The sequence below is a fragment of the Homarus americanus genome, unplaced genomic scaffold (genome assembly GCF_018991925.1).
Source record: "Homarus americanus isolate GMGI-L3 unplaced genomic scaffold, GMGI_Hamer_2.0 scaffold59578, whole genome shotgun sequence".
Lineage (NCBI taxonomy): Eukaryota > Metazoa > Arthropoda > Malacostraca > Decapoda > Nephropidae > Homarus > Homarus americanus.
The window spans coordinates 2,621,272-2,736,719 of record NW_024712913.1 but is presented as its reverse complement, the minus strand read 5'-3'; the positions used below and the strand labels follow the sequence as shown (position 1 = coordinate 2,736,719).

Genomic DNA, 115,448 nt, shown 5'->3' with positions numbered 1-115,448 from the left:
CGAAACCCAGGCGTTTGGGGCATATGTACATATGCTCTGCGCGCGCGGTACCGAAGCGCTTTGCGCATATAAACAGAGTGGGTTGAGTATGTACCAGAGTGCGTTGCGCAAGTGTACCGAAGTGTTCTTGGGTGCATATGCACCAGAGTGCGTTGCAAGTGTACCGAAGCATTTTGCGCATGTACCGAAATGCCTGGCATGCTGCACAGAAGCGTTTTGGGCGCATCGTACCGAAGCGTTCTTGGGTGCATAAACAGCGCTTGGGTGCATAACCGAAGCGTTTTGGGTGCAAGTATACCATACTGTTTTGGCATGTGTACCGAAGTGATCTTGGGTGCAAAATTTAGCGTTTTGGGTGCATGTACCGAAATGATCTGGGTGCATGTACGGAAGTGCTCTTGGCGCAGGTGTACTTAATTGCTCTTGGGTGCATGTGTACCAGGCGTTTTGGGTGCATGTGTACCGAAGTCTCTGCGCATGTACCGAAGTGTTTTGCGCGTGTACCAGAGCACGTTGGGTGCACGTACCGAAGTGCTCTTGGGCATGTGTACCGAAAGACTCCTGCGCATGTGTACCAGTGCCTGGCACGTGTACCGAAGTGCTCTTGGGCGTATCGCACCGAAGTGTTTGCGCACGTACCAGTGCTCTGCGCATGTACCAGAGCACGTTGTGCACGTACCGAAGTGCTCGGGGCATGTGTACCAGATACGTTGCGACGTACCGAAGCGTCAGGGTGCATGTGTGCCGAAGTGCTCTTGGGTGCATGTACCGAAGTGGGTGCACGTGTACCGAATGCTCTGCGCATGTACAGGCGTTTTGCGCACGTACCAGCGCCTTGCGCATGTGTACCGAAGTGTTTTGGCTGCGTACCGAAGCGTTTGCGGGCGTGTACCAGAGTACGTTGGCACGTGCACCGAAGTGTTTTGGCATGTGTACCGAAAGACTCTGGGTGCATGTGCACGAAGCGTTCTTGGCGCGTCGTGCCGAAGTTCTTGCGCACGTACCGAAGTGCTCTTGGGTGCACGTGTACCGAAGCGTTTGCGCATGTGCATGAGCACGTTGCGCACGTACCGAAGTGCTCTGCGCATTGTACCGAAGCGTTCTGCGCATGTACCGAAATGCTCTTGGTGCATGTGTACTGAAATTTTCGGCGCATGTGTACCAGTGTCGGCGCACCGAAGTGCTCTTGCGCATGTACCGAAGGGCCCTGGCGCATAAAATGTTAAGTTCGCGCACGTGTACCAGAGCACGTTACGCATCGTACCGAAGTGGTCTTGGCATGTGTACCGAAACACTTGCGCACGGTACCGAAGTGTCGGCACGTGTACCGCGTTTTGGGTGCATGGCACCGGGCGTTCTCGGCATGTGTACCAGAGTGGCAAGGGTGCATTGTACCGAAACGCTCTGCGCGCGACCGAAGTGCTCGGCGCATGCAACTCAAGCGTTTTGCGTAGTAACGAAGTGCTGGGTGCATGCGTACCAGAGCACGTTGCGCACGTGCACCGAAGCGCTCTGGCATGTGTGCACCGAAACACTCTGGCATGTGGTACCGAAGCGTTTTGGGTGACGTACCAGGCGTCTTGCGCACGCAAAAGAAGCGTTTTGCGCACGTACGGAAGCGTCTTGCATGTGTACCTAATTGCCTTTGCGCATGTACCGAAGTGCTCTTGGCGCATGTGCACCGAAGTACCTGCGCATGTGCACCGAAGTGCTCGCGCATGCGCACCAGAGCATGCTAGCACGTACCGAAGCGCTCTTTGGGTATGTGGCACGAAAGACTCTGGTATGCGGTAACAGAAGCCTTTGGGGCACGTACCGAAGTACCGGCACTTAGCAGCTTGGGCGCAGTGCACCGAAGTGCTCTTGGGCATGTACCAGAGCACGCTAAGTGCACGTGTACCGAAACATTCTGCGCATGTGTACCAGTGCTTACTAGTGCATCGCAACAAAGCCTGCGCATCGAACCGAAGTGTTTCGGCGCATGTGCACCAGCGCCCTTGCGCATAAAACGAAGTGCTCGGCGCATGTGTACCGAAGCACTTTGGGCACGTGTACCGAGCGTTCTTGGAAGATCGCACCGAAGCGTTTGCGTGTAACAGAAGCGCTTCGGGTGCATGTGTACCGAAGCGTTTTGCGCATGTACCGGAAGTGTTCTTGCGCATGTGTACCAGAGTACGTTGAGCACGTACCGAAGTGCTCTTGCGCATAAAATGAAAGACTTTGGTGCATAACGAAAGACTTTGGGCGCATGTACCGAAGTGCTCTGGGTGCACGTACCGAAGTGCCTCGGTGCACGTACCAAGCGTTTGCGCATGTGCACCAGAGTATGCTGGCGGTGCAACCGAAGTGCTCCGGGTGCATGTGCACCGAAGCGTTCTTGCGCATGTGCACCGAAGTGCTCTGCGCATGCGCACCGAAACGCTCCGGCATGTACCGAAACATTCTGGTGCATAGTACCAAAGTGACTTTGCGCATCGGCACGAAGTGCTCACGTACGCACCGAAGTGCTCTTCGGGCATGTAAACCGACGCGCCTGGATGATGTGACGGGGCGTCTTCGCGCATCGTGCACCGAAGCGTCTTCGTTGCATAAAAACGAACTGCTCGGGTGCATGTGAGCCGAAGTGCTCTTGGGCATGTAAAACGAAGGGCCCGGCAGATGCACCGGCGTTTTGGCGCACGGCACCAGAGCACGTTGGGCATCGGTACCGAAGTGCCTGGCACCGAAACACCTTGCGCAGTGGCACGGAAGTGCTCTTCGCACGTGTACCGAAGTGGTCTTGGGTGCATGTGGCACCGAAGTGCTCTTGTGCATGTGTACCAGAGTGCGTTGAGCGCATCGTGCAAAGGTGCATGTGACCGAAGTGTCGGTGCATGTGTACCGAAGCGTTCTGCGCATGTGAAACGAAGTGTTCGGGTGCATGTACCAGAGTGCATTGCGCACGCGAACCGAAGTGCTCTGGGTGCATGTGTACAGAAGTGTTTCGGTGCATGTACCGAAATGTTTGGTGCGTGTACCAGTGCTCGGGTGCATGTGTACCGAAGTGCTCGGTGCATGCAACGAAGCGCTCTTGGGCGCATGTACCGAAGGGCCTGCGCGGCAACGAAACGTTTGGGTGCATGAACCGAAACATTCTGGGTGCATGTGAACTAAAGTGTCTTGGGCATCGTGAACCAGAAGCCTTGCATCGTAACGAAGCGTGTTCGCACAAAACGAAATGTTTGCGCATGCACCGAAGCGCCTTTTCAGTATGTACCAGAGCACTTTGCGCACGCACCGAAGCGTTCGGGCATGCACCGAAGTGCTCCTGGATGTGTACCGAAATGCTCTGGCGCATGCACAGATGTGCTCTGGGCGCATCGGCACCGAAGCGCCTTAGGTGCATGTGTACCGAAGCGCTCTGGCATGTACCGAAGTGCCTGGGCATGCACCAGAGCGCGTTAGCACGTGAACAGAAGTGCTCTGCGCAATCAGCCTCTGCGCATGTACCGAAGCGCTCTTGCGCATGTACCGTAACGCTCGGCATGTGCACCGAAATATTCTGGTGGCTGTGCACCAGCGCCTTGCGCATCGATACCGAAGCACTTTTGCGCACGCAACGAAGTGCTCTCGGCGCATGTGCACCGACGCGCTCTGGGCGCATGTAGTACCGAAGTGCTCTCGGCATCGCAACAGCGTTCTTGGGCATGGCACCGAAGTGCTCTTTGGTGCATATGTACCAGAGCTTTGGGCGCACGTACCGAAGCGTTTGGGGCATGTGAACCGAAGTGGTCTTGCGCATGTGTACGAAGAGCTCGTGCATGTGTTCAGAGTGCATTGCACGGAACCGAATGTTTTGCGCAATCGTGGCCGAAGTGCTCTTCGCAAGGCAGCGCGAAAATACGCGCCTGGTGCATGTTTACGGAAGTGCCTCGGCGCGTACCGAAGTGCTTTTGCGCATGTGGCACCGAAGTGTTTGTGCAGCTGTACCAGCACTTTGGGAGCACGTACGGAAGCGTTTCTGGGGCATGTACCGAACACTTGGGCGATATGTACGAAGCGCTTTGGCAATCGGAATCGAAGCGTTTTGCAACGTGCACCAGGCGTTTCAAGCATACCAGAGCAATAAGTACAGTACCGGCGTTTTGGGTATGTGTACCGAAATGCTCATGGGTGCAGTGTACAGAAGCGTTTTGCGCACGCACAAGCGTTCTGTGCGCATGCACCGAAGTGCTCTGCACCGAAGTGCCGGCATGTACCAGAGTGCGTTGGCGCACGAACCGAAGTGTTTTGCGCATGTGTACGGGGCGTTCTGGCGCATGCAATGAAGCGCTCTGCGACAAAACCGGAAATATTCTTTGGGTGCATGCGTCCAGCGTTTTGCGCATCGTGTACCGAAGCGGCATCGAAGTGCTCTTCGGTCTGGCACCAATGCGCCTTGCGATGTGTGGACGGGCGCTCGGCACGCGGCACCGAAGCGCTCGGCGCATGTGTACCGAAGTTCGGCATGTGTACCGAAGTGCTCGCGCATGTGCACCGAAGTTCTTGGCATGTGCACCGAAGCGTTTTGGGTGCACAAACCAGCACGTTGCGCATTGCAACAGGCGTTTTGCGCATGTACCGAAACACTTGCATGTACCTATAATCGTGTACGGCGTTTCAAAATGTGCAACCGAAGTTTCGGCGCATGTGACCAGAGCACGTTGCGCACGTAAACCGAAGTGCTCGTGGCGCAGGTAACGAAGTGTTTGGGCAGTGTACCGCGCTTTGGTGCATAAAAATTTCTGGGTGCATGTGTACCGAAATATTCTTGGGTGCATGTGTACCAGAGTACTTTTGGTGCACGTGTACCGAAGTGCTCTTGGGTGCATGTGTACCGAAACACTCTTGTGTGTTATCAGAGATGCCGCGATGGAACGTCTCCTACGAAACAACCTTGTAAAGGATTGCCAACACGGTTTTATGCCGGGGCGCTCCTGCTTATCACAATTGCTGAAGGTATTGGATATTTGGACCCATATTCTGGAACGGGGTGGTAATATCGACAATATTTACCTCGATTTTGCCAAGGCTTTCGACAGTGTACCCCACGAAAGGATGAAAATCAAACTGGATGGGTAAGGAATTCCGGGAAATGTCCCAGCGTGGATAGAAGACTTTCTACATGACCGCAAGCAGTGTGTGGTGATTAATGGCACGAAATCATCATCCGTACCTGTCACAAGCGGGGTACCACAGGGCAGTGTATTGGGCCCGCTGTTGTTTGTTTGTTTCATAAATGACATGCCTGACGTTGTACACTCCTCCATACAAATGTTTGCCGATGACGCCCAGTTATTTCGGGAAATCAAGAACCAAGCGGACTGTGAAGAGCTGCAGAAGGACCTCTGTGGGCTCCAAGAATGGTCGAAGAAATGGCTGCTGAGATTCAAAGTCACGAAGTGTAAGAGGATGCACTTGGGGCGTTCCAACTGTAAGGAGGCGTATCATATGTCCCAACGGGATGAAGAAACTGCACTATTTGAGACTGAATGTGAGAAGCACCTTGGTGTGTATGTTGACAATGAGCTGAAGTTCTCGGGCCATTGCGAGAAGAAGGTAAATCAGGCAAATAAATTATTGGGTCTTATAAGAAGGTCGTTCAGATATCTAGACGGTCCGTCCCTCGTAACGATCTTCAAGAGTGAAGTGATTTCCCATCTGGAGTACTGTCTGGTCCCCGAGATATGCTAGGGACTGTCAGTTGGTTGAAAATGTTCAAAGAAGGGCCACCAGACTGGTGCCTGCACTTCGGCACCTTAACTACCCTGAGAGATTGGAGCGCCTGAACTTGCCTAGCTTATACTACAGACGGGCAAGGGGCGACCTAATTGAGGTGTATAAGCATCTCAAGAGGAACTACTCAGTCTCGTGTCCTTACGTGGAGCTGGCGGACGCTCGCCCCATAAGGGGTCACAGCTCAAGATTGAAGAAGCCGCAAGTCCAGAAAACTGTGAGGGCAAACTTTTTCGGAGTGAGAGTTGTGAACTCTTGGAACAATCTACCAGAGAGTGTTGTGACGGCACTGAGTGTGATCTCTTTCAAGACCGGACTTGACCAACACTTGAGCAGGTTCAGGTACATTCAGGAGCCGGTGCATACCCAGTACTTGCCAACAGTGCGTAATAGAGACGTGACCGATCGCCCAAGCGGCTAATGAGCCGATCAGTGGTGAAGAGGGTAAAAGTAAGAGTGGTGTTAACTATCAGTTGAAGGGCCTCATATAATCAGTTGCACACAAACTGATCTTGAGCTCTGGAAAGAACGTCCTAAGATGAAGAACTACAATGGTGAGCTGAAATATGAAAACCTCCGGAGAGTAATTGGATACATGATGTCTTATCATTTGCTAATGCCCCAGTGGAATTAAGGATGTTCAGTGCTCAGAAGTTGATCAAAATTTAGTTTAAAAATAGCCTGAAGAGATTCATTAGTAGTGGGATTATTACATGCAAAGGAAAGAATGGCCACAACTGGAAGGTCAGCTCAGTTATTTTTTGTGAAAATAAAGAACTGCTGATATTTGTGAGATGTGTGAAAAGTACTGCAACATTTACAGAGGTACATCACATCATTGTAGAAAAATTGAAGTCATAAATAATATATACTATATAATGAAAATTCTGAAAGTGAGCCCAACCCTTTTTACTGTATTCATTGAACTACTGTATTGATTTATTTATTTATTTATTTACTTATTATTTTTTTTTACGGGGATTAGCCCACCCGGGCACAGGTCACTGACCCACATCTGGGCCGGGGGCGAAAATGTAATAATAATAATTCTACACTTTGATCTTAGCCGCATAAGGGGACAGACGTGCCCATATAGGTGCTCTTGACTTCCCGATCGTCCCACAAAGGTCCCCTCAGCTGGCAAGTTTTGCCAGCATGGGGGGTCGACATAAACGTCCCTGAAGAGGCTCTATCATAAACACAGACGCAGACATCTCTGATACTGATGCCATTACCAACTCGCCTGGTCATACTGAATCCAACACCCTTCAAGAGTCAGACCCCAGTGATTATGACAGTGGCGGTATTGTTTCTATGGGAAACGCTACTCGAAGTGGAAACACCAATGCCACGGACCCTATCACCTTGCTCTATGCCAACCAGCCAAGTAAGTTGAATCTGCACTTCTCCAAGGACTCACTGAAAACTGTAGAGGAACGCTTTAATTGGATAATGAAGTACTGCAGACAGCAATGTTTCAGCATTGAATTCCAACAAGGTAAGAACCGGAACTTTATCAAGTGTCAGACTTCTGAGGTCTATGAAACACTTAGTACTGTTGACTTTGACGGGGTCGTCCTGGTGCCCCCCCAGTAGACGCTGGTGAATGTTGCCACATCCTAATGAAACGTTTCCCCTTATACGCTGACATCGAAGATTCGCGTGACTTTAACTCTAATATACTGAGTATACGTCGCCATTACCGGGGCAGAGTTCCACAACCCGCTGTCATTGTCAAGTGGAAGGGAAGGGAGTGCCCAACCACTGTGGATGCCCACCCACTCTTAACCCCACTGTATGCAGAAGCTTATCATCCTGAGCCTGCATTTTGTGTTTTCTGTTCTCATTGGGGTTCACAACATCACTGCCTGCTGCCGCCGGGATCGCCCCAGATGTCGCTTCTGTTCACGTAACCACAACTCCGTCGCCTGTGCCCAGAAAATCAAAGACCACCTTAATAGTGGTGGGGTGGGCTATGTAATTGATCCCAGATGTTGTAACTGTGGCGGCCGGCACAATGCTGACTCACGGCAATGCCCCAATCGCCCGTCTGTCCCAGGGGAAAAGCCTCCCCGAAGGCCAAGTCTACCACAACGCCCCCCCCCCCCAGTCTTCCGGGCCACACCCCCCTGTGTACCCTCTGTCTCCAGCAACGCCTTCTTCAACAACACCTGCCTCTGCCTGGCCTCTCCTGGCTACAACACAGCAGTCCCGGCCGTCTTCTAACTCAACTACTACTGGGCCTACTCCCTGTCTCTACTCTGAAGCTGTCAGGCCTTGTGCTCCCACCGGTGTCCCCCCACAACCCCCCGCCACTGACATGACACAGATCATATCCCTCTTCCAAGAATTTACCAACCGCATTGAAAAACTCTTCGGTAAACTCTGTGCCACCATCTCCCACCTACTCTTGCCATCTGTTGACACCCAGTCACTCCTCTCTTCTGGTTTGACACAAACTGGTAGTCCCCCTGTGAGCCTCCCCTGCTCACGGCCTACTCCACCGCCGGCGGCCTTCACTACTGGTGTAGTGCTTACCGGGCCTGCCCTGGTGTGTCCTGCTGCCCCCGAGCGAAGTCCTGTCCCATCTTCACGACACTTGGTGTCTCAACTTGTCCTCCACCCACCACAAGCCGCGCCCGCTCCTGTGCCTGAGCTGTCTCCACCAGGGCTACCTGGTCACCCGACTCTCACACCCTCTTTCACCACATCCTCATTTGCCCTATGACCTCCTCCTACAGGTCCCCAACCGTTACCAACACCGGGGACCGGTGGTAGAAGCGGTACCGTTCTTGCCTCGCAAGCGAGATGTCACGGGTTCGATTCCCGGGCCGGTGGAAGTTGTTTGGACTTACTTCCGAGCCCACATTAGTTCCTGTTCACCTAGCAGTAAAGTATGTACCTGTTGTAAGTCGAAAGTTGCGAATTCGTATTCAGGGAGTTGTTGGAGCTTCCAATAACTTGATGACATAAACCACTGACTCTTCAGGCTTCTACGCCCTTGACTCTTCAGGCTTCTACGCCCTTGACTCTTCAGGCTTCTACGCCCTTAACTCATGAGACATAAATAAAGGCAAGCATGAACTTAGCATGCTTCCCTGTTGGGCGCTGCAAACGCTTCTGCGCTTCACCTTACACAAGGATGTAGGGGAGTGCCCAATAAAAAAAAAAAAAGTTACCAACACCTCTTCCCTCCCTGACCAGATATCCCTCCTCCGAGTGACAAGCCTGGCACTTGACATTATTAGGGACCTGCCACACTTTGCCATCAATAGATAAATTGTATCGGGAATTCCGCCCCCCCACACACTCATCATTCTGTCACTTTATGTAACTTTCTGACAAAACCCATGACCCTTCAGACCTTTACGCCCTTAATGCATGAGTTATAAAGGCAAGCATGAACTCCGCATGCTTCCCAATTGGGCACTGTAAACGCTTCTGCGCTTCACCTTGCACAGGATGTAAGGGGGTGCCCAATAAACTAGCCCCCTCGTGGGCAATCTGTAATCTGTAATAATAATTCATAGTAATTAAATTTATAATAAAAAGTAAAATAAAATATTAATGGTAATAATAATAATAATAGCAACACTGTGATAATAATAATAATAAATACAAAGAAATACAAGAATGTCTGTTATTGCAAGCAGAAATGAGTAGGATGACACATAAACAAACATTATGTTAGGCTGTCAGTCATGTCATGTTTATTGGGCGTGCCTGCCCGTACACAGTGTGTAGAGTGTTGAGATGGAGGGACCCAGAGGAGGTTGGGGTGTTGGGTGGTAGTAAGGGGAGCTTGTTTGCATATAAACGCCTGACGCAGCAAAGTCGGCCAGCCAGGCTGGGCATCTGACGCCGGGCAGGGCACTGCCACTGTAGCTATCCCCATCATACAGTCAACACATAACCTATTTCTCTTGAGACTTTCAACACATAAGTTTAACTTGTACTTAAGTTTACACAGGTAGACTGTGTCCATTGCATTGGTTATCATTGCGACAACATATAAATATGGCAAATTAAGTACTCATTATAAGTGTTAAGACTAACTTCATAGCTATGATTGTTATGTGAATATATATTGGATTAAACATTTATGTATGATTGCCTATTTGTGATTTATTTGAAATACTAAAATGAATTGTATTCAACAGGTTTGACCGAATTATAACATTCGAGTTAAAACTTATTAAGGTACAAGAACGCAGACACTACGCTGAATATCATAACTAGTAAAATGACCCATTTGATCGATAAATATATACCCAAGACCAAACCCAGTGCTTCTAGGAATACGAGGGGATCCCTACACATGAACCATGCGGCGGTCGACAAAATTAAGAAGAAAACCCAGAAATTCAAGACGTGGGTTGGGTCAAACGATGAGCAAGACAGGAGGATGTATGCAAGAGCCAGAAACCAAGCAAAGATAGAGTGTAGGAGGGCTGAAAAGGAGTTCCAAAGGCTGGTTGCACGCGAGGTCAAGTCAAACCCAAAGGCGTTTTACCGCTATGCAAAGTCGAAATTGAAAACGCGAGTAGGAGTATCAGACCTGAGGCTTGAAGATGGTAGTTACGCAGATTCTGACCAGGATAAAGCTGAGGCATTGAACAGCTTCTTTTCCTCAGTGTTCACAAGAGAGGATGCAACTAACCTTCCTGCGTTTGAGGACAGACGGTTCGACACAGCACTGACCCACATTGTGTTCACAGAAGAGGGTATTAGAAATAAACTGTCCAGGCTAAAGGTCCATAAGAGTCCTGGACCTGACATGGTGCATCCTAGAGTGCTAAGAGAGCTGTGCAACGAGCTTGCAGAGCCCCTGAAGATTCTGTTTTGTAAATGCCTGGATGAACAAATGGTCCCCAGTGAATGGAAAGTGGCTTATGTGAGTCCTATCTTCAAGAAGGGCGATAGTCACTCCACGAACAACTATAGACCAGTGAGCCTGACCAGCATAATATGTAAAGTACTTGAGAGTATTATCAGAGATGCCGCGATGGAACATCTACTACGAAACAACCTTGTAAAAGATTGCCAACACGGTTTTATGCCGGGGCGCTCTTGCTTGACACAATTGCTCAAGGTATTGGATATTTGGACCCATATTCTAGAACGGGGTGGTAATATCGACAATATTTACCTAGATTTTGCCAAGGCTTTCGACAGTGTACCCCACGAAAGGCTGAAAATCAAACTGGAAGGGTACGGAATTCGGGGAAATGTCCTAGCGTGGATAGAAGACTTTCTACATGACCGCAAGCAATGTGTGGTGATTAATGGCACGAAATCGTCATCTGTACCTGTAACAAGTGGGGTACCGCAGGGTAGTGTATTGGGCCCGCTGTTGTTTGTTTGTTTCATAAACGATATGCCTGACGTTGTACACTCCTCCATACAAATGTTTGCCGATGATGGCAAGTTATTTCGGGAAATTAAGAACCAAGCGGACTGTGAAGAGCTGCAGAAGGACCTCTGTGGGCTCCAGGAATGGTCGAAGGAATGGCTGCTGAGATTCAATGTCACGAAGTGTAAGAGGATGCACCTGGGGCGTACCAACGGTAAGGAGGCGTATCATATGTCCCAACGGGATGAAGAAAATGTACTAGTTGAGACTGTGTGTGAGAAGGACCTAGGTGTGTATGTTGACAATGAGCTGAAGTTCTCGGGCCATTGTGAGAAGAAGGTAAATCAGGCAAATAAATTATTGGGTCTTATAAGAAGGTCGTTCAGATATCTAGACGGTCCGTCCCTCGTGACGATCTTCAGGAGTGAAGTGCTTCCCCATCTGGAGTACTGTCACCCCATCTGGTCCCCGAGATATGCTAGGGACTGTCAGTTGGTTGAAAATGTTCAAAGGAGGGCCACCAAACTGGTGCCTGCACTTCGGCACCTCAGCTACCCTGAGAGATTGGAGCGCCTGAACTTGCCTAGCTTATACTACAGACGGGCAAGGGGGGACCTAGTTGAGGTTTATAAGCATCTCAGGGGGCACTACTCAGTTGAGTGTCCTTACTTGGAGCTGGCGGACGCTCGCCCCACAAGGGGTCACAGCTCAAGATTGAAGAAGCCGCAAGTCCAGAAAACCGTGAGGGCAAACTTTTTCGGAGTGAGGGTTGTAAACTCTTGGAACAATCTACCAGAGAGTGTTGTGACGGCACCAAGTGTGAGCTCTTTCAAGAGAAGACTTGACCAACACTGGAGCGGGTTCAGGTACATTCAGGAGCCGGTGCATGCCCATTATTTGCCAACAGTGCGTGACAGAGACGTGACCGATCGCCCGGGCGGCTAGCGAGCCGATCTTTTGGTGAAGAATATAAATGAAAAGAGACGTGACCGATCGCCCAAGCGGCTAACAAGCCGATCAGTGGCGAAGAGGATAAAAGTAAAAGTAAAGTAAAAGTGAAGAGTCTGATTAACCTTTAAACGCTCAGAAGGCGTTTACATAAGGCTGTAAAGCACAATACAGATATCAAATTTGTTCAAAGTATGCTAGTGCCCATATGCAAGCCGTTTTTATATATACTGTAATGAATGTATATTGTTCACTGATTGGGTTTATATATAATTTTTCACTGATTAGGTTTATCTATAAATATTAATGATTTATTTTGCTGCTTAAGTAAAGGTAAAGAAAAATATCAAAGCCAATGGTTTTACTGATAGTTTATTTATTTATTTATTTTTTTTTTTTTGAAGAGGAGGAAATATACCAAAGCTAATGTTCAAACTGATTTTTTTTTCAACCCCTTACAGAAGGGGTTTCCCTTAGATAAATAAAAACTCAGTTTGTGAAAAAGATCTAGGTGTATTTGTTAGCAACGACTTGAAACCTAGAAAACAATGTATTAGCGTTCGCAACAAGGCAAACAGGATTCTTGGGTTCATATCTAGGTCTGTGAGTAACAGAACTGCTGACGTTATCTTGAAACTTTACCTAGCATTAGTGAGGCCACACATGGATTATGCGGTTCAGTTCCCAGGTCTCCATATAGAATGGACATAGATTCTTTGGAGAGTACAAAGAAGAATGACAAAAATGATCCATATTATTAGAAACCTTCCATATGAAGAAAGACTGAAAGCTTAGGGCTTACATTCATTAGAGGCGTAGAGTTAGGGAGATATATGGAGGTGTACAAGGGTAAGGGACAACAAGGGTAAAATGGAAGATGTCTTGAAGTCGCAATAACGAAATAATCCAGAACAAATGGCTTTAAATTAGATAAATTCCGATTCAGAAAGCGATATAGGCAAGCACTGGTTTGGTAATAGAGTTGTGGATATGTGGAATAGGCTACCGAGTGCTATAGTAGGATCGGGGACGCTAGGGAGCTTCAAGACGAAGTTGGATAGGCACATGGAAGTGCTGGGATGGGTGTGAAAGGGATCTGCCCTGTATGGGCCAGTCGGCCTCCTGCAGTATCCCACTTTCTTATGTTCTTATGTGAGTACAACCAGGGAATTTATAATATACTAAAGTTCCCAACATAGTAATAATCAGAAGAGATACTTTTATTAAATAATTTTCCTATTAGGGTTGATAATTATTAAGAAATGCATTACAGGTATACCAAATAAAGCCTGTTCCTGCGCAAAACAGTACGTACACTACTACTACTACCAGTGGCGTAGCTAGAGTGTGTGCCGCCCGGGGCGGCCCTTGAGTTTGCCCCCCCCCGTGCCCCACAAAAAATAATCCCTAATAGACTAATTTTATATATATATATATATATATATATATATATATATATATATATATATATATATATATATATATATATATATACTCTTATATATATATATATATATATATATATATATTAAATAGTTTGTGTACCATTATAATATTACTGTACTTTCACATACTCAAATATAGTATGCTTTAAATACACACCAAACATGCTTAAACTTTATAAGTAACAGTTAAACAAAAAGCAAAAACGACATATAGGATAGGGAAAAAAGTAAAAAAAGTGTAAAAAATTAGGACCATCTTTATTTCTGAAATGAAAACTACAACTTTCTACAAAGTAACTTTTCTTGTTTTTTTGTTGGCAAATTCTTCAATGACATAGTCAAAAACTATTTCATCTGTCAATTGTCGCTCTATAGACAGTATGGCAAGATTTCTCAACCGCAAGGTGCTCAAAGTAGATCTTAAGTAATTCTTGATCAGTTTTAGTTTCGAAAAACTCCTCTCACAGGTAGCAACACTAACAACAATTGTGAGGAAAATCCTCAGCATTATTACTATATTTGGAACCGAGTTCCCAAGGTTATACTTTTGAATAAACTGCAAAAGTTCAAGGGGGCCTTCTTTCCACGTCTGTATTCTGTCTTTAATAGTTATAACAGCAACAGCAACAAAATGCTGAAGTCTTTTTCTCTCAACGAGGAACTCCTCTTTATCAATGTCGTCGTGATCGTGATCTATTTGACACTCATATTTATCATCCAAAAGATTCAATGGGGGTAAGGAAGGCATATTTCTCAGCAAATTCATGAAGCTGTTGAAATCTCAAAAGTTATTTCTTGATCACTGTCCAGCGAAGAAAAACATTTCTCCTCAATTCAATGTCGTATGGCAATTCAGCATCTCGTGATCTCACTTTTGGGGCGGCACTTTTGGTCTGCTCATCACCCATATCTGCAGCTCCTGGAGACGTTAATCCTTCCCTTTGTATCGGCGGCAAGTTAATCCTCGTCGTGTCTGACCTAACACCTGACCCACACCACATGAGCTCACTGGCGTACTTGTTTGAAGTTGTTTCCTTAATCCTCAACAGGTTACAGGTTGTGTGTGTGGCGGGGGGGATGGGGGAAGGGGGCCCATAGCAAGGGTGTAGCTCATGACGTGGCCGTGATGAAGTGGGTCAGGTGTTAGGTCAGACACGACAAGGATTAACTTGCCGCCGATACAAAGGGATGGATTAACGTCTCCAGTAGCTGCAGATATGGGTGATGAGCAGACCCAAAAGTGCCGCCCCCCCAAAAAGTGCCGCCCGGGGCGGACCGCCCCCGCCCCCCCTAGCTACGCTAGTGACTACTACTACAGTATACTATTTTTATACTTGTGCCTGCATGCTAGGGAGAGAGAGAGAGAGAGAGAGAGGTAGTAGTAGTTATAGGTGTTTTTTTTTTGTAAAAGTTTGTAGTTCTTGACAAATAATTATAATGAAATATTTACGAGCAAAATGTGTTTGGGAAATTTTGTTCAATCTGGAAAATCTTTCACATCTGCCTGGGAAATTCCTGGTTTGGCCTTGTGGGAGTCCTGAATTTAACATATTGTCTTTAAATGTGAATTATTATGTGTTAAGCAAAAGTAAAAAAGTGACAGGAGGATAAAATTAACAGAAAACGTAATAGTGATTCGTGAAGGTGCTAGAAGTTACGCGAACAACTGTGAGCGATTGAGCGAAAAATAAACATTATGAGACGTGTGTTGGGCGTAGACTGTGTATAGTGTCATTGGAATTTGAGGAGATTGGTGTTAGGGGATAGACTAACTCTTAATAACGATCAACTATGAATGTTCAAGTAGACTGGTGAGCCATGTTGAAGAAATATTTGAAGTAGAGGTTAGTCATATGGGCTGTCAACCGAAAATATAAGAGAAGTACCCACTTCACTACTGACGACGTCAAAGGTAACCTACAATTCCATGCGTTGTTAGCACACTAATACTTGTAGTGCTCTACACAAAAATCAAGTCACTGTTAGAGATTTACATAGAGGGTTTCTATTTCAATTTTGGATATTTTGGTAAAGATTCGATAGTAATTATAATGGGAAATTAATAACAAAATAGGTTTTTCTTGTTTTTACCAGGAGTTACAATTTAAAAAAAACTTAGCCTCTCTTTTGGGTGGTGATGTATATGATGGAGATACTGTACAATAATGCTTATTAACACAAGTAGACAGGACTTTGACGATAGAGAAATGTGGGATTATAACACTTAAGAGAAAGACCAGTCTTTATCTTTGGTAAAGGTTTCCAAAACTGTTTTCACCCGAAGGAAATGTGCTATTTGCTTTATTTTTTTTTTTTACACACTGTTAGCATGATATTAAACACAGAAATGGAAACGATAATGCATAGAGCCTATTAAAGCCTGACCTAACAAACCCATCCTATTAGGTCAAGTTCTAGGTTCTATGCATTATCTTGTGCATTTGTGTGTTTAATATTATGCCAATGGTGTGTACCAAAAATATAAACCAAATGGCACTAAGCCTAAGAACCTAGGCCGCAGGGGTTTTCAAACTATGGGTCCCGACCCTTCAGTGGGTCGCGAAATAAATAAATTGGGTCGCAAAATAAAAATGGGTCGCGAAAATAAATAAGAAAAAAAAAAAAATTTGTCGCGAAAATAAATGAGAAAATAAAAATAAATGCACCATAATTTAGGCTTGGTTATTGTAATGTACACTCCACAGTCTAGGAAGCGACTGCAAGGAGAGCATTCCTACCTCTCATGTCAGTGTTTGTCTTTGATTTACTCATTTCATATCATTACACTTAGGTTTAATGGGTCGCAATTCAAATTGTTGTTCTGGCTGTGGGTCGCAGTAAAAAAAAGTTTGAAAAACACTGACCTAGGAACTCTTACCTAACCTAACCTCACTTAATTCTAACCTAACATCACTTAACCTAACTCCAAACCTAACCTAACTCAGCATTGCATAACGAAACTATCGTACAATTATCAAGAATGAAAAAAAAATCTTAAATAACTTACCTTATACATTGATTATTTGCACGGCATCTGTGGACAAATTCATAGAAGTGCCTATTATATTGAAACTGGCATTGCTTTTACGTGTAAGTCTCTTTCCACATTTGGGAACATTTACAAGTGATATTAATTAAACCATGGTCACAAATAAGAGCTAACAAACGAGAATCATCAAGAACTAGGCATGATAAATCACGATAAGAATAATCACAACCACCGCAGGCGGGTCCGACTAATTACCCAAATGTACCCAAATGGAGCCAAATATAGCCGGAATGAAGTCAAATAATGGTCCTAGATGAATAAATCGGATTGCCAATCACTTCTCGACTAGTATTTGGTGTCAGAAAGTCACAAAAAATTGGAAAACTTACTTTAATCTGAGTTAATAGATCACGTGCATGTACCGACGGAGCGAGGAATTACCCAAATGTAGTCGCAATGAAGTCAAATAATGGTCCTAGATGAATAAATCAGACTGCCAATCACTTCTCGACTAGTATTTGGTGTCACAAAGTCACAAAAAATTGGTAAACTTAATTTAATCTGAGTTAATAGATCGAGTGCATGTACCTAACCTAACCTAACCTCGACTAGTATTTGGTGTCACGAAGTCAAAAAAAATTGGTAAACTTAATTTAATCTGAGTTAATAGATCAAGTGCATGTACCTAACCTAACCTAATCTAATCTAATCTAACCTAACCTAACACAACACAACTCAGATTAAATTAAGTTTACCAATTTTTTTTGACTTTATGACACCAAATAATAATCGAGAAGTGATTCACAGCCCGAATTACGCTTGTACGACCATCATTTGACTTCATTGCGGCTACATTTGGGTAATTCCTCGCTCCGTCGGTACATGCACGCGATCTATTAACTCAGATTAAAGTAAGTTTTCCAATTTTTTGTGACTTTCTGACACCAAATACTAGTTGAGAAGTGATTAGCAGTCCGATTTATTCATGTAGGACCATTATTTGACTTCATTGCGGCTATATTTGGCTACATTTGGGTAATTAGTCGGACCGCCACAGGCCAACATGATGTAAATGAGATGCTCTAACATGCAATAATCACATCATGTACCCTCCCCTTGGGGGAACCGTAGAAGTGGGAGGACTCACAGTTCATAGAGAATTATGACGAATGTTAACGGTATAGAAGACGATGACGAGAATCCAATCAGTCTAAAAGATCGTGTAAGAGTAGAAATATGGCACTATTACATCACTTATTGCTAGAGGATAAAAACAAAAAGGGAAATACTGTAGATGATAGAAAGAAAACAGAATGCATTAAATAAATAAACAAAAGAAGAATAAAGTGGCATTTACGTAAATGTAAACTTAATAAAGATGCGTAATTAATTTATGAAAAGGATCGGTAATAATGGAACAAAATTTATATACTGTAATTGGAGAGGGAGCGAGCTAAGGCGGCAGGACAGGAATTGTAGAACGGGACTGTCTTACGGTATGACAATGGTTTTTGGCCATTGCTTATAGTCAAGAGAAGTTGTGCACTTTAACAACCTACTTACAGGTACGACATCTGTATGAGAACCAACGATGTTTAATGGTATGGCAGCCTGATGCGCATACGTGGTGGGCAATGTATACCTAACCTAACCAAATCATTAACAACACAGTCTGTGAATACGGCTGCCATACTGTACCTATATCCAGTGTGATTTCTGGCGTACAGCTGCCATACCTATGTACACGAAAAAAATCATTAATTACTTACCTTGTAAATAAACGACAGCGCCGCATATCTGAGATTTTATTACCATAAATATATGCTTGATTGTCTTTGTTTTTTCATGTTATAGGATTTGCTATCCAGATTCGTGAGTATTGGCTTGCACAAATTCCTTTTTTTTCTTCTTTTGGTGCAATAAGTTCTCAAACCTATTCTATGCATAAATGATGGGAATCTTATACATGTACAGTACTATTTCTGCTAATCTGGATTGCCGTATATGGTTAGTTAGGTAAACCAACATTCTACTTTATATTTAAGAAAGTTGGTGATGAGAAAGTTGTTTATATTTTTCAGGATTTGCACGATGTATTGTTGGGGATCAGCAGTGAATGGAGAGCTGGGTGTGGGGGCCCCGGAAGTTGAGCAGCTGATACTTCCAACTTTTATGGACTTTTCAAAAGCATGGAATGTCAAACAAGGTAAGACTGCTTCCTATGTAGTACTGTGCTGTGCATTTTTGTTTATGTTATGAACAATTAAACAAAATAGGTAGCTTTTGAAGAAGAGAATGCAGTTTTAAGAGCCAAGACTTCAATTTTCAGATACAGGTCTGTAGAATTTCTTTAGTGATATAACAGGTAGTGTTTATTTTTTATAAGTTAAAGCAACAGTAAAAGTTTTTTTAATCTGAAGAATCCCATGTACAATATTAGATAAGAAAATTTACGGTATTACTTGCTATATACATTACTTAAATGTCCATAAAGTTACAGGTCAAACTTATTGTTAATATTTGAACATTTCTGGAAATTTTGTGCAATACAGTATTTAAGAATCTAAGCTTTATGAACTAATTATTTTATGAAGGAGTTGAGAATTATATACATGGAACTTAAGAAAACTGTGCTGTACCTGTACAATATAGGATTATTATTTTAATTTTTTTTTACAGGCAGTCCCCGATTTAGAGATAATCAGGTTTTAAAAATAAAGATTCATGTATTTTTTCTAAATGTTTTTATTTACAAATGAAAAAATTCAGATGTTATTATTTTGTTTTTTGTTTTTGCTCTTTTGTACCTTTATGCAGCACAGGTATCCCTCATTATCCAAATGGGTTTGATTCTTGAAAATCATTTATGTAGTGAATAACATAACAAATGGGAAAAATAGGTACAGTTTCCCAACAAGGAACTCCCAATATAATACTTAAAACAAATATGAAGTTGATTTATGAAAAAAAACCTACCTAACTGTTATTGCTAAATTTATACAGTATTACAGTATACTTTACAGTTGGTACATTACCTTATTGGAGGGCTGTCAGGGTTCACCACGGGGTGAGGAGGGGTGGGCCAAGTTGTGTGTATTTGATTTTCGATCTGGCCATCTTTTGGATAAGTTTGGGTCACTTTTAGAGAGTGAAAAAGAGGTGTTGAATACAATTTTTGGATAACAAATGTTTGGATAATGAGGGATCCATGTATCAGGAAATGTTGAGGTGCTGACACAGGCAATGCAGGGCTTCTCATACTGGACCTGGTCAGTTTATAAAGTCCACTAAACTTAAAAGAATTACTTGTACATTCCTGTATTATATCATCCCTCTAAGGACTGTGGTGGCAACTCTTGGTCATTACCCACTGGACGAGGGAATATCGAGAAAAAAAATCATAACATTTTAGTCTTGACATATGCTCCTGATTTACTCAATCAACATTCAGTGGTCAGGGACACATGGCTTGTGGAAGCTACCCTCCACCATCAGCATATTTCTCACCCTCGTCACTCAAATTCTTCTAAGATTCACACGCTAATTCTTGAAAGTCACTATCTTCACTTATATCACTGTAATTATGCTGAGGAGGGGCACCTCATGGCAGTGGATGTGGTACATCTTGACTTGGCCATTCTTCATCCATTACTGATGGGTTGGGAGGCCCTGGACAAAAGTGGCCTTGGGGCCCTTTTCTAGTGAAAAAATTGATCAGGCATTTCTGAATTAAACCACATATTCAGTTAACTCTATATATAAAGTTGCAATAAAAGTATCATAATACTTGCATATTATTAATGTTTATCACAAAATGAGTGAAGAATATTACTTAACACTACACCCTTAATAGGTGTTATGAATAAAGAGAATGTTTCTACCCGTACTTTCAAATGTGATGGTGTACATTATAATGCAACCAAGGGGAAAACTCTCATATTGCAGGCTACATTGATTTGACAAATGGGAAAAATAAAAGCCAAGATTACTGATAAGTAATTGCATGTAAATTAAAAGTGATTTCTCAAGTAACCTACCAATTTACATAAACCTTTTCAAGCTTTTCTTTGGAAGGAAATCTTTAATCATATCACTGTAATCTAAATCTCTCCCAATTTTATGTACAGTAGCAAAAAAAAGTATCTGTCCACACTGTGTGAAACATTATGAGAACACGATGATAGATAATGGGACAGGCATTTACTTTGGTATACTTATAGTTTAACATAAGTAATGCAATGTATTTATTCGGCGTAATTAATATGATGTTCGGTTACCAAATGTAGTAGCATCCTTACGAGTTGCATATAGTATTTTGGAAGTCATGGGACCCATCCTAGCATATAATTTTTTGAGATACTGTACTGTACTGGTGTTTTAAGGGGGTAGCAGGACCAGAGGGGGAATTTTTAGCTCGCCCATCCAGCAGTCTGTCTTTTCTCTCTTCTCCCCCACACAGAAATAACTTCCCACTAAAAACTGCTATAAACACAGAAGGAAAGTTAGTTCTTGGCTGAAAGAATGCTCTCAGAAGATGGGCGTTGGGTGCATTGTGAGACATCTGGCAGGTGATGTGTGAAACTGTATCGCCCTGACCAATGAAGATTCTAAATAATGGGATTAATGTACTGTAGGTACCGTACTCAAGATAAATCAAAAGCAATGGCTGAGAAAGCAAAAAAATTTACGACCCTACTCTATTAAAACTGGGCTATTGCCAGCGTGTTACTAGTTGATTCAGGATAGTGCAAGTCTTTAGTTGACCTGTAGGCCATAAATGAGGGATTGAAGGATAAAATTCCATTTTAATACAGAGGGAGTAAATGACTGACCTGGAATTAGAAATTGACAGGAAATTAGAGGACAGGGGGATGAACTTTGTTTTATGGTTGAAGGTGGCTTGGATCTTTCAACCCTTGACCTGAAGCCTTACTTGTCTTGAGACAAGTAAGGCTTTGATCCTAATACGATTGGGTGAATGTATTTCTTTGTAGCTAGAAAGCAGTTTCTATGTGAATATTCTAACCTGCTAAAGGCAGGTGTCTTTCAGGGGTTCTTTAGTGCCGGTATGGATTTTGAAAGTTTACTCGTGTCTTCCCCATGGTCATAGAATGAGATTTTGTACCTTAATTCTTCCTTTTTGATAATTTTATGTTTTTATGGTTAGTTGCTGCAGGTCTGATGCATTCCCTGATCTTGACTGAAGAGGGTCTAGTATACTCCTGTGGCAACAATGAAATGGGTCAGCTGGGACACAACAAGCTCACCAGGACACCAGGTTTGTATGTTTCATAGTACAGTTTTGTCTAATCCTTAATGTTTTACTGGATGTTAGTGACATACAGTTACTTCATAATTTTGTTTCTACAGTATTTGTGTGCTAATTGTCTTCAAATTTCCAGTTGAAGACTTCTACACAATTTCTTGCAGATCCCATGTCTAAAGTATTTTTGTTTAACATACATGAAATGATACCAGTGTTCATTTAATAGATATAATAGTACTACAGTAGAGTATTTGACAACTGTAAATCAATTTTAAAGAAATAATATATTTTACAAAAGATTTGAGCATTCTAAATTCTATTAAATACTTCTTTTATTTAATTTTCCACATATTCAATCAGAGTACAGTGCACATATCTGAGGCTTGGCAACCACAGTCCTCCACCCTAAACATTTCAGACTATTTTTACCAATCCTCTTAAGATTTTGTATCTATCTAGGAACCCAATTTATTGTTTTGTTCATTCATCCATCCCTGTCTTTGCTTTCTTCTGGCCCTCCTATCCTCAACTTTGCCCATTAATATTTCAGTTGTTATCCCCTCATCCCTAAATTATAGGACCAAAGTACAGTACAGTAAGAATCCCAGTTATCTGTAGTCCGAGCAACAGGCAGATTCAACCAACAAGCACTAAAATGAAATACAGTGGTCCCTCGGTTAACTAATGGTTCGATTAAAGAAATTTCGGTTAACGAATTAGCTCCCATAAGGATTTTCAGTTCGATTAACGAAATCCTTACGACAAACACGTTTTGTTTTGCGCATCAGCTGATCGGCTAGTCCGCCAATACAGTAATTGGTTCTATGTTTACATTCGTTTCCAGTGAAGTAAATATCAAGAAAGTTGGTCACTTGAATATTTCTGCATTTTTTATATTAAATTTATTGGTCATTCTGAAATTTAGTTAACATATTGATAATATAGACAGTACAGGGAACAGTTTTTGTGCGCCCATCAGCTGATTGAATCACCCAACAACCCTTCTCAATTTAACTTTGTTTTTAGTGGATTGAACATCGATTTTGTTGGTCTCTTGAATATTTTTTGCATTTTTACATTAAAATTATTGGTCATTATGAAATTTAATTAACATATTGATAATATACAGTGCAGAAATTATGAAACATGAAGAAGGCATTAGAACTAATGCACTCTGTAAAGAGTGCCTCTACAATCAGCTGTTTGATATGTAAACAAAGCTGCTGGTAATACGACATACACACCTCAAAGTAAATTAAAATACAGTATTTTATTGTTTTTCGTTTATTATTTTACAGTATACTGTACAGTACAGTACTGTATTTAGTTTACATTTAATGTTTTGTTAATTCTATTACTGGTATACAGTACTTTGTATGTACTTTTTCTGTGAGTTGGAACCAATTACCCAATATCCCATTGAAATAGTAGATTTGGTTAACAAAATTTTCGGTTAACGAACGACTCTGTGGAACGAATTGTGTTCGTTAACCGAGGGACCACCGTACTGTGTATCCCCCAAAATTGTAGTTTCTTAAATACAATAAATATCCTTTTCATTGTTACATACTGTATCTTTTAATTTCATGACCCTGCTATATCACTGGGTGTGAAGGCTGTGTAGATACAACTCTAACCTCCTGTTATTAGGGGTTACTAGTTTGCACCTGGAACACCCTCAGTCTACCCAGCTGTGTATAGGAACCAAATTTTATAGTTTAGGAGTGGAGGGGTGGTTGTGCAGTGCCAATCTTTGCTTCCTTTTGCACCGAAGAAAATCCTTGTCTGCAGTTTTCTATGTGTGCACTGCCTTTAAAAGGCCATAATGCCTCTGGGACTTGCATTCATTTTTCACTGTCACTTTTTGAACATGATATCCACAGCTTAGAAAATAGTAATGACCCATTTACATGCTACTTAGCATTTTACTGTTGAAAATTCATATTTTGCATTCTTTTAATAATAATTATTACATTACACTACTATATGCCGCCGTAGAATAGGATTTCATGCTTCCATCCTCCTTCATTTTGCAATTTATTTTATCCCATGAAAAAGAAATATACATGTACTAGTGAACTCTTGACTCTTGCAGAACAAATAGATGATCTACAAAACTACAGTATCATACAAGTTGCAGCTGGGGATCAACACTCGGCAGCACTTACATCTTGGGGACTGGTATGTACATAGCTTAGATATGTTTTGTTTTTTATATAATAATACAAATACTAGAATATACGGTAATTGTTATATGTAACATAATTGGAAAGCATTTAGAGTTGTAAAAACCACTTTAGGATTGTATTTATCAGTTACCCCTGTACAATATCAATACACTCAGTAGCAGCATTACACCATCCTAAATTGGTTAAAGTTTTAACATAGAACAGAATAGGGACAGCCTACAAAAGCCCAGCATGGTAAGACTCAAAAATATAGACTTGTATACAGGTATGTATAGTTTTATATTATTTGTAAACAGATCAAAACTGCATACCTAACCCTGTGAAGACGATCCATGCTCCTTCCCAAAGTGTAAACCTCCATGGAGAATTAAGTATATAACTACAATGAAATATGTGAGCTTGACCTATGAGTTTTACCTTTAAAATATTTCAGTCAAAGTTGGTTCGTAATCCACTTATATCTGACCTGGATTGGATGAGTGTTTTCCAAGCTTTGAATTACTTGTGTATGTGGTTCCCTATGAGCTGAATAAAATCATCTAGTGTTAGCCCAATAAAATATTAGAAGTGTTTGGTAATGATGTGTGAAAATTAAAAATCAAAATCAAAATGTATTTTTCATGACAATATAACATAAATTTATAGGACCTATGCAATTAGGGAGTAAAGCCAGACTATTCCTCTTGTAATAACTGAAGGTGATAATGTACTACATAAGAACTTACTGATAACTGACAGAAGCAAACATAAGAGGATCAGAATGGAGGAAGCTGCAGCGGGCCTATTGGCCCATACTGAGATTTGCACCCAACCCATATCGCTCATATATCCATCCAACCTATGTTTGAAGCTATCCAGGATATTTGAGTTAATGATGATGTCTGGTAACTTGTTCTGCTTGTTCACTACTCTATTTCAAAACCTATGTTTACCTATTTCGCGCCTACGGTAAATCTAAATTTATCAAATTTAATACCATTGTTATGAGTTTGCTCCGGGTTGGATAGTTTGAGTACATATTCAAAACATCTTCGCTAACCTGTTCTGTTTCTTTGCAAACAGGTTGACAAAGTTATCCATATTATGTTCTTAGCCCTATGTTGGAACTCAGTCACTTAAACAGAGGACAACTTATCATCCAACATGGATTAAAATCGTCTGGTGTTAGCCAAATGAAATGTTAAAAGTGGCACCCAGCAGTGAAAGGGTTAATGATGATAAACTTCTCCCATTAGAGGCAGATGTTATGGGTAGTGCAAGAGCAATTGTTTGTGGCTTATACAAATTAGGAAATGCAACTTTCTATGGCATAAGAAATTGAATGGAAAGGAATTTGATAGTACGAATATCAATGAATCTGGAATAAATCTCTGCTAATAGTTTGTCAGTCACAGGATAGTAGAATGTGTTTCTATAGTCACCTTTTTGTTCACATTGTTCAGCATGTGTGACTTGAACCCATAACTACAGCAGGGATCCTTTTGAGAATTGACAACTCCTGGCATGAAGCTTCAATATGATTCTTGCTTATGTGGATTGTGTCCTGCTCCTAACTGTTGCATGCTCTGAAGGCAAAGAAAAGTGCTCTTTGGTAGTATTTCCCTGATCATTTATTTCTACCCAGTTGCAGTAAAATAGGACCTCTTCCTTCATGCCTTCATTTTTTTTTAATTTTCCTTTAATCCTTAAATGGCAGCTTATGAATTCCTTATCCACCCCCATTGCACTAAACTGGCAATGCAAGGAACATGAAATATCTGTTGATGTTGGCCGCCATCCACTGATGATGGCAGCCATTTAGAGGTTAACAGACGTAAAAATAATTAATACCTTGTACTGTATATTTTGAAGTAGTTTTTAATAAGAAAATTTTTACAGATTTATGTATGGGGAGAAAATGGATTTGGTCAACTGGGAATTAATTCAACTGAACCACATATTCATGCACCGAAGTTGGTGAAGAGTTTGGCACGGAAGCAGACTGTGCAGATTGCATGTGGATGTAATCATACTCTAGCTCTTACTTCAGGTAAGAAGTTGCATCTTGTGGGCCAGCTGAAGTGACTTTTTTTCCATTTTAGTTACCTGTACACTGTCTGTGAAATTTTTATCTCTGGAGTTTATGAAGTCTTAGATGATTCTCAGCTAAATTTTTGTTTTGAATGACAGCATATATAAATAGAATTTTTATGATGATATAGTATTATAGATTTTTGGTAGTGTCTAAGCAAGAATTATGAGTATGTATTTTTGGAATGACCACGTGAAGATTTTAAAACATAAAATTTATTCCATACACTTTTTATCTTTTTCATACAGCTCAGGGAGTTGTAACACTGGCTTGCCAGTGTCTGCATATCTTTCTTCTCAATGAGCTGTATAATATTCTCTAGTATTTCTCATTTATCTTTAATTATACACCTGTGTCGGCATTATTCATTTCTTTGTATTCATAGCCTGAAATTACCTAAGTGAGTAGTTTAAAAATTACTGTTATTTTAATTTCAGAAGGAGAACTTTATTCCTGGGGTCAGAATAATTTGGGTCAGCTTGGCTTGGGTCACAAAGACGGACCTCAAAATGACCCAACTCTTATCAAATCTCTTGTTGGGACCCCCATGGTTCACATAACTGCAGGAGGACATCACTCTGCTGTCCTCACTCAGGCTGGCTACTTGCTTATGTGGGGGTCAAACAAGCATGGTCAGTTGGGTTACACTCCAAAGAAAGATCCAAATTTTAGGTAAGATTTTAATTTTCATGTGATATCTACGAGTACTGTATATAGAATTTGTTTAGAGCTAGGTATGGGGCACCAATAACCCCACATTCTCACACTCCATTACCAAAATGAAGAAATAGCCCAAAAGAAGACTCCATATTTCCATAGTACAGTCTCGTTCAAGATTCTTTAAACACTGCTGGAGACAGCTGGCAACTCAAGGCCGTTTGTTTGCTATAGTACGTAGTATAATATGATACGAAACAACAAATCCCAACCATTAAATTATGCAAGGAGAACTAAGTAACCAATCACCGAGCACTTACATTTATTCATAATTTTTACTACGTACTATAGTAAACAAACTGCCTGAGTTGCCAGCTGTCTCCAGCAGTGTTTAAAGAATCTTGAACGAGACTGTACCTCAGCAAGCTCTGATGAGTTCTTTGCTTGTCATTTGCTCACATCTTTCATTTCCACATCTCTAATTTCTTGCCTTTCTTACTCTTTGCTGCCTCTTCACCCCAAATATATCCCTTAATTTTCTGTTAATACTTTCGCAATTTTCAAAACCTTTGTTCCATGTGGCAGCACAGATCACCACAGTTTTATTATGTTGATAATCTATGTGTGCATGTCAAGTAAATATCTTGTGAATGATTCCTTAGATTATTATTTTTATTTATTTTTTGGAAGTGTTAGCACAATGGGTTACTGGCTGTTAGCCACCCACCAACTGCTTGGGCCACTGCATTACCGAGTTTCTGAATTAACTATAGATCTAGTATTATTCTCAGTGATTATAAGGAACCTGTCTTGTGAGTTGTTAATGCCACCAACAAGGTCCTTCCCACTGTACAGGCTTCACATATACAGCTACTCCTCGACTTACGACCACCCGGACATATAACCGCCCCAGTCGTACGAAAAAATTTTCAAATTAAGTATTTTCAAGTCCCGACGTTAGTGATTGCGCTGTATACTGACAAAATTTTTGTTTGTAATTCCCTATAAAATGGCTGGCATGCTTAAAAGTGAGTGTTTTGTGGTGCTGAGAAGAAAAAGAGACACCCATTTCAGATTTTCTATGTACAGTACCTGTATTATCTTCGCATTTTCGACTTACGACCAATTTGCCTTATGACCTGAATTTGGGTCCCTAACCCCGTCGTAAGTGGAGGAGTGGCTGTAGTAGGTGCAAAGGGCAGTTCTGGCCTCCCTCTGGTTGGTCACAATTCACACAGTTTTCACACTCAGCTATAAACCAATGAATAAACTACACAAGTGCTACTTTGAGTGTTGGGGGTAGTCTAAACAGTGACTCGCAGTCCAGTAAGTTGGAGCGGGCTCCATACCTTCCACCTTGGGTGGACCACAAAATTCTGTGCACAACTGTACCTAGACTGAGGAGGAAGTTACATAAGCCCTTGGCAGGTGACTTGCTCTCATGCCTGTATTAAAGAACATTTAATTTTTAGATATTCTTACATCTCATTGGTATTATTTGCTGGTAAACTTAGATTTTTACAAAGAACTGAAGACAGGCTAGCTTAAAACAGTTTATGTCGTCAATATCTTAATATGTTCTAAACTACATTTACTATTTGCTTTTTTGATACGTGGATAATGAGATAACATGTTAAATTTGCAGTGAATTGCCCAAACCAGTTCCCAATTTATCATCTTACTCTGAACCACTGCTGTATGTTGCGCTTGGGGAGGGTCACACTGCTGTTCTCGACTCAAATGGAAAGGTCAGTAACTACTTATGGAATTTTGTTTATTGTATTAACACTATCACAGTCTTGGACGTAGCTGACATGTCTGAAAAGTTTCACTAGGTTCACAGTCATTGAGTCACTGGTTGTGTCTTCTTGATACAAATAATTGTCTTAAAAAAAAATCCACTTTGGACTCGGTACATGTTGAAGTATGAAGATTCAGAGTAAATGTATCATACATCTGGCACCCTCTTGAGCTTTGCCTATGGGTTAAATTTATTAAAATTCAGTCTGGACTGTGACCTTTCAGTGAGGAGAGTTATGAGCGTGTCGACATTTAAATCTTATTACACTTCCATCCCCTAGATTGTGTGTGTTTGTGTGTACATATTGTGGATAATTGTTGGGAATATTTGGTGATATTTCCTTCAGTTTAGTGAATATTGTGATTCAAATTTTAAATAAATCCCATTATCATGACTCATCATACCTATCAAGTGCTGAAGAGCTACAAAGAAATTGTACTTCATAGTAATAATAATAGGTGACTAGATACCACTGAAAGTGAAGGTAGTGAGGGTGGTCCCACCAGCCCAGTCTGCATCACAACATAACCGCTCTGTACTCATTCTGTGCGTAGCTATTACAGTACTCGGTGCAGCTGTGCCTGTTTTCTTGTAACATATAAATAACACACATTGTGAGAATAATACCCAAGCAAGTACCTTTGGGTAAGGCACCCAAGAGCAGAAAGCTGAATTTACTGAAAACATATCTTAAGTGTGATCCACTTCATCAACATTGAAAGTGAAAAAAGTGAGTCCCATTCATACCCGCATAATCTTCACAACATAACAAGTCACCACCAGGCAGGTGTGTCCTTGAGATGGTGACACGCTGCCACTGATTCGTGTGGGTTATGCCAATACACCAACATCAAGAGTGACAGGCGCTGGGCTGGCTGGCATGAATACGAAACAAGTGAATAATCAGGGGTTAATGTATATGTACAGTATAACTGAGTATAGCAATGTAATAATGATTATTTGGAGATAAAAACTCTTACAGTATATAACTGAGTACTGTATATACATAGCATTGTATGAATAACAAGGATCCCCTGTTCAAGTTAATTATAAATCTGGTATTATTCTCAGCAGGCATAAGGGAACCTGTCTTGTAAACTGTCTTGCGAATTGTTAGTGCAGCCAACAAGGTCCTTCCCACCGTACAGGTTTCACATATAGGTACAAAGGGCAGCTCTGGCCTCCCTCTGGTTAGTTACAATACACACAGTTCTCACACCCAGCTCACACAGGGTGTAGCAGAGAGTTATTGTTGCTCATCTGGTGTAGCTGGGAATCCTCATTTCTTACCTGGTGTAACTGGTGAGGTCTACACCGGCAGTGACCATGAGCACTAGCTTGTCAAAATTCCCCCCCCCCCTCCTCACCCTGCCCCACACACACACACTTGTTTTCACTCTTTTTAAGATGAGATTGTTACTTTTGTATATCGATTGTGAGTTATTGTCAATCTTTGTACTGTATTGTATTGTTGGTGAAAGATATTTCATAAATTCCGGTGGGGAGAAGATGAGGGAAAGGAAAGGAGGGGGCCCAAAAGGTGGACCCAGGCAGCCACATTAGCAGTGCCAAATAATTGTTGTCATCCCATGAGGGTTGAGGACTGAGTGTGTGCGGGTGGGCACACATGCATATGTGCATGGAAATACAGATAAAATATATTTTACTGTGCTTTACTTCTTACAATGAGGTGTCCAGCAGCTGAGTGGATTCAGTGACCACTTGGGGTGACAGGATACCCTTATTCTATTAAACTGAGAATAGGTAACTAACTTTAGAGTTAAAGACTGAAGGCAATTGAGTGCAGTGCCAGCCACACAGCTTGTGTGTACCAAAGGCTTAGTATGTAGTGTGCTGTTTTTGCATTGCTCTTAATGCACTGTTAGGCCTTTGATATTCACTTTCATTTATAAGGAACCCATTTGCATCTACTTTTCAGCTTTGGACATTTGGATATGGTCGTTATGGACAACTTGGCCATGGTACAAATGAAGATGGAAGCATCCCTCGCACAGTACTTGACATGTGTGGGTCAAAAATCAGTCAAGTTGCATGTGGTAGATGTCATACAGTTGTGTACATCCCCTCTCAGGTAAGCAATGATATTCTATCAAATTGATATAACTAGTATTTACACCAGAAAAATGATTTGTAAATGCTTGATATTCAAATTCGTGATTGTTATACCCTGTATAGCAGTACATAACTGCACTGTAACTTGCATGTTGGGTTGGCCACTTTAGGGGTACTTAAGGAAGTATTGATGATTTGGACATTAGACCACTTATTGCAGCTGTACTGTATATCATTACGTGCTTGCAATACAAATGTTTGAAAATCGCCATTCTTTTTTCTTCTAAATTTTAACCAATATAAAGCAATTAAAAAGATGCTTCTTTAAAGATGAATCCACACCAATGCACCAATGTTGTTAACATTGTCATCAACATTTTGGGAAAAGATGTCAGCATTATTAAAAAAAGGTGAAATAATCACGTAGTCCACACCAGTCAGTTAACTTAACATTTCTGTTGGCAACGCTGTTCCCAAGACATCGTTGTCTTCAGAATCAAATATAATGGTGTCAGTTTCTTTTTATGCATGGGGTTGTACACGAACGGATGCAGTACGTCTTGACTCAACCATGGTCTATCCATTAGTAATTGGGTGAGAGGTCTACACCACGTTAGGGCAGTTGCCTGAAGTCTCCACAAAGATGATCAGTAAATACAATACATAGGAAATTTAAATTTAGCCTAAGAGAATATATCACAACAGTTGTGGAATATGTCCAGATTAGGGTCTCACAACTGTTGCAGAATATCCCTATCAGGGGTTCAAACCTAATGAAAGAAGTGACCTAGTTTCCTTCTGTCCTTCCGTATTAGATTTAGAAATTACCTGAAACAGACAATTATTCTATGAGCTTCCTATCTAGTTCAGGAAGGTTGAAAGCATGTGAACAACGGTAAGGGATTTATTTCTATACTGGAAGCCTCACTTGGCTTGAGTCATCCCTGGTTCAAACAGGATCTACTGTACAAAACTTATGAACTATTTGGTTTAGAAGTACAGTACAGTTTCCAATGGAAAATAGTCTGGCATTTGGTTGGTCAGCGTATCTTGCTAGTAAAAAATTAGGTTTAGTGGTGGGCTTACCTTGGGGCATTTTGCATTCCAAATCTGGCAGGCCATTCATTCTCTCTTCTCTGTCATAAAATGGAATTTTTTATGTCATTCCTTCATATTCATTTGGCAATAAGATGCATGTGGAGGCAGTGACTTTCTCATTACATGTCACATTCTTATTTGTTCTTCGCTAAAAAAGGTGGGTTTCTGTTTTGTTTTTGTTTTTTATTCAACACAGCCTTCCTCATTTTACCTCTTTCAATGTTGAAATTTTTTCCAGGGTCAACTTTATGCATTTGGACAAGGAATGTCAGGTCAGTTAGGGATTAAAACGCCACACAATCGCAATTTACCCCAGGTGGTAGTTGGACCATGGCTCACACCAAGTGGAGTCAGCCTTATGGACACCGATGAGGAAGAAGAAATTCAAAAAATTTACATAAAGAAGGTGAGTCAATAGCCCAGGAATTTGTATGAATAATTTGTAAAAAATATTGAGAGGCTACTGTAGTAATATGAGTGTGCATTGGATTGGGATACAGGCAAGAATTACTAAAGACATCTGAAGGTAACTGTGTGATGAAAAGTTTATAGACATTGAAGATGCAGGAATAGGAAATTTGTCTTACATTTTTTAAAATTTTATTTCCTGTTGCAGATTTTTGCTGGTGGAGATACAACCATGGCTACGGTAATGAAGGAATCTGGGACTGCTGACAGTTACTGTGTGAAACACCCATCAGAACTACCTTTAAAAATTGAAGAGGCAAAGATAAACCAGATGATAGGAATTGATGAAGAGGATATTATTGATGACGATTTATTTTCGTAAGTACAATACAGGTACTACAGGGTTCTTCTAATTTATGCATTGAAAAGATGTCCTTAATTCATTCATGTTCTGATGTACAGCCTATAGTGTGGGAGCAAGTTGTATACAGTGGATCCTGCATCTCTTATATGTTTACTAATTACACTTGAGATTCTTAATCGTCAGGTGGGAAAAGGTTTATAGGATTAACAGCAGTCTATTTCTCTCTTATTTTCAGTTTTTACTTATATATGTGGTCTAGGATGTAACAGAAGCATTTTAATCAAGGTACAGAATGTTTGTAGGCTTACTACAAACAAGAAAATTTGAAATTTGAGAAAACTGATGAATTCCCATGTCTACCATATACACTCGGGTACAATTAGAGATTTATGATAATTTTTTTAGGCAAAAATAGTGGTTGAACTATATACAGGTATCCATTGCTATATGAATGGGTTAGGTTCCTGAAAACCATTCATTAAGTGAATTTTCATATAGCAAATGAAAGAACTTATGGGAAAAATAGGATTAGGTTACCTAATGACAATAAAACCCCAATATCCTTCCCACAAATCATGAAATCAGTTCACGAACAACAAAAGACCTACCTAACTAATGATAAATAGTACACATCTACTGTAATTTACTATACAGTATTTCCTGATTTGCTGAAAGGTCTCACAGGAATGCATCCTGAGTGAATACCTTCTGATGCAGCTTATCCCTTTACTTTAAAGTATTTTCATGTCAAATTGCAAATTATATATTGTATTTTCTATTACTGAAGCTGTTATATTAATCATGATGAATCACACACCGTTAGAGGCTGATCATTTGAAAATAAAGTTTTTAATCAATAAATAGACCTGCCGAATGCAGCAAAAACATATTTAACAGTGCTGCTATGGTTAAAGCCACAATTCTTAAGAAGCCACAAGAGTAGAGAAAAGTATCAGAGCTACCTTCTTTGGAGTAAGAATTGTTAAATCTTGGAATAACCTGCCAGAGAATGTGAGTGTTTTTATGACAACAAATGTGAGCTCATTTAAGGTTAGACTTGACCAACATTGACAAATATTTTGATACCTTCTAGTGCCTGTGCATACCCAGCATATGACAAAAGTGCGTAATAGAAAACAGCCAACCACCTAAGTGGGTAGTCAGCCTATCAGTGGTGAAGAAAATAAGGTATGGTAAGGTAAAGTATGCTGATTTTACACTGTATTGTACTCAACAAGCTTTTGTTTTAATTTCTTAATCATTGTCATCATCAGCAGCAACAGTGGCAGCAATGATTTACGGCTATTTTCTATGCTTCCATGCATAAACTGTGATTACCCCGGTACCTGATTTCAGGTGTCCATGCTATGAGGTGTCATGTAGCCTCTCTTGTTAGGTTCTTAACTCTAATAAAATTTTTTACAACCTCTCCTCATGTCCTTGACCTACCCCTAGGTCTTACACTCATGGCTCTGTATGTGGAGACAAAATCAGTACAAAAACATACCAGTACCAAGTAACCCCCCACCCCCCCCTCCAAAAAAACCCAAAAACATTAAGTCACTAAAAATGTGTTAGTTATTACAAAATATGGGCGGCTAGCGAGCCGATCTTTTGGTGAAGAGGATAAATGAAAAGGAAAAGTAATCAGAGACGTGACCGATCGCCCAAGCGGCTAACGAGCCGATCAGTGGCGAAGAGGATAAAAGTAAAAATTAAAAGTAAGTATTTGTTTTTCCACACACGCCAACACAAAATGGGAAGCCAAAAACAGCAGTAGTTGAACAGTACTGTATTTCTCAGCTGCCGTAAAATACCTACTGTAGAAGCTTGAAGCATTTATTGATGTATATTCATCACTCTTTGCAGTCTATGGCCTGTTTTCATACTACTGTACTGTATATTTTGTTACTTGATGCTCTTACACTGCCTATCCCCATATAATAGAATAAAAACTTACCTTATTTATTCAGATGATAGGTGATAAAAAATCTCGTGTGAGGGTTGGCAATAACTGGACTCATGCATCAAGCATCGTCTGTGACTCTTCATGAGTGTGTTGTGGTTGAGCCTTATAATTTTTAAATTTACTACAATGGTTTTGCACAGTGAAACTGTTAACAACATGTCTAGAGGTGTTTTAAGACTTTTTTCTTTTTGGATTGTATCTCTGCTCAATGCTGGAGACAGCTGGCAATTCAAGGTTGTTTGTTTACTATAGTACGTCGTAAAAATTATGAATAAATATGAAAGTGATTGGTGATTGGTTACTTAGTTCCCCGTTGCTTAATTTACTGGTTGAGCCTTGTTATTTTGTATTATATTATACTACGTACTATTGTAAACAAACAGCCTCGAGTTGCCTTGCTGTCTCCAGCAGTGTTCAAAGAATCTTGAACGAGACTGTACATTGTATACCTTCACTGTCTACAATATACAGGGGTACTGCACTTTCTTTCTATCTATCTATCTATATCTATCTGTTTAATCTCTATCTATCTAAGCTCTGCTATTTTAGACAGCCAATCAGCTTACAGCTTCCTTTCCATGCTGCCAACTGTGTGTCATCATTTTGGGCAGTGCTGATATGAAGCACTATGCCGCGATGGAAAATCTACTACGAAACAACCTTGTAAAGGATTGCCAACACAGTTTTATGCCAGGGCACTCCTTAACATAATTGCTGAAGGTATTGGATATTTGGGCCCATATTCTGGAACAGGGTGGTAATATCGACAATATATACCTAGATTTTCCCAAGGCTTTCGACAGTGTACCCCACGAAAGGCTGAAAATCAAACTGGAAGGGTATGGAATTCGGGGAAATGTCCTAGCGTGGATAGAAGACTTTCTGCATGACCGCAAGCAGTGTGTGGTAATTAATGGCACGAGATCATCATCTGTACCTGTCACAAGCTGGGTACCACAGGGCAGTGTATTGGGCCTGCTGTTGTTTGTTTGTTTCATAAATGACATGCCTGACATTGTACACTCCTCCATACAAATGTTTGCTGATGATGCCAAGTCATTTCGGGAAATCAAGAACCATGCGGACTGTGAAGAGGTGCAGAAGGGATCTCTGTGAGGTCCAAGAATGGTTCAGAAAATGGCTTCTGAGATTCAATGTCACAAAGTGTAAGAGGATGCACCTGGGGCGTATCAACAGTAAGGAGGCGTATCACATGAAAAAACTGCATTGTATGTTGACAATGAGCTGAAGTTCTGGGGCCATTGCGAGAAGGTAAATCAGGCAAATAAATTATTGGGTCTTATAAGAAGGTCGTTCAGATATATAGACTGTCATGGTTTTCGGGATACTATCGGTGGTATATGAGTGGATTATATTATATAAAGAAGATAATATATCGTATTCTTATTTCTTACCGTAGAGTTCGATCCCTTCACACTGGTTACTTACAAGAGATTATGGTGTATCTACGTAGAAGTTCTCTCCACCACTCGACATTCCATGATTTATTCTTGATAAATGATGATTTAATGAATTCCATTAATTTTCAACATCCATCTAAGTTATTGGTTATACTTTGTCATAACCAATCAGTCATTACCTTTAGTAATAAGAAGATAGGATCACAGATACAGGCAGATAATTGCTCTTACATTTATTTGTCAAGCTTCCATACAATGATTTACAATTTGCATGGATATATGAATCACTTACGTAACTTTGTCGCAACCAGGCTTCCACACTTGATATTTCCACAGGGATAACAAACCTAGGTTAACACACTTAGTCTCGTGTCGATCACTGTAGACGGGTGTCGTGCAGGAGAACTCTGTAAGCGTGAATTGATTAACCATTTACTGTAGGTTTGATAGGCCAGCTGGATTGTTCTTGTTGCAACCAGGCATCCACACGTGATATTTCCATGGGAATAACAACCTAGGTTAACACACTTAATCTCGTGTCGACAACGGTCGACAGGGTGGAGTGGCGGTGGAGGACTCTGTGTGGTGTGGTGTCCCACTCACTTCAGGAGGGAGAGAGTCAAGATGACTTCTTAACTAACCCATGGCTCAGGGGATACTACTTAAAATGAGGCTTTTGGGTGTGAAGCGATGAACAGTACAACACTGTTTCACTGCCCACCCTCCCCCCTAAAGGCTGGCTAACATGCACTAATGGAAAATACATGTCCCAGTTATGCCTCGCCGGGTGTCTTATCTCTAATAAAACAAACTTTGGAGTTGGTTGCGTGGGTAAGCCTAACGCAACCCATGAAATAGACGGTCCATCCCCTCGTAACGATCTTCAGGAATAAAGTGCTTCCCCATCTGGAGAACTGTCACCCTGTCTGGTCCCGGAGATATGCTAGGGTCTGTCAGTTGGTTAAAAATGCTCAAAGGAGGGCCTGCACTTCGGCAACTCAACTACCTGAGAGATTGGAGGGCCTGAACTTGCCTAGCTTATACTACAGACGGGCAAGGGGAGACATAATTGAGGTGTATAATCATCTCAAGGGGCACTACTCAGTCGAATGTCCTTACTTGGAGCTGGTGGACTCTCACCCCACAAGGGGTCACAGCTCAAGATTGAAGAAGCCGAGAAGCTGCAGGTCCAGAAAACTGTGAGGGCAAACTCTTTCAGAGTGAGAGTTGTGAACTCTTGGAACAATCTAACAGAAAGTATTGTGACGGCACCGAGTGCGAGCTCTTTCAAGACCAGACTTGACCAACACTGGAGCAGGTTCAGGTACATTCAGGAGCCGGTGCATGCCCAGTACTTGCCAACAGTGTGTAACAGAGACATGACCGATCATCCAAGCGACTAACGAGCCGATCAGTGGTGAAGTGGATAAAAGTAAAAGTTAAAACTGTACTACAGATGCTCATAAAAATGTCCTTTGATTGGAAGTAACTGGTACAAAAATATTGAAAATACTTAAACTTGCTGTTTACCAGTAAAGATAATAGTCATGGCTCTTAATATACTTGTTGATTTTCTTTCTGAAGGTATATGGAAACTGTATTTGGATCCCTGGCAAGCTGGAACTGTTGTTTTATAATGGAAGCTGCTGACAAGCATGGTCATGGGCTTGATTACAGAGTGGCAGAAGAGTACATGGGAAAACTTGGAAGGATGCCTCGAGAATCCATTCAGGAAGTTGTGAGTATTTTAATTGCCATATATTTGAAAGTCCATGTGTAGGTGGCTGTAAATCTTGTATTTGTCAAAAAAACCATTTTGTATAGTAAGGGGGGGGGGGGGCTGCTGACAGGAACACATTCTCACTGTGGTTACTGAGCAGTGTTGCAGACCCAACTGTAACAGTATAAATGCTTGCTTAAATTTCTTCATGTTGATTTTGTTTACATATGAATATGGAAATCAGGATTAAAATTTTGTATGAAAGTACAGATATACTATATACAGTATCACACAGTATCATGTAAAGGTTAAATGAACAATTATTTTTCGTGTACAGTTCTGTATATTAGAAACTAAATTATCCACAAATGTTTATTCTTGAGCATGTGTAGGTAACTGAAAATTGTGGATACAGTACTTGAATCTTAACTAGTGGATGTTAGGTTACCTTAAATAGTAATTTCTAAATATTTCTCTTGGTGTAAAATACTTCTAGTGGAATTAGTGTTGTAGCCTTATAATTTTTTTCTTTTCAAATCCAGTCCAGTTCTCTCTCTTCACAGTCCATCTTGACCTCTTCAGTAGTGTTTGGAATAAAAGTCACGTCACGTATAAACACTGACTTTAGTATTTAATTTACAGATTGAAAATAGTGTCGAGAATATCACAAATGATCTTCCTCGTCACCCATTAACTCCAGAGAGTCTCCGCTGCTTTATTCTTCTTCCCCTCTATAAGAGCTTCTTAGATGCTCGGCACATGGCCAAGTTGCAGTTGCCATATGCAGAGGCATTTTTGAATTTGCAGGAAGACATGGCTGCAGTATTAAGTAAGTATTAAAGATTATCAAGGGAACAAATGTATTTTTTTTATTATAAGGGTGTACAGTGGTCCCTCGTTTAACGAAATTTCGGTTAACGAATTACCTTCCATAAGAATCTTCATTTCGATTAATGAATAAAAATTTGGTTAACGAAATTCTTACGCAAATGTTTCGACATGCTTTGGCTTGCTCACCAGCTGGAAGATTAGTCTGCCAATACAGAAATCAGTTCTAGGGCTCACATTTGTTAAAATTGGAGTAAATATCAAGAAGGTTGCACTATTCAATAATTTTCCAAGTTTTATATTAAACTTTTTAGTCATTTTAACACTTATTTAACATACATGGTAATTGCAGTACAGGGAACTAGTTTTTGGTGCACTCATCAGCCACTTCACTCACCCACCAAGGCCTCAGTTTGTATCTCTGTTCAGTGGAGGAAACATCTTACTTGTGGGTCTCTTGAACACAGAGTATTTTTACGTTTTTACAGTACAATTATTGGTCACTCTGAAATTTATTTAACATATTGACAATGTATAGTGCAGTGCAGTGTTGATTTAAAGAAAATAATCTTTAATTACACCTAGTGAACTTAAAATTTTATGGGTGAAATGACGGCATCAAGCATGGGGTGATTTCTCTTCCACCCCTACTTCCTTCTATTTCCCATCATCATCATCATCAACCAGGAGCCTTCTACATACACACCTCAAAGTAAGTGTACTTTACTGCATTTTTTTTACTTTGTATGAAATTTTCGGTGAGCTGGAACCAATTATCCAAAATCCCATTGAAATAATGGTTTCGGTTAACGAAATTTTTGGTTAACGAACAACCTTCTGGAACGAATTGTGTTTGTTAACCGAGGGCAGCGGGAGGAGGGGGGTGAGGTGAGGTGAGGTATTGACCTGCCGGCGGGGAGATTACTGATCTAGACGTCGTTATCAGTCATACGGAGGAAGTTTAAGTTTTTAGCTTATAAAATGTCAGTGAATTGACTTGGGAGCTGATTGTATGATACTCAAAATGTACGCCACTAAAGGTGGAGTGGAGGTTATGTTTTCATTACTAGTTTCATGACCTATGTATTATACATTATTTATATTTCTTAGATACCGTACTTCATTTTAGTGCTCCTTAGCAATCACTTCCTTCGCCTCAGAGGTAGCTACTGAACTACCTCGCTGATTAAGTGAACTGCTTGTACGGTATTCCCCTGTACTAGCCGGATTTTGGACGTGTTTTTCAGGGTTGGGATCATATATGTCTGGTGCTGGACCCCAGCCCAGTTTGCTAGGGAACCCGATTAAATGGATCTGGGTTAGAGGGAGTTTATTATATCATAAATTAAAACTAGTTTGAAATAAATACTGTTTATATTTTATGATAAATTATTCCTGTACTGCCTCTAAATGTATGTAGATTCTCAGAAGAGCATCCCTCTTGTCCCTCCATGTCTTCTATATCATAATACTGTACACATCCTAATGCTACTCATAGATGGCAGGGGCCACACACAGGGACACACCACACCTTGCACACACATACTCGGTGTCCTTTCTCTTTCCATATTTGTAACAAAAATGACACCTGTTGAACTTTATAATTGTTAGGGAGTGATTCAAATTGAAATTTAGGCAGTCTGGTGTGTCCTCACTTTGAGATATCTTCCCATTAAGTGTGACCTCGGTTTCTTCCTCTGAGATCGATGACTGTTTACTCTCTTGTTGGGGTTGGTCAGGTAAGACATAACTGCTTGACACCACGGCTGGGCTCAGGTAAAATGAGGCTTCATTAGAATTCTGTTGAGTGTCAAAATTTTCCTTTGCAGAGCTCTGGATAAAGGTTTTACCTCGGGACTTTGTCATTCATCTCCTGAATATCTACAAGTTGGTTATCGTTCAAATACTGAATAATGCCAAACAATCATCTGAGGTGAGTGCCTGGATATATACAGGCTGATCAGCGGTTATCCGTCAATTGCTAATCTAGACAAAATGTCCAGGAGGTGGTAATCTCATATTTTACGGTTTCCCAAGGTATTTGCGGTGTGCACCTTCCGTATTGTTTACTGAACTGCCTTGTTTGTTTTTGTGATACTGTTATACCATGCTTCCCTTAAAACATTTTAATTTATAATCCCTTATTACACATGTTAACCTTAATGTATGTCCACTCCGTTGCTAGGGAGGTAGTCTGGTGTGCTGAATCGTTGCTAGGGAGTGTAAGAAGACTGCTTTATGCTCTGCCTGTTTGCTAACTCAGAGGTTGTGAGGTCTAGTGCCGGGCATTCCATGGAACATTCATTTTTTATATTTTTTATTTTTTTTTTATTTATTTTTTATTCTTCTTTGATTTCTCCACAGTTCTTTGCATTTTTATTTAATTAACAGAATTTTTGCAGTACAACATAAATATTGTTGACCTTTAAGTGTTTTATTGTAGGATTAAGGGACATTGGATGGTGATGTTCCTTTGGAATGCTCATATGTCTGTAACCTCCCGTATTTCCAATTAGAAAAATACTGTACAGTATTTGATATAGAGATACACTCCAAACAATATTATTTATTACCTTTGAGTGACATATACATCTTGAATTGGCTGCTAGTACATTTAGATAACTGAATAATGAATAAACCTGGGTACAGTATATGCAGATGCATACTATACACTACAATATTATTTATTAAGTGCTGATAAATGCAGACTGACCTTGCAAATTTGTGTCTCAGGTCTGTTTTTGCAAATTCATGCAGTTTCATGAGTGTTCCCCAATTACCTTGTTTATGTCTTGTCCATGCTCGCTTGAGAAAATAATAAAACTACAATTGTTTTGAAATTTAAATGTTCACGAAAATGCATGGATTTGTGGAAAAATTAACTTCTTTAACTTTATTCCTTGCTTTTTAAATGATGTGGCTTAGAAAATGAAGAAACTATAATATGAAACTATAAAGTACAAAACTGAAGAGCATAGTTGTCTGTGTAAATATATTTGCTCGTGCCTCAAAAATACCTTCATTTGACGGCCCATATCATATAGATTATTTTACCAAATTTTTCGATAAACTATTCAGGATTAATTTGGTAAAAATTTGTGTTTTTAACTTAATTAGAACTTATTTTCTAGATTCTATTATTAACATTTGCTTTGCTTTTTTTTTCATAAAAGAACTGAGTCCATTATTATAGTGTGCTGAAATATTTTGTTTTTGGATTTTTTATTGGAACAGTCTAGACTCTAGTTGACACTGGGTATTGAGGGTACAGCTTTATTGGCAAAGTCCTGTATAGAAGTGGCCGAGTTGGTTTGTGCTTGTGGAAAGAATGGACGAGACCAATTTGGTCAAGAGGTGCAGGAGTCTAAATGTGGAGGAGAGGAGAGTCATGGTTAGGTCATGAATGACGTGGGGAGAGGTTGTAAGAAATAACATTAGAGTTAGGAACCTGACAAAAGAGACTGCAGGAGACTGTGCAGTATGGAGAGCTGCCATCAGGTAAGTGTGGCTAACCCACGCAAGCTAGAAATATGGTCATCAAATGATGATGTTTCACTACCATACAACTTAAAACCTGTGCTGAAGCCATATATACATTATATTCTGTATACAGTATCTCTTCAGTACATGTCATGGGTTTGAGTCCTGCTTGGCCCGGAAATATGTGAGAAGGGGGTTATCCAGTGTGACCTTACCAAACATCAGGTTTCCTCCGGGTACTCCACTTTCCTCCTTTACTAACACTGGACAGACTAACTGCCCAAACGGCCATTAACTTGATAAATAGTGAAATAATAAATAAAGATAAGTTAAACTTACTTCCAGCCACTTCTGGCTCTTGCCATATGTAAACATGAATTGATTCATCTTCCAATTGCCTCCTGAAATGTTATTTACTAAACTTGTTTGAATAGTTGATTAGGTATTATATGTAACCTCTTTCATCCACAGATTGACAGGCGTGCTTTACTATCATCTCTAAAGATATTAGGCGTCTTGCACGGAGAAAACTTTAAGCATGGAGCTAAAGCAGCTAGATTATCTTATGAGGATTTCTACATCCCTGAAATTGCTGAAAAGATTGACATTCGAGCTGACTATTTAAATTGGATCAGTAGCAAAGTCAGACCAACTGTTAGAAAGGATGTAAGTAATCCTGAAAAATTAATCTTTTATAATATACTGTATAGTCTCGGTTTACACGGTCAATTAAACCCGTGGAGGTCTGCGTAAAACGAGAAACGCGTAAACAGAATAACAGAACATATGGGATTAATTGAAATAGAGACTGGGCCGACCCCCAGACTTCCCTTTTTCCGACACAATACGTACTTTGTAGTAAAAATAACATCTTAATTTTATGATGGTATGCACACACAATTAATATTTAAGTGAAATATCAATAATATTAGTAGAAGAGATGGCTGGACACATGGGGATGGGGGGTTGGTTCCGAGGCAGAGGGCAGATTATTGGCCCTCACCTGTATCACTTGTATCACCTGTATCACTTGTATCACCTGTATTACTATACACCACAGAGGCTTGCAGGGCCTCTTTGTCAAACCCCTCAAAGTCCATATCCTCACTATCACTGACTTGGGCTGGCTGTGGCGGGTGAAGAACTCGGTAATGTTTTGTTGACTGGGCGACCTAGCGCGCACCCTGCCCGCGCCGCTTCCCGCGTAAATGATGGAATGTACTGTGTAACTAATAATTGCCGGTCTGGCCAGGTGCCGCGTAAATGACCAACCTCGTAAATCGAGACTATACTGTACCCCATTTCCAGAAAAAGTATACAGTATGTTTGTGTGTGCATGCCTGCGAGCGTGTGTGCGTGTGAGCGTGCATGTGTATTTTTGTTTATATTATACATGTGCATGAACAAAATTTCATTCACCAAATCATTAAAGTATTATTTTTGTAATCCGTAACTTCTTTTCAGATTCCAATTTCGTTTTGTGAGTATCCTTTCCTTTTCGATGCTCAGGCTAAGACGCTGCTACTTCGTTCTGATGCTACAAGGCAGGTATGAGAAAATACATTTTCTTTTTGTTGTATGTATGTATTGTATTTAAATAAAAAATATTCTCAACAAAATGAAGTGAACAGATGCACTAGCTTCATAGCAAATTACTCATTTGTCATTAACTAAATGAGATGAACATTGTAGGCACTGATCAAAATTCTATACAGTTAACCCTCACTTTACGCTGTTAATGTAACCCGGAGGGTCCCGCGAAGTGAGAAACGCGTAAAGTGAATAACATAACATATGGGATTAATTGAAATGGAGTCCGGGCCGATCCCCAAACTCCACTTTTTGACGACACACAACTATGTTGTAGTAAAAATATTATCTTAACTTTATGATGGTATGCACACACAATTAATAATTAAGAGAAATATCAATAATATTAGGTTTTTAACACTTACATTAGTAGAAAAAATGGCTGGGCACACGGGGATGGGCGGTTGGTTCCGAGGCAGAGGGCAGATTATTGGCCCTCACCTGTGTCACTTGTATCAATTGTATCACTATCCACCACAGAGGCTTGCAGGGCCTCTTTGTCAAACTCCCCAAAGTCCATATAAGTCCATATCCTCACCATAATTATCACTATCACTGACTTGGGCCGGCTGTGGTGGGTGGCGGGTGAAGAACTGGTAATGTTTTGATGACTGGGCGACCTTGTGCGCACCATGTTCGCGCCGCTTACACAACATGGCGGATGGCGGGAGGTTTGGATCCAAAAATGGCGCGGCTCGCCAGCCGCTCTCCGCGTAAAGGGGTACACGCACCGCGGAATGTGAGCATCCTGGGTTTCCGGCAGGGCACCGCCGCGTAAGCGATGGAAGCGGAATGTGGGACCGCGTAAAGTGAGGTAACTGTAGTTAAAAAAAATTTGGACATCTTTATTTATAACTGATGTTAATGTTCAGACCAGAGTACCACTGATATGACCTTAAAGATGCTATACAACTGTTTACATGGTCAGAATTCATTGGTGAGATTTTAGGTGGTAATTTGCAGGGCACAGGTGTTTTAACAAGTGGCCTAAAAAGAAGTAAAGTGTCTGTCCCAATCTTTGACAAATACTCGTATATGATGATGCCATAACTTCTTCAATGGAATATGGGAGATAAATATATTTAATAAAGGGTTGGAAAAAAAATTATAGCTGATTCAGGCAGGCTAAAGGAAGGGGCAGCTATGAAAGACAATGAGTTGGTTTAGTGACAGATATGCATTTTTAATTGTCTGGTAATGAAGGTGTTAATATATTGGGCTAGAATTGAATACATTTCATCTGATATTTCAAGCCTTACTGAGTTCTTAGTAATCATAGGTGGTGGTGTTGAGCAAGAATGCTGGTGAAGTTCTTTACCTTATTTTATCTCATTGACCTATTGACCACCCACTGGAGGTGGCCATGCCGAGGGAAGGCGATCAGTGGCCCGTGTAGGTCTACTCCATTGTTCTTGATAATTTTTTTCAAGTGCTATTTTGAAGCCCACTACAGGGTGTCCCCAACTTGAGCATCGCCGATACGAACGAGGTTGAACTTTAAATTTACAATTTTTTATTTACATGATGATATATTTTTTTACAGGTCACTGACCCACATCGGGGCCTGGGGGGGCGATAATGTAATAATATTAATAATGATAATAATAATAATAATAGTAATAAAGAACCATAAAGAAATGCAAAAATGAAAAAAATCAAGAGTGAGAAACAATGTACCTTTATGCATGTTGTGTTGTCAATCGTAAGAGAAACAAGTGATACCCTGCAATTGTGTGTAAATGAGGCAGAAAGTCAGATCAGCAACCTGGGACTTGGTCACAATTTTTGTGATGACATATCTTCTTTGACTTTTCCATATTTTATTCACGGTTTCTGTGCTGGTTCATATTTATTTACTAAAGTGGTTAATGTTTTAAAGCAAATTCTATTGAAATATGAATGGCAAATGAACAAAAATGAATAGAGGGAATTAAATGAGGTAGGTTAGGGAAAGGTACTTTGAAAATGTATGTTTTATTTCCGTAGACTTTATGTACTATTAACCGACCTTTTGGATTATCCGTCAGCCCCTCCCCCCCATATGTGGTCGGTTAACCGAGGTTTTACTGTACTTTCATTAACTGTATTTTGCCATTCTATTTCTTCTTTTCTCTTAAATTAAGTGATTTTAGATGTATATAAGGACTTAGGCTATGCTATAGTGGGATTTTAAACATTGTTCTGTAAGAACGGTATGCACAAACATTTGTTCCGACTTACGCCCATAGCATGGACTGGTAGACTGTTTCATAGGTCGACTACTCTCTGTGTGAGAAAGTATTTTCTTATATTTGCTCTGCATGATAGCTTGGTGAGCTTGTGGTTATGCCCCCTTGTGTTGGTGAGGTATGACATTACAAAGAAATGTCCCAGGTTCACTTTTTCTTTTTTTGTACATGTACGATTGTGTGTGTAAACAACTGTAAAAAAATAAATAAAAGAAAATAAATTTCATATACTGTACAGTATATACCAGAAATTATGAGTAGAAAAATAACCATAACATAACATATAGTTCACAGGTGGAGAATGGTTGGAAATTTTCCCACTAGCTCTGGTAAATTACTTTGTTCTCATTTTAAATAATTCATTGCAGAACATAGCAGGTTTTGGGAACAGTCTTTATACCGGGAGGATTTAAATATGTTAATTGTTCAGGCAAAATGGACATCGAGTACTTGTTTTTTCTTGCTTTGTACAGGTTGTAGAACTGAGTAACTGAAGTTTTTGTACGTTTCTTAGCAGTTTACTATATTTATGGTACTTCTCCTTGTTCCTATAAAGCTTGGTGCACCTGTTGTAACCTTTTCAATAAGAAATTGACATATTGTATATAGATATTTGTACAGTACCAGTATGTAGATTTCTTCTACTTTTATAATTAGTTTCTTTTTTATGTTCCTAGATGCAAGGGGCCATTCAAGAAGCAGTTATCAACAGTAACCCAATGTTGTGGCTGTTTGACCCTGCACAAGTACAGTTCTTGAATATCAATATTCATCGTAACAACATTGTTGAAGACACTATCAACCAGTTGCTTCATCATGGAGTCACTGATTACAAAAGACCACTTAAGGTATATATTTTAGGTTGTAAAATTTAACTGCTCTAGTAATAAGGAAATATGGAAAATTTGCAGCTTTGTTTAATCATTTATTTTCATTTGAACACTGTTGATCTGATACAGTAAAAGTTTCCTGCTTGCCAATCTGAATACAGTATTTTGATTACAGACTAATTCCTAGCAGTTTTGTAGTAGGGATCACATGAGTAAAGGGGGTATTACATGCTTACTCTGAGAAAGATAATTGTAAATGATCACCAAAACAATCATACATTGGAGGTAGCTTGTGATTAGGAATTGGTTAATAATATGTGCTAAAGAAAATAATTTACAACAGTCATTGAATATTTGACAATTCTTTTTGGGTATGGTAAGAGTGTTGTATATTTAATAGCTTTATGAGTAATACATTAGCTTTTTTAACACAGCTTCAGTCCTCAGTGTCCTGTGTACTCTGTCATGAAAACTTCCATTGCAGCCAAAGTTTTGTAAAGTATAATCTGGTAGGATTTATAACGGGTATTGAAAATGTTTTTGAATGAAGCCTTTTGATTTTTAAGAATAAATACCCCGGTAGTGAACATTATTGACCATGCTAAGTAGACTTGGAATCTGGAATATGAACATAATTTAAATTTGAAAGCATCACTCTTGTAGGTGGACTTCAGCTCAGATGTAATTGTTGTATCTGTAGGTGTAGCTTTTTTTTGCACATTTCTATTTACAGCATTTGTTCTCAGGTGTGAATCCCTTGAGGTAATATTTCACAGCCTCTCCCCCTATCATTCTCGGTCTACCCCAAACTCTACTCCCCTCCAAATTCAAACTCATTCATCTCTTGGCTCAGTTGGTCTCCTCCATTCTCACCACATGCACAAATCATCTTGCTTTATAGGGATTTACAGAGATATTAACTCGCTCTAAGCAAATAATCTCGACTGAATAAGGTGGTTTTGGGTGGACTGACACTGGGAAGGGATGCAGTGGCTGAATCCGGCCGTTGTTCTATGTTCTTAGGTTGCCCAATGTAGCTTGCTGCTGTCATATTCATTTAATTTTTAATTTTTTTTTTATTTTAAGGAATTCACTGGGAAAATAGGGTCTTTTATACAGAAATTCGGTTCACACAGTCATAGTCAATATACTTTAGTTTTATTTGTGCATGGGTACATATCGTTTTGGTATGTTAAGATAGGCATTTAACATTTGCACCATTCGTAGCGCGGACTAAGTCACAATGGTGCTCAATTTCTGTCCACACAAGTTCTAACATCCCAGGGGTGATGGAGGCCACTGTGATGGGCTCTTTCAGCTGAACAATGTTGTGTGCTCACGATTTTATGCACAGTTGAATGTGGAATTTGCAGTTCGGTACTGGCACGGCAGGTGGATTTCCTTGGGTTTCTTTAATAATAATAATTAACGGTTTATTGAAAAAGTTCTGCAGCCCGAAGGCTGAAAATATACATTGGACATAAATGACTTATTACATTCATTGGGGGGGAACAAAAGCCTTTAGAGAAAGGTAAAGGAACAGACAGTGAACATACAAATTAGTGTTGACAGTGGAGGTCACGTAGGTCATGTGCCCTGAGGTGTTGAGCAGCAAACACATAGTGTAGTAACTCCCTCACAGATTGTGTTATGAGGTGCCTCACGTGGTGTAGTAATTCCCTCACAGATGGTGGAAGGCAGCATGTATGCATTCAACATCTTCCTCCAATGTTCTGGGAGTTCCTCCACCAGGCTGTTTTAGAACACTGCCAGTCTCCTCAAATTGCTTCATCCATGCATACAGGTCTCTTTAGGTCGGTGGTTCCTTGCCAAGCATTGTATGGAATTGTTGTTGTACCAAGGTAGGTGACTTAAATTTGGTCATCCATAACACACATTTCTCCTTTTCATGTGGGGTCATCATAATTCAATCTGAAAGACAAAAAACTTTGAGCACAGGAACTTACTGTAAGTATAAGGTGTGGTAACTGAAAGTTTCAACATTTATGCATAGAAATTTATAAGGCTTCAAAGTTGTTTCATTTCGAAAGCGGCAACGGCCAGTCCCCCCCCTCCTCCCACACCTCCAGCACATTTACACATAAAAGTCTCATCATTTACCTATTAGCTCTCAATAAGCCTATATCAAATCTGATTAGACCACTGTACAGTATCCACAATAAAGGCAGTACAGTGAGTTCTGCTATAACGCGTGTTTTGATAACGCGAATTTGCTCTAACGCGATTTATGAATTCGGAACAATATTTGTATAACGCGATCGCTTGTTTGCTATAACGCGATTTTTGCTTACTATTTCTCCAATTTTGTGGTATTAACTGTGAATATGGTAAAGAGGAATATCTCCAAAAAGCATTCTGATGATAGAATTCCCGGTGATTATCGTAAAAGAAAGGATATAACACTTGAAGAGAAGCTTGATGTTATCAACCTCAAAATCACCCTTCTCCCCCATCAAGTTACATTCATATTTTTTCAAGGTAAAGTGTTAAATTTACTGTATGATTTCATTATTAGATATGAATGTAACATTTATTTAGACTGTGCTATCCTTTGTGTTAGGCTAACTACTAAATTTTTTCGATTTCGAGTAATCTGCACCTAACCCTATTTTCTCCATAAGCCCTGTTATTTCTATTACGCGATTTTCTATAACACGATATTTTACAAGAACACAATTATCGCGTTATAGCAGAACTCTATTACAGTATATATTTTAATATTAAATAAAGTATAATATATTTTCTAAAAAATAAGTTTGATTCCTCTTATGTGTATTGTATTTTGCTTCCAGGTACGATTTATTGGTGAAGAGGCGGAGGATGCTGGAGGTGTGCGTAAGGAGTTCTTTCTTCTCCTTTTGCGTGAGATACTTAATCCAGACTATGGCATGTTCACAGAGAACCCAGAAACATACACCATTTGGTTCAAAGAAGGATCTCTGGAAGCTGCTGCTACATATAGTCTTATTGGTAGGTACAGTACAATATAGTAATGGAAAATATTGACTAGCACAGTAGACACTTGATATAGCTCGATTCTGTATTATGCAAGTGTTTTTCTTTTACCTATGATAATTATATGTAGATCTATAACTTGGAGTTACAGTACAGTAAAATGTTTCTTAACAAATAAAAGATTTGTAAAGAAAGCTGAGAGGCTAGTATGTACACCATAACAAACCTACCACCACCACCACCACACACTCGAACATCCAGACATACTTTTCACACCACAGCTGCATAACCACCACCACCACCACCACTCATTCATATCAGTAGACTCATGGAACATTTTATATTTTCCAGCTAGTCTATAATGATGAGTGAGATGTTGATAGAGGCAAAGAATGTGATGTGCCAATTTCTATAGCTTCTGCATTGCCAGGCACAAGCAATCAGATGATGTCTACAGCCTCAAATTTTTCATTATCAACAGGATGTTAAAATAAAACTGTTTTGAAAATGAAAACTTGCAGCAAGACACCACACACACACAAACATGCAGTCAGTCCTCACAACTGCATCACTCTACTACTCACTACCACCACAAAATTACGGCACTGATATTGGTGGTTATGGGTGATGTTGGTAGTGTTGGATGCAGTAGTGGTGATGTTGGTAGTGGTCGTTTCAGTAGTGGTAGTTATGGCGGTTCCAGGTGTTTGATTTTGTTTGTTCAAACAAGGAAAAGAGTCCTGTCAGTCACCTGATCTGAGACTCTTGAACTTGCGAATCCGAGACATAACACATTGTTGGGCATATAAATGGCACACTGGGTCGTGTGATGTCTCAGATTCACAACTTCATGAGTCTCAGGGTTCATGGATGGGATGGAAGAGGGTAAGGACTTTTTTCTGTGACTATACATATCATAAAGAAGATAATACACTTGCTGCAATAAAGATATAGGAATATGTGTACCTTTGTTTTATTAATTAAATTAACAGTTGGTAGTAATGACAACCCTGGACATTTCACCACCTCCTGAACTTAAAACATGAACTTATGTTTATAATAACAAAGTTTTCTCTCTGTAAAAATACATTAATTAGCAGCAATTTAATGGTAACAGCTGCTTTATGTTATCAACTTAAATCATATTAATTGGTTATTGCCAGATATAAATCATAATCAACAGTGAAAGTTATATGATAAATATGATTTAGTTGTATGAGAATTAAGCCAATATTAGTCACTAAACATTGAAGAACTCAAAATAAATTATGATGTGACCAAGATAAGCAATGGCCACTATATATGGAAATTCTATAATACTCTACTTTTTATATATAGGGAAATAATATATTCATCTATATCGCTCTTGCTTTGTTCAGTTCATCATTATGTTGAGGAATTGATAATTTGTTCCCTCCCCCCAAGCAAAGCCTGTGTACACTCTTGAACTTTGCACACCTTGATTTACACCTATCAGAAATTTCTTTGGTGACTTGATCCCTTGATCCTGACAGCCAATAGCGTGTGCTTCACGCCCACTTTAAAAATCTGGAGTGTTATTTACTATTTTCCAGTTTATTCAATACATTTTTTATATCATAATAACATAAAGGGAATAAACATTTCTTCATGTGTGATAGTCGGCACACTGAGTAGGGGAGGGGGTGAGAACTGAGGTAGCTCTGATTCTAGTGGGTTCACAGAAGCAGCACCCCAGCTAGGCTGCGTTGCTGTGGTGAGCGTCAAGGTGAGAGCCAGCATTCCTGAGACTGCGACATATTGTGTACATTAACTTAATCGTTTCTGCTTTTTTATGCTTTTATTAGTGCTATTCACATTCTTTTGTTATTGCTGCTTATATGCCTATTATTTAAGTTTTGTTGTTACAGTGTAGTTAAAGCTTATTTTAGGGGTGAATCTAATGAAATTTATAAATAGTGGTTGGTAACTGGTAGCAAATCAGTTTCAGGATTGGTAACCCTGTTCATAGCATCAGGTGTAATGGTGGTAACCAAGGTGAAGGTGCATTGGTGAGAGTCTGATGTTTTGCTGTAAAATATGTCTAGGATTATACCTGTTATTTCTCAAAAACTAGCAAAAACTAGGGCCAAATTATACATGAAGTGTATGAATTTTTTTTTCCCCCAAATCAGGGATCAGATTATATAAGAGATAGGCTTACCCGGTATACATGAATATATACAGTAACCCCGTGCATGGGAGGGGTGATTTTATTAATAAGGCAGTGTACAAGGGGTGGTAACAGACTTTTTTCTCTTAACTTTTGTATACACTTCTGTTCTTGTCAGTAAATAATGAATAGCAATTCTGTGCTAATAAAAGACACTTCTATGGAGAGTATTAGACCAATCAGGTTCTGTGTTAGTGATGATTTATTTTTGTTTCAGGGATTGTGTGTGGACTTGCCATTTACAATTTCACCATCATAAATCTTCCTTTCCCTCTGGCACTCTACAAAAAGTTACTTGGTCAGCCGGTTGGCCTTGATGATCTTGCAGACATGGATCCAGTTCTTACAAGGTACAGGATTGCAGTTTATATTGTACTTGATTTGTTGATTAATGCACAATGCAATTCTTAATTTATATGTTAGTTAACATGATCTGAAAAAATTATTTCTCATTTAGATTTGTCTCAAAACTGACTTAATTATGGGTAATATTGACTGAAGTTTGAATTTCTTGACAAAATTATAATGGTTAACATAATTTTCAGGTCACTATATGAGTTGCTGGAGCACGAAGGCAATGATGTAGAGGATATCTACTACTTAAACTTTGCCACCACACAGGATTTCTTTGGTAAAACTGAAACCATTCCACTCAAGCCAGATGGAGAGAACATTCCTGTTACTTCACAAAACAAGTAAGATTTTCTTTTCAAAAGAGTGAATGAGCACAGGTCTTCCCCAAAGGTTCCCTCTGTAGGTTCGTAAGAAAAGGAAAAGCTTCCCCGAAACATTTTAAAATGCCACAAAATATAGTGATTGTAGGAGAAATGTTGACACAGAAAGCTTATTTGTCGACATAATTGCATTGCAAATGTTACAGAATAATGAAGTAAGTTTTTGAGGTAAACAAACTTACTGGTAATAAAAGAAAATGGCATTATTTTTAGAGGTGTTGGGGGTACAGCAGTAACATGTGTATCACTCACCAATATGTTAAGGGTGTGAGTCCTGTTTGGCCCAGACACATGTGAGATGAGTGTTATCCAGTGTGACCCTACCAAACATCACAGGTTTCCTTCAGGCATTCCTGTTTCCTCCTGTACTAACACTGGATAGACCAACCTCCCAAACAGTTGATAAGTGGTGAAATTATACCGAATATACTGTACTCCAGTACTGTATTGTTTCAGTATTGTATAGTTTGAGTTTTTATTGTCAAGTTATTGTGCAAAAATTAGGGGGTCAAAGTATACTGTACACACACAGTATTTTTTAGGGTTTAAAATTCATGCATATTTGTGGGTCATTTACGGTAAACGATAGCTACCTGGTACCCAGTACAGTACTGTTTAACCTCATGGTAGGCCAAATGGCCAGCATTCCTAAGACTGCAATGCAGTGTGTACTTTAACTTTTATGTTTTTTTGTGTTTTAATGCTTTCATGATTACTATTTACTGTATATGCTTTTATTAATAATGATTATCCCTTAAGCCCTGGGTTAGGGTGTTGCTGGCAGTGCCCCCCCCCCTGCGGGGATAAATAAAAAATCAACCTTAACAAAATAAATAAATAAATAAAAATGGAGGGAATAGGCTGTCGTTCTGGAACGTCACCCAGGGCATTCTGGTCGGATGTTCTGAAATGTCACCCAGGGCCTAAGGGTTATATGCCTACAATTTAAGTTTTAATCTTATAGTGTACAGGTAAAGCTACTTTTAGGGGTGAATCTAGCAAAATTTTAAATAAAGAGTTCCTAACTTTGGCAGGCATTCAGTTGCAGAATTGGTAACACTGTTCATAGTGTCCGCTGTTGTGGTGTGGTAGTGATCAAGTTCATTGGTGAGAATCTGGTGTCTTGCAAAAAAAAAATTTCTTTTTTAATTAGGGGTCAGATTATACTGTACAGTATATGAATTGTGTATGTGTGTGGGCTCTTCTCCATAGGGTGGTGTTGTACATCTAGTGTGGCAACATTATGGTACTGTTACGGTGCATGCACTGCTTGCTACCTCTCGCTTTCAGCTACTGCTGCTGGCTAGCCCTCATGGTGAACAGAGAAGCAGCCTTGCATAAGTCTTCTCCTGCCAGTACACAGCCTCTCCACCATCAAGACTCCTGCTGTGTTTCCTCGTGGCAACACATGGTAACTGGGTGCTTCACGGCCCCAGGTTAGATCAGCAGGGGATCTTGGAGCAGCAATGAGCCCCAGAGGTACGGTGCATAACCCCACCGGCATGTGAACACACTCTGGCACCTACCAACCTTTACCCCGCTGCCTTGCAGATTAATCTTGAAAGGTGTAAGGCTATGGGAGTAAGCCCAACAAAAAACTGTGGTGAAGCCCTGCATCAGACAAACATGCTTACAGAGCTCCAGCAAAACCCCAATGACGGTAATAGGTGGAAGGGGTGACCAACATGGGAGCTTAACAACTACGCCGGCGGATGAAGGCAATGCATGTTGGACAGGCTACTATTAGGCGAAACCCAACGAACTGGGCTTTCAACAGTCCATTGCAACTCTTCCTCTCCCCAGTTGTTACAGCTACCCGCACCACTGGATCAGGAAAAGGGAGAGTCAAAGTGTGTGGGTTGCAGCCAGTGCTCCTGCCTCATCACATAAATCAGCTCACACACACAGCTATCATCCAGCTCATCATACTTTCCATCATCATCATAACCCCTAAACCCCCAAAAGTCCTATGGTGACAGACAAGTGGCGACGGGGACAGGCACAGATGACTGCCAGGAGTCTCTGCACAGCATAGATAAGATGGTCGTTTATGCATTGGGATCTAAGCAACAGTGCAATCCGGTCCTGTCTGTGTGATAATGTAGCCCTTTCCAGGAACCATTCTGCTTACCCCACATGGAGAGGGGGCTAAAAAAGGTGTCCTAAACATAACATACCTAAAAAAAGTAACCTGACTGGGCAACCGCACCCAGTTAGGTCATCCCAATACAGTTGAAAACATTGTGGCCTTTTCTAATTTCCATAAATGTGCCTCTTTATTATTACATAGTAGTGGTGTTTTAAAATTCATATATTAATATTTAAACTTTCTCCCACCCAAGACAGGAGTATGTTGATCTTCTTGTAGACTACAAGTTGAACAAGAGCATAGAGACCCAGTACAAGGCATTTCATGACGGGTTTTACCGTGTGTGTGGATGTATAGTACTCGAGCTCTTCCAGCCAATGGAATTGATGTCCCTTGTCATTGGTAATGAAAACTACAATTGGATAGAGCTGGAGAAGAATACGGAATACAAGGTTTGTATATTTGCATATTCTGTCCAGTGTTTATAATCCAGTATACATTATATGGAATTTCCCACTTAATTTACAGGTGACTCCATAGAGAATCATGTGCAATATGTGCAGATATCATGGTCACTCAGTGTGAAAACTTGATGTCAGTTTTCAAGATACAGGCAGTGACCGTTATACGATGGATCAATATGCCAGGGATGTAATTAACATAATCAATCCAAATAAGCTCGATCAGTTTTACGATGTTAAAAAAATTAACACCATTAACCTCTATGCAATAGCTAAAGATTAGTTTTCCTATGATCGCTACCCGAATGCTTTTCCTGCATTGTCACTGCATGAAAAAGTGATGTGCAATAACTTGCAATACCCCAAAATATGATGACGCAATCTCTAAATGGAATAAAACGTGCGACCCACGTGGGATTGGTAAGAGGTTCTGTCCTTCCCCAGTAACTGCCAGATGAAGCAATTGAACGTGTCACGTAGCCCAGAGGATAGTTTACTTGTGGAAGAAGCTATTCTTTGTACATAAAATAATATATACTGTACCAGTAAATTTGAGGAATAAATAAAAATAATAATAATAATAATAATAAAAAATACTGCATTGCCATTTGGCAATCTTGTCACTAGCACGAGACAGAGCCATGAGAGAACACCACTCCCTCCCTCTCTTGTGCTAGCTCCCACACATCTAATAAATGTTTAATCCTTTCTTATTTTCCCCTTATGACTATTACTATTTATTTATTTATTTTATTTTATTTTATTTTTTGGACATTCTGTATGATTTATTGTGTGTGCATGTAACAGTAAAAAAAAAAAAAGAAGACAATTACGTTTGTCGTAGTCGCTCTTTAATAAGTCCTGCGCACATAAGAAATGGCTTCCTTTATGTTTTGACCTTATAATAATAGTTTATTTATTTTTTAACATTCTGTATGAAAGATTGTGTATGCATGTAACAAAGTTTAAAAAAAAAATATTTGTTTTTTGTATGTTTACCTGAAATTACTTGTAGTGACAGCTGGAGAGTTACAACTTACTACTGCACACATACATATCATGTAAGGTGAATGAAATAAATCTTTATTTTGTATAAATTTATTGTTTTGTCTTTATTGTATAAATTTATTGATTTTATGTCTGTTTATAAATTCTTCGAGCTTACACATTATTTAATCATTAGTATATATAGCACCAGGATATACTTGTTTGGGCTCTTGAGGGGCTCAGGAGCAGAACCTATTTTTCCCCATCAAATTTTCTTCCATAGGGTCCTTATGATGTTTGTTTGAATTACATGAAGTAAGGGTAGAAATGGGTCTGGGCGGTGCAGTATTTTTTTGTTTAATTGCTTTCTTTTAATATTTTTATTTTATATTTTTTGCAGGGTGAATATTATGCAGATCACACAGTCGTCAAGATGTTCTGGGAAGTGTTCTCCGATATGTCACTTGATCAGAAGAAAAAATTTCTTGTTTTTTTAACTGGCACTGATCGGGTACCTATTTTGGGCATGAAGGTAAGACTAACATTGAGGGTTTTTGTATGTTTTTCATGATATACACTATACTCTCTCTTAACCAGAATAGATGAATATCATGGGTGTGTTATGCAGCTAACAGATTTTTTAAGTTTATGGATATCGCATATTTTTTCCCCTCAACAATAGTTAACCTGTTGCCTGCATCAAGCTTAAAATATAATGTACTATTATATATGTCTGTGTATGGCAGTATTTAGGAAATTTGAATCAAAATCTTGCAAATCAATACAGTTTTCCTTCCTGACTACAAAAAAAAATACCTGTATATATATATATATATATACCGTATATATAATCAACGACCTCACCAGCCAGGAATTGAACCCTCGACCTACTGGGTGGGACTAGGGAACGCTACCGACCACAAGTGTCCTTGTGGGTTGGTCGGTAGCGTTCCCTAGTCCCACTGGTAACCTTACCATAAAAAGAAAAACATTACGTATTGGCATTATTTACCTAGTTTCCTGGATATACCACTGTAGCCTTTGCAAATCCAGAAACTGTTTATATTGAGGATCTACAGTCTTCAGAAAGTTATAAGGAAGATGTTGATCTTACACCAGGTGCTGTCTGGGCTACAACCAAGTACCAACCAAAGCACTATTAATTTGAATTGATACTTTCAAAAGTACAGCAACATGGTGAGATGATGTACGAACTATTAAGTTGTTGATGGATATTATAAGCTATCATTTCAGGGGTGGATTGGGGGGGGGGGGGGGTCCTGGGGGTCCGTACTTCCCCCTTTTCATCAGAAAATTCCTGATTCAAATACTTTTTCTTTAATACCAGAATTGTACTCAGGCAATTTCGTAAAGTAGAAAATAATTACTATTAACCTCAAAATATCTTCTAATATTAAGTGCACATGGGCTCAAAATGACCTAAAAATTACCTTGACATTGGCCCCCCAGCTGGGTGGACTCATCATGTTTCCCCACTCACAACTTCTTGCTCCCCCCCTTGATATTCCTGGATCCGCCCCTGCATTTATTAGAATTTCAGATAAACAAGGTCGTGTTGTATCTACCATTTACACGAAAATGGTTGTAATCTTCCTTTGTGAATATTGTATGTACAATCAGACCATACCGGCAAAAATATTCTGTACAAAATTCTTGTATCTAGCTTTACATTTGTAGCCCTGCTTTCCTTATATAGGAATATATGGAGCTGCCAGTGACACTGTTACTGTCACTTGTCATAATGCAATTTCCTTTTTTGATTACTGTAACTCCAAGAATACAAATCAAATATATATTGTAAACAAGTACAGTACTGCAATAGCATATCCTGAGAACATTGTGGACTTGTTGAATCATTAGTTTGAGGAACTCGTATTACAGTGTGTGTTTATTATTATAGCCGTACAGTATTGTTACTGTTTTCATATTTTGATTATTGGTCACCTTATTAAACAACAAATATAAAATGCTTGGTGAATGTTTAAATAAATAGCATTAAATGTTGATGTGATTTTGGTGACATAAAATGAAAATAATTGAAATGATATTTCAGGGAGCTGATGACTATTGCGCATCTTTAGTTGCCAAGCAGTTTTTTTGGACCTACTTTTAGTCCATTTAAAAATGAAAAATCAAAGAAACAAAAAAAAATTTTGTGACAGATCTTCAATCATTTCTTGGATAGGAAGACAATATTCAGATACCAATTATATTTAATTAATATTTTGTGTAAGCACTTCCAGTCTCGATCTCACTATTTAGCCTACGAGACATAATTATATACCACCAAATCTCCAGTCAAGTCCCGTCCAACCGGGCTTCCAAGTTGTTCCCAGGAGTGCAGTGCACTTCCAGTGATGTTAGCTTCGTTACATTGGATGTTATGGGTTCCCATCTTCTAGGTTATTGCTGCCTACAGAAGATAATTCCAGTTTTGCTAAATTTGAAAAGTGAAATTTGCCCTATTTGGAGTTGAACTCCTTATATGTTTTGAAATATGATTAAAATATTTTGAAAAACAAGTATAAGGAAAATGATGTCACAGTCACGCTTACCAACCCTGTTTAGATGACAGGAAAGGTATTATTACCCATGGGTAGATCTGACTGTACTGACTAATGTAATAATATACATAAATTATTATGAATTAACTGTACCATAGACTAAGATAATTTTTGATGTTTCTTCTTTTCCAGACTGTGAAGATGATTATACAGTCTACAGCTGATGATTCCTTCCTCCCAGTTGCCCACACATGCATTTCTCAGCTGGACTTGCCTAAGTACAGCACAAAGGAGAAGCTACGATTTAAGCTATTGCAAGCTATACAGCAGAGTGAAGGCTTTGGCCTTGTGTAGCTGCAGTTCATCGGTAAGAATCCTTATTGTGAAAGGTGCTCCTCTACTTAACGTTCAACTTACAAACTTTCAGAGATACAAACATCATCACTGAAGGGGGGTTTACCTGCCAGAACAGGTGTTTGATGTGGACGAGACTGGATTATTTTGAAGAAATTCCAGAGAGAACAAACATTACCTAAGAGGAGACGAGTGAGCCAGGTTTTAAGGCTGTATTAAATGGTATAGCTGCACTAAATATCCGTAATCTTTTCATTTTTTACAATATGTTCGGTATCTAAAAGAGTAAAGTTTGACTTACAAACGAGCCTCAGGAACGTAACTCGTTCGTAAGTAGAGGAGCACCTGTACAGTAAACCCCTTCAATAACGGATCTCAATACTGGGTATTCCCAGTGCAGGAATACCTCGCTATTCGCAATCCCGCTTATCCTCAATTTATATTTCAACTCTACTATTTGATATTTGTAAAGCATATCCTGCTTATTTGCAAATGAAAAATTACGATAATCCTACAGTATTATTTCAAACCAGGCAGGCTAACTGCAGCTCTCATTCCGATGTGAGACCAGTTTCACACGAGCTTTTTTCCCCCCACTCCTGTACCTGTACTTCCAAACCGCAGCGTGAAAAAATACACTGAGCATTATAGAATTCTTCAAATGGCAATGGTAAATGCTAGTTTAAATGTTTACACTCATTTGCAAATGTCATACACACACACACACATACACTCTCACTCAATTACATAGTTTCTTTTGTGTTGTTTTTATGTTATTGTAATTATTTTTATTGCATTTTATGGAGTGTACTTGTATATCAAATAATACATTGGTATTAAATGAGAAATATGAACAACATAGGTTTGTATGTGTGTGAAATGGATATACAAAAAAAATATAAAAGAAATGATTATCATTATGTCAAATACATAGAGAATAAATATTTCTAACCTCCGCGGGAGTAAGTGTGCAGATTGTGGGAGAGGTGGAGCGGGAGAGAGGTGCGATGTCGGAGATCTTGGCCTCCGTCTACTGGGCCTAGCTGCATTAGTGTTGTTTTTCAGTTTGTAATTTTGGGAGGAGGGAGTAGTGTAGGAGATCTCGGCCGCTCTAGTCTCCCGTGTGTAATGAAACTATTGTACAGGTACACTATTGCCAATTTGTTCGTATTTTTATTTTACTTATTAATGTAAGTTTTATTTATTCCTCACATTCACTGATAATACAGTGTGCATGCGACCCTGGTCCCTAATAGTCGCAGATAATGATTATATATAAAAAAGAAAGAGTGAAAGTTGCCTGCTGGAAACTCATCCCCTCCTATTTACACTAATTTTTATGGGAAAATTGCTCCAATATTCACAAATTCGTTATTCACAATGACTTTTAGGTACATGTCACTTGCCATAAACAGGTATTCCTGTAATGGATGTCATTTTGTCCGGCATAATTAGCAGACTCGGCCAGTAAGATCCGTTATTAGAAATATTGACATTGTCCTCTATTGACTTCATGTTAACCACGTGGTCAGTTGATGCAAGTTGGAGCTTGCTAGACGGAGTGCACCCGACAGTGTTTACAGGATGATGGCAAATGACTCAGTTGGCCTAAATAAATGTTAAACTGTTAAACACACTTACACTTCCTCCAAACCCATTTTATTAAACTATATAATATAATTTGTAGACTACGTACAATATTTTAAATACAAATTCATAATATATATATGACATTATTTGTTTCTCTTTGACAGTATCTTACCTGTATGTACATACAGCTGCACCAGCCTACACAAATTAAGGCACCTTAATATTTTTTCTAATCATAATCTGATAAAAAAAATTATATTCTCTAAATTTCTAAATCATTTTCAAAGCAAACAAATCAGATATTGAGATAATTTAATCTAAATCTATACAATACAGGTGTGTTTTTTCTTGGACACTTAACTTACTTTAGTTAAATATTATAATATTTCCTCTAAGCACTCCTGTGTAGAGGCTAGCTGGGATGGTAAATGATGTGTGGAGAGAATGGATGAGACCAATTAGGTCAAGTGAGGGATGAACCTACAGTAAATGTGGAGGTGAGGAGAGTTATGAGTAGGCCAAGAATTACTTCGGGAAAGTTTGTAAGAAATAACATTAAAGTTAGGAGCCTAACAAAAAGAGGCTGCAAGAGACTGTGCAGCATGGAGAGCTGCCATCAGTTAACCAAATAATCCACACAAGTGTAGAAAATGGCTATAAAATGATGACACAGGTATATGTATTGAATATATTAATTTATAATTTTTAATAAACTGTGCTTAGAGGAAATATTAGTGTGTTTTGCTCACTGTATTTTTTGGCATCATTCTGTAAACATTGTCACTGAGATTTTTGTGTGTTTTATCCCTAATATCTCTGTGTTATGTTGCTATCTTTATGCTAGGCTAGTATAAAGAAAAAAGTGTAAGTTCTGTACTGAACTACAGTACTGTACCATAATTAAGGTAAGTTGAATTTTTACATACTGTAATGTAAAATTTTTATTAACCATGTATGTACTGTAAGATGTGCTTTTTGATGGTAGGCAATGCAGGAAAAAGGAGTTCCTCCTAATAACAGACACGGCTTACATGGATGAGTCTATATTCATTATTTAGATATTATATTACTGAAAATTCAATATATGTTTAGGATACATGTCATTAGACTGGTAAGGCTGAAGTTGCTGCTGCCACTGCTGCTGCCGCCGCTACTGCTGCTGCTGCTGCTGCTGCCGCTGCTGTTGCCACCGCTGCTGCTGCCCCTGCTGCTGCTGGAAGTGTCGAGAGACCACTGAAGTTTATTCCTGTCGATAGCTGCAGGGAGACATGAACTGGCTCCCTTGTTATTAGACATCTCACTGAGACGATGAAGAAGGAGGCTAGTGGAGCAACGAGTTCCTGCTTTTGTACACAATTGTCTAAGAGACAACCTAGGTTATAAACAAATTAGGTCATTTCCCCTTTAGCCAGAATAATACATGCGAAGCAGTTTGAGGCTCGAGAGATTTCCAGGTATGGAAAAGAATTTTCTCATCTCCATAAAAAATCACACATCCCCAGAATATTTCCAGGTACAGTACTGGGGAAAGTTTTCTGAGTGTTAACTACACATCTCACATACAGATACAGAGATGCATTAATTTATACAAACACCGCTGTACATATACAATATATTGTAGGTAAACAAATTATTTTACTGTATACACTAAACTGTATTTGCCAAAAGATGCTGTCATCTTGAGCTTGTAATGCAGGCAGGCCAAATGGTGCTATGATGATGCGAGATGGCCTGCCTTTTTCATGTACCACCTCCTGTAGCAGGTGTTGCTAACTGTCACTCTCCTCTCCCTCCACGAAGGAGGAATTGTACATGCACTACATTCTGTCCATAGGCCCTCTGCACATTAGCATACACTGTCCTTTCTTTGCATATGGTATAGTTCAGGTATTGTTTGGTGAAGGAACAGGCAACTTTGTTAGGCTTTGACGAGTGTTATCCGTGGAACCTAACCCCCTATTTCCCATAAACCTTTAGTCTTGCCAACCATGGGATTTTATAGGAACCTAACCTCCATGGTTAGCAAGAGACTATTGTACTTAGAGATTTTTTTGCAACTGACTCCTCAATGGTACCACTTTTTAGGAACTGCAGAGTAGAGTTGGGAGAGTGTTTTGTCTTTTCTGGACTGTTCCTCTCACACAAGTGATGGGGTTCTGGGACTCCTGGGGTATGAACCCTCAAGGTTGTCGATATAATACATGAGTTGCATGATCCATACTTAGTTATAAGACTCAGTTATAAGGCAGGATTTCAGGATTGTTGCCTCATTTATGGGTAAGTGGAATAGATAAATGACCTGGAGACCCTCCTTCCCCTCCTGGCTAGATTCTTTTTCAATCGGAAAAATTTGCAGATTGGTGACTGCAACCCAAGTTTGTAACTGAGAGGTTTGAGGCTAACAAATTAGTCCTGGGATTTATCACAATGCACTTTTTTCGCTCATTGGCTTTTTGAAGCACAGCTGGAGTGGGTTTGGAGTTTTGCTTCTTAAACTGGGTTGGATCTCAATGGATGGTGTCCTTCCTTCAAGAATGCAGTTATCCCTTTGACAAAGTAGGCTTTGTCAGGGGGTGTTCTGCCGAGTAACCTTTCAAGTCCATTGTTTCTTCTCCCTGATCACAAAATGAGGTTTCATTCTTTAATCTTTTAGTTTTTATAATGTTCAAGGCAAATAACACTTGAATAATCCAGTAAATTACAGAGTTTCTTCTGTATTGCTTGTACAGTAATAAACTATTTTGCACTTTCAGATGAGTACCAACACTATTTGCATTTCTTCTTGGATCTACCACATACAAGATTCAAGAAATCAGATTTATTTTCCAGATGTATATTCACTTATGCCTTCTGGTTACTTCTTTGTGCTTACTTATATTGTGATTAAAATGTTGATCACAATGGAAGTGATGCCAAAACTGATGTTGTTAAACGGCAGACTTCTCATTATCATTTTCATAAATATTACAGTATGTGCAGTGATTGTCTGACTCATATTATATTGCCCCTTTAGACACTGAACATAGACAAGCGTGTGCAGAATCATGTTCATGAATTTTTGGTTGTTGCCCTATTCTGTAATTATTAGTCTTCCAGAATCAGTGGCAGCCAGTGGTAGCTCTCAGAGTACAGTATTTATTGAAATCTTTGATATGATGATTTACTTCCTTACATTTGCATTATTAAACTTATAAAAATATAGGGTTTTAAATACCTGTACAGGGTCCGTCGATTAATGAACGGTCCAATTAATGAAATTTCGGTTAACGAATTAGCTCCCATGAGGATTTTCAATTCCATTAATGAACAAAACGTTGATTAACGAAAGCCTTACGAGAAACACGCTTTGTTGTGCGCACCTGCTGATTGGCTAGTCCGCTAATATAGTAATTGGTTCTGTTTACATTTGTTTCCAGTGGAGTAAATATCAAGAAAGTTGTTTTCTTGAATATTTTTGTATTTTTTATATTAAAATTATTGGTCATTCTAATTTAGTTAACATATGGATAATATATACAGTACAAGGAACAGTTTTTGTGTGCCAATCAGCTGATTGAATCACCCACCAACGCTTCTCAGTTCAACTTTGTTTACAGTGGAGTGAACATCCAGTTTGTTGGTCTCTTGAATATTTTTTACATTAAAATTATTGGTTATTCTGAAATTTAGTTCACTTATTGATAATATACAGTGCAGAAATTATTATGAAACATGAAGAATTCATTACGAACCAATGCTCTCTTGTAAAGAATATGGCATGTCATCATCGACTGCCTCTACAATCAGCTGCCGGGAATACTACATACACACCTCAAAGTAAGTTAAAATATAGTATTCTATTGTTGTTTTTTATTGTTATACTGTATAGTATACTGTACAGTACAGTACTGTATTTAGTTTATATTTAATGTTTTGTTAATTCTATTACCGGTATACAGTACTTTCTATGTACTTTTCTGTGAGTTGGAACCAGTTACCCAATATCCCATTGAAATAATAGATTCAGTTAAAAAAAATTTCGGTTAACGAACGACTCTGTGGAGCCAATTGTGTTCGTTAATCGAGGGACCACTGTATATGGATAAGAATTGGCAAAGAAATATGTATTCATAGAAGAAAAAGGGCCTTTAAAAAGCTAATGAAAAATATCTCCCTTGGAAAGTAGGTGTGTGTTTGTGGAGTGGGTGGGGAGAGGGGCAGAGGAGTATTAGTGGAAGACATCATGTTCCTCTTGGCAGCCATTTTACCGGTGATGACTAACATATGTAGAATTTATGTATGCACCCTGCACATAGAAGTTGTATGCTGTGTGTGTCTGTTGTGTCTTGAAGATAAGGTGAAGTACGTATTAAGAAAATTCAATACAAGTGCAGTAGGTCAGTTTGACTTAATTGGCAAGCTATTGTGTGCCTTTATATTAATGTTACTATTATGTCATAGAGTATATTTTGCTTTACAGTCACGAATCTATTCATTTAATGGGATCATTCAAATGTATTGGTTTAGATTAAGGTTTTAATGGAGACTAAAATTCTGGCTTGTGATATTCAATAAATTTGTTTACTCTAAATTTCCCTGGTTTTCATTAACACCAAAATTCTGAATAAGATTTGCGAAGGTGTTGTAAGGTTAATCTCCACCATGTGTTAACTTCAGCATGCTAAGACTTCAACTTTCCAATTTCTTTTTTTATCTTGGAATTAAATGATTACTCGGCATATGAATAACACCGTACCAAAATTTAATAAAGTACAGTACAGGAAATGTTTTTGTTTTCATAAATTTTTGCTTTAATCAAAATGTTCATTCTTTTTATGCTGTTCAGTAATCTCTCTGTTAGCTGAAATCTTCAATCCCTGGAACTCTCCAATAGCTGTTTTTGTTTTGTTTTTAGTGTTCCGAGGTATTCTGAGAAAAATATCTCCCATTCCGTGTATCCGAATGAATTTCCTGGGATTGTATCATGAGTGTTTCCAAAAATTCCAAGAAAAATCTCTCCATTCCTGGCATTAAAACCAATTTCAGAGAGATTGCATCATGTTTCCGAAGTGATGACATGTTCTGGGCACATGGGTAGATATGTTCAGAGTGCTCGTGAGCTATTATTGACCACTTCTGTCGTGTGACTGCATGGGATGCCAATGATTAACTGATGTATCTCGCAGCCTATCACCTCGGACTTTTGCATCATGACACTAGTAGTTCATTGTTTGCAGTCATTGTACAGTCTCACCCAAAAGTTCGTTAACTCTCCCAGCTAGCTATTACTGCACTGCCTGCTTCAGGGAGTATGGTATGTGATGTAAGTTGCTCATCAGAGAGGGAGGGATTGAAGAAATCAAGGAAGTTATGAAAGAGGAAGGGAATGATGGATGTAATATTTTTTCACTATCTTAGGTTTACATGCTTGACTAAGAGTAATACCCTGTAGATGGGGACGTTTATCTAATGATTTTATAATTTGCCATCCATTTCCATATTTAAATTTTTTGGGGATTTTGTTCAGGCTTTAAGCTATAGTAATTACAAGTAAAAACGTTTCTATGAGGAGAAATATTGAATATGAGGGTGAAAATCACATATATTTTTAATATTTACCTTCACAGGTAATTCAGAATCTCAATAGCCCGTCTTATGTCCTCACCTGTCATTTGTGGTCTTCCTGGCCTAAGATGATATAATTTATATGCGTTCAGAGTTCAAGTATGTTTGGTTTACATTACGTACACACCCAAAATTAGTCATTTTAATACAGTGGTACAGTATATCAAATGTCAGCAAACCATAAAAAATACTCACGACAGCCAGTGTCCCAAGTTCTCAGTCTCCTCCCAGCAGGTTAACCAATGTTTCACAATGATCCCAACCCCTCTTGCAGTTTCTGACATACAGGTGTAGTAGCCAGTCGTGCGCAAACCGATAATTTGCCCTCAACTCTCCAACTGACATATTTAACACCAATCCTGTGTTGGGTGTGTAGCTGTGGCCAAACACCATTGCCACTACCACCTCATCCTCTCACATTGATTTTCACAACTCTAGTACAGTGACCCCTCGTTTAACGAACACCTCGGTTAACGTAATTTCGATTAACGAACTGCCTTCCATAAGGATCTTCAATTCGGTTAACGAAAAAAAATTCGGTTAACGAAGTTCTTACGAACCGACCTCAACATGTTTTTGCTTGCACTGACCGGGCAACCAGCTTTAGTATCAGTCCGCCAATACATTAATCGGTTCTAGGGCTTAAATTCCTTAATATTTTAGTAAATATCAAGAAGTTTATACTATTCAATAATTTTAAAAGTTTAATATTCAATTTTTTAGTCATTTTAACAATTATTGAACATAATTGAAGGTCAAGTGACTAGTTTAATGCGCGGCATCCAGCCTCTTAACATAGCAAACAGGAGTTAGTCTTTCTCTGTTTTCACTGGAGGTAATATCTTGCTTGAGACTCTCTTCAACTAAACGCTTTTTTTCTGTATTTCCAAGCAAATTATTGGTCATTTTGAAATATATTTTACATATTGACAATATATAATGCAGTGCAGTGTTGATTTAAAGAAAATAATCTTGAATTACACCAAGAGAGCTAAAATTTTATGGGTGAAATGGCACCATGGGGTGACTTCTCTTCCACCCCAATGCCTTCTCTTCTTCCTTCTCCTCCACCCCCATTCTAAATCCCATCATCATCATCCAGGAGCCTTCTACGTACACACCTCAAAGTAAGTGAACTTTTCTACCATTTTTGTTGAATTTAGGAAATTTTCGGTGAGCTGGTACCAATTACCCAAAAACCCATTGAAACAATGGTTTCGGTTAACGAACTTTTTGGTTAACGAACAACCTTCTGGAACAGATTGAGTTCGTTAACGGAGGGGTCAATGTAATCATATTACAGTACAGGGTGGACAGTTCATTATTATTTTTTTATCAATTAATAGTGATTTTTTTCAAGAATGGTAGTGGCGAGAGATGAAATTGATCAAGTACTGTAACACCCTCATTTAGTGTTACTGGTAGTGAGCAAGTCACGCCCCCTCCTCTCTTATGTTGTCATATCAGGGTCTTTCCGTCACGGAAGCCAGAAGCCTTATCAACCTTAATGACACATTACCTGCCAAAAGCTCACTCGCATTCCTCCTCAGAATCTCAAATAAAGGTATAGATAGGTAAGGGAAAGTTTGGGCTTTAGGCCTATCACTTGCCAAGGTCATTAAGGCCATCAACGTCAAATTCCATCCACTAACCTTAACACCTTCCTTCTTTCGGTGTTAAGGATAATTCTCAGACCACGTACACTCTCACCATGTATGTTGTCCTTGATATGCGCCCTCCTACCTTACCCAGGTCTGCGACCCCTAGCTCTCTTCCCATCAACACCTCCCCACCCACTTGTGACCCATCGTGTGGAAAGGCCTTGAGCTCATGGGTATGGGAGAAGGATGGGTGGATGATTAATTTTGACCGTAACTGTACTGTAGTGCACTACAGACGTAGTGAAGGGCATTTGATAGGGTGCAATAACAGGTAGTGCAGTGGGCAATAATAAAGTTCGGGATTGAGGAGTGTCTTTTATGAATGGTTATTGTATTGTATGAAGGATTGAGGACCTCTTTGAGAGTAAATGGCAAGGAATTTGAGGTGAACATAAGGGTTCATCAAGGATCTGTCCTAAGGCTCCTTTTGTTTATCAAGGTGTTACAGGCACTACCATTAATTAGATTTTAGGACTGGTCGATATAAAAGAGTACTGTACTGAAGAGGTAGTGGAAAAATTTAAGATATGGAAAGATGAAATTGAGTCAAAGGATATAAGAGTGAACACGGCAAAAACAAAAATAATGATTAGTGACGTGGATGAAGTACTTATGGTGGAAAATGGTTGTGTTGTCTGTTAGCAGTAATTCAGTAATGTGCAGTGAGTGTGAGTTAGGTACACAAGAGGTGCAGTGGTGTAAATGGCAGACTACAGGATGCTGACAAATTTAACTGTGCTATATCTCCAGATACTTTTTACTTTTACTTTTATCCTCTTCACCACTGATCGGCTCGTTAGCTGCTTGGGCGATCGGTCACGTCTCTGTTACGCACTGTTGGCAAGTACTGGGCATGCACCGGCTCCTGAATGTATTTGAACCTGCTCCATTATTGGTCAAGTCTAGCTTTGAAACAGCTCACACTCGGTGCCGTCACAACACTCTGGCAGGTTGTTCCAAGAGTTCATAATTCTCACTCCCCCCAAAAATTGCCCTCACGGTTTTCTGGACTTGCAGCTTCTTCAACCTTGAGCTGTGACCCCTTGTGGGGCAGGTGTCTGCCAGCTCCAGGTATGGACACTCGACTGAGTAGTACCCTTTGAGATGTTTATACACCTCAATTAGGTCACCCCTTGCTCGTCTGTAGTATAAGTTAAGCAGTTGCAGGCACTCTAATCTCTCTGGATAGCTGAGGCGCCGAAGTGCAGGCACCAGTCTGGTGGCCCTCCTTTGGACATTTTCAATCAACTGACAGTCCCTAGCATATCTCGGGGACCAGACGGGATGACAATACTCCAGGTGGGGAAGATCGTTACAAGGTCTAGATATCTGAACGACCTTCTTATAAGACCTAATAGTTTAGTTGCTTGGTTCATCTTCTCACAAGGGCCCGAGAACTTCAGTTCATTGTCAACATACACCCAGGTCCTTTTTGCATTCAGTCTCTATTAATGCAGTGTCTTCTTCCCGTTGGGACATATGATACGCCTCCTTACCATTGGTACGACCCAGGTGCTTCCTCTTACACTTCGTGACATTGAGTCTTAGCAGCCATTTCTTCAACTACTCTTGAAACTCACCGAGATCTTTCTGCAGCTCTTCACAGTCTGTTTTGTTCTTAATTTCCCAAAATAACTTGGCATCGTCTGCACATTTTTATGGTGGAGTGTATAACTTCTGGCATGTCATTTGTGAAACAAACAAAAAACGAGCCCAACACACTGCCCTGTGGTACCCCACTTGTTATGGGTACACATGACGATTTCGTACCATCAAACATCAGACACACTTCTTGTGATCATGCAGAAAGTCTCCGATCCATGCAAGGACAATTCCCCAAATCCCGTACCCTTCCAGTTTAATTCTCAGCCTTTCATGGGGTTTGCTGTCGAAAGCCTAGGCAAAATCTAGGTATATATTGTCAATATTGCCACAGGAGTGGTCAAAGGAATGGTTGTAAAGATTCAGTGTCACGAAATACAAGAGAATGTACCTAGGTCGTACCAACAGTTAGGAGGCATATCACATGTCAGGGGCGGATCTAGGGATATCAGAAGGAGGTCAATATCACGAGCATTTTGAGGGCCAATTTGAAGCCATGTGCACTTGATATTAAGAGATTCTGAGGTCAATAGTAATTACTTTTTACTATACAAAAACACCTGAGTCAATACCACATTAAAGAAAAGGTACAGGGGGGTATTGGAATTTTCTTATGAAAATGGGGGTCTGGACCCCAGGACCCCCCTCCCCTGGATCTGCCCCTGCATGTCCCAACGGGCCAAATTTTCTTCACGTCACACCTAGCTTTTTTCTTGTTTTTTTTATGCATGAAGACTGTACTTGACTTTGTTAAAAGAATAACATAAGCATAATCTACAACTAAAGTTACAACAACCTATAAATTCTACGATACGTCTACTATAATTTAATGGGTTGGAATGAATACGTTACAATTCGATGGGTATGTGATTGTAGATTTCATTTTTAATGCATCAATATAACACTACAACGTGCTGTGCTGGAATAGCCTATGGTAGCTGACATTTTATAGATAGTACAGTGGCTAAATATACATTCGTTTGAGTTTCAGAGGATAACCACCACTGTCAGGTAAATTACTACAGTTCAGGCAGCATGTGCGATGCAATAGACTACAGTATGTTAGTCTAAAATTAATGAGGATGGACGGTTGCCTCAAAGAGTTTGCGTACATGTGGTAGAGTTGCAATACTAAAATTATGAACAAGGAGTATAGAGGAAAGAAATTTAACTCACCTTAAAACGAATTATTATTTTCTTCGTGGCCGCTGATTGACACGCCATATATTGAGGGTGTGACATCATAGAAAACTGTTTGATATTACTTGGGTAACTATTTCAAGTGTGTTTAATTTGTGCCGCATCCTAGAAACTCGTGTGACATAAAAGAATGCAGAATAATATATAAAATAATACAATAGCCATGTTTTTTTTCTTCATATATTGTCTTCTAAAGCATTTTTTATTATTCATAATCTCATATTTATGATTATTATTAAATTTGAATATCAATTACGTATTCAACTTGCATTTTCTTTAATAGTATTCATTATTTGGAATTAAATTTAACACACACACACACACACACATATATATATATTTTTTTATTCTAAGCGAAACTACGTCTACGATTCATTTCTACCAATCAACTCCTTAGTTACATCAAGACTATACTACGAATTCAATTCAAAGTTTACTCTAGTAATGGGACGTGCTACAAGTACATAAACGTCATCATAGGGAACTCTTTAAGGCAACTGTATCGCTACAAAGCCAACAGATTTACGGGCCTATGCCCTAGACATGCTTAGAGGATTCCTCAAGTTACTTTCTTCAGCATAATCTTCAAGACTCGATCACATTTGAAATGCTTCAGAATTTTGACCAAGATCAGGTTAACAGCATAATACTATTCGGTCCTTTTTTAACGTGTGTTGTATCAGAGTATTATAATTATATTGTGCTTAAAACTTAGACCACGGCTACAGTAGAACAGTTTAACAGTAGAGAAGTAGCATTTTGGTGAGAAATTTGACGTCACAACTTCATGTCTGTAACTCAAGGAAGAGAACTTTTGCATTTGCTCACATCACAACGTTGTTTCTTATGATATTACACAACGTATCAAGGCGTATGTTTTTATCATTAGGATGATCCATTGATTAATTATGACTCCATAAGTTCACACCACCTGCAGGTCCCAATTGTTTGCCTTCACGCGGTCATTAAGGTCATTTACATCTTTATCATCGAGGTCCCAAGCATCCAGATGGCCGAGAAATTTTAAGCGAGGACAATTAGCACACAGGATGTTGGCCGAGTCGATGGTCAGGACACAGTTAAGTTGGTTATAAAGGTTGTGTTTGTACTGACATTCGGCCGTGAAACTTTCAAGGTTAGGAAGTAGTGTTGCTACGCTGCTGATAAGATCATCTCTAAATTCATCCACCGTGTAGTTCCTGTCGTCTGAGAGCGTGATGGAGATATTGACTAGGTTGGGGGCGCCCATAACCAGGTTTCTGAAGGCATTGTACTCAATAAAGCTGGAGCGGACAAGAGTGAATGACTGGAGAGAAGGAAGCCTCAGGGAGGAGCCCTCGTGTTCCTGCCCAACTTGAAAGGTCGGATGACGAAGGGTGAGGTCTCGGAGCTGTACTCTACTTCGGCTTAGGGAAAAAAGCAAAGGCCAGGCGATCTGGAACTCCAGGTTGATATCGAGTGTTTCCAGGTACTTGAAGCGTCGAACATTAAGATGGAAATCGGTCTGTGCAATTTTCAACGATTTGACATTAAGGAAACTTTCTGTAACAGGCCTTGTTATCCCCTGCGATGCGATGAGTTCAATACTATTCAGCTGTGGTAGAAGACCTTTTAAATATGACAAATCTGGCATTGGTCGCCTGTTGTAGGTATCAATATCACTTAGATGTTTTAAGAACAGTTTCTGGGGAGGGTATTGCTGATTCTTCAACTTGCCGAGACTAACTAACATTGGGGCGCCGGAGATAACTTCTAGTTCCCTCAAAGAGCAAAGTGCACTTGCCACGTGTGTTGCCAGACTGCCATCTTCATCGTCCAGCCTTGGCAACACCAGTGTCTGGAGATGAGGACAACCTCCAGGCTTGTTACCTGAAAAGTCTCCAGGAGCCCGGTCATACAGGGCGCCAAGGGAGTTCATCAATAATCTCTCCTGTCGGGCAAAGGCTGGGTCTTCCTTCACGTCGTTCATGGCGGCAGTGGCATCACACTCACATGCTAGCTCTAAGCGGCGAAGGCTTTTGCAATGGCGACCAATTATCCTGATCACTTCTCCTGACACCAAATGCGGCCACTGGATTGACGTCAGATTATCCAACTTCTGAGCGTTCTGTCCAAAGATTTTGATTAGCATGTTTTCTACTTTGACGGTGTCAATTTCATTGGTTTCCTTTGGGTTACGGTTATTGAGCTTGCACGTGGATACCCACTTGATGCTATGGTGAATAAGAGGAGTTAGATCCAACTTGGTCACCACAGGGTCGAGGAGGGTATCCAGGGCATAACTAAGCGCCTGTCCAAGCTTCTGAACTGTCACACCAAAACTCGAATCCTTGTTCTTTTTGGTCCTGCCCAATCTCGTCATCATTTCAGTCACCAGAAACAATACTTGATGCATCAAGTCCTGTCGACGGTCCTTTGGTAAGCCGTGGCCTATGTACTGTTGGATTTTGAGGACCAGAGTGCCTGGGTGGCTGGCTAGGATGCCATCTGTAAGTCTTGTCACCTATTGGGATTAAGTAAAGTTAACTCATATTAAAGTTACATCAAGGTAAAATGATATTACATCTCTTAAGCACTAGTTGTACCAAGTGTGTGAGGGTGAGCTTCATATATCACCGTAATATTGTCTGGGACACTAAGTTGTTATAAAAGGATTGTATGTTAAAACTAAAGAATTAGTGAGGTATTTTTTCATCTGATAAAGTAGCCATGTTCTTGAGAGGTTGAATCTTAAAGCCTTATTCTGGATCTCATTATTGTACTTGTTTTGAAAGTTTAAATTTGTTCTTATTAAATGTACAAGCTATTGAGGTGTTTAAATGGCTTTGATTATCTCACAGGTCTTTTGGTAGTTCTTGTATTCTTGGATCGCCCTACTAGACGTTTGGCCGCCCCACATAGGCCGCCTCCTACCACTCTGACAAAGGCGGCGGCTAAAGTCGCGGCCATGGCCTCAGTACATAAGGTCTTCAGGGTAACGATGGGCTTTAGGGGCGGCATGACTCCAGCTGCAGGGTAGAAAATGATAGTTAGAAGGATAGTATCAGATAAATATGCAGTTGAATGTAAAAGGCTTTCACCTTTTTGTGCTGATAATAATGGTAACACTCGATCAATTTAAAACAAAACTTTCCAATCCTGCATTAAGGTTTGTAATTCTGTTTGGAAACAATTGGTTAAGTGGAAGTATAATTCACGGTTGATGATAGTTAACAACAGGTAACATCACCTTATGGGGCCGTATTAGGCTGGAGCGCTGGCTGGTGAAGTCACATTGTTTTGTTGATGTAGTGCAACACTTAGTAAGTGGCAAACTTTTTGAGAATTAGATCCACTTAAATTTTCTTATATTTGCTCTTTTCTGAAGTGTTTCATGAGCCAAAACTTACAATACCGTTATGTGTATTACAGTGACGGATCCAGGGAGCCAAAGGGACACGTGACACCCCCTCCCTCCCTCTACGACAATGCAAACAGATTAATCTTCTAAATGTTATGTTGCATAATCAGACACAAATCCTCGGGTCTTGTTAAGTCAGCTAAAAGACCAGCAACGACCTGCGTGGCCGGTCACACTGTTCCGGTACACAGTTCACGCCAATGCCGACCTTGGATTGTGACATGTTGGACTCTTCAGGTCAGAGGCGTGTTAACATGATCAGTGCCGACGCAGGTCAGGTCACATAGCACACGCCTGATGTCAGCATGTTGCTACACTTTTGGGAGTGTCTTCATAAGGTGAGAAACACCCGAGCTATTTTTGTATTTTGTGTTCAACAGTTGAGTATTTTGTGTTCATCAGTTGAGTATTTTGTGTTCCTCAGTTGGGTATTTTGTGTTCAACAGTTGGGTTTTTCCACTTATGATTTCTTTTGTAATATCAGACCTCATGGATATTTCATTATAAATTCTGAATGATTCCTTTAAGAGTTCTACTGATTTAGATTCCGAACTATAAGTGTAATGATTCTCTTATCTTACTTTATTAATTGGTCGATTAGGTCAGTGATTAAGTTTATTCCATTTTCCTATTCAGAATCTTTGTTGTGGTCACTGAATCCTGACAGTGCGTGGTCGGGGTCAGCCTCTCAAGAAACATCATATTGTGAACTTGTGGATTTTCTTATTTGGAAGACTTCAGACCATAAGGTACGACATAAGTTAATTTTGCAAAAAATTAATAAATAATACTTTGTGCTTTTTAAAATGATTATCGTCTTAATGATTATGTTCAGAGGCGTTTTGAATATTTAATTTACTTCTGCATTTTGCTTAGGGGACCGTTATTACTGAACACTTATTGCTTATTGATATTCGAATGATGTTCCAAAAATTTTCAAATTAAAATATTCATTAGTTTGTACTGGTGAAGGTTGGCTACGATAAGGTGATAACTGTTTCGTTCAACAAACTTTTTAAATCGAAATTCAGGAACATCGCCATCTGATGACTGATGACCTAACTATTGTCTTAGGTTCGCCACTTTTAACTTATCTAATATGCATGAAAGCTTGGCGGACATTACTAAAAAGTTCTCTCATCATCATCTCGGGGATAATGTCTTTCGTGAGATACTGCATTATTGCAATATTATTAACAATGCAGTGGCCAGTGTATTAATGTTTCTGCTATATGATGTTGCAGACACTTAAGATTAAATCTAAAAAAGTAAAGTAAAAGTTAGGTGATGTAAGCTGTCTGGGAGAGAAGTGAGGAACATCCTTCCAGTCCTGTGGTTCATAACTGACTGAATTCTATGAAATTGGCTGTACATTACTTATAGGTTGGCGGTCAGCGTTCACAGTGCAAGTTTGTGACTGGCCTATTACAATTAGCTGTTTATTCAAAATGACTGGCCAGCGAGACTTTTTTTTTTAATCATTGCCATGATTTGAACTCCTTCCAAGTCATGTATTGGTATGTAAAAAAAAATCACGTTCGTAATACAGTAACGTCAAAATAATGTAAGTAGTATGAAATATCCATACATCACCCTCGCACCATACGTTCCCTACACCATAACTCGTGCAAATGGGTGGGAAAAAAATCATCGTAAGTCACTGATTTTTCCATTTCTAACAAAACTTGACACACAGGAGAAGAAACTGTTGCATGCCTTGTCACTCACTCCTGAATTGACATAAAATCTAGGGATAATACCCAGAAGTTAATCCTCAGAAAGTACTTTGAATGAGGACGAAGTGATTGATTAAACTTGGTTGAATATGAGTTAATTTATTTAATGGTATAACCCCAAGCATTTAGGACGTGTCAAACCTACACTCTTAATCTATTTACACATACATGCATATGCAGACACAAAGCACGGACCTAAGCAAATATATTTACACATGTAACTTAAGATTAACTGTAGTCTATGGCGTATTATTTAGGGATTAAGTTAGTTTGTTAGTTACATGGTTAGGGAGGGAGGGATGGGCTTGTGGGGGTAGGGAGTTGGTGGGTTGGCGAGGGGTAAAACAACAACGAACAACAACAACTACATATGCAGTACAAATGAATAAGTTCATTCACTGTCTCTTGGTTGAAGCACAACAGTAAGCTCACACACGATTCTTTCTTTTATTTTGTGAACATAGATAAGATGCGTTACTTGGCATGGAAAATTAGTTTCAGTGTATTGATCTGACCTAGTTACTGTTGGAGGCGATGACGTCTTTCTGGTGGGGAGGCAGACGATGCAGCACACAGGCTAATTATATCGATCATTATACTCATCATACTACATTATTCATACACCAAGTTCTCATGGTTTAGACACTCCTACACGTACCCTTAACGCTATTAAAGCAAACACAATGACATAAACTAGAAAGGGTAGGAATATTGTTTACTCCACTTCAGAACTGCACCACCACTCAGGATTGACCCCACAGTGTATAAATAAGTCAGTAAAAAAGAACCAGTACATGACATCACTTATAATAATCAACGTAAAACTGGTGATAATCCAGGTAACTCATTGACCAGGTATTGATGTATCACTTACCGGTAATAGTCTTCGTTTGCGATAATTACCGGGATCACAAGCACCGCCTGGAGCCCCAGTCAACACTCCAGCTACCGGTGTTGTCGGTCCTGGAAGCGTCCCCCGTCGCCTTGGTTACCGGATGTTATTGTTGTTGATACGATCTCTAGTTCCTCGTGCGCCTAGCCGTGTTGTCCGTGACTTAACCTAAACTAAAATACGTCACGTATTTTAGTTTAGGTTAAGTTATTCAATGAAGAAGAGATTGGTTTTGTTGTGTATGGTATTAACTTACTATGGCCGAATATACTGTAGTTAGTTATAGCCTTAATAAGTGTAATTAGGCTCGGGTTCCAGACTTGTACTATAGTTTGGGGAAACTAATGACGACCTTGTGGATATTAAAGACCACCTCGTGTGTGTGTGTGTGTGTGCAAATCCTTGGAGTCACGTAGTGTGTTTAGATGAATAAAACTAGAGCACTTGTCCTTATAAATTATAGTCAGTCAACGGTAAAATAATACATTATTTGAACTTTTTTTTCGATTTTTTTTCCAGATAGATGTTAAATAAAACTTGTAACAAATATCGCGGTAAAAATGCCAGATGCTTCTTGATGAAAATATAATAGATATCGAAACAAAATCCTGCCTGGTAACATCTATTCGAATATTGATATAATGTTACCAGAATTAATTTTAGCAGCAGCGAATATGTAGTTGAGGGATTCTCGTTATTCTGCTGATGACTTAAATCCTTGATACTATGTTCGAGAGGCGGATGGATACACTAGTAAAGCTAAAATTAATGAAGAATATACTATTATGTTTAAGCAGAGAGCAACAAAAGCAGTATGGAATAATTTGATTCACGTATATCACTTTTTATGTGAGTTTAAAGAAAAAATAATTAGTTCTGCAGGAAAAATACTTCTGTATGGGTATACTTATTATAAAGCTAACCGATTTATTTTATTTTTTTATTTAACTTAAAAATATGGATGTCTATGAAATACTCTTAGTACAAAAAAAAAACTGTGGCTAACTTTCCTGCAAGCACTTTGATGACGTAGTGTATTTGTTTCCTTGCAAAAAAAATACGGTGGATAAAATTCTTCCTGCAAGAAAAAACGTGTGATTGACGTTATTTTTTGCTGGATAGATATATAAACAGACACCTAGGCTACACATATAATATAAAGTGACATTATTTATCACAACATAACGTCAGAATTCTCGGCAGTTTGGTTAGGTTAGGTTAGGTTACCTTGACTGTCTCGTATTTCTCTGTATTGCGTCATTCTGTCACTCCCGCGATCCCGACTCTTCCTCACCGTAACAGTCGCACTTAAACTCCACTCTATCGTAACTTTCTTTCACTCTCCCTTACTCTCCCTCCGTTCCTCACTCACGACTCTTACTCTTCCTCCCTCACTCACGACTCTAACGCCCGTATTATTAAACATCTTCCCTTGAAGAGGGTCGTCGTGTTTCAACCCGAGTCTTAAACTAAATGAGTCCTGAGGGACACCGCAGTACAGTAGTAGTACTTAACGGGGTGGTGTGGCGGTAAAATGAACTAATTCCAATAAAATTAATTTATAGTATTGGAATTTGTTAATTTTACCGCCACACCACCCCGTTAAGCACTGTACTGCGGTGTCCCTCAGGACTCGTTCAGTTTAAAACTCGGGTTGAAACACGATGACCCTTTTCAATGGAAAATTGTGTTTAATAATACGGGCGTTACTCTCCCTTCCTCACTCACACGACTCCTTACAGCAACTATCTTACACCAATTATATGTTTCTTTCACTCGTTACATCAACTCTCACTCTATCTATCCTTAACTTTCTTTCACTTTCACGGTGTTTAGGAGACAACCACACTCACGGGATCAACTCACACGTCATACATTAGTCTTCACGTTACTTTACTCCCTCATAAATATGTCAAAAGACGAGGCCGCACCTAAGGGAACCAGCTTATCCTATACTGTGTTGTGACATGGAAGGACAGCTGCCTCCACCACGGACGTTTAAGGTTGACTCAGTTAACTTTTAGTGTATGTGAAGTAGGTGCAGTTAATTTAGATTTGGGTGGATTAAATTTTGGTTAACCTACAGTATGTTAGATTAGTTCGGTTAGGTTAGATTATGTTAGTTATGTTTGGTTAAGATAGGCTAGCTAGGTTTGAGTCAATATAAAGGTTCTTAGCACGGGTACGAAATTACCACGATACTCTGCTTGGAACCCGCGTGTGTTTGAAGACGTTTATATAATGTCTAAAGGCTTCAATACTAAATCAATGTCATGGGTTATTTATTTAAATATAAGAACATAAGAACATAAGAAAATAATGAGTCTGCAATAGGCCGGTTGGCCTGTGCATGGCAGCTCCTGTCGAGAGTTACTACCACTCTCTATCATCCATGAATCTATCTAGCCTCCTTTTGAAACTTTCCAGAGTTCCCGCACTTAGTACAAAGTTGCTAAGCTTGTTCCACTCGTCCACCACCCTATTTGTGAACCAGTTCCTTCCTATCTCCCTCCTAAACCTAAACTTATCCAACTTGAATCCGTTGCTCCGAGTCATAACCTGCTCGGATATTATAAGAACTTTATCTATATCCCCTTTATTGATTCCTTTCACCCACTTAAATACTTCTATCATATCTCCCCGCACTCTTCGTCTTTCTAGGGAATGCAAGTTAAGTTTCTTTAGCCTATCCTGATATGGAAGGTTTCTAAGTCCCGGAATCATTTTTGTCATTCTACGCTGCACCGACTTTAGTGAATTTATATCCATTCTATAAAAGGGGCACCAGAACTGAACCGCATAATCGAGGTGCGGCCTGACTAGCGCAAGATATAGCTGCAATAAGACCTCTGCACTCTTGTTACTTACACTTCTAGATATAAAACCCAATACTCTGTTTGCCTTATTTCGAATATTAACGCACTTTTTTCTAGGTGGTTTCATAATTATTTTTTGTCGCTTTTAGTAGCCACGATAGGAGTATATAGTTAAGGATATAGATATAATTGGGAATGTGTAATTTAAAGGAAATTTTCAAACTGGGCTCTACATTTCACAGCACATTCGAGTGTGAATATGTAAACTGCCGTACACACTGTTGCAATAATGTCAATTATCCATTAAATAATTGTTCGTTATTATCATTTGTTGTTGAAAGTTGTAAAAACATTATTTTTTTTTATTTAACCCGAAAAAAAAACATTTGTAGAAAATCTTTGTATGTAACCCTATAAGGCAGGACTTTGGACCATCGGGTCTGTATTTCCCTGTAATAAACACCAGGGGTCTTGGTGGCACCATTGTCTCAAGCAGTGATGCAATGTTGTAAAAAAATATGCAAGAGATATGAAGATAAATAGAAAAAAGGAGATGGGAGAGTATTAAAAAGGTCAACATCACATCCCTTGCATGGAGGTGAGGCCAGCCTTAAGTGTGTCAGGCGGGCGGGCGTTTGTTGTGGTTGTGGCGGCCCGCAACACCTCCCGCCAAAACGGACCTCTTGTACTACTTGATCGATGAAACCTTGATGTTTGTGACGCCAGGCGCTTGTAGTGACACTTGTTGCTAGGGCCAAGGGAAGCAAGGAGGGAGACGAAAAGAAGGAAAAAGAATGTGAATATGGGGGTGGAGATGGAATGAAGGAATAAGAGAACAAACGTGAATACAGGAGAGTGATGGGTGTACTGATATCATATATATAACAATAACCATCTTCAAAAACTAGGCCAGGGTAGTAGTAGCAGAAGAACCTTGTAGTTATTCGTTAGAAGAACCTTACCGGAATATTTCTTTATCATTCTACTTAGACATCATTAAAATTGACTTGGATTTATCAACATTTCTGCACATTGAGGTATACAGTATGAGGCAATAGTGTAATGACCCCCAAGAAGTTCCTCCAATGAGCCCCATGATGCTAAGGTTTTCACCCAATCAGGTCTTCGCTCTGTCCTGGAGCAGTATCCATGTACGATCATATTGCCGCTGTCGTCACCGAGCATCGTGTTACAGGGCTTCAAGCTTCTCTTTATACCTTCCTCAAGTACTGTGTCCTCATGTGCCTCGCCTCGGAGGTTAGCTCATAAATTACTCAAGAAGACAAGCACGAATTCCGCAAAGTCCGCCTGTTGGTGCTGCAATACTTCTGCGCTTCAACTTGCACAGGATGTTAAGGGGATGCCCAATAACTAGGCCACACACAGCTTGGGGCAAATATGAAATCTGAATCTGAATCATTAGTGGAATCCTTCGTGCGTATGTTATTGTGGAATAATTATTTAAGATATCTTGCAGTGAGATTAAAACTGGAATTTCAGTTATCCTCGTACACAAGAAAACAGTTTTATTGCAACAGATAGGTTAAGCCATTATAGTAAAGGTAAAAATTTGTTCTGTTGTTACCCTGGAGTTGTATTAAGGAGTTAGTCACCACGAAAAGGGAAAGTGGGATCTATAGGCCTGATGACCTGTGAGGGGATATGTGATGCTAGCACACTGAATATATGCCTCCCATACAGTGTGGCTTCCTCAATTCTCTGATTAGGTATCCAATCACAGAGGGTGGATTAGAGGTGCCCCGTGTACAAACTAGTGACCCTTTTGACAAGAAGTGAGCGCTAGTCCACTCGACCACAAAACCCTGCAGTGAAAGAGGATAACCCATTACTGACAGGCTTAATTCATTACCAAGGCATTTCAGGGGGGCTAAGTTGCACCAAGGGGGTAATGCCTTTGTCGATGGATTCATTTGTAGATATATAGAGGTAGTCATTGACATATAGTGGTTAAGTTGTATTGATACTGCTCCTGTTATGACTGCTGCTGCAAATAATTAAACTGCACTTGACCAAGGTGTTAGTTCACACTGAAGGTTCCCATTTTGAGGCCAAAACATAGCAGCTGTTATGGTGAATATACAAGCCAAGTATGAACATTGTAGCTCATTCTGTTCTTGGGTTATGCTGTGGAATGACTTACTCTTTAGTTAAATGAGTTCAGGAGGCACTGACCACCCCGCTCACACGATTCTAAGTCATAATGATAATAATTATAATAATGTGGACTAACTAGAGTTCGTGCGATTGGTCATTATAGGATCTTCAGTAATAGTCAATTATTTAAATGTTGAAGGACATTACTATTTTCAATAATAATCACAGAAATGAGATTATGGTAAGATAATTATGTTGTCTCTCCAAATTAGTGAATAATGAGCTGTTTAAAATAACACGAATAGTGAGTGTGAAGTATCCAGCTCAGACGGTGTGTTAGGTTATTTGAGAATATTCGATAGCTTGTCACGTGTACAATGGGACATACTAGCTTGAAAGAAAGTTAAATTAGATCAGAAAATATTTACTTCTTATGAAATGGATGAAGAGGTTAAGTTAGGTTATGTTGTACTAAAGTTGTTTTTATTTATACTGAAGAGAAACATGCCCAATGAACCACTAAAATGCTGGGGTAAATGTTTTCTACCGTGCTTGTATCCCTGTCAGCGCGGTGTTGCTACGGCTCTTCACTGTCATGTGTGCTGACCTCACCGCGAAGGTATGTTCACTGCACGAGAGACAGTTTGTCGTTCTTTAATCATTTTGTGTCGTGTCAGTCGGTCATAGCACACGAGCTGGGTGGTACCATGGTGACAGTTGCTGAGACGAATATATTGTGCTTTTCAATATGTTAGTAACTCACGTCACTTACAGGGAGTTTGCTGTATAGTAACCCAACACTAACTAGCAAAGCCTATGATTTGTCGTTGCACTCAGAGAGAGAGAGAGAGAGAGAGAGAGAGAGAGAGAGAGAGAGAGAGAGAGAGAGCAGACAACCAAAATACCCGTACCTCACTAAACTGAATAAAGAATAACAACAGGGCAACTTTCATATGTTCTAATGCTTCGACAGCTACTGTGTGTGTGTGTGTATGTGTGTGTGTGTGTGTGTGTGTGTGTGCATACTCTGATATTAGTTAGAGGGAGACTCACACAGGAGACAGCTACTTTCAAGTGCTTCAGAGATACGATACCCATATAGTTATCGTAATGTCTTAAATGCCGCAGTGCTTGTGGGTCACATAGGCTGAAGCTCTACCAGTAAGTTATTTCAGTTATTACCATAGTTACTGAATATACAGCCGATGACTGTAGTACACCCTTGCACAGGTGATTCAACCCAGATACAAGATCATTAACGTTGTCGGGTGAGGAATGTGATCCACTCCACACCACTGCGCCTCATTCTCCCCCACACACATTAATTGATACCCGGGCCCACGAGGCACTTTCTCACCCCAGGACGATCAAGACAGCCTCACCCGTCACCTGTAGAGTGACCAAGACGTCCTCACCAGTCACCCGCAGGACAACCAAGACCCTGTTCACCCGTCATCTTCAGGACGGTCAAGACAGCCTATCCCGTCACCCGTAGGATGAAATAAGCATCCTCACCCGTCATCCTAGGATGACCAAGACAGCCTCACCTGTTACCCCACAGTGGCCAAGACAGCCTCACCCGTTACCCCACGGTGGCCAAGACAGCCTCACTTGTCACCCCACGGTGGCCAAGACAGCCTCACCTGTTACCCCACGGTGGCCAAGACAGCCTCACCTGTTACCCCCCGGTGGCCAAGACAGCCTCACTCGATACCTGAATTTCTTTTGGTTTGTTAATATATTTCATGTTACTGTGTCTAGAGGGAATATAGCTTTCATAGAAGAATAAGTTATCTCTCCGATTTTACGTAAAACAAGCATGCAGTTTGTGCCATCTTTTTTTCGTGACATGTCAGTAAACTCCCACAGGTGCACCACTAGTGGCTCTCAGAAAGTTTAACCGATGTTCGATTTCACACTGGTGATGACTTTTACACTCCTCCAAAGAAATACGTCTAATGGAGTGAGGTCGGGGTCAGGTGAACGATGAGGCCACAGAACTGACCCGTCCAGACCAATCCGTCGGCTCTGAAACGTTGACATTCTGGAGTAGTTTGTGGCCCCACGCAGCTTGAGAAAATGGGACCATCGATGGTCTTTCATAGGATGCCGGGTCACCCCACTGGAGTTTGCTGGTCGGGCATTTCCTAGGTCAGATTGAATACCGGGCATTGACCTATTATAATATGGTGACTCATTGTGATCGTAAACAGTTTTTGCTGGTTAATGACACGGGGTCTACCTGTATACCTATGGCAAGTGGTACATCACAAGGCAGTGTAAGACCAATTGTTTTTGTGTGTTTCATAAATAACACATAATATATTATGCACTCAGTAATACATTTGGTTGCTCTGTACATGAAACTGTTCAACGAAATTTAAAATCTCATTGACTGTGAAGACTTAGACAATGATCTCCGTGGTCACAAGTATTGATGCTAAAATATAAGTTGAGGAATGACAAGAGGATGTGTAACCATATGTTCCAAGATGACAAAAGAAATCTTCCCCATTGAAACTGAATCTGATAAAAATTTGGGTGTACTGTTTATGTTGATTATGACCCAGATCATTGTGAGAAGGTGAATCTTTACACTAGATAAATTAGATTAATACGAAGGAGTGCTCGAGCGGCAAGTAAACTGCCAAGTAACGAGGAGGATAACTAAACACGAATTTATTTGCCTTTTCGTTTATATATGGTTGCCTTAGTTATTTGCAGGGAGGGATACGGGGTGAGAGTTGAGGTTTCTATAGTAATTAAGATTAAATCCTATCGCAACTTTTTAAATCAAATTAATAATTGGCCATCGTTATAATTATCACTTAAATCACGACCCTGGCACATCATCACATATCCTGGGAAAAGAAACCAGGGTCCCCCCCCCCCTCCAAGAGACGAGGTTGCGCGCGCAGGTCACATCGTTACGTCATAGCTGCTGCGGCACCACAACACCCCACTGTGACGTCAACCCCCTGGGCTGTTGGTCGAGCAGGATTTATTTTATCCTTCTTACTCTTCTCGTTTATCTGATGATGGGAAATTTCATTAATACAATCCAGTGAACCGTGAGACACGCCATTTAAAAAAATTAAATACTCTTGAATGAAAAGAACCAAGGTTGTTGACCCTACTGAGATTATTGTGTCATGTTTGTATTATTTATACTGAATGATCAAATACAACTGACTTGTAACTGCTTCGTAGAACTAGTTGAGTCAACAAGCACTTAAAATTACCAGTTAGAGTTGATTCAAACGAGTATCATAGCCTAAACAGATTTAATCCTTTGCCGTAATTGTTTTGTTTTTTTTGTCAGATCGCTTCATAAGGTGTTGGCGGCGTCCTGTGCAAACCAGTAGTGGGCAACTGCTATACTTGCTGACGGGTACACTATAGGGGATAGTCGGGAGACCATTAGTGAATACAACTGTGAGACTTAATACATATCATGAAGTTGTATCGAGGTTTTACGTAAATGATCGAAGGTAAATGTCGTCGGGGTAAATCATTTAATCTTATGGAACGTTTTGCCTCGTATTAATGTTCTTCAGTATGTCAGAAATATATTATTAACTACGGTGACATAAATTGTTGTATGGCTGTGTTATATCACGGCCTTTACTGAGTGTTTCAATATATTAATGACTGGCTACCATAATGACAGTAGAATTGCAGTGTTATTTTGAGTTCTTGACTTATAATAAAAGTCCTCATCGTGATTAACGTCTCAGCAGCTCGCGTGAAAGCAGATATGTTACCTGTAGACGACCGTGATAAACTCACCTGGAGGAGTAGAGGAGTAGCGCCGGTTACTCTTTTCATCTTGGTTTCATAATACAGGGGAAATAAAACCAAGGAATTTGAAGCTATCATACGGAGCATAATTTCATCGCTGGACGAAGAGCTGATGAGGTAATATGATGAATGATGATCAAGGTTTTCTGGCAGGCATTACTCTGTCTCATAGTTGGTGAGAAATGCACGTTGAGAGATATTGTTCTCTCCAGAAGTGTCATCATCGATTTTGTGGCTCTTGTACAACTCTTGGGTAAACCTGTTAAGTGTAGTCACATATGAAGAGCATGTACATATTTCTGCCACATATGGATTTGGATAGTAAGCAGACACATGTAAAAGAGATGACGGGATTTTTTTTTCTTCACATGATTAGGGAAATTGATGACTGAAACGGCAGTAATGCAGGTACTTAAAGATCAGGAACGTGTCTGAGGAGCGAATTATCTACTTGATGCATCGTGGGAAAAGTGTCTCAGTATATTGGGAGAACACTACCCGCTTGGCCCAGTTACTCACAACACAGCTGAGGCTAAACGCTGACAGCTTAAATCCACACAACAAACTCGTCATCGTTGGAGGAGGTAGTGATCCACATCATGTTGTGATCTCATCATGGCCAACCAAATAGGTGCCCCTTTTTCACTACAAGCGGAGCGTGACAGAATGAATCACAGGGTAGTAATACTTATCCCTGTGCTCATCTTTATCATCCTTGTGTTGCATCCTCCTGTGTTAAACAAGGAGATTACGAAATTAATTGCTAATACCTTAAAAATACAATAATCCAGTTCACAGCGAGAAAATATATGCGGAACAAAGAAATGCATTTGTAACTTTCCATACAGTGTCAGTGTGTGATTTAACAGCCAGATATATTTTAATCTGAAGTTATAACCTTTGAAGACATTGTCGGGTCTTCAAGAGCTCTTTTGCCTATTTGTTATTTAAGGTCTAGCGGACTGTGTAAAGTTATTTATTTTTTAGTTTTGTTGTGACGCAAAGTGTAGAGTAGAGATGCACTCACCGACAAAGCTGTCGTGTAACATCATCTTCAGTTCAGTCACTACAATGGCAGGGTGTGTCATAAAGTAACAAGGGGTAGCCACACCCTTCACACCCTTCTGCCCTTCTACAGTATGGTTCAGTGTTTGTAGCTTATTATTATTATTATTATTATTATTATTATTATTATTATTATTATTATTATTATTATTATTATTATTATTAAGTGTGGTGGCCACTATTACTGTTCTTAACCCATTATAATCAATACATACAGCTATAAGGAGTCATCTCAACACCACACGTATATCCCCGGGTTATGTTGAGTGATTACCCTGGTCTGTAGTCTCTCTAAGATATATTTATCAAGTTAGTGCAAACATAATTATATCCTTCAGGTATATATTACAGATACAGAAAAATCATTACAGTTAAAATATCGTAATGGTGGCGCCTGACACGTGAAATAGTATGTAACAGAAGGGGGTTAAGGGGTTCTTCCTCGTCAAAACCCTGAGAGTCTATAGTACTTCCACGCCGATGCCCTGACCGTAGTTAGTGTTGATGGAGGAGCCTGGTGGTATACTGTATAAAAATAATAAAGAGAATCCCAAAGATATTATGAGTCTCTGTGATAAATGTTCTTTAATGTCGGAAGGTTAAGTAAGAGTCGTTTTAACTTAGGAGAATATAAGCCACAGCTCTAGAGAACAGCTGATGGATGCAGTGATGTGGTGGTATTTGACAAGCGTCTGTTAACAACTGGTGAAGCGACATGACGAACCTTGGCACGTGTATTAGGTAGCCCCACACCCAAGGCAACAACCTCTTGAGATCTAATATGACAGTACTTTCACCTTTAATCGTGACTTACTGTGACCTCTGACCTTTACTCTTGACTTACTGTGACCTCTGACCTTAAAAACTCGTGACATACTGTGACCTCTGACCTTTGCGCGTGACGTAATGTGACCTCTGACTTTTACAACTCGTGACTTACTCTGACCTCTGACTTAAAACTCGTGACTTACTCTGACCTCTGACCTTTGAAACTCGTGACTTACTGTGACCTCTGACCTTTACTCGTGACTTACTGTGACCTCTGACCTTTTACCTCTCGTCTTCGTTAAGTATACCCTCTCCCCTGTCAATACTTAGTCCATCTGTCAAGTGATATCAAGAGATGTAGAGATGATTATTAATTATTAGATTCCTAGATAGACTAACAAACAAACAGATAGACAGAGAGAGATATTAAGGAAGAACCAATGAACATGTGTAGGTAAGGAAAAGAGGCAGGAGGGCAAGTTAATGTGAGGAAGAGGGACACAGGAGGAAAGGAAGGAGGTGGATGAGAGGGGGGATAGAAAGAGGAAGGAGAAAGACATAGAGAGTGTAGACGTGTGAGGAAGGAAGACAAGTGAGAATGAGGAAGAAGTGAAAGAGAAAGAGACGAGAGAGAGGAAGAACATGAGACTGGACACACACACACACACGTGCCTAGGACAGACTTGAAGGACAGAGAGTCACATTATGGTTATTAGCCTCGATAACAAGTAGAGCAAGGTCGTGAGGGGTTGGGGGGGGGTGGGAAGGAAGAAACGAGGAAGTACCGGTGGAGGAAGGAGGGAGCTTAGGGAAGCACGGGAGAAAGAAGGAGGGAGAGGGAGGAAGAAGAAGGAAGGTAAGAAGAGGGGGAGGATGAAGGTGAAAGGAGAAGATGGGATAAAGGTTAGTAAAGAGGAAGAAAAAAGTAAATGGAGAAAAGTGAGAGAAGTGAAGAAGAAGAAAGATGGAGGAAGTTAGGAAGTAAAGGGGAAGAAGAACGATAGAGGAAGAGGAGAAGAAGGAATAAGTTTGCAATTAGGGAAAGAGGGAAGGAAGGAAGGAAGGAAGTAAACGAGAAGAAGGGGAAGAATAGATGAACAACAAAGAGAAGAAGGAACGGAGGAAGAAGAAGAAAAAAATGAAAGGAGGAGAAGAATAAGGATATCGAGGACTGAGGGAATGGCGAATAAAAGGGAAGACAGAGAAGAAAAGGAGGAAAGGGAAAGCAAGGGGTAAGATACCCTTTTCGCTCTACCCTGTACAGGATGGTCAGGGGGTGCACAATAAACTAGCCGCTGAACGGTTTAAGCTAAAGTAGACGGTGAGGGAGGAGGGGCAGAAAAGGAGGAGGGGGCAAGAGGTGTTGAGGGTGTGGGGGAGAATGGTGAGGGTGTGGGGGAGGGTGTTGAGGGTGTGTGGGGGGGTGGGAGGAGGAGTTGGGATGGGGTTCAAGACGTGGTAGGGATCAAGGTCTAATAGTGTGTAGGGTGGAGGTAAGAGGGGTGTGTTGGGGTGAGGGTGAAGAGGTGTGTGTTAGGGTGAGGTGAAGGGGTGTGTTGATTGAGGTGAAGAGAGTGTGTTGGGGTGAGGGTGAAGAGTGTGTTGGGTGAGGGTGAAAGAGTGTGTTGGGTGTGAGGGTGAAGGAGTGTGTTGGGGTGAGGGTGAGTGTGTTGGGGTGAGGTGAAAGAGTATCATTAGGGGTGAGGGTGAAGGGGTGTGTTGGGGTGAGGGTGAAGAGTGTGTTGGGGTGAGGGTGAAGAGTGTGTTGGGGTGAGGGTGAAGAGTGTGTTGGGGTGAGGGTGAAGAGTGTGTTGGGGTGAGGGTGAAGAGTGTGTTGGGGTGAGGGTGAAGAGTGTGTTGGGGTGAGGGTGGAGAGTGTGTTGGGGTGAGCCAGCCGTGTGAAGGACGCTGCAGCTCCCCCACCCCTCCAATCCCTCTTTCTCTCTCAGTTGGGGTCACGGTCTTAAAGGTCAGCCCAGGTCAATATGTGTGTGTTGATCAGTTAACTTTATCCCAATCGTAAAATTAATAAGTTAAATATTTAGTTGTTTTGGAAGTAGTGTACAAAAATAGACTAAAAAAAAAGATGAAATAAAGGAAGACAAATATTACGAAAGAGAGAAAATACTTGGCGTCGTTACCACCCTCAGAGATGTACCACTAACACGAGGGAAAAACAAACAAAAAACAAAATTCGTGTTAATGAAGTGTTTGTGTGTGATGCTCCCTCATGCCCGAGATGTTACCTGTTGGTGACACCTGTGTTCTATAACAAAGAGGTGACGTAATACCATTGAACGTTACGTAACAAGTGAGAGAATTGGTGTGTTCGTATCCCCCTTTGTTCCCACCACAAGTCCACTTTCACCTCACCTACATAAAGCTCAGTCCGCGCATGACCCTTCTTGATAGTCTTCTCTTAACGAGCAAATGTTCTCTGCATGTCAAGAGGTAACATCAGTTTACATGTTGTGTATTGGTACTGCCCGAGAGAAGGACCCACAGGGATGGTTGGTGGTGGTGGTCATTGGGATGGTTGATGGTGGTGGTCATTGGGATGGTTGGTGGTGGTGGTCATTGGGATGGTTGATGGTGGAGAACATTGGGAGTGGTGGTGGTGGTCATTGGGATGGTTGATGGTGGTGGTCATTGGGATGGTTGGTGGTGGTCGGATGGTTGATGGTGGTGGTCATTGGGATGGTTGGTGGTGGAATGGTGGTCATTGGGATGGTTGATGGTGGAGAACATTGGGAGGTTGGTGGTGGTGGTCATTGGGATGGTTGGTGGTGGTGGTCATTGGGATGGTTGATGGGGGTCATTGGGATGGTTATGGGGTCATTGGGATGGTTGATGGTGGAGAACATTGGGAGGGTTGGTGGTGGTGGTCATTGGGATGGTTGATGGTGGTGGTCATTGGGAGGGTTGTTGGTGGTGGTCATTGGGATGGTTGATGGTGGAGAACATTGGGAGGTTGATGGTGGAGAACATTGGGAGGTTGGTGGTGGTGGTCATTGGGATGGTTGATGGTGGTTATGGGGTTGTTGTTATGGATGGTTATGGAGGTTGTTGGGGTTGGTGGTCAATAGGATGGTTGGTAGTGATATTAACTGGTGTGAGACTAATGAGTCTCATATATTCAAGGATTATGAATATTCTCGATTTGGGTGTAAGGTAGGATGTAGAGAGAGAGAGAGAGAGAGAGAGAGAGAGAGAGAGATTAACTTCAAGCGTTACGTCAGCTCTAGATTTGAATTTTCCTTCGGGTGCTCTGACTGCTTTGTAAATTATGATGATGTTTACAGATGTGACATAAATCCACATTATTAGCGGTAATAATAGGTCTTGTGTATCTGTAAGGATGGCCAACAACTAATAAGTAATGCCATAGCTTCAATACAAGGTGGAAACGTGATCATTACAGTAGCTATTGATTAATTGTTAAAGGTTAAACCATTTGTGTTCGTGTTAAGAATCTAACACTTTCAGTTTCACGGAAGTTAAAGGAACTGATATGTTTATCTGGGGAAGGTAGTGCAATAAGTTTTCCTCGGTAATTGTGACGAATTAAAATCAAGAGTTGGAGGGACAGGGACTTGTACGACCATTACCTAGGCCACACGCATCTACCTACCACATTTCAGCTCTACAGTATTAAAAACTGTGTTTAGTGAAGTTTGATAATAATTAATATATCTCAAGTGGAGGCGAGAGGTGAGGGTTCGTGTTATAACTGACAGCAAGTCTCAACTTATGGACTTACCAAGTTGGCGGCCTGACAGTTGATCATAGACCACCACGATCTTCTGAGATATCCAGGACAAAAGTAGTCTGAGGTCATTATTAAATCAACACAGACGTTCCATGTGCACGATATACGGGGTCCCAGATGTAGACACGTGCATCAGAGACAGACGTGAGATAGGTTTTTATTCTAATATCCTATGAGGCACAGTCCCAGCACGAGTTTGGAGTCAGACCTCTTTCTCACGTCGACCAGGAATGGGCTGGATTTACATGGACGGCCAGTTAGTATTATGTTAACTTTCTTCTCCATCGACAACAGTTTTTGTCGTGTCTTGTGGTTATATTAAGGGATGTCTCAGTATTCAGTGCAGACGCAGGAAAGTGCGAGCATCATGCTTAGATGCATACGAATGTGAAGAACAAGACCACATTTGTCGGAACACATCAGTGGGAGTGTTTGAGTCTTTGTTAGTCCGTTCTTATAATAAACTAGATATGTATCCTTCACTGTGCTGTATTTTTTATTTATTTTTTACTGATTTTAATATCTTATCTTAGCACATTAGCATAAGTCAACATGTCTCTTTCTGTAATTTATTGCAGAAAATGTTTATTACACGTGGCATTTTTTCCCAAAGACTTTATTCCTGGTGGCTTGCCGAAAGGTCTTGGTCACATTTTAAGCTTTGAATCTTAAGTAATTGATAAGCTAAATATTCTTGACTGGTGAGCAAGGGCGCGGATCAGGGGCCCATGGGTCCGACTCTTTCAGAAATCAATACTTTTTTTAATGCAGTATTGTAATTCTGACATTGTATAGTGTGTTTACTATTGACTTCAGAATATCTTAATATAATTTGCATGGCTTCAAAATGGCCTCAAAATGCCCATGATATTGGTCAGATTTCAAACTCCCAGCTGGGTAGGATCACTGCGCTACCATTCCCCCCTCCCCACACACAACTTGGACCCCTCTCCTTTTGATATTCGTGGATCCGCCCCCCACTGAGGCGAGAATAAACTTACTTGGCTTACTTTACACCACGAGAACTGTTGGCTTAAAGAGAGTTAAATCTGGGCTGAGACTCCACCATAAATACGTGTGCTCTCCGTGAAGACTATTATTGCAGTTACAGTTTCCTCACTTATTTGAGCTTTACATTATTAAGCATGTTTCATTCCACTCAAGAATATGTCTCCAGGTAGAGTAGTGAAAGATTATTAGTTTAGAGTTACAGTGAAGGCTGAATAATTCGAATAACCTGAGAAATGTGTTAAAGTATTCCGAATTAATCTTACAATAATTCTACCTCAAATTGTCTAACAATGATAAAAGAAAACGGAAGCTGGGTAGAGTGTAATCAGCCTGATACAATGTGTGTTCGAGCGGGAATTTCGAATTTTGTTGTGAACTATTTCCAAATACTTTTATAATCTGTAGTATTTTGATGACGTCCACCATTTAAATCTTAAGAAAAAAATTAATGCTTTTCGAATATTTTTCCTCGCTGTCACTCTTCCTTTTATAACTACAACAGTTAAACATTTCATCAAGATAATTTAATCTATTTTGAAGTATTACAACAGCAACATCCGTGTAATAGATACAGTACGGAAATATTCATGGTCTGGTAATGTAATACAACCAATACACGTTTGAACATAAAAAATGTTAACTGACACCGCATGATAGGCGGCAGGCAGCGACCCACATCACAAACACGATACCTCTCTGTTGCCGATTTGCATTTTGTGGTTTTATTCACCAGTAAAACCGTATTGATCAGAGTCTCTATCATAATTGTACAGTAGTTATATTAGCTAGCATATTACTTTTTGCGCCTATGTAAATTATATTACTGAATATCAATATAAGTAAGAAAATTAGTGGTTAATTATGCAGTTGAAGTTACAAGGATAACTTTACATATGAGTGAACGAGAATAATTATTTTTTTTTATGAGGAACATAAGTCGTTTATTTTCTCCCTCCTTGACTATCATGCTCAATAAATAAAGTTCTTACACTTGAGTAACTCTTGTCTGGAGCGGACCTCGCTCAGTGAATAAGAATAAATAGTTTATTGAGTGTGTTAAGGCTGTGGCCAGGGATCAGAGAGAGCCAGAACAAAGAGTAGTACCGCAGCCTGCACCACAACACAACCTATCTTGAGTTATAACAGATGGCTGGCCTTCACGTCGGAAACTTCATTATCTCTGTTGTGTGGAGCGAGAGGAAACCGAGTTATCCCACTATCGCTTTTGTCGACCAAGAAGATGATCTGCTCTTGGCTTGAATGTTGTTATTTACATTTAGAGTCTGATATACGATGATCCATTTGTTTTGGTTTGTCGCTTGATCACACCACTGTTAGAACTAAGACTAGGCTGAGCGGCGTCCCTTTGTTTTAAAGACAGATTGAAGACCATCTTGGCATGAACCAGTAGTGCAGTGAAATGAGGAACTAGAAGCTTCTTTTTGCGCGCGCGCGCGCACACACACACACAATGAATGGACATTTTAATCTGTTGTATTTTATTAACTAAAACAGTGTTTCGTGTTTGGATACAGGGGCAGATCCAGGGGGTCCTGGGGAACAGGATCCCCTTTTTCATCAGAAAATTAAAAACAAAATTATTTAGTGCAGTATTGTACTCAGGCGTTTTAATATAGTAAAAAAAAATTACTATTGACCTCGGAATATATCTTAATATCAAGTTCACATGGCCTCAAAATAGCCTCAAAATGTCCATGATATTGGTCAGATTTAAAACAAATTCTGGGGGAAGGGCTTATAGCGTCCCCCTAAATCCCCCAACTGTATGTGCTGGCCACAACTTCTGATATTCCCGGATCCTCCCCTGTGGAAACATTTCCAATAGCTCTAATGAAGAGGCATTAGGAGCGTCCATTGTGACGTCCCAGTTTATTTACATCACGTAGGTGTGGGCATAAGGACTGACTACCTGACGCTGCTGCCTATAGCTGTCCTGAGTTTGTCATCAGGCTTAATACCTGTGTAGCTATTAGATGGACGTATAAAACTCCGTCCCAAGCGTTGTATCAGGTTCCTCGGGATCCAGTTTTGGAACATGTTTAAAAAAACAAACACACACAGCCTTTGGTCATGTCGTGCAATGGTTGTGCCCATTTTGATCAGGTAGTACACTGTTGCGTCGAGCTTGAACACTAAGAACATCTGGAAGTAGGTTTTTGCCTGACACGAAATCTAATAAAGTCACAGGAAAAAGATGAACTCGCTTTTTAAATTCACATTTTCATTTACTTAACTCACTAGTAGATGACACATTATTTAGGTTAGACCAACACGTACACCCGTTTCCACTTAGAGTATAGTACAACTACAGGACTGTTGACCTCACCCAAAACAGCCAGACAAGTACAATAGACACCAAACACTGATCCATCATAAAAAAAACTACCTGTAGTAAATGAGATTTATTATTTACTCTCACAGGGATAATTTCAGCCTTGTAGATGGTGAAATGATGTTTGTATGGAGCACGAGCAAGGCCTTGTTGTACATGACCACACACAACATACCTGGGATAAACTATTAAATCACTTAAATATTGGACTCCAAACAGGTTAGGTAGTTAGGTTAGGTTAGGTTAGGTTAGGTAAGGTTAGGTTAGGTTAGGTTAGGTTAGGTAAGGTAAGGTAAGGTAAGGTAAGGTTAGGTAATGTCCATTTATTCTTGTCAGAACTACAAAACGCAACCCTGCTATGTGCTCCTCTCCGATTTATCTACGTACAGTTTTAAGCGCAACTTAGCGTCGAGTGTTACTAGTAATGTACATACTGTACTGTGTCTCATTCTGTTCAACTGTATACCATTGCTACACCAAGTCTGATTTATATCTGGTTCCACCTGGGGTGTACGACTAACTATACTGTAGATTTTCAGGAAGGAAGTATATCGCTAAATTAAAGATGTTTCAAAATTTATGTTACCCTGATGATGAAATAATGTGAATCTCTATTTTAGATTCAGCTAAATTCTCCACTTACTCAACACTGCACGTTTGAATGTGTAACTTTATCATAAAAAAATCCAGACTTTACAAACTCCTAACATATAAATAAGGTAATAATGATACCCTCTCTGATCAATCTCTTATTATGCAACCGTACATAGCGGTATATACACCAAACGTGGTTAACACACAAAGAAAACCTCCTTTTTTGGGGAGCATTAGGAGTGAATATACATCAACAGAAATGTCCACATTCATCTCTGCTTGACCTAGACTAGACTAAAGTGTCATAGGGTCATAATGCCATACACGTGAGTAATCCTCCACCAGTGACGGAAGCTGAGGATGGGTTATGTACGTAATATGTCATGAAAACAGGTTATACAGGGGTCAGAGAGGACAGGTGGAGATCACGTGATGGGGGGAAGGTGGAGGGGAGGGAAATGCTCGGCCTGGTATTCCTCCCTCACACACACACACACACACACACACACACACACACACACACACACACACACACACACACAACACACACACACACACACACACACACACACACACACACAGCCGGCGGTGAGGATTTTGCGATGGTGCAACGTTGGGAAGAAAGAAGGTGTGTGTGTGTGTGTGTGTGTGTGTGTGTGTGTGTGTGTGACGGTTTATCAAGCTCGTTATAACCTTCCTTCCCATCCTACCCCTTTCCTTCTCCCTCTCACTCATTTCTATCTCTTTGCTATTCTCCATCTTCTTCCTCCCACATCCTCCCTCCCCTCAACCCTCATTTTATCCTCTCCTCCTCCCATTTTTCCTGTCATTTTGCGTTTCCACATATCTTATCTTCTCTCTTCCTCTTCCCGCCCTTTCCGTCCGTTTCTTACTCCCGTCCTTCCCTTCCCGTCCGTCTCCTCCCGTCTTCCCCCTTTCGTCCGTTTCCTCCCGTCCTTCACTTTCCGTTCATCGCCCCACTTAATTTTTCCTGGTCGTTACTATTACCTATTCGTTAGTTTTTTTTCCTCTATCATTAACTGACAAATGGTCTTCCGGTCTGCTATGAGGAAAATATCTCTCATTACGATGCTCACTTGTTTGTACATCAACCCGGGTTAGTTTACCAGCCAGGGAAGGTATTTTGAAGAACATGTGATCTTGAATGCTATGTAATAACTATAAGGGATAAGGTATATGGTATTACAAGACGTGGGAGTCCCTCAGTTTAATAGGACTACGCTATGCCTACTAATATTATACTATGATGAGTAGGATTGAGTAACACAAGGGGCATCAAGTAGGTCAGTGTTAGAAGGTTTATTTTCCGTTACGACACACAGCATATAACTTTGATACGTCTATAGTTTTATCTGACGCTTGTAAACTTTGACCGGACGTGAGGGTCTTGAAGTGTAGGTTTTATAGCTGCCATCGTGACGCAGCTTTGATATCATCCACATCAAGTATGCCGTTTGTCACACCTAAACAGAGAGGCACTCGCAGAATCGCTCTGAATTTATAGCTCTTGCGAAGTATCTGATATTCAAATTGCAGACGAAGTTTTTGTTGTGTGATTAGCTTGAGCAGCACTGGGGAGACTAGAAACCTCTGTCAGCCGCACGAGGGGGTAAAAGAATACAGGGTCAGGCTGCACTCGAGCTAGGTATTGACTCAAGCTACTCCACGCCATTAATAACTGACCTAGTGACCCTGATCTTTAGACCTCAACGACTCAACAATAGGTCTTCTTTCCACATTAATTTTATTAGACATTATCCGTTCATATAGGACTGGCTCAGAAGTAACAAGGGTAGATGCAAATGGCAGCAGCGTCTATTGGCATTCGATACTGTCCGCTGTACTTGAATACTCGCCAACAGAAGTCCTGTCGCTTCAGCTGCCTCTTTATGAACCCAGAGATTCAGAGACCTGTTTCGGTTTCACAGGTCTCTGAATTTCTGGATTCATGAAAAAGGCAGGTGGGGGTAACAGACTTGAGGCGAGTGTATACCTCTGAGATCAGGACACTTATTTTACAAGTACTTCAACAACTAAGGTAAAAAATCCATTCGAATCTAGACCGTCCGAGTCTCCAGAACCAGGCTCCATAAGCTGTCTCCCAGAGAACCCACCCCCCCTCCCCAGAACACCACCCACCTCCTGAAGTCGTCACCCACACTCACACATACAACGTTTCTCTCGGTGCTGAAGAGTCTACAATTATTTCGCCTCATGCCAGCGACCAAGAATCGTGCTTGAATCCACTGAGAATAATACGTGCCCAGCGCAGGAAACACTCATACTCGTGTACATAATGATAATTCGGTGAGTTTATGACCCACTGATAATACTTCTAGTGATTATTATGTTCTGTATTAAGGCATGAAACATTCAACTTTAATTACAGGCAGTAACTATCTATAAAACCCGTTTACCTGTCTCAAATAGCAGATTAAAGTTGATTAACTATATTTGTCTAATGCTGAGAGTTTCCTTGGTGCTTAAACAATACTCAAAAAGTTTCCTGTACTTGGGTATCCAAAAGTTCCGCTTAACGCTAGACCACGTCAAGTTAGTTCCTTGTGCGTGGAAGATACTAAGAAGTGACATTATCCTCAGGTTAGTTCATGGTTAACAATGGTCTGAGTGTAAATCTAGTATTTGTTTAATGTCCAAAACTTGGTTACGGTGAATATTACAGAAAATCAGTAAGCAAATAATAAAATATAGTACAGACTTTTATTGAGAAACTGATCTGTGAAAAAAAAGATTTCCATTGGAGCCTAAAATTGTAGTATTGGATTAGATTTAAACCTAGGTAGAAAATATGTAAGGAATATTCTAACCTGACCTAACCTAACCCATGCTATTTTACCCGATTATTAAATTCTCTAATGCTAACCTAACCTAACCTAACCCAACCCCCTATTAAAAGTTTGGGTGTTCAGTCATCAGGCGAAAGAAGAGTTGGTTCATAATATTCGTGGGATTATTTCTTTTCGCTAATACTTTTATCTTCTCTTCATCTCATTACTCTCGTTTATAGTTCATATCTCCTGCATTGTCCTTCCTGCAGAACCTGGGAAAGAGATCGTCGTCAGTGGTGGAGCAGCGTCGTCAGTGGTGGAGCAGCGTCGTCAATGGTGGAGTATCGTCGTCAGTGGTGGAGTATCGTGGTGGAGCAGCGTCGTCAATGGTGGAGTATCGTCGTCAGTGGTGGAGCAGCGTCGTCAGAGGTGGGACATCACACTTGCGTCACCATCAACACGCTCTAAAATGTGGTCACGACGGCCACCAGACCTACCAGACCAACTGCTGGGACCAGACCAACTGCTGGGACCTGGTCAAGTCTTTCTCTCACCGCAGCTACATCCCCACCCCTTCCTCTCGCGCCACACCCACCCACACCTCCCCACCCTCCTCACACCACAGCCACACCCCCCCACACCACAGCCACACACTTCCTCCTCCTCCCCACACCACAGCCACACTTCCTCCCTCCCTCCCCCACACCACACCTACACCCCTCCTCCTCCTCCTCCCTCACACCACCCCACACCTCCCCACACCACAGCCACACCCTCCTCCCTCCTCACACACCACACCCACACTTCCTCCCTCCCTCCTCACACCACACCCACCTTCACACCACACACCACTCCCTGTTTAGCTTATGGTAATATAATGGGTGTAGGTGAGATAATAAAGGGTGTGGATGAGATAACAATGAGTGTGGGTTGTGATAAGTGTGGCTATGATAACAAGACTGGACTGACCGCTGTCCTACGGCTGGTGGTAATATGATAAGTTATTAACACCGTTGTCCACTGTTTAATTTCTCAAGTATGGTCACTGATTTTTTCTTCCATTTAGTTTTTTATATCTATTTAGTATTTTAATTTTCATTCGGACAGTTCTTATTATTACCTCCCTATACGTATATAATGATCCGAGTCAAAATTCCCTTGGTAATTATTATTGCGATATCTGGCAGCTACTAGAGGAAGCATGTATGTAAACTCTCTGTAGAGGGATTGTGATTTTAGCGTCTCTTTAATTCATTATTTACTATTTTATTGTCGACTGTTTCTTGAACTGATGTTTAGAGTTTATAAAGAAATTCAACTTGTACCATCTATAAACGCTAAAACCCGATCACTCGTATAAACAAAACGCTGTAAATAAACCTCTACATTGAAATTGTACAGAAGTGTGGAGATAGTTGTCACGTTTGCCCGCAGTGTTAATTTGGTTGAGAACAGTGGTGGTAGTCATGCCAGACGCCCATTTCTAAAGTATGGATTGGGGAAACAAAAGATAATAAGGTGTTTTATTGCCATTTTTCATAATTATAATATTTAAGAGAGTTACATATAAATTATTCACACGTTCTTTTCTCTCCCAACTGAGCCGTTGAGTGAACACTTCAGACAATGATGACATAAAAATATGGATATAAAGTGTTTCAGTACCAGCAGTGATGTGTTGGAAATATGACCTGTTCATACAAAGTAATGTATTATTATTATACAAATAAAACTATAAGCGAATTATTTTACGTGTATATGTTTTAATTGTAACTAAAATAGTTATATTGGTTTTAAACCGACTCTGCTTCGATTGCTGTTCGAGCGGATTGCCTCGGTTTTCTGTTCCGAGGACGGCAGCCATTTTTGTCCCTGCCCAAGCAGGTGCCGGTGACCGGTGTACGTACGCTGACATGTTTGTCGAACGTAATAGTGTTACTTGGTGTATGTGTCATAAGTGTCACGAAATATCATCGCCGCACAAAACAGAGGTGAGTTTTACTCAAAGTTGGACCTCAGCACGGCTCAGGGATGTGTTGACAGGGATGTGTTGACGGCAGTGTGAAAATTGAGGATGCATTCCGGGACATTGCTTTGTGTCCCTCATTTGTTGTTGTGACATGCCATTAGAGAACATCGTGCAGCCAGGATGTTTTTGTATGAAACATATAAGGTTAATATTCTGTAGTGACTACACGAAACTTTCTATTGATTTGTAAATAGGTTACTCAGTAATGTTTTCGTCAGCAGTTTTCTATATGTTAATTTGTTTTCTGTTGTCTTGCTGGGTTAGGGCTCGCTCATGCTGTCTTTCTAAGGAAAAGAAAACCTTCCTTTTTAGGATAAAAGTTGAAATATTTGAATTGTTGTTATTTAAATATAGTGTGAGATTGTGCTGTTAACTTCACACTCCTTCCGACAATTTAGGTCAGAATTTGTCCGTTCCGACCAAAGACTATATACGAAAGATAGGAAGCTCTACGAAAGCTATTGAATTAACCGTGCGCCGCAAAGCCGGAATCAGCGTCGTCTTTTGGCAACACCCCAAATAAAATATAGCTCCACCTTTGCTTCTGTTTTTATTCATTATTATTTTTTTTACGTTCTTTGAGTTCATTAACCATTAAGCTTTTTTGTTTTTTTCGACAAGTAAATCGTATATAGTCTTAGTCTTTGGAGCGAACTCTTTCTTTGGTCGAACTCGAACTACTTACCGACTGGCGTCGCTTCGGCTGGTCGTGGCGCTGAACGTAAACAACCCCTATGACGTGGAGGAAATTGTTTCTTTGAGTGAATCTCAACTGTAATTATGCATTATATATACACTCAACTGTTCATGTTGTCGAGGGAATCGATGAAATATGTAAAGTAGGATGAATTTCTTTGGATTTTTCGTACAGGAACACGGCTGAGGTATGGCTGTTGTGTAGTACAAACTTGGCGCCACCCAAGTTGATGTATTCGGTAAACAAACAGACGACGTTCTCACTGATACCAACGCCATCTGCCTCAGAGGCCCTTACTACACGCACACCCAAAAGCTCGAGCTTTCTCTCTTCATATATAGTTTTTGGTTCCGACTTCAGTGTGAACGGGCGCTTAGGGTTAGGTTCATGCATGGGGAGTCCAGTTGGATATGAGGTAAGGTCAGGTCCTTCTGGTTTCTCTGGCTAGGTTAGGTTAGACAAGTCATGTATGCTGATATTTGAGAGTCGTCAGGTTAAGTTCTTTGATATTATTTGGCAAAACTTTATTTCCTCCACCATTTTTGGGATGTTATTGATAAACCGAAGAAATTTTCTTCTATTGAAAAATTTCCTGACTTGGCTCTGGAACCCGGGCATCTGTTTTTAAACTAGATACATTTTCATGGCAATTTTTAAAGTTTTGTGTAATAGGTTAGACAAGTGATCGTGGGCACTTCGTGCCCGGTGGCGAGTCCGGTGGTACAGTTTACCAAAACGTGAAAGTTCGAACGCTCGTGCTTGGCTAGTGCGCAACCGAGTCATCCGCGAAATACGTACTGCAAAGAAGTCTCACTACCCAACCAAATTGCAACACCTGAAGCAGACCAACATCAGTCAATGGTATGGTAAGCTTAAAGAACTCTGTGGACTAAACAATAAGACACACCCCCTCCCCTTCCTTAGCCATCTCACTAATGTTGACGCAGCTGAGCAATCAAATAACCATTTCATACTACAGTATATGCCAGACGCTCCCCGGCTTGACACAACCACTTCCCAGCTTACCTACCAGCCCCTTCCCACTGACTTAGTGGATGAATTTGAAGTAGCATAACGTCTGGACAAACAAATTAAAATGCTCTACCACCCCATTGACTTACCAAAGAAACTTTTCAAGGAGTTCTCCTGAGCTTGCTAAGCCCCTATGCTCCATCATCACTCTCTCAGTCACAGGTGCCCAGCTGACTGGAAGACCCCTTATGTATCACCAGTGCCCAAGTCAACCAGCCCACAATCCTTAACAGCTACGACCTATTGCATTCACCCCAGTACCCAGCCAATCGTGAAAGTTTTGTGTTCGACTGCTTATGCTGATATTGCAGGAGTCGTAGACCCTCAGCAATTTGGCAATATGAAAACTTCCTCCACCACTCACTGTCTTGTCAGCTTTCGATTACATGTACCGCCATCTCGAGAAACGAAAACGTCTGTGGCTGTCGCCTTCATTGATTTCACTAAAGCATTCGACCTAGTCGACCACAATTTAATCATCAACAAAGCTATTGACCTCGGGCTTCGAAGTATTATACCATGGCACAGACTTCCTCAGTGACCAGCCAAGCTGTACGCTTCCGAGGCTGTCTCCACCTTTCAGTCACTCACCTGTGGCGTCCCAAGGCACCAAGATGGGATCACTCTGCTTCCTTATTATCAATGATGCCCTAAGAGAAACCCCTGCTCTGGAAATATGTCGACAACTCCACCATTGGGATCAGCGTCAACAATTCTGCTCCCGACTATACCGCCCTTCAGGATTTATTGAACAGTCTCCCAAACTGGGCCACCAACAACACGTCACCATCAACCATACCAAGACCATGGTTATGCACATCAACCTCTCCCCAACATTGTCCCACCTTCCATTACTTTTAGGTCCGAAACACACTCGGTTGTAGATTCCACGAAGCTCCTCGGCGTCACCATAGACAACAAACTAAATTGAAACCACACGTCAGTGAAGTCGTCAAATCCTCCAGTTTCGTCTCCACCACCTCCACCGACTCAATCCCTCAGGTTCCTGCACCCAAGCTCCTCAGTGTTTACTCAACATTCATACTTCCCAAGCTCACCTATGCCTCCCCTACCTGGTCTTCCTCCTAAATGCCACACAACGTAAACACCTAGAAAAAAGTGCAAAAGAGGGCATGCAAGATTATTCTCTCCCCTTCCTACTACACATATCAAGAAGCGCTCAACACACTGACCCTTTCGACTCTCACTGACCATCACCCACGACCTCATCTGCAACTTTCGTAAGCTTCTGCACCATCCTCGATACCGGCTCCTACTACCACCTGAGATCCCTACCCCGAAATTGCTGTTCGACACCACAACCGCATCCAGCCCATCGTCAAGAACAGTCACTATAAGAACAGCCCAGTCCCAACCATTGTAAAAATTATCAATAACGTAATAAACCAGTGTATTCACTCAATAAATACTACTTCTTTACTGTCACTATGTTGAAATGCCCTGTAGTTTGAGCTTTTCCCCATCTAGTTATTATATATCTTATTTGTATGACATATTTTTGTATATTATTTGTAAATCGAAACCCATTCCCCAATTATGTAACTGTATATTTTCAGCCTTCTGGCTGCCAAGATCTTTCAATAAACCGTTAATTATTATTAATTATTATTATTAAGGCTGGCAGCGTACAGCGACATCATTTTCCAACGTAAATAAAATGGTCAATTAATGTCTTCCTTAAGAAACCTTTGACATGGGACCAGGTTTGTTCCACTCTACGAATTATTTGCGATTTTTCCACCAAGTTTAATGAAAAACGATTGTGCCGTTTCGGCTGCCCAGAACAGACACACACACAAACACACGGCTATTCCTATATTATATCAGATAATTATGGTCGTGGTTGTTATAATCATGGTCGTGGTTGTTATAATCATAGTCGTGGTTGTTATAATCATGGTTGTGGTTGTTATAATCATGGTCGTGGTTGTTATAATCATGGTCGTGGTTGTTATAATCATGGTCCTGGTTGTTATAATCATGGTCGTGGTCGTGATACTTACAGTATCTAATATACTATAAGAAGGAATAGAATAAAGGTTAGAATAATTAAGTTTAGAAATATTCGCCATAAGGAGAGGTTAAAATCATAAAAAAAATATAAATTATTATGAATCACCGATGATCATTCCGAGATGAATTATATTATGAAGAGAAGTGACCTTGATTCTGGTTAGATTAGTCACCATCTGCTTAAGTCATCACCTGTGTTAAGTCATCATAGTCATCATCTACTGTACGATAGTCAGTTTTAGGCCCATCTCACATGACTGACCGACCATCGATGTTCTTCCCGGGCGAGGGTGTTAGTTTTCAATGCGTCTTATTATTTACGCTGGTGGATGTAAGATCTCCTACCCTCACTGACGCAGCTATGGTCAATTTGGTGTTATTCTTGTTTATAAATGCCTTCTAATTTGTCTCAAGTCTATCTGTCCTTCTATTGCCATCCCAACTGTCTGTTCGTCTGCGTGGTGTTTGAATGTAAGCCCGTTGTACCTCAATGTGTCGTCAAATCTGTCTGTCTTATCCGTTGTTGGCTTGTGTCTGCCTGTTTGTCTAATGTGAACCAGTCAGTCAGCTTCTGTCTGTCGTTAGTTGCCATATTGTCTATTTGTGCATGTATGAATCTGTCTATTTTTGTCAACCTCCTGTCTGTTTCACTGTCTATATTCACCCTGTTTCTATTGTAGTCATCTTCTCAATGCATTCCTGTTATTATCTTTTTATCTCTTCTCTTTTTCCATGCACATTCACCCACAGGAATAAGTATACACTGTAGCTGTAAGGTCGTCTGGTAACGTTGAAACTGCGCATCCAGACTCATGATGAAACTCAGCTCCCCCACCTGTTATCTCTAACTATTTTCTGTTTCCTTATTTATTCTTCTATTTACTTATCTTCCTTCCTTTACTAATCCAAACAACATTAAAAAAAGCAGGCTAAGAAAAATTGTGGGGGAGAGAGGGAGCCGTTCGATAACTGCAATCGTGGGCTGACAGTGTACAGCGATGAGGGTGCCAAGTCCGTAGACTTGCATCGTTTTCCAGCGTAAATAAATGGTTATGTAATGCCTTCCTAAAGAAACCATTGATATGGGACCAGGTTTGTTCCACTCTGCGAATTTTTTTGCGATTTTTCCACCAAGTTTGATGAAAACGATTACGTTTCATGTTTTAGAACAGACACACACATAGACATACACACACGGCTAGTCCTATAGTATATATGTATGTTGTGTTGTCAAAGTAAGAGAAACAATTGAGACCCTGCAATTGTGTGTAAATGAGGCAGAAAGTCAAATCAGCAACCTGGGACTTGGTCACAATTTTTGTGATGCCATATGGCAGCAGGGTCTACCATAAGACAACACATTATGCTTCCAATATCTTCCCAGGCGGTAGTACCTCCCTGTTTGGTAGCTGCCTGCTACCTACTGCTTATCTACTATGGTTGTTTGTGTGTGTGTGTGTGTGTGTGTGTGTGTGTGTGTGTGTGTGTGTGTGTGTGTGTGTGTGTGTGTGTGTGTGTGTGTGTGTGTGTGTGTGTGTGTGTGTGTGGGTAGAAATCACGGAAGGAAGAGAAAACCACTATGGGAGTATCACAGGCCCCCAAGTCTTAGCAAGCAAAGAAGCAGCTCAGCCCATATGGCAGGAAATGAGTAGGGCAGCAAAAATATATAACAACCTATGCATTGGGGGGATTTCAACTTCAGAAATATTGACTGGGACCATTGTAGGCGACTATGAATCTGAAGACTTCCTAGACGAGTGCAGGACAATTTTTGAAACAACTAATTACAGAACCTACTAGAGGTGACAATATATTAGACCTAGTATTAACAAATAAAGAAAATATTATCAGAGATAGACGCCAGTAGGGCAAGAACTAGGTAACAGTGATCACAGAGAAATTCAGGTTCAATTCTAAATTGGGAAAACGAAAAACAATGACAATATGGTCAGAGTCCCAAACTTCGGGTTGGCGGATTATCAGGGGTTAAGAAGGTACCTAGGTGAGGTCACCTGGGAACAGTCACGTTAGTTCCCAGTAGGAAGTGGTGAGGTCATAGATGACACAACAATTGATCAAGGACTATATTATATTCACCTGTATACTACATATAAAGCACAAGAAATCGTGTATACCATACAGAAAAAATTAGGTCAAATAAGAATGAGCCAAGGTGGATGACCAGAAAACTTAAACATGACATAGGAATAAAAGAAAAGAATATATAAGAAATTAAAGGAGGGGAGGGAGCAGCTCAGAAACAGGTATAATGAACTATCTTAGGAATGTTAAGAAAAATGTAAGGAGCAAAGAGAGACTATGAAATCAAAATAGCAAGAGTATCCAAGGCGAATCCCAAGTGATTTTTCCAGGTATATAGGACAAAGGTCAAGACAGTTGGGCCTTTAGAAAAGTCAGGGAGGGAGAATTGATAAATGGCAGTGAAGATGAGCAAAGCATTGAACAGCTACTTCTTATCAGCTACAGAAGAAATTTGGTGATTCCGGAGGTGGAACTGATATTTAAGGGAAAGGAAGAAGAGAAATTAAAGAATATCACCATCAGAAAAGAGGATGTTCTTAAGAAGATAAATAAACTAAAGAAATCAATAAATCCCCAGGGCCGGATGAAATTTTTCCTCGAAGTCTTAAAAAGAGTGTAGGAACAGATTAGCGGACCCTCGTAAACTTATTTACAAAAATCATTAGACACTGAGTTGTGCCAGAGTTGTGAAACAGGCGAAGTACCCATAGTTAAAAGGGAGACAGAGTATCAGCGTCAAATTACCGGCCGATCAGTTTGACGCGTCAGTAGTGGGAAATTTCTTGAATCAATTATAGCAGATAGCATCCGATCGCATCTAGAGAAAAGCAAATTAATCTACGACTCTCAACATGGGTTTACAAAGGGAAAATCTTGTCTAACAAATCTGCTAACGTTTTTTAGAAAGTCTTCGAGGTAGTAGATAATGACGAAAATTACGATGTTATTTACTTAATTTTTAGCAAAGCATTTGACAGAGTACTGCATCAGAGGCTTCTGGAGAAAAATTAAGGCTCATGGTATCGAGGGGAAAGTTTTTAAATTGATAAAATCATGGCTCTCCTCACCGATAGAACGCAGAGGGTCAGCGTGAGATGGTGTTACAATCTGAGTGGGGCCGTGTAACCAGTGGGGTTCCCCAGGGGTCAGTACTAGGCCCACTCTTGTTCATAATCTACATAAACGATTTAGATACTGGGATCAGCAGTACATAAAGCAAATTTGCGGATGACACCAAATAGGGCGGAAAATAATTCAGGGCAGGATGCAAAATGCATTACAGGAGGATCTAAATAAACTGTGGTGGGTGGTCTGAAAATGGCAAATGAAATTCAACAATTGGCAAGTGCAGCGTCCTTAATATTGTGAAGAACAAATACTTATAATGTATACAGCCTGAACAACATCAACCTAGAGAAGTCGACTTGTGAAAGAGACCCGGCGGGGTGCTTGTAAGCCCGGACCTACGGCCTAGAAAAACAGTGCGTTAATGTCTGAAATAAGGCAAACAGAGTATTGGGTTTTATATCTAGAAGTGTAAGTAACAAGAGTGCAGAGGTCTTATTGCAACTATATCTTGCGTTAGTTAGGCCGCACCTCGATTATGCGGTGTTAAGTTCTGGTGCCCTATTATAGAATGGATATAAATTCACTAGAGTTGGTGCAGCGAAGAATGACAAAAATGATTCAGGGATCCTAGAAACCTTCCATATCAGGATAGGTTAAAGAAACTTAACTTGCATCCCTAGAAAGACGAAGAGTGCGGGGAGATATGATAGAAGTATTTAAGTGGGTGAAAGGAATCAATAAAGGATATAGATAAAGTTCTTATAATATCCGAGCAGGATAGGACTCGGAACAACGGATTCGTTGATAAGTTTAGGTTTAGGAGGGAGATAGGAAGAAACTGGTTCACAAATAGGGTGGTGGACGAGTGGAAACAAGTGTTTAGCAACTTTGTAGTAAGTAAGTGAACTCTGGAAAGTTTCAAAAAGGAGGCTAGATAGGATTCATGGATGATAGAGAGTGGTAGTAACTCTCGACAGAGCTGCCATGCACAGGCCAACCTGCCTATTGCAGACTTCTTATGTTCTTATGTCTTATGTGTGTGTATGTGTGTGTGTGTGTGTGTGAGGGTGTGTGGTGGGTGAGCATTTATAAACAGTTAAAAACACCTCGACTTTTTAACCACACTAATGATTTGCTTAGGTGTGGGGTTGGGGTGGAGGGGGAGGAGTGGGGTGAGGAGGTACTGAGCCAGCTTCTTGTTATTTGTTGATTTCTTTTCTCTCTCTCTTCTCTCTCTTTCTAATTCAAATTTTTTTTTTCCCAATTCCGTTTATCTGCCTGTCTGTTTCTTCGTGACTGTCTGTCTGTCTGTCTGTCTGTTGAGAGGCAGGAAAGAAGAGAGGAGCAGAGAAAAGGATAGGAAGGAAGAGAGAGAGAGAGAGAGAGAGAGAGAGAGAGAGAGGAGAGAGAGAGGAAGAGACGGTAGAGAAGGAGATGATAGAGGGAAGAGGGAGAGACAGCTAAAAGTAGGGAGAAGAGGAAGAGGAAAACACACGCGTTTGAGGGTACTTGTTAGGGAAGGATGGAGGACAATGCTATATATTATATATTACAAACATACCTTACCACCACCACCACCATCATCCACTATACTACAATATCAAATTAAAATGCCAAATTACATTTTCTCAATTATTCTCTACACAAAATTATACCCAAACATTTTTCGTAATGTATCTATATTTTGGCCAACATTTCAGACACTTGTTTCATCAAATTTATAAATGACAAAATAATTTCCAACAGAATTTCAACTGAGTTTGAAATAAAAAATGTTGGTAGCAAGTTAATTAATGATTTTTGATAGTGTAACCTACCTGATGACTGCAGGTAAAATGTGACGCTCTGATTGTTTGTGTGTATAGCTGTGTGTGTGTGATTCGTGTCGTTTATATTACACTTATATGTGGTAAAAGAGTAAATAGGATAAGTAAATTAAGTAATATTTTATCAACATTTTATTTTATATGTGAACGTGTCTACAATTGTTAGTTTACTTCAAATCAGTGGCTGTTGACCCACTCTTGGTAGCGCTGGGCTCCGGGCAGGTCGTCACCCAGGTAATGTTCGGTACACCGGTACAGACGATTGATCTTGGCCACGTCAATAACACTGAGGTTAGTCCTTTGGCCCATGAGTGAGGAGGAGGGCTCCCCAGGCCTGGCTTCTATGGTCTTGGTGTACTGGGTTTTACTTGGCCCTCCACTACCGTAGTGCATAATGGAGCCGATGTCGTAAGGCAGCCCCAGGGTCTCGTTATAAAGTATAAGGAAATTACTAATGGCGCTTTCCCTAATGTTTTCGTACCCCACCATGATGTGTTCATCACGGTCCATACGTTGATGCTCGTGGAAGAAGCCTAACACGTGCATCAACTCGTGCGTCACGTGCCCCGGCTTTTCGGCGCATCCGAGCTCACGTAGGTTGACCTTGGACACGTACCCAGGCTTGTTGCGGTACCCAGGGATGGCGTTACAGGCGTCTCCAACCTGCATCATCACGTGATTCTGGTTAGGTTTATTTACTGGCACGAACCTGACACACGTACTCTCGTGCAACATGCGTATACCCTGAAGAATACCCTTCATGGCAGCCGTGTTGAAGGAGGAACTTATAACGAGAGGTATGTTAGTCGTTGGCCACGGCTTCATTGACCTATAAGCAACATCTGCTGTAGGTGGCTGCTGGTGCCCGCAGGAAAACCCTGCACAAGTAAACAGGAGTGTAAAGGTGAACAACTTAGGTACAAACATCATGTAATAAGTGAAGGAGTGAGTGATAAACAGCTGGACGTGTGTTGAGTTATTACGCTGCTTAGTAATGTAGTAAGAGGTATTTTGTTTGGTAAAATAGTGACGTAGTGTAGTGAAATGTGGTGTACTGTTATAGTGAACATGATGTGTACTATTATAGTGAACATGTGATGTAGTGAACATGATGTGTACTGTTATAGTGAACATGTGGTGTACTGTTATAGTGAACATGTGATGTAGTGAACATGATGTGTACTGTTATAGTGAACATGTGGTGTACTGTTATAGTGAACATGTGGTGTACTGTTATAGTGAACATGTGATGTAGTGAACATGATGTGTACTGTTATAGTGAACATGGAATGTACTGTTGTAGTGAACATGTGGTGTAGTGAACATGATGTGTACTGTTATAGTGAACATGTGGTGTACTGTTATAGTGAACATGTGATGTAGTGAACATGATGTGTACTGTTATAGTGAACATGTGGTGTACTGTTATAGTGAACATGTGATGTAGTGAACATGATGTGTACTGTTATAGTGAACATGTAGTGTACTGTTATAGTGAACATGTGATGTAGTGAACATGATGTGTACTGTTATAGTGAACATGTGATGTACTGTTGTAGTGAACATGTGGTGTATTGAACATGATGTGTACTGTTATATTGAACATGTGATGTACTGTTGTAGTGAACATGTGGTGTACTGTTATAGTGAACATGTGGTGTAGTGAACATGGTTTGTACTGTTATAGTGAACATGTGATGTATTGTTGTAGTGAACATGTGGTGTAATTGTTATAGTGAACATGTGGTGTAGTGCATGATGCGTACTGTTATAGTGAACATGGACGTACTGCCAGGGAACATGTGGTGCAGTGTACCAATGTGTACTGTTATATATTGAACACGTGATGTACTGCTTATATGAACATGTGATGCACTGCTGTAGTGAACAATGTGTAGTGAACATGATGTGTACTGTTATAGTGAACATGTGATGTACTGTTGTAGTGAACATGTGGTGTATTGAACATGATGTGTACTGTTATATTGAACATGTGATGTACTGTTGTAGTGAACATGTGGTGTACTGTTATAGTGAACATGTGGTGTAGTGAACATGGTTTGTACTGTTATAGTGAACATGTGATGTATTGTTGTAGTGAACATGTGGTGTAGTAAACATGATTTGTACTGTTATAGTGAACATGTGATGTACTGTTGTAGTGAACATGTGGTGTACTGTTATAGTGAACATGTGGTGTAGTGAACATGTGGTGTAGTGAACATGATGTGTACTGGTTATAGTGAACATGTGATGTAATTGGTTATAGTGAACATGATGTGCACTGTTATAGTGAACATGTGATGTACTGTTATAGTGAACATGTGATGCAGTGAACATGTGATGTACTGTTGTAGTGAACATGTGGTGTAGTGAACATGATTTGTACTGTTATAGTGAACATGTGATGTACTGTTGTAGTGAACATGTGGTGTACTGTTATAGTGAACATGTGGTGTAGTGAACATGATGTGTACTGTTATAGTGAACATGATGTGTACTGTTATAGTGAACATGTGATGTAGTGAACATGATGTGTACTGTTATAGTGAACATGTGGTGTACTGTTGTAGTGAACATGTGGTGTACTGTTATAGTGAACATGTGGTGTAGTGAACATGTGGTGTAGTGAACATGATGTGTACTGTTATAGTGAACATGTGATGTACTGTTATAGTGAACATGTAGTGCACTGTTGTAGTGAACATGTGGTGTACTGGTGTAGTGAACATGTGATGTAGTGAACATGATGTGTACTGTTATAGTGAACATGTGATGTAGTGAAGATGATGTGTACTGTTATAGTGAACATGTGATGTACTGTTGTAGTGAACATGATGTGTACTGTTATAGTGAACATGATGTGTACTGTTATAGTGAACATGTGGTGTACCGTTATAGTGAACATGTGGTGTCTTATTGTAGTGAACATGTGATGTAGTGACCACGATGTGTACCGTTATAGTGAACATGCGGTGTACTGTTATAGTGAACATGTGGTGTACTGTTGTAGTGAACGTGTGGTTTACTGTTGTAGTGAACATGATGTGTACTGTTGTAGTGAACATGTGGTGTACTGTTGTAGTGAACATGCTGTATAGTGAACATGATGTGTACTGTTATAGTGAACATGTGGTATAGTGAACATGATGTGTACTGTTATAGTGAAAATGTGGTGTATTGTTGTAGTGAACATGTAGTGTACTGTTGTAGTCAACATGATGTGTACTGTTATAGTGAACATGTGGTGTACTGTTATAGTGAACATGTGGTGTAGTGAACATTATGTGTACTGTTGTAGTGAACATGTGGTGTACTGTTATAGTGAACATGTGGTGTACTGTTGTAGTCAACATGATGTGTACTGTTATAGTGAACATGTGGTGTACTGTTGTAGTGAACATGTGGTGTACTATTGTAGTGAACATGTGGTATAGTGAACATGATGTGTACTGTTATAGTGAACATGTGGTGTATTGTTGTAGTGAACATGTGGTGTACTGTTGTAGTCAACATGATGTGTACTGTTATAGTGAACATGTGGTGTAATGTTATAGTGAACATGTGGTGTAGTGAACATTATATGTACTGTTGTAGTGAACATGTGGTGTACTGTTATAGTGAACATGTGGTGTACTGTTGTAGTCAACATGATATGTACTGTTATAGTGAACATGGGGTGTACTGTTATAGTGAACATGTGGTGTACTGTTGTAGTGAACATGTGGTGTACTGTTGTAGTCAACATGATGTGTACTGTTATAGTGAACATGTGGTGTAGTGAACATTATGTGTACTGTTGTAGTGAACATGTGGTGTACTGTTATAGTGAACATGTGGTGTACTGTTATAGTGAACATGTGGTGTACTGTTATAGTGAACTTGTGGTGTACTGTTATAGTGAACTTGTGGTGTACTGTTATACTGAACATGTGGTGTACTATTGTAGTGAACATGATGTGTTCTGTTATAGTGAACATGTGGTGTACTGTTATAGTGAACATGATGTGTTCTGTTATAGTTAATACAGGTGATGGTGGGTCCTTCCTGCCTGGTGGCGAGTCCGGTGGTTCGGTTTACTTGAGGCGTCAAAGTTTGAACGCTCGCGCAACCACCGTCCGGCTAACAGGGTACAGCGACATCGTTTTCCTCATGGTCGTGGTTGTTATAATCATGGTCGTGGTTGTTATAATCATGGTCGTGGTTGTTATAATTATGGTCGTGGTTGTTATAATCATGGTCGTGGTTGTTATAATCATAGTCGTGGTTGTTATAATCATGGCCGTGGTTGTTATAATCATGGTCGTGGTTGTTATAATCATGGTCGTGGTTGTTATAATCATGGTCGTGGTTGTTATAATCATGGTCGTGGTCGTGAGACCTACAGTATCTAATATACTATAAGAAGGAATAGAATACAGCTTAGAATAATTAGTTAAAGAAATATTCGCCATAAGGAAAGGTTAAAATCATAAAAAAAATAATTATGAATCACCGATGATCATTCCGAGATAAATTATATTATGAAGAGAAGTGACCTTGATTCTGGTTATATTAGTCACCATGTGCTTAAGTCATCACCTCTGTTAAGTCATCATAGTCATCATCTACGTTAGTCAGTTTTAGGCCCATCTCACATGACTGACCTGGAGATGTTCGGGGTACTTGGTTCTAACTACAGGAGCGAACATAAATACCTGTAGAGTTCTGCAGGTTCTTATTAACGGAAATATACAGGAGTGCTCTCACAAGCGCAGGTAGTCCTTACACTCTTATAGGGGTCAACTGACCTCTCTCTGACCTCTCAGGCGACATGTGGTAAGTGGTACATTAGCAGCTTCCAGATGTCGCCAGGCACATTTATCTAAGCGTGTGGTGACATGAAACGGGCATTGCCACACGCTACTGACTAGAGAAGTAATGTATATATATAGAGTATATACATGGTATACCTACAACATACATAATATTTATACATGACCGACCATCGATGTCCTTTCCGCGCGAGGGTGTTAGTTTTCAATGCGTCTTATTATTTATGCTGGTGGATGTAAGATCTCCTACCCTCACTGACGCAGTTATGGTCAATTTGGTGTTATTCTTATTTATAAATGCCTTCTAATCTGTCACAAGTCTATGCGTCCTGTCTATTGCCATCCCAACTGTCTGTTCGCCTGCGTGGTGTTTGAATGTAAGCCCGTCTGTACTCTTTGTGTCGTCAAATCTGTCTGTCTTATCCGTTGTTGGCTTGTGTCTGCCTGTTTGTCTAATGTGAACCAGTCAGTCAGCTTCTGTCTGTCGTTAGTTGCCATATTGTCTATTTGCGCATGTATGAATCTGTCTATTTTTGTCAACCTCCTGTCTGTTTCACTGTCTATATTCACCCTGTGTCTATTGTAGTCATCTTCTCCATGCATTCCTGTTATTATCTTTTTATCTCTTCTCTTTTTCCATGCACATTCACCCAAAGGAATAAGTATACACTGTAGCTGTAAGGTCGTCTGGTAACGTTGAAACTGCGCATCCAGACTCATGATGAAACTCAGCTCCCCCCCACCTGTTATATCTAACTATTTTCTGTTTCCAATTCTTTATTCTTCTACTTACTCATCTTCCTTCCTTTACTAATCCAAACAACATTAAAAAAAAAGTAGGCTAAGAAAAAAATTGGAGGGGGAGGAGGCAGCCGTATGATAAATGCAATCGTGGGCTGACAGCGTACAGCGAATGAGGGTGCGCCAAGTCCGTAGAACTTGCGTTGTTTCCAGCATAAGTAAAATGGTTATGTAATGGCTTCCTAAAGAAACCATCAATATGGGACCAGGTTTGTTCCACTGTACGAATTTTTTGCGATTTTTCCACCAAGTTTGATGAAAAACGATTGTGCCGTTTCGGCTGCCCAAAACAGACACACACACACAAGCCTAGTCCTATAGTATATTAGACAAGTGATCGTGGGCTCTTCGTGCCCGGTGGCAAGTCCGGTCGTACAGTTTACCGAGGCGTGAAAGTTCGAACGCTCCTGCTTGGCTAGCGCGCAACCGCCGTCCGGCTGACAGCGCACAGCGACATCGTTTTCCAGATGGTCTGGTTGTTATAATCATGGTTATGGTTGTTATAATCATGGTCGTGGTTGTTATAATCATAGTCGTGGTTATTATAATCATGGCCGTGGTTGTTATAATCATGGTCCTGGTTGTTATAATCATGGTCGTGGTCGTGATACTTACAGTATCTAATATACTATAAGAAGGAAAAGAATAAAGGTTAGAATATTTATTTAAAGTAATAATCGCCATAAGGAGAGGTTAAAATCATAAAAAAAATAAAAAAATTATTATGAATCACCAATGATTATTCCGAGATAAATTATATTATGAAGAGAAGTGACCTTGATTCTGGTTAGATTAGTCACCATCTGCTTAAGTCATCACCTGTGTTAAGTCATCATAGTCATCATGTGAACCAGTCAGTCAGCTGTCTGTCTGTCCTGTTAGTTGCCATATGTCTATTTGTGCATGTATGAATCTGTGTATATTTGTCAACCTCCTGTCTGTTTCACTGTCTATATTCACCTTGTGTCTATTGTAGTCATCTTCTCCATGCATTCCTGTTATTATCTTTTTATCTCTTCTCCTTTTCCACCCACAGGAATAAGTATACACTGTAGCTGTAAGGTCGTTTGGTAATGAAACTCAGCATCCAGATGCATGATGAAACTCCCACCTGTTATCTAACTATTTTCTGTTTCCAATTTTTATTCTTCTATTTACTTATCTTCCTTCCTTTACTAATCCAAACAACATGAAAAAAGTAGGCTAAGAAAAAGTTGGGGAGGAAGAGGAGCCATACGATAACTGCAATCGTGGGGACAGCTACAGCGAATGAGGTGCGCCAAGTCCGTAGACTTGCATCGTTTTCCAGCGTAAATAAAATGGTTATATAATGGCTTTCTAAAGAAAACCATCGATATGGGACCAGGTTTGTTCCACTGTACGATTTTTTGCGATTTTTCCACCAAGTTTGATGAAAACGATTGCCGTTTCCGCCCAGAGCAACACACACACACACACACACACACACACACACACACACACACACCTCACACGCTGTCAGGCTCAGGCCCGAGCTGC

The 115,448-nt window shown here is 40.2% G+C and overlaps 2 protein-coding genes across 4 annotated transcripts; one reads left to right on the top strand and one right to left on the bottom strand.

Moving 5' to 3' along the window:
• Positions 1-15,142: 15,142 nt before the first annotated feature.
• On the top strand, positions 15,143-63,762 carry LOC121864483 (probable E3 ubiquitin-protein ligase HERC4). 3 transcript variants are annotated; one of them, XM_042363533.1, is made up of 23 exons: positions 15,143-15,412; positions 18,571-18,695; positions 21,657-21,767; positions 23,851-23,936; positions 25,823-25,973; positions 26,453-26,687; positions 28,318-28,420; positions 30,413-30,565; positions 31,883-32,050; positions 32,261-32,430; positions 37,391-37,544; positions 38,169-38,355; positions 40,184-40,287; positions 42,306-42,500; positions 43,299-43,382; positions 46,330-46,500; positions 49,296-49,473; positions 51,867-51,999; positions 52,195-52,344; positions 54,726-54,924; positions 56,321-56,452; positions 58,638-58,812; positions 61,497-63,762. In XM_042363533.1, the coding sequence occupies exons 2-22, from the start codon at positions 18,581-18,583 to the stop codon at positions 58,797-58,799; spliced, it is 3,141 nt and encodes a 1,046-aa protein (XP_042219467.1). In that variant the 5' UTR covers positions 15,143-15,412; positions 18,571-18,580; the 3' UTR covers positions 58,800-58,812; positions 61,497-63,762. The 3 variants fall into 3 exon arrangements, with proteins under 3 accessions (XP_042219467.1, XP_042219461.1, XP_042219453.1); XM_042363527.1 differs by having other exon boundaries at positions 61,482-63,762; XM_042363519.1 differs by having other exon boundaries at positions 15,144-15,412; positions 63,143-63,762.
• A 6,348-nt stretch (positions 63,763-70,110) lies between these two features.
• On the bottom strand, positions 70,111-76,554 carry LOC121864476. Its single transcript, XM_042363507.1, has 3 exons — positions 76,467-76,554; positions 73,295-73,464; positions 70,111-72,959 (listed from the first exon to the last, which is right to left on the bottom strand). The coding sequence occupies exons 2-3, from the start codon at positions 73,454-73,456 to the stop codon at positions 71,379-71,381; spliced, it is 1,743 nt and encodes a 580-aa protein (XP_042219441.1). The 5' UTR covers positions 73,457-73,464; positions 76,467-76,554; the 3' UTR covers positions 70,111-71,378.
• Positions 76,555-115,448: the final 38,894 nt, after the last annotated feature.

Bases quoted from the DNA above. Each gene is read 5' to 3' on its own strand.
- LOC121864483 (XM_042363533.1), top strand. From the start codon at position 18,581: ATGTATTGTTGGGGATCAGCAGTGAATGGAGAGCTGGGTGTGGGGGCC. The intron at 38,356-40,183 runs GTAAGTATTAAA...TTTCCTTTGCAG, and splicing joins AGACATGGCTGCAGTATTAA to AGCTCTGGATAAAGGTTTTA. The intron at 40,288-42,305 runs GTGAGTGCCTGG...TTTCATCCACAG, and splicing joins ATGCCAAACAATCATCTGAG to ATTGACAGGCGTGCTTTACT.
- LOC121864476 (XM_042363507.1), bottom strand. From the start codon at position 73,456: ATGCCGCCCCTAAAGCCCATCGTTACCCTGAAGACCTTATGTACTGAG. The intron at 72,960-73,294 runs GTGAGATAATCA...TAATCCCAATAG, and splicing joins CAAGAACTACCAAAAGACCT to GTGACAAGACTTACAGATGG.